Source organism: Corvus hawaiiensis, chromosome 6 (genome assembly GCF_020740725.1).
Source record: "Corvus hawaiiensis isolate bCorHaw1 chromosome 6, bCorHaw1.pri.cur, whole genome shotgun sequence".
In the NCBI taxonomy this organism is placed as follows: domain Eukaryota; kingdom Metazoa; phylum Chordata; class Aves; order Passeriformes; family Corvidae; genus Corvus; species Corvus hawaiiensis.
In genome coordinates, this window is record NC_063218.1 from 45,313,065 (window position 1) to 45,423,497 (window position 110,433).

General features: G+C 39.8%; 2 protein-coding genes across 5 annotated transcripts; both read left to right on the forward strand.

Annotated features, from left to right (window-relative positions):
* Positions 1–30,103: 30,103 nt before the first annotated feature.
* Positions 30,104–37,532, forward strand: ELF5 (E74 like ETS transcription factor 5). Its single transcript, XM_048307455.1, is given in 5 exon segments — positions 30,104–30,168; positions 35,780–35,830; positions 36,345–36,540; positions 37,116–37,142; positions 37,144–37,532. Coding segments are annotated over 5 exon segments (357 nt in total). The 5' UTR covers positions 30,104–30,143; the 3' UTR covers positions 37,202–37,532.
* On the forward strand, positions 36,453–96,705 carry CPT1A (carnitine palmitoyltransferase 1A). 4 transcript variants are annotated; one of them, XM_048307451.1, is made up of 21 exons: positions 36,453–36,540; positions 36,904–37,017; positions 70,421–70,508; positions 70,641–70,795; positions 71,828–71,967; positions 72,369–72,540; positions 75,600–75,701; positions 76,368–76,505; positions 77,423–77,500; positions 78,136–78,243; positions 79,073–79,160; positions 81,432–81,627; positions 82,178–82,366; positions 83,814–83,919; positions 85,717–85,833; positions 86,704–86,868; positions 87,594–87,728; positions 88,792–88,944; positions 89,992–90,096; positions 92,000–92,092; positions 93,601–96,705. In XM_048307451.1, the coding sequence occupies exons 4-21, from the start codon at positions 70,655–70,657 to the stop codon at positions 93,685–93,687; spliced, it is 2,313 nt and encodes a 770-aa protein (XP_048163408.1). In that variant the 5' UTR covers positions 36,453–36,540; positions 36,904–37,017; positions 70,421–70,508; positions 70,641–70,654; the 3' UTR covers positions 93,688–96,705. The 4 variants fall into 4 exon arrangements, with proteins under 4 accessions (XP_048163408.1, XP_048163407.1, XP_048163409.1 ...); XM_048307450.1 differs by having other exon boundaries at positions 70,421–70,499; XM_048307452.1 differs by lacking the exons at positions 36,453–36,540; positions 36,904–37,017 and adding an exon at positions 57,319–57,403 and having other exon boundaries at positions 70,421–70,499.
* Positions 96,706–110,433: the final 13,728 nt, after the last annotated feature.

Consider the following 110,433-nt stretch of genomic DNA (forward strand, 5'->3'; position numbering starts at 1 on the left):
GTGCCAGTGCAGATTCCCAGAATTAATTTAATTATAGCCATCAAGCATCAAGGAAATTACCTAAATCTGTCTAGATTCTTAAGTTGGCGTCTCTTACTGTAATGTCTGACACCTGATGAAAACAGAGAACAAATGTATGGTAATTTCTACTTTTTCATTAATATTAATTTCTGCTTCATTTGTTAAATTCCAGTGGAATATCAAAAGGGCATAAAGCTGATACGTAGGTTAGACATGCCAAGCAATTTAATACAGAGTATGAGATTCCTGCCTTCATTCTGCTGCAGCAAAATCAGAAGTGATTCATAAACTTTGATGGAAAATAATACACTTTCTGTAAAAACATCACTAGAGAAGCCAGAAGAAATAGGACAGATACTATTTCCAAGCTGTGTTCTATGTTGTAGGCAAATGCCACCTATTACTAAGGTTGCCCATTACTTAGGCTTGCAAGACCTTGTAATTTTTTCTTCGCTGTTTGCTAAATTTTACCCTTTAGCACTTTGGCTAAGTTGAAATTTTCCATCATGGACATTTGCTTTGCAACAAAATTTTGAGTAATTGTCATCCATACTAGTATATGGTTTTTTCTGACAAATTAAATAAAGGCTAAGGAAAGTGCTGTACTTTGTATTTATAGTTAGAAATATTACTGCCTTTTCTGTGGAAAGCTCAGGAACATTTATGTTAGAAGTGCAGACTGATTACAACAGGCTGTCAAATTAAGAGTGTACTATTTACCATTCCAAATAAAATCCAATCAAAGCTAGCCAGTTTAAAGCTTATTGACAAATCACAGAATCACAAAATCACAAGATGGGCGAAGTTGGAAGGGGTCATAGTGGGTCATCTGGTCCAGCCTTCAGGGTCAGCACATGCCACAGGATTGTATCCAGATGGATCCTGAGTATCTCCAGTGAGGGAGACTCCACAACCTCTCGGGGCAATCTGTTCCAGTGCTCGTTCAGCATTACAGTAAAGAAGTTCTTCCTCATATTAAGGTGGAACTTCTGTGCATCAGTTTCTGCCTATTGCCTCTTGTCCTGTTGCTTGGCACCACCAAGAAGAGCCTGGCACCATCCTCTGGCACCCTCCTGTCACATACTTAGAGACATTGATAAGGTCCTCTCTCGTTCATCTCTTCTTGAGGCTGAACAGGCTGAACTGTCTCAGCCTTTCCTGATAAGAGAGATGGTGCACTCTCTCAGTCATCTTTGTTGTCCTTCACTGGACCCACTCCAGGAGCTCCATGTCTCTGCTGTCCTGAGGAGCCCGGAACTGGACACAGCACTCCACCTGAGGCCTCACCAGGGCTGAGTAGAGGGGCAGGATCACCTCCCTCGACCTGCTGGCAGTGCTGTTCCTAATGCACGCCAGGACACCACTGGCCTTCTTGGCCACAAGGGCACTGCTGGTCACAGACAGCTCGTTGTCCACCAGGACCCCCCCAAGACCTCCACAGAGCTGCTGTCCTGGTGCCCAGGAGCAGGAGGCTGCGCTTGCCTTGGCTGAATTTCAGAAGGTCCCTCTCTGCCCATCTCTCCAGCCACTGAGGCCTGCCGAAGGGCTGCACAGCCCTCTGGGGTATGGGCCGCTCCTCCCAGCTTTGTGTCTGCAGGGAACTCGCTGAGGAGGCCTCTGCCCCTTCCTACAACTCATTGATGAATTAGTTAAACAAGACTGGGCCCAGCATTGAGCACCAGGGGACACCACCAGTGACAGGCCTTCAACTTGACCCTGCGCCACTGATCACGATCCTCTGGGATCTGCCACTCCGCCAGTTCTCAATCCACCTCCCTCCCATTCAGAGAGACCCCACTTCTTGAGTTTGCCTATGGGGATGTTGTAGGAGACAGTGTTGAAAGCCCTGCTGAAGTCCAGAGAGACAACGTCCACTGTTCTCCCCTCAAATAATAATCCACATAATGGATTCATGAGGCAGAGCCTCATTCCCTCAGCTTTCTTTTGCTGCAAGTCTTCTCCTCCTGGCTTCACAAGGCTTTCCTAGCAGATAACAAAGGCTATTCTTGTACATCCACCAACTTGAAAAAGCAAATTTTTCAATGAGTCCTCCATTTGGTCCAGCAGCTGCCATCAGTACAACTGGCAGAGGTCTGTAGGGGGGAGCTAAAGGCTTCATTCGTGGAATTAACCCACAGGATACTCAATGCCAAAACAGCCATCTCTGCACACCACGTATTCAAAACCTAGAAACTGTTCATAGGGAACAGAACTAAGAGAACATTATTAGTTTGTGACAGGTTGGGAGGCACACAGTACTTAGGGCACAGACTAGGGGGTATCATTCAAAGAGAAGCTACCCAATACTATGCATACAGGGAGTGGCCCTCAACTGTATTTGCTGCACATGAATCAAACTTGTGCTGAAAACTTCTGTTCATTTCCTCATGAGTTTTCTTATGCTGTTCATCCTCATGGTATTTTAGGTATTATAGTTACACATGTATTTATAATGTAAATAAACATTTAATATATGTAGATTAGTGTATTACATTGTACTAATGCATTAGCACTAACATTACAGTATTAGCACAAAAACATTTACTGATCTTTATGAATCCCTAGTGGGGTAAGAAGGTAATAATTTATTGCCCCTGTTTTAATGGAGAATCCTAAAATGATCAAGACAAAGGTGTTTATTAATTCAAGGTATCTGTTTTGAGCTGACTGAGCACCATGTATTTAAAACACTTAGTATTCTATAGTTATGTAAAGTACTGAAAGCACAGCTACCATTCATTCTTATTTCAGATCTTAGCACTTAGTTCTGTAAACCAGACTCCTTTTCTCCCAGAAAAGAAGGAAAAATTTGATTATTTTTTTAAATATGAAAAAATGTTGGCATGAGTCTAGAAAACAGCCTAAGCATTTTGTCTGCATTTTTCCAAGCGTAATCAATCTCAAGGAAAAGTCCATTATAGTTCTGCTGATCACTGTCTAGATAAATTGTAAGTAAAGAAAGTAATGATGAGGGGCTTGGCAATCGTCACAGCAGAATATGAGCTTTGCAGACAATTCTGTGAAGATTGACATTTTAAACCAATACATCTGCATATTTTAGTATTTCTACAGCTTCTTCACACACACAGCAGTCATCAAACCGACCCCAGCTTTCTGTTAGCTGAATCTGGTAAACTGAAACTAATTGAGTAACAAAGTTCCTTGGTTCTGTATGTTCTCCCCAGGAGAAGGACGTATCCTGAAAATCCAGATATGCCTCAAAAGGGATGCTAGATAACCTGATGAACAAAGGGATAAAAGCAACCCCCCTCAAATTCCTTTCCCAGAAAGCCATCTGGCAACCAGAAAATACCATTTAAGCACCACTTTTCCTGTTCCTGGAGAGGACCCGCACCACCTTGACCCTTTGGTCTCCTTGCCACACATCTCAGATCAAGAGCTGGATTTTTTTCTTTAAAACATTGCAGTGGTTTCTCTCATCATGTCAGTCTAAAGGTACAAAAAAGGCAAAATCAAGTGTATATCTGTTAATTTAAGGACTTCCAGAAAAAAAAAAGTGACAAACTTTTCAAGGGTCACTGAAAAACTGTCCATGCTCTGAGAGAGAGATTCATAAGAAAAAAAAATAGACCTCTGCACTGAGAAATAGAATGGGGATAGGGTAGAAAGAAAAAAATATATAAAAATGACATATTAAGTTTTCCATAGAAAAGATAAGGGTTATAAATGGCCAGAATGAACTGTCAGGGCAAACACAAATTGCTTATACAAACACTGAAAGAAAGAAATGCAAATCCTAGAGATAATGTAGGTTTATAATTAATTATTTAATTTTTTTAGTCTCCTCAGTGTGCAGGTCAAACCAACTCAATGTAACAACATTGTTGCACACTGTTAGCAACAAACGTGTATGAGACATTAGGAGAGAAAGATTAAGATAATAATATAATAAATGATGTCTGTGGCAAAGATACGTAGCACTGAGGAGACCATTAAATCCAGTGCAGCATCAGTTATGTTTTGCATCTGATTTGAAGGAAAAATGTTAAAAAGTTTGTAAGGAGTCAACACTATCAATTGGTAAGAAACTATTTATAAGACTGTCTTTTGCCCATATGAGCTGACACAGTTCCATGGATTTCTGTGAGGTTTTGACAATGTATATCTAATAGTATTTTGAATATAGTTCTGTATACTGCCTTTTCAGGACTCCAAAAGATTTAAAATTTATTATGAGGCAATACTGATTGTGCAATGATGTTTCATAGGAAAACTTCGTAACTATGCAATAGAGGGTGTTAAACAACAAGCAGGGCAAAATGACCTAATGAGTCTTTTCTATCTGTTGTGGTTTGAATCTCTTAGCAAACACTTTGATGCTGCCTGAACCAAAGCAAAATTATGAGAGCATAAAGAAGGCAAACACAAAGTAATGCGCAAAGAGTAAAAAAAAAAAGGAGCACAGATATTGTGAGATAAACTTTTTGTACGGCTCAAATACTTCTCCTGTTACATTCATAAACCAGGACATGATAAAACCACAAAGGACCAGGAGAGGCACAACCATTCCTGGGTGTTGCACCTGTCACTCCCAAAATTTGGTGAATATAGAAACAGGTTTGGCTAGGACCACAGAGGTAGGAACTGTGGATACCTTGTCATTGTAGTACAATTGTAAGAAAAGTGAGGGAAAGCACTGTAAGTTGGCTGGACAGGAGTTCAAGTTCACTCTTGCACGTAGGTCCTTACCAGTGACTGTATTTCACTATTGCATTTGAGATACAGAATATATCAAACATTTTAGGAAACCTGAAAGTGGGTATATGGCTTCCAGCTACAGAGTGCTGATTCTTATGATGCAGTGTGTCTTACCAGAGTAAACTTTTCCCAGTTTAAGGGTGTTGGATTCCTAAGAGCCCTATGGAGTCTTTAAAAATCTAAATGGTTTAAATATTCCCAAACTTAAAAGCTGTTCAGAGAAGAGAATTTGGGCTGAGCTAATCTCTAGAAGAGACCTACAAGGAGCACGCATAATTTCTGTTGTGTTCTGGGAAAGCAGAAAATTAAAAAATAAGGACAAGATACTAAAAGAACACATTAGGAGCCAATAAAATGGGATTGAAAAGAAATGGCAGGGCCAGTTACATGAAAAAATGGGAATTATTCACACTGTAATCAGCTGCTTGGAAGGCAGTCACCCTTGTAATCCACACAACATGGGAAAATGAAAGAGAGATGAGGAGTCAAGGGCAACCTTGGACACAAATACCCATGTCCAGATTTAGATCAAAAGCTGTTTAAGGACAGGATGGCACAACACATGTCCTAACTGAGAATACAGAGACAGACAAATTGAGGTGCAGGGCATCTGACTGAGAGATTATGTATTTGATTAGTTATGAGGGATCTATGGTAGCAGTGCTACTCCCCCGGATTGCTCAAATAGGAATATGCCAAACAAAGGCCCATGATGGCAGGAATATGTGCATGCCCAAGATCGTCAATGTGAGCTTCTCACTCTTCATGACACTGAAGAGCAGGATTCTGGATGAGTGCATTTTCATGTATATCTCTGTGTGTGTGATTGAGCATTGCATAACTGAATGACTGAGGAGGGGATAAACTGAGAAGCTGCTTCTGCACATTCCTGTCGTGGTGTATAAATGTGAGCCGAGTGAATTTAAAAGAGTACATTCATGCATTTGGGAAAGGATATTAAAGAAGACTCCAAGATTTCAGCTTTTAGAGTCAGGCAATGGATGTATCTGCCATTAAGAGAAGTTGGAATAGCTTCACAGAAATGAGTGAAGGGGGGGTCTAAGAACTATATGGGTACAAAGGACAATAAAAACCCAACCCTTCATGGTTCGAGTTAGCCTTAGGAGTCATACCAGAACAGATCTTTTGAGGGCATCTCAAAGCAAGCAGCTACCTGCAAGATAGAGATGTGAACAATTCATAGGCTAACTTCCAATCTTTGTGATTATGAGAGGATTTCCTTTGCCAACATCTGAGCAGGGGAGTGAGGGTTAACCCTTGAACATAGCTATAGCAGGCAAATCTTTCAAAACCAGTTTATCCCAGTTCCAGTAACTACACAATGTTCAGTGCCTGTGAGATGCAAATATCAAGTTTATGATTAACTGTGTTAAAATTCCATAGAACTGCAAGTACTTTTATTTGTTTGTATAATGAAATTGAGACGATGCACCCTTTCCTTACTATGCTTTCACTTTGCTAACATTTAAAAGAAAATCTCTCACTAGACACATGTGGTATATCCTTGTATGTCCCAAGAGTTTTCTTCACACCCTTTAGTTGGAAGGGGAGTTAGTTAGTACACTATCTGCCAGAGACCATGCATGTCTGATGCATGCATGACCGGGGGAAATATGGTTCTAAGGAAGACTGGGAATAGAATAAGCAAATATTTAACACTGACTGCATTGGAAGTCAGGTGATTCCCACTACAAAACTTGCGCTGTGGAGCAGAGACTTCTGCTGAGCAGGAAAGAGAGAGGACTTCAGGGGCCTGGGTTATTCCTCTGGGTTCTGTCAGAGTCTTTCAGCAATTTGCCTCTCGAGGTCTCTCTACTCATGATGCTAAGGAGGCTACCCTTCTTGAAACAATGTAACACTATAAAGATGACTACATTCCTGTTCGTGAGGCATTCCAAGTTTCAGTGGCTATGTCTAGAGATGAAGATTCTATAGAGCTTGTTAGTGATCCCATAAAGGAAAATCTTAGATATACCAGACTGTGTACCAGACTATTGTACTAGTACTTACCATGCTAATTAAACTTGAGGGGCACAGAAGTTCAGCCTCTATCCTTGGAGTTCTGCTCCATTAGTATTTGAGGTGGGCTGTCCATGTCTGATAGCCCTAATGTTTTCCAGATGCCTTTTACTCAGCAAAGATTTCATGTTTCTAATCCTTACATCTGGCACTTTTTTCCAGATTAAAACATACGTATATCACTTTTTCCAGGACAAGGGGCCAGTGTAATTCAGTTCTGTGGGTGTTTGCACTGAGGAGCTTCATCTGCCTCTTATAAACCGGACTATCAAATCTGGAAGGTGACCATGGGAACAGTATTGAAGGCACTGCAGTGAGGCACACTGACATGAAGCTGGCACCTCATCACCCCTGTATAGGGTTACTATGCAACATTGCATTAGTCAGAATTAATGACTTGATTTATTTAGAAAGAAAAACCTTCTCCCAGGTTTCTCCCATACCCTTTGTGAAACGGCTTTTAGCAGCTGGCATTCTGCATCTGTGGGAGGTAAGAATGAGAAGAATTGTAGTGACTTTAGTGGATTTATTCTGTGGCTTTCAAACTGGGCTCAGTGACCCACAGCTAAACAGCCCTGAATTTCAAAGGAGTGAGTCTCTCCTTGAACCGCTCCCTAAGACAGTGAAAGCCTTGGAGCTGGAGCTGTGATCTCCAAGAAACTCCATCACTGGTCTCATGCCCTGCAGGAGATCCTTCTACTTAAATGCAGACATATTAACAGACAGCAATGCCTCTTGCAATCACCCCAGTGGTAGGAATCTGTCCCCCACTGATTACGGAGACTGGTGGCTTTATCATGCACCTCCACACACATATACACATTGCAGTAATGCCTCTCCAGAGCATACCTGAAGGAAACACCTATTGGGGCTGCCAAATCTGGAGGAAAGAATAGACACAGGCTTTCACTCAATTTCTCTGCTAGGAGATTGCACCATTGCTACTAAAATGGATTGGATATTCTGTTCTTACTGCCAAGTACATAATTTAGTTAATGGTCTTGATGGGGACAGGCATGAGATCTGTAGGTCTGAGCATTCTTGCATATGGACAGAAAGAGCACAGAAGGCATGTTCTTGGATCACAACACAGAAAACACAGGAAAATATGTTAGTATCCCCAAAACTTACAAAAGAAGAAATGGAGTGGAGAAGAAAAGGAAAGAGGTGGAAAAAAGGGAAAAAACCCAAGGAGTTTCAACTTCATTGGTAATGGTACAGTCACTTTCTATATTTTTTTCTTCGCACATTTGATTGTATTTATTTGCTTTTTATATTTATAGGTGATCTGCAGTGGTCCTTTCTGACCTTAACCATTCTGTGATTTCATAGGACAGTTCAGGCTCTCCTGGACCTCAGAACATGTCTTAACCTCCTGTTCAAACCAAAGTCAGGTAAGTAATCAGACAAGGTTGCTACAGGCTTTAGGGCTTTTTTTGTCCCTTTAAAGCAGTTTCTTGGCAATCCAGTGTATTTCATGAATTGAAACTACTGTTATAACTATCATTGTAACCAGTCTGTCATCTAGACTGGTTAGAATGGTACTCGTACCTGTTCCTCTACAGAATCTCCAGAGATTTGTCACATTCTGCCAGGAAGTTTTATCTGGCTCAGTTTTGCCCTGCTCCTGTTGAACCATATGCTCCAGTTATAATCCACTGTCATATTCCTCTCACCATGTCACTTCATCTTCTAAACTGTACATCATATCTCTTTTCACATCTCCAGTAATACTGTAGGTAGAGGCACCAAGGCACCATGAAATCCACTGTCCATAAGGATACACATTGAAAGAAAGCAGCCACCCGTTCGTGCACAATTGTGTATAGTAAAAAAATAACAGAAGCAAATTCCCCTGAAAATATTGGTTAATTGTATGTGAGTCCAACCATTGTTAAATATTACCTTCAGCATTCTTCTCTACATAGCATAGTTGCATAAAACAGATTCCATTCCCAGCACCAGGTTCTCATCCCTGGAAAATCAATGGCAGTCAAGGCAGGTAAGCTATGATATGTCCATGCATGGATTCATTGAAAGATACAACAAAAACCAAATTATACTAGAACTTGAAGGCATATCAGCAATCTTACTATTCCAAAAATTCATCATATTAATACTGTAACATACAAATTTGATGTGACTTTCTAATGACATAATTCTTCATGGAATGTGATTTGTTTATAGTAATAAGAAATACAGGATGTGTCATAGAATCCTGGCATAAAATAGTTTGGCATGCAACTTCTAAGTCAGGAACGTAATGTTCTTATTTACTGTCACTGAACTGTCATTATTAAAGTAATGAAAAAGATGGGAGAAGAAGGGGAGAGAGACTGGCAATGATCTATTAAGCACCATTTGGTAACTATTACTATTCTTTGAGATGCAAGTTGGAAACCACAATCTGTGTGTAAAACAAAGACCACATTTTAGAATCACCAACAAGATCAAATGTCAATAATTTAGAATGCAGACTGAATTTTTATTTTATAAATATATGTCTTATATATGTAATTCTGACTGAAATTTATCTGAATAAAAGTGACTATTTGCAATATTTGAAAGGGAACAAAAACTTTAAACTATACCATGTTTGTGTGTAAAGAGCCAAGAGCTGATAGAGAAGATTATTTGCTGCTCACTTCTGCCAGAGTACACTGTTAGTAGCCTGGCTAGCAGATTCAAAAATTCACCTTCACTGGATTTTTTAAATGCCCTATTAACATGGACTCTCATCCCCAGTCATGGGTTTCACAACCTGGTCGCCTGGGAGCAGAGGAAGGAGCCTGAAGAGTTCAGCGATGCTCTGATGATACTCAGTTCAGCCCTGGGGCTGGCTCAACTCTTAGGTGCTGCATTTGCCTGTTTAAAATCAGCTTCTCTTTACTAATATCCAGTGGTGTCACTACAAATAGCTACATCACCTGGCATTTTTCAAATTGTTTCAACTGCAAATTTTATAGACAGATGAGTCCCTTGGACAGAGGTATGAAAATAACAAATCTCTTATACGAAAGGACAATAAATCATGACTCAGGTGACTCACTCCCTGTATAGAGGATGGAAAATGAAAGAGTAAGCCCTTGAATAAGAACTGACTGAGACCTGAGTGAGACCAGTTACTGAGATAATTAGCTAAGGTCTTTTCATTTATACATTAATGAACCAGAAGATCAAAGGCTTTGGCTAGGCCTGTAACCACGACTGCAACATTGTCTTGCTATGCAATAATGAACTCATTATTAGCTGCTTTCATAAATTACATGTGGGAGACTATTTTATTTTTAATACTGTATATAAAGCACAAAAACAACTACAATGTTGTTTTAGAAAATTTTAATTGCTAAGTATGCACTTTCATGTAATAAGCACATTGTTACTTTCAGCTGATTGCTGCCACCAATTTTGTCCTTTCACTGGAAATTTCCTGACAGGTGGCAAACCTTCTCTTGTTTTGTGGAAGAATGTCAGGGTCCCTTCCCCCCTGCCATGTAGCCCTGGGAGAAGGGCCCTGGGGGGAGGCACAGTGTTTCCCTGCCCCTGGTCAGCCTCGTTCCCCATTGGTTGTTTTGTGTTCCCCTCCGCGGGCAAGGACCCTCGGGTCCCGTGATTGAGCAGTTCCTCGGCAGAGCCCCGGCCATGCAGCTGGGGAAATAAATATCTCTGAAACATCTAGCAAGAATCAGTCTATATATATATATTCTTTCCACAGGATGCGTTGTCTGATACACGTGTTGCAGTATCCCCACTGTAACAGAAGAAAGGGGAAATAAGCGACTGAATGACCAAAGTGAACTTGAAGTATGTTTCATCACTTCAGAAAAATCTGTAAAATCTACCTCAGAGGGAGGAAAATCAGATTAGCATGCTAAGATTACGTAAGACTGAGAAAAGTAAATATTCGAACACTCAACTTCACCCCATCTTTTTGTGCCAGCATGTTTCTGCCATTTAACATATTGGGGACAGATATGTCTGGACCCATGACCGCAGAGTTGATGTTTAGCTTGGGAAATTATGTAAGTAAGGCTCTAGAGCTGTTCTTAAGAAATCTGGAATGTATTTCTCTTTCTACTGTAGACTTTCTGCAACACTATAGGCAGGTTGTATGATATTTATCTTTCAGGTCCAGAGCTGTAAAGCACTGTATCATTTTACACAGCTGCTGGGAGAATAAATATATAAATGTTCACAATCTATAGTTGAGAAAAGCTTACAAACACACATCTGATTGAAACTTCCAGATAAAATTGCAGCACTTCATGAAGGAAGTTGTTGACTGTTACTGTTGGCAGTAAGACGTGATATGGAGAAAAGCTTTGTCACAAATGGACAAGTTATTATTATGTGGGCATGTTAGTATATGCTCTCTTTTAAAATGGCATAAGAAAGAAAGGTATTTTATCTGTTGGCAAAGTTTCTGATGCAAAAATGATATATATATTCACATTTATTTATGACCCACTCAGAAGATCTGACACTGCTGGGGAGAAGTTTAAGCTTAGGTATTAAGCCATCAGTTGCTACAGTAACAGCAATTATTCACTGCTCTGGGACATAGGGTAAACCTGACACATTGATTGCCACCCCCTCCTCTCTCCCCTGCCTGCTAAATTTTTTTACTTAATGATTTACCTTCAAGCCGATGATCAGATGATTCACAACTCAGATGAAAATAAGGGCAAGTGAAATCCCAACATCGAACGATTTATTCAAAAACTCTTTTAGCCTGGAAATTATCCACAAGGTAACATTTTTCCATGTTCTTCATTAATTTGAATTGTTCTGCAAACGTTTGTCATCCCCCACAGTTCTCACCGAGTATTCACCAAAGCTTTTGTTTCCAGCATGACTATTCATAATGTCTTATTCATCTGTGACCTCAGTAACATGTTATGGTTGTTTTTCTCCCTGACTGGATGACTTGAAAACCGTCAAAGAAGAAGGCTGCAGGAGCACTTCCACCAAAAATGCTCGTGCGTGTCAGAGCATGTCATTGCAGAAGTGCAGCTAGGTGGATGTTTATGCCTTGTCCCTATTTCACAAACACTATAGTAAACAAAATGGCAAAGCCAAATGCAAAGCCCAGCAAGTACAGTCCTGGGTTGTTATTAAAATATACATTCCCAAAGCTCTTTGAATGACTTCAAAGTTCCCTTGAGAAAGACATGGAGAAACTCATCATTGCTTCACTAATGTGCACGACCTGTAGAGTACAGTTTTGGTGTGCTCTTCTTATGTCCTCGAGAGAAAAAGGGATGTGGCTGGAAGACCTTCAGCTAGATGTATTTCCCCAGGAAATGCTCACAGCCTCTAAAAGGATGCATCAGCCACAGGAACTACAATGTCCCAGTGGGTGCCAAGGGGCACTGTCACTGCCAGTGCTGCAGAGTGCCTTCTACACTGCCTTTGGAAGTCTTTTGAGAGGATTTTAGTGATTTTAGTGAATAAGAACTTGGTCTAGACATTGAGCTCTTTTTAGTAAGCAAACAGAATGTTTACTGTCGTGTCTAGGAAAAAAAAAGAAGAATAAAAAAGAGCAAGAAAAGAGCCTCCTAACACCCAGCACCCAAATCTGAATGCAGAGGGCGAAGTCAGAAGACGTGTGCCATCAGCTTCAAGGACACCAGCAATCGATACCAGGGCTCCATGCCAGGAGCACTGCCCATCTGAGCTGCATAGCTGGAGGCTTTCTGGAAAACACATTCTTCTTTTGTCACTTCAGCTCTGAATCACAGATGTTCCTTGGTGACCTTTTGGAGGCAGAGTCCTCTCCTTCCTCAGAGAGTCTTGCTTCACCCCACTCCAGCACTAGCTTTGGTAGCCTGGTAATTTAGGAGTTGAGATAGAACTCAGATGTCAGGTCATTGCCACTGCCACTCTCTTTGTCAGTGCAAGACTAGCTTCATTATATTATGTGAATCTATGAAACATCAAAAATAGTTTCTCCCTGTAACTTTTAGCCCATTAGTAATCACTAAGCATCAAGAGTCCAAACTGCTCCAGCCCAGCAATGGAGTTATGCTTCCACTGTCCCCATTTGGCTGGTTCAGGGAGGAAACAGGATCTCTAGACTTGTTCCAGATCTTAATATTGCCTTTTCTTCTGCGTGCCCATGCCTGAAATTGGTAATGAGAAAGCTATTCATTCCTTTGCTCTCAATACAAAGCATTGTATTAGCTTGTTGTCACTTTGAGTGCTAGCTTATCTCTCTCCACCTGCAATTAAAATGTCTAAGGAAGGGCAGCAGTCTTAAACTGCATCTTGAGATAAAACCACTTCTTGTTGGATTAACTCTTCTGCACACACACTGCACAATTTGCATTCTTGCGTCACAAACAAGTATTTCCTGCAGTCCTATTGTCCCATCCTCATCAGAATTGTGACTGTTTCTAAATCAGTTTTCACACTGACCACTCCATACTCAGTTTGTCCTCTGGCACAAATCATTCCCAGAGATGTGTGAATCAAGCCATTCTGAATGGGAAAGAAGGAGTACATTTAGCCACAAATACTCTAAATGGTTTTTTTTTTCTCTTGGGTAGTGAATCAGATGAGAGCATAAATTCTTCTAATAATTTTCCTTCTCCTATAAATGCATCATACTATTAAAGCAGCTTGAGAGTGAAGATGAGAACACTCCTATGAATTGTTTCTGAAATGAAGCAAACTTCTAGGTAGAAAAAGACCAAGCTGAAATAGACTTTCCAATCAATACTAACATGCAAGTCTTGAGCCATAACATTTACTGTCATTAATCCATGAAATATTTGGCGCAAACACATGCAATGGGTCTATCACTAATCATAACTGTGGGAGTATACCTTTGCTCCTTTTAGCTGGGTGGGAGTATACCTTTGCTCCTTTTAGCTGGCCCATGAAGGTTAGAACATCCAGGCATTTGAAAATGTGGGGCATACAAACCTCACAACAAATTACATGATCCGATGCATCACCAAGACATCAAGGAAAATTAAGCTCAGGATGAGTCTCAAGGTCTGTGCAATCAGTCACCATTCCTGAACATGGGCAGACTGTGAAGAAGCTGTTTCTAGGACTCTGCTGCTTGACAGTGAGTAAAGTATAATGCTTTTTGCTATTAAAATTAAATATCCACACTTGCACTTTGTGCGCAGGTAATGCAAAAACATGTAATCTTTAGGGAAAAAAAAAGGAAAGTAAAATTTTCACAGTTGAAAACTTATTTTGTTCCACTAAACAGTGGGGGGGGGAAAGGAAAGAAGTAAAATGGAATTTGAGTTCAGCTTTAAGCAAAAGTCCTAACTGGTTTTAAGGTGGCTCTTGATCTATGGATGTAAGGACTAACGTGAATTAACACCATCCAGCAGGAGAGAATAGGACTCAGCAGTTACAACCCTTAGACTTGTTATAGTCATTTGGTCTCACTGAGGTTTTCTTTACTCATTTTAATTCTCTTTTATATCATCTGTTGTTACAGAGTCCCTAAAATGCATTATGGAATTGCAAGCTAAAGCCAAGGCATACACATTCAGCAGTGACTCACTGTGCAGCCTGGGCAAGTGTCTGTCTCAGTTCAGGAAGAGGTGAATGGGGCAGTGATAGTTCTCAGTCTCATAAAAACTTCAAGAGCTTCCAATGAAAAGGAGTAGTTCTGTCACTACAATCTCTAACCTGCCTCCTTCCTAGCCCAGTAACATAGTAAGAGCAAAGGACAAAAGTCCTGCAGGAAAGAAACTCCACCTGCTCACAATCTATTTATGTCAGATGTTGGAACCCCCACCCATCTCTTCCTGACACATCTGGTAAGTGTATCTCCTGCACAAGAGCAATAATGCACCATCATGGGGGAGTGGGAGGTAGGGTGGGGACTGCCAGCAGGATAAATATACTGAGAGGGAGAAAGAAATTAAGGGAAAGCCTTACATGTAGCAAAATATATGTTCAGTTATTTCAGGAGTTTTCTTAACAGCAGATCCATGAAAAAGGCAGAGGGGAGGGCTGTGAGCAGGTTGAGGATACTGACAGCTGAAGGATGGGGCTGCAGCTGGCTCTGCTGTGTCCACTAAGCATCCAGTGGCTGGGGGCTTGTCAGGTCCCAGGACCATTAGTTGTTGGTCAGTGCCTTTACTATTCTGTGCAGCGTCGCTCCGTACATCTAAAATGGCAGAGAAAAAGTCATGGGACACTGTCTAAGCTTTTTATACTTTTAGTAGAGATAAAAATGCCTTTATAGCGTCCTTTTCTGGCTGTCTTACTGGTCTTAGATAAAAGTGGAAGTTAAAGAGTACTTTGGAGATCTGCTCTGAGTGATCCAAAGTGCCTTGGCTCTGGCTGGTGCAAGATCAAGCCCTCTGCAGGGAACAGTGTCAAGGTAAGTGCAGCAAGTGCTCTGGAAAACACAGGATGCAGACACTGTAAAATCAATTTTGTTTCCTGCTTGAGTCAGCCTTTGTTTTTAATTTGGTATTGTCATCCACTTGTTTACACTGATACAGACCTAGTCTGGAGAAACCAGTCTGTGATTTCCGAAGAGCTAACACATTCCATCACAGGTTGTAATCCCACGCTTGATTGATATATCATGGCCTCTAACACTCATGCTGGTGTGTGGAATTGCACCCATTTCTTGGTTTGCTTGTCTCAGACAGTGCCACAAAGGAGAATGTGTATGGTGGTAACAAAGCACTGAGCTGTACTGACGCAATGTGATTGGACTCAACAATATCACAGTTTCATAATGGAGAAGGCTTTGAAGAATCAAACAGACCCCAAACAAAGCACAGCCGCAGGTCAGAGCTGGGAAAGCAGTGCTGGCCAGAGGCAGACACCCAGAACAATGCACCCTAGTATACAGGTTGGGTAGAGACAGATGCAGAGAGTCTGATATGGATAGGTATTACTCGATAGGAAGAACAACCTCAGGACAAGGGAAGGAGCACCATCTGGTGGAAAACAGGTCAAAATTAAAAGCAGTGTTTCTCCTGGTCTTTTCTTTATCATCACCTGGTAAAGAGCAAAGGAATTACTATCACCTCTAACTCACTCTGCAGAACTCTGGGAACCCCTAATACACTCTTCACAGAAGATCAGATCTGTCTCAATGTGTGTAATCTGTGCAGCTCATCCCATGACATAAAAACATGTCTGGGAGTCTGGGGAAGCTTGAAGTTTTAGGATGTTTTTGGTCTGAATTCTTAAGCAGAATCAGATCCAGGTATTACGTGTTTGTTTTTTTAAAAAAAGTCTCTTTTTTCTCATCTGACCATTTCCATTGAACCTGTGGCATCCTTGGGACTCCTACTCATGTGTTAAGTATAGTTAAAGCTGATCAATAGCTGAAAAAGATCCAAGGAGGCAGACAGGAAAGATGCACATGAACTTAGACACACACAAGCTTTCTCAGGAAACAAGACTGCAAAGAGAAGAAGCCAAATGTGAGCCATTAGCTCATCTGGTTGTTTTGCAATGAATGGATCTCAGTCTAATGATTGCAGAGTATTTCTGCAAGAGTATCAACATAGGAGCAGAAGGATATCAAGCAGCTATTTGGTACACAATTTAGAAAAACTAAGTGCAACATTCATTAGCATTAAGGGAATGAGTTAGAATTCAGGCCAATTCTAATGATTCTGTAATTTGGAAAAAAACATCTAGTAGTAGTTTCAAAGTATAATATTGAGCAAACACCATTTAAAGTTTCTACAACAGTGAAGATCCAAGGGTCACCTGAAAAGAAACTTCAAAATCAGCAGCTTTGCAAATTACATTAAAAGCAGGCTGTACCAAGTTTCTTAAATTGTTTCCTCAGCTGGGGTCAGTTTCTTTTCCTCACTTTAACAGCATTTAGCTGTCTTGTACTCTGGTGGGAAAAGTGAGCAAACTTGCTGACTGCAATAAAGGCAGTTTAATAGCTGAAGCAAAAGCTGCACGTGCAAGCAAAATGAAACAAGGAATTCATTCACCACTTCCCATCCGCAGGCAGGTGCTCAGTCATTCCCAAGAAAGCAGTGATGTGTAACAGCTACTTGGGAAGACAAACACTATAACTCTGAACACGTCCCCCTTCCTTCATCTTCCTGTGGATTTATGTGCTGAGCATGATGTTGTATGATATGGAGCTTGACCAAAGGTGGGGTCAGCTGTCCTGGCTGCATCCTCTCCCAGCTCCTTGTGCACCCCCAGACCACTCCTGTGTGGCGTGGGGCGGGGTGAGGAGCAGAAAAGCCCTTGGCCCTGTGTAAGGATTGCTCAGCAGTAAGGAAAACATCCCTGTAGTGTCACAGCTCTTTCCAGCACAAATCCAAACATAGTCCCATGCCAGCTACTATGAAGGAAATTAACTCCATCCCAGCCAAACCCAGCACAATGCTCTTTCAGGTAGAAGAGAAAATTACACAGACAATATTTAGTCAAATACAGAATTTTGAAGTTTGTCCTTGATAAAAGGACTGATGGTGCTACACACTCTTGGATTTGCTCACAAATATTAATGATACCAAACACTGCACATGAAATATCAAATCTATTTGTAGTTGCACTCACCAAAGTGGTATTGACAAATAATACGTGTTTCTCCAAGCTATCTGTATCTCACCATCTTACCTTTGCTGTTTACCATGCTAGGAACCACTTACACAATAGTAACAATTGCTCAAGGAAAGAATTGCTTCTATGTTTTCACAGTTCTAACAACAGACATCTGCAGTCTTTTAAAATCCACCCTCTAATTCAATTTAGGGATATTTCTTTTGCACTTCTATATTCCTTCACCAAAAAATCAACACCTCTGTTTTTTGTGGGCTTTGTTGTTTTGGTTTCTTTTAACTGGCAAATCACAGTTCAATGGATGAAGTATTCTCTTACCTGGATTATAATTTTGGACATCATCTGCTCTAAGAAACTGTTTGCCCATCCTGCTATTACCACTTAGCTTCTCATATTTGAACCAGGTAGAATTCATCACTGCCTGTTTTGACCAAGAATGCCATTTCACATAATATTCTTTTGAAGTAGATCTATTTCCACAAAATATTTGAAATATTGACAAAAGGGAATTTTCTGGTGAAAAAAAAATGCTGCCCTGGCAGCTTCCTCACCAGCACTGCATTCAAGTACTTACAAAAAAATGCCACGAGTATCTAAAAAAAAATTCCTAACCTCTTGCTAAGAACTTGGATCTTGCATCTCAACAAGGAGTCACAAAGAGGGTGATTAACCCATGAGCTACATTCCTCACTGGCAGCCCTGATCTGGTTGGAAAGGCAGGATACATGGCCCCCAACACTTGCCCATGTAGCTTACACTACATCTGCCAAGCAGCAACTGCATATTCCAAGGAGAAATTTCCAGAGGTAGTAGTGAACTCAGACCTGGAGCCAATGCTAAGAGAACTAAGAATTTGACTCACCTACTGAAAGTATTTGATCAGTCCAGCCTGCTCCTTGTTTCAGCCTGGGACCCATGCCTCCCTGAGTACATTTAATGGAGTAATCTTGCTTTTTTGTGGATAACTGTGCATTCAAGACATGTATGTGTCCTCCCAGAGACATTCTCTTCTTTTATTATTTTTATTTTTAAATGGAAATAGAATTTAAACAAGGAGCTACCTTTTTCCATTCTGCCATTAAACACAAAGGTTTCATAAGTTTAAGATAAGTACATTTTAGTTTAAAACTTCACACTTCAAGATTTGTTTATAATGATGTTATGATCTCAGTGAACACAGACTGCTTGCTAAATGTGTTCTTTATTGAAAATTCTCTATCCAAATTGAGTTTGAGGTTTCTCAGTGCCACGAGATATATCATTCTTTCATTCTTTCCTTGACCACACTCTTATCCTTCTGTTTGTTGTTTGGGAGTTTGGTTTTTTCCTCTAATGAGCTAATAAGAGAGATTATTACAAAATGAATTTATAGGTTTCATGTAAAGCTGCTGCAGAGAGTCAATTGATGCCATTTGTAGCTAATTGATTAATATGCATGATGAGTTTCAGATCAGAGTTCCACTTTGTGAAGTAGTAACATGCATTGACAGCTATAGATAGATAGAGAGATAGAGAGATAGAGAGATAGATAGATAGATAGATAGATAGATGACAATTTTAATGGAAGGGTATTCAAACCCTTGGAGCTCTAGAACACTTAACAGTATCCTGAATGAGCAGAAAGGAGCCTTTGTCATTGACAATTCTCCTCTATCTTTGTTCTATAGGTGGTTCTAACAGGACTTTTGAGCAAACTGAAGTATCCAAACCTGCTTTCTGTTGAGGTTTACAAACATATTCTCCTCTGAAAATTATAGGTCATGGATGGTTACTGTATTCATTTCAAGAAAAATATTGCAATGATAGATGAACCACTTAGATGATACCTACCTTTCTATACTTAATAATACATATATCTTAAAGAAGTTGATTTATCTTAATGGCAATGGCATTCTAAAATATACCTCATCATGTGCCTGAGTGAAGGAGGACTGCAGCCAGACTAGGCACTGAAGACTTTTTCTAGGCACAATTTACAAATAAAGGGATTGTTCTTTCTTGAAAACTGAAATGCCTATTAAAAGTCCATTAAATGCTAGAGATTCCTTCTAGCTTAACAGGAAAAAAGAAGAGCCCAAAGAATAATATTGACTGGGAACTAAAAACTGAAGCAAGAAAGACAAGTGGTCCTTGTGGCTGTAAAGCTTACACTGTTGAACATTGCAGAAGCACTATCTGATAACAGCTGTATCCCGCTCTCATATGCTGTCTACTCTATGGGACAGCTGATGCTGTTGTAATGCAGACTCTTGGTTATCCCAAAGGGAAAACAGAAGGTTTGAAATCACCATTGCAGACCCCAACAGTAAAAATGTACAAACACACTTTCCTCATTTTCTAGGGGTTTGGCACACATGCAGGATGGCAGCTTCCCGTTGCTCCCTGCCTCTGCCCTCCCAGGGCACCTCGGTGGCAGCTGACAGAAATGTACAGACACATATTAGAGCAAATGTTCTCCAAGCACGACAACTTGATTACTATCTGACTTGGCCTTGGAACAGCCTGAGCATGTTAGGACCTGACAGTATTTCAGTGTTGTAAAAGGAATTCAATGTGCAGTGAGGACATGCCTCCTAAACTTCACTAAGAGTTGGTTTGAGAGAGATCTGCAGGCCAGCATAACAGAAAATTAATGCATGCTAATAGGAGGAGTATGGCATGTGTAATCCTAGCTGAGTTCATATGAAAAGAAAAACATAGCAATTGTTGCAGAAACTGACATTGTACTTGCTAGTTCCCAGTTCCACTCCCTGGCTTTCTGGCTGACCTCTGACTGTCATCTGTCTATTCAGGAAAGTGGACATGAATTAGTTAAGTGTGTGAAGTTGTTATGTATATCCTAAAGGAAGTTAAACCTCCAATTCAGTGCTCTCACGTAGCCTTAAATCACTATAGCCCAATCCTCAAGATTAAAGTGATGATATTTAGCTTTCTTTTAACAAGCATAATTCATCCTAACCTAGCTGTCATTCTATCTGCTGTCAAGTTTTTGCAGAGCTCTAGTCATATACTCTTGTATTCTGATCCTTTCAGAATGTGAGGCAAATGAGGAAGTTCAGAGTTGAATCCTGTGTGAATGCAAAACCAAAGCCAAATGCCCCATCCGCAGTGCCTCTTCCCTGCCCACCCAGACCATGCAAATGTTCTTTGGGGATGTGTGAAGGGTTAAGGATTGTTCTTCACGCATAAAAATGTGCATTTATCTGTTAATTTTTCATGCTTTATTCCTGAAATGTCAAAAGCAGTGTTTGAGCCAATAACATTGGCAGCATTAAGATTTCTGTACTGCCCAACATTCCTGAGAAACAGCAGACACAGAAATGGTCATTTCTTTCTGGAAGCTGTCTAGTTAAGGGTTAGTTTCAGCTGAGTGCTGCACCTGTAGCTTACAAGGTCATTTAATGGAGAAATTCAACAAAATGAAACAGAAAAACAGCCTTAAGTGACCTTCCCAAATAGTTGTGGACTCCCACCGTGCTTCTTTACAGAACAATTACTGCTACCCCAATTTTCAGGAAGCAAAAGGTGGAATGCGTGCATTTCTACAAAGAAATGCATGGCAAGACAAGAAGTCAGGCACAGGTGTCCTGGTTGGTGGCTGCTTTCTGTGGTCCATAGGCTGCAATTTGAGCTGTCCTTCACTGCGTTCCAAACAAAACACGCATCCCTCTGAGCTTCCTGAACATAGTTTGAAAGGGCTTTTGAAGCAACACTTTCTGCCAAGGAATTAAAATGCAGTGTTAATGGTGAACTGGTTTAGGAAGAAAAAAGTCTTCCAGTGGAAAGAGGCCTACTTATACAACGCGCCATCTAGACAGCCTAATTTGGGCAGATCCATTGCTCTTTTCCTGCTGTATCCTCCAGCTGAGTTTCAATCAGGATCAGTGAACATTTTGCCCTTTTATGTTGTACCAAGGAAGGTGACAAAAAATGTTGAGAAATCTGACTGGTTACTTGGTTAGTCCCATTCATTCACAAGTCCCTTGGTGATCATGGAGACTTGCAGGATTTAATAATTCTCATAATCAAGTTTTCCAACTAAGACTGATGAATATTTCCAGTCTGTTTCTTGTGCCTCAAGTCACGAACACTTCATGAGATTAGATTAGTATCAAGAGAAAAGCCTAAGAAAGATTTTATGCTTTTTGTGGTAAGAGAGACCTTGTGTTTCTCATGCATGGATAGAGAGGGAAGAGTTTATTTAACTGGAACAGTTCACAGGTCCGTGGTTGAAAGATGTTTCATTTTCTGGTCACTAAAACATAGGAGCTGCCTTTGCAGGCAGTTGCAAAGGCATACACAGGTTTGTGTAGCAACTAAGAGGTTACTTTTCTGTGCCTTTGAGTTTCAAGGATTTTGAAACAGGTTCAAACACTTTATGAAGTTTCATCTTTCATTGAATCCCTTAATCCCTCTAAGCTTGGCACCATTTCTCACTTATGTTTATATTTTAATCTTAAGTTTCTCTCTTGAGAGTTATATTGTTTAAACCTGAAGCTGTCAGTGATGGTGCATCTGGGAGTTTTGTTACAGATTTTCCATCAGCTTCTCACGATTTGGGGTGTGTGGGTGTGTGTGAGGGGGGTGATTGTTCAGGGAGGATGCGCATGAACTCTGCATGAGGCTGATCACATTCATGGTAGCTCATTTTAGCTTTGCATGTTTTGTCACTGGGCCTTGGTACAAGGTAGTACCAAGAAACTCTCCAGCCTGTTACAGCTCTCTGGGTATTATCCACTACTGTCTTTTCAGGTGGGCACTGATGAAGTCCCAACAAGAAGTCCGAGGTCAACCGAGAGAGACCTCACAGCCTGGTTGAAGGATGTGGAGTGCAAATGGTGTTCTCCTCTATCCTGCCAGTTGCAGAGAGTGATGGGGGTAGAAACAGGAAAATCACACAGATGCCTGCAGCCTCAGCTGGCTCTGAGCCTGCTGTTACCAGCAGAATTTTTGATCATAGGTCAGTTTACATGACACTGAGCTTTCTGGCAACAGACAGAAAAATGGGATCCTTGCTCAGGAGTTAGCAGGTAATCCAGATTTGAAGAGGAGGAGGCGATAGAACTGGGATCAGTAAGGATACGCCTGGGGACAGCACACCCCAATTTCTGCTGGTTTTCTTTTCAAGCCACCAAAATATGTCCAAGCATGCTGCCTAGCCTCACTAGGACCCAGAATCATCCTTTCTCAAGGACCATGCTCGAGGCATGCAAACCCAACAATGTCTCCAAAACTTGCCTAGCACAGAGGGCTTCAGCCAAACTTGCCACAGGGCAAACTGCTCCTCAGACCAGGTTGCTCAGGGTCCTATCCAGCCTAGCCTTGAACACTTCCAGGGATGGGAGCATGGACTTTACAACAAGGGGTACTCAAGCTTACAAAGCTACAGAATCTGCAAGGCATAAAGAAGGGTATAGCTTTGTTCAGACTTACCTAAAGTCCCATTTAATGCATTATGCCCTTCTAGACTCTGGTGAGTAAGAACAAAAAGTTTGGCCTCAACTTAAGAATGATTAAATATATTGTTCTAAGACACAGATAGATTTATTAAACCAAGACATGTGTACACGTCTCTAAATCAGCCATTCATATTGTCCCACACTTTTTAAACAGAGAAGTGAAAACATTTTCAGGGAGGATCATGTGATGAGTAGCACCAAATACATACAGATGATGGTCCCCAGGTCAGAACAAACATGAGATTCTTTACCTTTGGATCCTTGCTTTACTTGCTTTTACCCGAGATCCTTACTTTCATGTAGAGGTTGTACTGAGGTGGGTGTCAGTCTCTTCTCCCAAGAAACAAGTGACAGGATGAGAGGAAATGACCTGAAGTTGTACCAAGGGAAGTTTATATAGGATATTAGGAAAAATTTCTTCAATGAGATTTTCTTCACTGGCTGTCAAGAATTGGAATAGGCTGCCCAGGTATGTGGTTGTATTACCATCCCTGGAGGTATTTATAAGAGCTGTAGATGTGGTGTTTAGGGACATTGTTTAATGCTGGACTTGGCAGTGCTGGCTTAACAGTTGGACTTGATTTTAGAGGGCTTTTCCAGCCTAAATAATTCTATGATCTCCTGTGCAGATAGACTTCTTCATGAATATTGGCCATCTAGACTTCTGAGAGAACTAGGCACTTTTATTTTGCCTTTTTATGAGGCTTGTAAATTAAGAGTTGAAAGGTATTTTTAAATGGTGATAATTTTTACAGCACTAAGTTGATCTCTCCTACTGTTTTCTAACCCTTGAGCTGTCTCAGATTGATCAACCCTATTGTTTCCTAACTCCTCTGACCTTAGTCTGTAGGGGAATTCCCATCATATTTCAAAGGTCAAAGACACACCCTTGATTTTTCTTCCCCTTAAAAAAATAACCTACGGTTGTGCAAAGCATTTTGACCCTCATTTCTGGTGACATGAGAAAAATGGCTGTCACTCCACCTGATACTCCTTAGCAGGGACTTATCTACATACTTTTGTTTGTTGGAGCAGCTGCCCACTCACAGCATCTAAAACTGGGAGTGTAGTTAGAAGAAGAGTGGGATCTAAAAGTAGAACCATTTCACATCCCAGTGAACTGGATTTTGGATTAAGAGGCCAGTGTCTGTGGGAAGTCTATGGCCCTGCCTCCTTTTTTGTCAAGGAGAAGGCAAGAGAGAAAACAAGTTCTCCCACAATGTAGTAAATCCAATTTCTTGAGTTAAAAAGTGCACAAATTCTTTCTCAGCAAAGCATTCTTTTCTGTAGAAAAGTCAAACCCATGCTGATGGGCTGGCTGGAGAACCAAAGTTTCCTTCCCGATCCATCTACAGCTACAAATGTAAGCAGCTTTTGCCAGACAAACTCAAAAAGCTCAAGTGCTGCCTATTCTTCACCACCAAGGCTGTAGTCAGGCTTTGTTTTTTCTCAGTGTTTCTTTCTGTCACCAGTTTTAGTTCTAACACTAAAAACATTCAACACTGTCATCTCACAAAAATTTCTTAGAGCAGAAAATGTGCAGCATTTCTTTGAGAGCGAATCTTTAAGACACAGTGATCATTCCACATACAGCCAAGGAGAATGTCAGTGGTTCCATCATTCTCCAGCCCCACCCTGTCTGGTGCAGACAATCCTGTACCTTTTCAGGGGATAGAAAACTTGTAGGAGTAGCTGATACATAGAAAAAGCCTGGATAAATGCTGAGTGTGGCATGATTCCTATTAAGAGGGTTTGCATGTGTAGGGGTGAAGATGTGATGCAGTGTGTTCATGACATCCTCTGCTATGATTGACCATGAATTGTTTGGTGTTGGTGAGTTCTGGATGGAGGCAACAGGGTTAATCAAGTTTCTCTGCTTCTGTAGCTGAAAGAAAAGAAACTAGATTAGTATTTATGGTATTATCATCCCCACACTTTCCACATCATATAAGTCAAAGTCTCGGGTCACTCTTATGATGGTGAGCAATAAAAAATAATAACAGGTTATAAACTAGGAAATATCAGATGAAGCCAGTTTAATAGACTGTGAACAAAGTCCACTTTTGCCAGTCAAAATCAGAGATGTATCTGAATCAGAGACATCTCACTGTGGAATTCTTCAGTGTCCATTTGCACGCCCCAGCAGTACTTCTCCAATCGGTCTGAAAAGCTCTGTGATTGACAATTTTATTAAATACCATGAAAGATGCTGCCATGGACTAATCCATTGATAACTTCTTCCTACTAATCTCAAGAGTTTAGTCAGTTTTATTTAAACCAGCAGACCATTGTTCATGTCCTGAGCACCAAGGCTCAGGTACTTCTGTGCAAAACCAAATACACAGCATGGACTTGAGAATTCACAAGTGCAGAAGCATGTCTGTAAGACTGTATCAAAAGAGAGGTCTTTTCCCACATCCTTGAGAAATGAGAATATTGTTTAAATATCTTCATGGAGTGGGAAGGAGAGGAAGTCCCTTTTTTATGGCTCATTTCTTAGGGTTACACCTATATCTGTACATTTTTCATATAGCCTTTGAGATCCCTTCTGTACAGTGTAGTAACTCCTTATTTATACAGTTATTGATGTTTACAAGGTTATGAACAATTTCCTGTCTGGATTATCCCACAGTTTATACACTGCTTTATCAATGCAAAAGCCAAATTGCAGGAAACAGACTATTCCTTTGGACAAGGTGATAAGCTGTTGCACAACCTTACATGTTTGGTCTCATACACTGCGAACTGAGTTTCTGGAAAGATCTTTCTGCAATGGAACTGCACCAGTATATATGCATTTTCCCCACTGGTGGCAGCAAATTCCATCATTCTACCATTTCAAAAGAAATGTGAAGAGAGAAAGATAGAAGAAAGGTAAGCAGAGAAGGAAATTAAAAAAGAAGCATGGAGTAGAGAGATTAGTCAGTTGAAGGAGAGCAAGGAGAGTGCAGTGGGAGAAGGAAGGAGGGTCCTTCAGGGCTAAGGCTTTGCCAAAAGGTAGCCTGTAGGCTTTAGTCACATTTGTCAGCAATCATCTTGTGTAACAAGAGGTGCTGTTCTGAAATGCTGGCTGGGACACTGCACCCGGGTGGCCCTTGACCAGCTCCATTAGCAGCATTTCTTGGCATGCCCCCTATTGTGCTGGGGAGGTAAAATGTGGCACTCCCTCTGAGTCACCTCTCCTTGCATTCACGCCATGCAACATCACCTTGCATCAGAGCTGCTTCTGCCTACAGCCATGTCACACCACTAGCGTGAGATGCACGTGACACTAGCATGGTGAAGCTCATGAGTCACCGTCAGCACATAATGGAGCAAAGAAATCCCTCCACTTGAAGTGATATGTGCCTAAACGTTTTGCTCTTGCTGTTTATGCAGGCATCCTCAAAAGACTGCTAATTAAGATGGAGCTCTGGGACACAAAAATATTTCAATCTACTCTGATCAAAACTATTCCTAATTTAAATTTTTTGAGAGTGTTATGTTAGATGTATGCTTTTCATTCACCAATTCATTCTCACTACCTCTGTGTAGGTGTCTCTCGTCTGTTGCTTCTAATCATGCCAAGCATCCTGTCCATGGATCCTATCCAAATCTCTTAATGATCATATCAGACCTGTAAGCAGTTGTATCTGGACCAGAACCCAGCAGGTTTCTGTGGGTCTAAGAGGCATGGTGCTCAGGCAGACAGAGATGCCACCTGGCCTCAGGTGAGTGCTATTCTTTTTCTAATACCCACAGTGGTTTGCTGCATGGCTTTAATCCAGTTACTTTTCTGCATCCTGGTCTTTGCCAGATGCAAACAGTGAGAACACCACTTCCTGGGCTTTGAGAGCTCTGAACAAAATTTGACAGCCCTTCTTACATACTAAGGTCACAAAAGAAGGAGTGAGACTCTCCTTAGTTAAGTGCTTAAACTGCAGGTTTGCTTAGGTTGTCCATAAGTCACGTTTGCATAAGTCAACACTGTTAGACAAAGAGGAAAAAACCAACACAGGATAAACTTTCTGTACTTGAGAATGTTTCTCCCCATCTCTGCGCTCTGCTATGCTATATATTATCACTGTCATCAAAAGGGGTGTGTATAAGAACTTGAAAAACCAAACCAGCCTGTCTCTAGGGTGTTCCATATATCACAGTCCTGTAGGTGGCTTTATTCCTGAAGTGCTGGGCTGTGCTGCTGTTGAAGCCTCCTGCTCCCCCTTGCTCCCAAGACCTACTTCTGGACTTAAGTGCTGCATCAGGAGTAATCACCTACCTAAAAGCAAGCTCCATTTCTTTACTGAAGTCATTGTTTATAAAGAAGCTGAAGGCTGCCAAAATGGTTTTGCTGTGATGATTTAATCAGGCACTCAACTGATGTACTGCCTGCCATTCTCATTTCTGCATCACCAGTTTTCTCAACTATAAACAACTGACTTTGCTTCAATGAATTAATGGTGGAGACAAGCATGAACCTCAACACCTTTTAGTAAATTGGCAATCTCAGCCTGTATCACTAAATCAAAAGAGATTGTTTGTAATGCAAAAGCTAATTTATAGATTCTGTGAACACAGCACCAGATGAGTAAGACTGAGAGCTGTAAAGCTCTCCTGTGGTTTGAAAAAAACCTGCCTGACTCTTCCACTTTCTGTGTCTCGTAAGTGTATTTAAGCAGATATGTGCATACATAAACAGCACCAGTTAATGGTAAGGTACTATTCAATGTGACCCAAACCAATATCCTGCTTGCATAAAATGCATGAAAATATATTATCTTTGCTAATAATTCTAATAATTACCATTAATTTCTGGAACATCCAGAGCTCTATATGGGATGTTCGAGAAATTAATGGTAATTATTCATATATTTGCATATGGATAAAACAGGGGTTTTCTATCCCAAATAGCTTTTGCTGCCTGTAAGGCATGTGGTCAAACCTGCTGAGAGGATTTGCAGCTGGCAGCTTTACCCCACACCTGTGAGTTCAAATCCAGTCCTCTGTAGGGACTGAGGTTGCCATTCCACTTCACAGTTTCCCAGCTTGGAGAAATAAGTTATCCTCACAATAACTACAAAATCAAGTCCATGCCTAGTTCTAAGTTTCAATCCAGTGACTTTTTTTTTACACCCTTTCCTTGTTCACCCATCTTCCCAGATATTATTTCACCTTGAGAATATCTATTTTCTGTGGTTCATGGATTCTGGGTTTCATTCCAGACATTTATTTGTGGGAAATCTTACATACTGGGAGGCAGGTATAGAGAGTGAATGAGATACTTTGAGCAGGTTGTCTTTGCAATCATTGTTAAATTGTGTCTCTCCAATGACCTGTGGAGATACTCTATTCTCTCCAAGACAGCAATTGGCTTTCAGCTGTTTATTTCTGCCCACTGAGTTGGCAGCACCACACAATACACCACTCCAGCTGTGTGAGTACAAGTGTGGGATTTAGTTCCTAAAAAGCTCTGCAACTTGGTAATGAAAGCAGTGACCAGGTCAATACACACTAATCCGGCAAGAACAAGGATTCTGAAAGGTGCCAGAGGAAATACATCTGTAATAATGCAAGAGTTGCCCACTGCAGAATTTCCAATGTTAAGAGAGCAATACTCTGTGCATTGGAAACCCTATACTTCACCAGGCCTTGCATTTCCTGTGGGGAATCCCAACTCTGTTTGAAGGAATTCATTCCAAATGTTCTGGTGTCAGATGAGATCCCTGTTCAGAAGCTTAAGTAAGCACTGCTTGTTAGAAATATTCTCTCTTCTAAACAGTTGGTTCAAATTCCCAAATAGTCCTGAAACTCTTCTCTGCGCTCAGGCTGAATCATTCAAGAGGCTCTGAAAAGGGAGGTAGTACAACCAACTCATGCTAATGAACCAAAATTTTGGCCAGAACTGGGAAAAAATTATGGGTGCATGCAACATTTTTCTCTTCCAAAGCTACTTGTTCTTTTACATGACAACACTGCTGATCTTATGGAAAAGACCTTGCTTGCTGAGACACAGTTTGAGTAATAACAGTAATTTCCTCATGGCTTCTGGTGGTGCTAATCCAGCTACTGATCATGTAGTGTTTTGTTTCTGTATCACTAAGTTTGACATATGAGGTAGAATATAAATCTTCTTGCTTCAACTAAATGGTTGTATTTAAAGCCCTGCAGGAATTGAGGTTTTTTGAATCATATTATTTTAATATTAGTTTTCATTCCATCTTAGAATACAATTCTAAATTTAATTTGAAATTACAGAAATCACAGAAAATATTTTGTCCTAAAACATGCATTTTAAATACCTGATAGGATTTATTCAAAATTAATTTTGGATCACTTACATGAATTGCTTTGATTTCTATTAAAGATTTGCTTGTTATTTAATCTTCTTCCACTTTCTTAAACAAACATACAAAAAACCCCAACACAGAAATTGAAGGAATCCCTAGGGAACTCGTGGTATCAGCAGATCAGCGACTGCCAAAGGCAAAGCAGCCCATCTGAGGCATTTCGGCAATTTCTAACTTTACTGCAGACTGTTACTTGTTTTCACTGTGAGGTCTGTGATGCAACAGCTGCACAGCTCTGACTTCATCCAGATGAACAGCAGTGCAACAACTACACCCCAGAAAGTATGCTAAATTGAACTCCACGTGTAGCTGAGTGTAAGCTCCCTCAGCTCGTAAAAGACGCAGCTTTACACAACAATCAGGTCAGAAGCCTCTACGAAAGCTGAGGAAATAATGAACCTTTTCTGACCAAGGTAGGAGCTATGCTTCTTCCTCCACATGTTTTCTATTGCTCAATTCCTGATGCTTTTAGGCTTTCTAGGAGTCCTTCTTGGTTACTGTAATTTCTCTCCTGAATCAAATTTAAACCAACCTGGGAATTCCCTTGTCATTTCCTGCATGGTATCCTAGAAGTACATATGACATGTTGAGCACACACAGATAAAGCCACTACAGCAGTACCACCAGCATTGCACGGGCAGCCCTTGAACAGAAAAGAACTTTGCTGTGAAGCCAGAGAAGAATGTAGGTCAGCATAATAACATTCTACCTACACTTTCCTCTGGTGACAGTAATAGGCTTAAGGACTGTGATCCTGATGCCTTTTGAAAACCTGTTTTGTACTTGGTAGAAACGAAACAGAAGCTCAATTAAAAGAGATTAAACTGTGGTGGCAAAACTGCCTAGAAACAGATGAAGACCACTGATTTACAGGCTATTTCTGGGCTCAGCTTCTCTTCTAGAAAGCACACTGGTATTTTAATGTATGAGCCCAGAGCCAGTTTCTAAAATATTTTCTGCAAAAATGTAGAATAGTCCTGGCACACTTCATCAGAGACAGGACCCTAGCCATTGAAGGACTGTCATCTGGGACACTGCAGCCACCCCCATGTTCCCATGGGATGAAATACAGGGTAAGTTTGCCTTTCCATTCCCATGTTGGTAATTTTAATGCTTTTATTTTCTGGCAAACAGAATAGATCAGCATTTATATTTGAGGGTATTTTTTTCTAATACAAAATGGAGGATGTTAACATTTGTGACAATTAAAATATTGTGTAGCTTTTCATTCCTTCTCTTTGTTTTCCATCACTTCCTGAAAAGAGGAAAATCACCTTAAAAGGCTGGAACAGGGAAGATCTGAATTTTATGCTTTCTTCTCCACCCTCAGCTATTCACCATCATCCTGCCAGGTACCTTCCCCCACACACATCAAGCTGTACTTTTAGGCACAGTTCTGGAAGGTTCCTGTCACAGGGGGGTGTACTGGCCCTTATGTTCTTGTAAGGTGGTATGAAATTTTACCCACCCCTTTCTTTTTCCCTTAAAAAACCCCTGAGATCTTTCACAGACCCTTTGGCTTTGGCTGATCTTTCCCTCCTCAGTGGCATAATACCTTGATCATGTTCAGCATTTACAAGACAGCAAAGCTCCCCGAATTCTTTACTCATATTGATATGAGATATAAAAGATACGAGCATGTGTGAAGGTGAGGTCTCGGTGACAGCACCTTTAAAATGCTCATCAAACACAACAGTACTACAAGGGGCTTTGAAATATTTTAAAATCATGATCTGAGTCTTTCCAAAACCAAAGCAAAGACAGAAATGGGACCAGATGAGTGCTGTTCCATGAAGGAAACATGTCCTGTCATTTATATGACAGTACAAATATTGCCAGAGGATATATTTATCAAAATCAGATCAAAGTTTCAAGCCCAATGGACAAAGTATTTCAAGGTTATTCACTGTACCTGTGGATTGGCAAAACAAATACTTCTGGTTTTCTTTCATATTACCTTTAGATAGAAGAACAAGGAGCAATCCAACACACTTGTAGATAGAAAAGCAATGCCATGAACTTTTCATTTGGCTGCATATGGAAACACAGATACAGGGAAAGGGTCTGGACTGGCCTGTGGCAGCTCACAGAGCAGCCCCTGAAACACAAGTCTGGATTCATGCCCAGCTCCACAGGGATGCTCATCTCCTCTAAATCTGTCTAGTTGAGGATGTTATGATATTCTGTTTTTCCTGAGGGAGGCTGGAGGCTGTTGGCAGAGGATTAAAAAAAGAAGAAAAAAAATAAGTATGCCTGATTCAGAAAGGGATCGATTCAGCCTTCTGCTTTTCCTGAGCAGCCTCTGAAGTTGGGGTTCCTGTAGAGCTAATTTTTAAGCTTTTTTTTTCCCCTGGCAGAAGGCCTGTGAGCCTGGTGCTCCCAGCACTCCCATTCTCCCCCACAGAAGCCTTCAGACCCTGACACAGCCAGGTGTGTTCAGTCTGCAGGGCTTATAAAGCTCATCCAGTGTTAAGCTCATCTGATTTTCCTTTTAAATGAGGAGGTGAATGAAATCTGAGATTCAAATATCCTCAAGGTATGGGTCTCAAAAGTCAGACCCAGAGCTTCTGCCCACCTCTTGGCTTTGCTGCAATGTCATAGCAGCATCCAAGGGTTTAAAACGCAGCAGGCAGTATTACATTAATTCTGTATGTGCATACATATGAAGATATTTATAGCATGGGAATGATTCATGAAAGCAACCACAAATTCCTCTGTAAACATTTAGAAGTTGTAATTAAAGTAATTAGAAGTATTAATTACTTTACAGAAGCCATGTAGGATGCAAGATCCATATTACAGTTATTCTGTCACAATTTCAAGCCCTTTAAATTAGTTTTACTCTGGAAACTCCTCCAGCCTATTTGCATCATTTTGCACTCCGAACTTGCTGTCTAGACACTCTTCACTTGACTTGCAGTGCTATCATAACCCATTTTGAATTACAATTTTATATAAGCAATGCCTAAAATCAAATGTTCTGGATTCATTTGAAACTTACATTGTGAATAATGGATGACTGGACTAAGAAACTGTGAAATACAGGTCAAGTATAAGATGCTGTGAGATGTGAAAATGAACTGAACATTTTTATATTTCTTTCATTCACATCCTTGATGGCCTTTCTTTTGCTATTTACTGTTCTGCAACTGCCCCACTCAAGTGATATAATAAATATTACAGATAATATATTTTAAATTAATTTAGAATCCTTTAAACTCCTAAAGCAATAATTCCTCACTTGTATTCCTGTAACTGCTTAAGAATCAAAACTGAGAGAAATTACTAGTCATCCTTAAAAAGTTAAAAATACAATAACAAAAGCCTGTGCTTTGATTCTAGGGAAAAAAAAGTGCTTGAGTCACAAATCATGCTTGTTAGCTGCAGTATATATACCATACCAGGCCTAGATTTTGTACCAGTAACAGTTAAAATAAGTTTTTCTAGGCCAAAAAAAAAAAAGTTTATTGCAAATATATACATATTTCCACACATTTTCCCAGTAACTGCATTTCTGAGGAGAGAAGCCTGTTAAAAAATTTGGAATTTAATTGGCTAAGTACTTTTAGGCTATAATTTTCTGGCAGGGTTACTTGGAAGCTCTTTGTCCAGTGATGTGTGTTGAGAGTAATAGATTTTTCATGTTCTAATCTAACAAAAAAAAATATTCCCTATGATGACATTAACATTATTTTAGATGAAATGAGTGAAAGAACTTGCTGGAATTATATGAAAAAAATGTAATAAATTATTTTAAGTTATCTATCTGCCATAAAGTGTAGCTAGGTGGCTTTGACTGAGTACCTTCCCATGTAAGAGTCAAGTTATTTCAGTCTAGGAATACATGACTGTTTTTTATTACAGAGTTCTAAATTTTCACAAATTCTGTACTTTGACCTTTTAAAAAAATTTTATTGCAGTTTTAAGAGGAAGTTTTTCTTTTTATGTCCAGGTGAAAGCACTTTCTCTTGAAATATCTCACACAAAATGAAGTACTAAAGGCTATACAACAGAAAGAAAAATGCAAAACACAGGGCTTGATGTGCTCTGGAGGAATAAGGAAGGAAGACTGCAGTCAGGAGAAAGCAAAGGGATTAGTTTTGCTTGAAATATGTTTATGTCAATTTTTCATTACAGTTTTTCTTTCTTGTCAAATATGTTACAGATTCTAATTCTTTCTGAACATCCATCCACCCACCCAGAATATTGGAGTGAGCACAACATCTGTGAGTGGTTGCAGTTCTGCTGTGACCAGTACAAACTAGATGCCAAGTGCATTTCTTTTCCCACTTTCATATCAATGGCTGGTAGTTATGCCACATGACCCAGGAATAGTCTGTGGATGCTGCAGGCCTCTGTGGAGGATACTTGTATTTCATCTTACAGAATAGCAGGATGGATGCATGGTTAGTGCTCCAGAAATCAAAGTCAAAACATAAAGCATTGCATTTCTGTGTGAGTTTAACAGAAAGTGTGGGATCCACATTCCCAAGCACTGATAAAAGGTAAAATACAGAGGCCACTTAGATACTACATGAGGAGTACTCAGAAATAGGGCAGGCAGACAACAATCTCACTGCAAGCTTTGGCTTCACAATCACACGCAGTCCAGGCTCATCTTTGTGAACCAGTCAAATCTCCAGAAGGACACAAGCTCTGCTCTCTCCTTTGGTTTTTCTACTCAAAGTGGTCAACCTGAATGCTCCAAGGGAGGTTTTAATTCTGACAGGATACAGAAAGACACAACATGTTGTTATTCCTGTAACTCAAAGTAGTGAAGATTGGTCTGCTTCTTAAAGAGTAAAGAAGAAATTTTGTTTGATGGCGTTACTGTGCATACTGCACTGATAATCCACCTCATTACTAGTATGCTTAATGATGCACTTTAATGAAAACACTATTAATTTACTCTTTTCAACCTTGTCTTGGAAGATTTATTACTGCATAATGAGCTAAGATTCAAAAACTAAGCTATTGATCGTTCAGTGTAAGTGAAATAGAAGTGCAATTGCTGCTGCAGATACCGTTTCTTGCTATTCACTCCTGCCAAAAATCAGTTAGTGTGCATGCCAAGCTTTGGCAATTCTACCCAGCTCTATTGTGGTGATACGAACAAAAGAGTTTCCATTAAGCAGGGAATTTTAGAAGGTCATTTCCCTATGCCCTAGGAATGAGAATCTGAAGAGCATTTTAGCTCCTCAAAGCCCTCAACAGCTCAAGCCTCCTCTTGCTTAGGGGAGTATTTGACCAAACGGGAGTTTTATGACTCCTGGAAAAGGATTAAAGGCTTAGGCAAGCAAGTCCTGGAGGATCTCATGGGAGCTGACACTGCTAGTGGTGAGCATCTGCTTAGTCACAATGTACTGGAATTTATCCATCCCTCACTGGTCCACTACCCACCTTTGAACTGCCCAGTGGGGAGTGGAGGTTGGCAAGGCAGAATGAGCAGGAGAGGGTGACCTGGGTACACAGTGAACAGGGAGGGGCAGGCTGAAGCTGAAACAGGATCATTGACAGACTGGGAAGACCAGAGGGAAAGCAGTAAGAAAATATGTGGACAAGCTTTATCAAAATGCAGCAGGGTTGTGCAGTGACTGACACTGTTGTCAATAGGAGAGGTAAGACTGGCAGAGGTGAGCAAGACTAGAGACCATCACAAGAACAAAACAACCCTGTGTTTAGGTTGGCTGTGCTCTGCTGTGGCCATTATTACTTTCTTCCACCCAGTCAGTGTTCATGTATCATGTCAGAGAGGCCATTCTGAAGGCAATTATTAGATGTAGGAGATAAGGATGTTATTAAGGAAATTAAAGAATGCAAAGCTGTGAAGAAAATCTCATTAAGAAAATTAACTTTTTATAGTCAGTAGAAAGATTGGACACTTGGCAGTAAACAAACTACAACAGCTCATGAATATCCACCTCATGAATAAAATAAGACCTTTGAGGAAAGACAGTGGTCCAGCAATGCCAGACCTTACTGCAACATAATCAATGGACCAAGCCATGGCTGCATAAGCGGGCTTAATTCTAGCTTTTCCCAGTTTTGTATGCCACACTCACCACATGAGTTAAGTTCCTTGAATGCAGATCTGTATATGCAGGCATTTATTAATGTTTTGTGAATGTAACTGCTCCTTGAAAAGGTGATACTGTCCTAATAATGTAGACAAGTTCCAGCTGTGTGAAGATATGATTTTCAGCAGTAGGGATGATTTTACTTAGGGAAAGGAAGGAGGGAGGGAGGACTGTAGGGGTAGTTTTCAAGGGACAAGGAGCTGAATGAGAAAGAACTAATCTAACTGTGAAGACAGGGAGGGAAACCATGATATAGATGACAGCAAAAATGAAGTGCCAAGGGACCAGAGGGCAAAGAAACAAAACACATGAATCATAAGAACAGAGACATACAGACAGAATGTAAAGGGTAAGAAGAATACCTCAAAAGTTAAAAAAACCCCCCAAAACTAACTAAAACACAGACATAGTCACATTGGGAAGAATAAATAATTTTTGCAGCAAATAAGATGAAAAATTATTTTGTGGTTTTGCAGCCTGCATTTTCTACATCTATTCTGAGGTATATTCACAAGCAGTGATGCAGGAGACCAGGACTTAGATTTCAGTCCAGAAGTTATTCTTGTGAAGAAAATAACTAAACACTGGGTATATTCTTCCCTTTTAGGTATTTCCTTTTTTACTGATGCAGAAGTAACAAAGCCATCAAACAAGGACTGTAAGTAAACTTGTTTGTACATAATAAGCTCCATTTAACAGGAAATACTGTATTCAAACATCAGCAGTATGTAGCAGATGAAAAGATTTCTAAAAATTAAAAAAAGTCCCTTTTCTTCTTCTTTAATGTTCTTTAGTGCTGAGGCAGTTTTGACTTTCTAGAAGCACAGCACTAAGCCAAGAAATCATTGAGCTGCACATAAGGGAGGGCTTCATTTGATCCATGCCCACCACGCGCCAAATTTCCCATGTCTGCACGTGAAGCATTTTGAACAGAACATTGAGAAAAAAACATGTTTGCTTGTGCTGCAAGGCATAGAGCTGCATGATAATTATTCACTTAGAATCATAGAATCATAGACTGGTAAGGGTTGGATGGGACCTTAGAGATTGCCCTGTTCCACCCCCCTCCAATGGGCAGGGATGCCATTCACTAGATCAGCTTTCTCAGAGCCCCAGTACTTTGGCATGCATAAGAAAACATCAACTTAACAGCTGTCTTCTTCCTGTTTAAGACTTACAGAATTCTCACTTGTGGGAATTTGTAAGGGATCTGCTCATTTCTCCTGAAGAAAACAGTGACATTCTGAAATGGGAAGACAGGCAGCAAGGCATTTTTTGTGTTGTTAAATCAGAAGCTCTGACAAAGATGTGGGGACAAAGGAAGAAAAATGACAGAAGGACATACGAAAAATTGAGCAGAGCTCTCTGGTGAGTTAACAGGCAGCAATATCCCTCATTTCATTACACTTCCGCTCTGTTTTTCGTAGCTATCCTGAAAACTTGGGAGTTGGGGAGAATGATTGGGTAGGTGGTTATTTTCATGTTTTTTCTATAGATCATGAGATAGTACCTGGTCTCCTTCACTTATAAAATATCCATAGGCTAAGTGTAAAGCAGTACAGAGTTGTAACTACTGATGACAACAAAATTAGCATATTTTATCTCAGTTGAGAATTTTACCCTATGTTTGCAAACCAGTCCCCCCCAAACTATTCTTTTTGCTGTACCAGTAACACTGATGGTTTCTTCTGAACTGTGATAACCACTGTAATTCTTGTATCTTTCAAACAGTGAAAGGCATCCTCCAGGGCACATGGAAAAGTTTTAAGCTGTTGTTTTAAATCCTCAAGAGCAATTTAACAGGAAGAGAGGAGCTCTCTGCCTGTAAAGAACACGGTGACTCAGGTACTGTTCTGCTGTCATAAAGTCCATATAAAAAACTTCCCTAAGGTGAATTCCACTACTACTTTGTCCATTGTTTCTTTTCTGGGTTTCCCCAGCAGTTACCATTATAAAACTGGCATTTTGGAAGTGGCTGGTGTACGAGTTTGGAAAGCATGCCCATGGATGGCAGGAGAACAAGATGTGAACTGCCTCATGCTTTCTTTTCAGCATGGAACATGCTGCAGCCTGAATTACACAGCTGGAATGGATACTTGAGGGAGAGTTTTTCTGCTCCCTCTCTCCCCTCTGCCAGTCTGGTTGAACTCATTACAGTCTGCTTCAAGACACAGACTAAAGCAACAAAAACAGCACTTGAATTTCAGAGTTGTCTTCTTTGTGATTTCAGCTGAGCATTATCTCCTCATACCTCTTTACTGCTCCTCAGGAGATTAGGATTAATGTTGGTATTTAAAAACTACCTGCCTCTCTCTGTCTTAGCCAGTATTTCCACTGGAAAGCATTAAATTCTGCCCCATTTCATTGCCTTTTAAAAGAAATTATTTAGGTACATTTCCCAGTTAGGTTCTTGTACTTTGGAGTAACACAGAAAACTTTCTTTCATTTCATAAGAAAAAGCTTTTCTGATCCATTGTACCCTAAGCCATTGCATTTCTCAGATATGGTAGAATTCAGCATGTCATCCAAAATGAACAATTCAATCCTCTCTATTTGTCTGGATTTAATATGTCCAGTCAATCAAGTTAACAAATAAAAATGACTCTATTCTGAATTATTTATTAAGCAGCTACCTTCCTTGCCTATTAATCTCATCTATGCAAATTCATTAATCCATATATACGTGGTATATTTAGGTTTTTGAGAAAAAAAAGCATTCACTGCAAATTTTTATCACTCTTCCTTGTGCTGAGTTGCAATTGCTCACATGATATCAATTCTGTTACATGGCAGAATGAGTATAATTTTTATTACAAAGAATTTTCAGGGAAGATACTCCACTGAAATTCAAGTTCACTTTCTACAACTTCTCATGCATGTAAATTTCAATTTTCTTCTACTAATCCTCTTGAAGGTGAATTCAAGTAACCTTTGCATTTGGAAGAAGCAGTTCTGGAAAAGGTATAAGCATTTGCTGAAGTAGATTAATTTTGAAATGCAAATTATTATTTGTGGCAAAGTTTCTCTAGAACTTTTGCCCACATCTATGCAACCATAGTTTTAATTCTTCAAAGCAGTCTATGACATACACTTTTACATATACCAGTAACAATTAGTGTGCAGTAAGTGCTCTCAGCTGCTCCCTACCTAAACTTCACAATAAGTAAATTGGTTAGAATGAAAGATGATATATGAAAATTCAATTGTGTTTTTTGAAAGCATCATAGCTGTTTGGTAGTTTTTGTGGACACTGGTTTTTACGCACTACAAATTAAAACAACAGCTGTAATCCATCAACAATTTTAGGCTAACCACAGGTAGCTTTCAGGGCTCTGATCTTGCTTTCCAGTGGACTTCTTTGCAGCATGTTATTCCACATAACCTCAGTTCATTGTTGAGTTCCTTTGTTCTTTAGCCCTAAAAGTCTTGTTCTTGAAAATCAGAAGACTATGGCCATGCCTACAATAAGTTGGGGTTTTTTTACAGAAAGCATTTGGTTTGAGAACTGGAATTATTAAATTAACTGCTGCTGCAATAATGTTTTAGGTTGGCACCGTATTACACAGGGTTAGTGGGCAATGGCCAGGATGGCTCTTTCTGACTGTACACCTGCATCCTGTCCTGGCTTCATGTCTACCCACCAAATGTTACAAAACTCATATTAGAGAAGTAAGGGGGATGTGGGGAGCAAGAGGTAGAAAGAATGGGGGGGCAGGAGGGAATGACACCACAATGCGTTCATCTCCTACCTTTTGTGTCCCTTTCTGTGTGGATTTGGGAACCAAGTGCCATCCTGTGTACCCCATGGCCCTCTGAGTGCCCTTCTTCACAGCCCAGGGACCCCCGTGTACACTTTTGTTCACTTTTCATCCCTTAGATCACTTTCTGTGTGGACCTTGAGCCAGCAACAGCTCTCTGTCCTGGAGCCCGTTTTTGTGGGGAGCAGTTGCTGGACATTTTCCATTTTGGAGCTAGGTTTGGTTTCATTTGGTGCCAGGGTACATTTAATTTGATAGGCAAGTGCATCACCCCATCTAGTGGTGCTGTGGAACAGAGACAGCAGGAGTGTAAATGCCAGCAAGATCTGTCCCTCCTGACAAGTTCGGTGTGGTAGCAGTGCCTGGGCGTTATCAATCTTGGAGCTGGGGTCTGCCGAGAGTAAATAATGTGGTAGTACATTTAGGTGGGAAGGAAAACACAGAGCCCCAGTGTTGGTCATGCAGTTTATAGGCTGCAAGGGGAAGGTGAAGGCAAAGTAACAGCTTTTTGTCTGGGCAAATTTTGTGGAGGGGCAGTCACTGGAGGTTTTCAGGTTTGGAGCTACGCTTGTGGTGATTTAGAGAGTGTCACTGCACATTTAGTTGGCTGGGCAAGTCCACTATTTCTGAAGTTATTTTCTGAAGTGTGCCACCAACACTGGGACCAAATGCCTTCCTTCCCACCCTCATAGTCTCATTCTGGAGCCCAGCTCTAAAATTGTAAATGTTCAGTGCCTGCTCCCACAGCAAAGGTGACAGGACAGAAAGCTGCTGCTGGCCTTTGTCATACCCCCAACAGCGCTTCCCCCCACACCGGGCCACACTCTGCATGCCCCCACCCTGCCCCGAGCAAACGCCTGACCCAGATATCTGGGGCTCTGCTATGGGAAACTGGCTGTCGATCCACTAAGGAAACCTTGTCTGACTGTGAGTGTGGAGTGTGCAGGGAGTCAGGAGGGGCACCTATGGGGTCACTGGGGCCATCTACAGTGTAGGGGCTTCAGTCCCAGCAGTGAAAGTATCTGGAGGTGGGAGCGTGACTGCCTGAGTGGCTCCTGGGTGGTCAGACAGGAAAGTTTCCTAACCGTAGATTTAGGTGGGAAGGACATCACATAACAACAGTGTTTGTAGTACAATTTATGGGCTGCAGGGCATAGTGAAGTCCAGCAACAGCCTTCTGTCCTTCAGCCTTTTGTGTGGAGCAGTTGCTGGATGTTTTCTGTTTCGGAGATGGTCTCCTTCCAGACTGATCATGTGTGATGATTCAGTTGGCAAGAAAAGTGCATGGCCCCCAGTATTGGTGGTGCAGTTGGCAGTCTGCAAGAAAAAGGTGCCAACAACATCTTTCTGTCCTGGAAACTTTGTCCGGAACTTGTATGCCGGCAGTCCCTGGATGTTTTCAATTTTTGAGCTGGAGTCACTGTAGTCTGTTGAGAGTAAATGATGTGATGGTATATTTAGGTGGGAAGGAAAGCACATATCCCCACAATTGCTAGTGCAGCTTATAGACTGCAGAGAGAAAGAAGGTGAGCATCAGCTTTCTGTCCTGGCATTTTTTGTGCAGGAGCAGTTGCTGGACTTCTTCAGTTTTGAGCTGGGCTTTTCCTGGAGTGGAAGTATGAGATGGCACATTTGTTGGGAAGGAGAGTGCATAGCCTCAGAGTTGGTGGTACATTTTAGAGGGTGCGATGGAAAAGTGCAAGTGAGCAAGAGCTGGCTTCCCGCAATGCCATTCAACAACACCACTAGATGGTGGTGTGCATCTGCCTAACAGTCTAAATGAACCCGGATGCTTTTTCACTGAGCACAAGTGCAGCTCCGAAATTGAAAAAGTCAGGCAAATGTTGCCACACAAAAGGAGCCAGGACAGAAAGATGTAGGTTTCCCATTGCAGCCTATAAGCTGCATCACCAGCATTGGAGCTAAACATTTGCTTTCCCACCAGCAGTTCATCCTTCCAATTCTGGACATAAAGAGTGTCTCCTTGTTGAAAGCTATGGACGGACACATCCAAAGGAAGGGAGAATCCGCTGACTGAGATACCTATGCAAAGAGGACAAAATCCACGAGAGAGAGATATAATAGATAATTTCTCGACATATCATCATCTTTCACAGGCATTTGATCACCTTTTGTCACCACAGTATTAATTGGATACAGTCTGCCTTACAGATTTTCAAAGGGGTTTACTCCCTCTGTAGCACATGGAGTAATCTGGATTCTCAGTAAAGCAACAGGAAATACATCTACCTAAAATCTGACAATTTGTCTTGATAGTCTGATTCAAACTTTCTACTTTTTCATTAGATTGTTTTCTCCAAGGGGTGTGCAAATACCACTTAAACTGAAGGAAATTAGACAATCCCTGAACCACCTCTTTGATGAAATGTGGTCCACTGTCTGAAGATAAACCCTCTGGAATTCCAAATCTAAGAATTATTTATTTTAATAAAAATTTTAACAACCTCCCTGGCTCAGCTGATGCAGCAATGGAAAGCTCCCGGACATCCTGAGACAGTATCAACTAGAACTAGCAGATCCTTACAACATCCACATTTAGATAACTCAAAGAAATCTATTTTCCAGTATTGCCCTGGGGCTATTCCCCCTTTTACCCCTCCTACAGGGGTTTTAGTATTATTTGCACAGCAGAATGATTTTCTAGTGGTTGTGAGAATTTGTTGATTCAGTGTGTGATTCAAAGTTCACAGGCAGCCAACCATAATAACCACAAACCTACACTTAAAACACTTAAAAATAGTAAATCTGTTTCCATTGTCTTGCTTACTGGGGTATCCCCAAAGCAGCACCCAGGCAGAGGCACACGCAGGCACTGTTGAACTCATGCATGCTAGAGCATCACTGGCCTGCTGGTCACTCTGCTTTATCAGGGGTTATTCCCAGCTGCACAGTCACTTGAGCTATTGACAATATTCCTCGCCAGTTTTCCTCCTTCAACCCATTTCCTCCCAACACAGAGTTATCCACCAAACTGCAGAAAGTTTTTCTTTTTTGAATGTCTCAGTATTTCTGCCAATCAACCGTCTTTCATTCACATATTGGCATGGAATTATGTTGTTATTGTTACCTAACCATTGTTCCAGTTCTGTTGCAAATACATCACCAAACGGAGAAGAGCTGTTTTTTGATCTCTGTGGTAGTACTGTCTAACATAGCTGCATCTTTATTCCCATTGTTAGATTTCTGCTCATCCACCAGAATGCAAAAAAAAAAAGCATCTTCTAAATCCAAAACAGTCAAATAATTACTTGCCCATTATTTATTTTGTTTGTATTTCGATTATTGGATTATTGCTCTTAAATCCTGTACCAGCCTATGCTCTTCAGCAAGGGCCTTCTTTACTGGTAATACAGAAGTATTAAATTCAGGTTGACATTCTCTAAGCAGCATTCAATACCACATCCAGGATGTCACTCTCAGGTTCCTCCAAGATCTGGTTCACTTGTTAATAGGATTGAGCCGTCCATGCCTTTTCTTGTGGGATCTGCAACTATGCAGAATTTCCCAGTTATCTGAGCACTTAACTTGCATAATAAATCACGTCCTCTTTATCTATCCCTGCCCCAATGTTATATAGGGTGGAAAGGAGGGAACTAACATTTGCACATGTTCTGGTTCATCCCCTCTGCAACATACCACAACCTACCTTGCTTTTTTTTACTCCTTCTCCTCAATGCCTGGCATCAGCATAGCTCCTCCCAATTCACACCAGTGCCCTGCTTCTCCCCTGACATCTACTCCACCACCAATGCCATCATCAAAAGCTGCAGAATCCTGCTTCCTGCTCCAGCACAATCACAACAGGGCCACCAGTGACATTGCAAACGCCTGCCAAACCCAGGATTTCCATTCATACACAAGCAGCTGTTATGTTCAGCAAGCACATCACAGGCAGCTGTACAAGGCATGGAAAGCACATACAGCCCCAGTGCCCAAAGTGCAGTTTATAGGCTCTACGGAGAAAGGAAGGCTAGCAACAGCTTCCTATCCTGGCATTTGTTGGGGTTTTTTTGGTAGCCAATGCTGGATGTTTTCAGGTTTTGTGCTGGAATCTGCTGAAAGTAAATAATGTCATGGTATATTGAGGTGGAGAAGAAAGCACGTAGCACTGGGTGTGTAACTTGTAGGCTGCAATGCAAAATTGAAGGCCTGCAGCTGCTTTCTTTCCAGATACCTCCTGTGTGTGAACAGTCACCAGACATACTCAATTTTGGAGCTGCAGTTGTGATAGGTTAAATAGTGCTAGGGTACATTGAGTTTGTTAGGCAGCTGCTTATCCCCATCTAGTGGCATTGTGGGCGGGCAACAGGGGCAAGGTAGAAGCCAGCAGCAGCTTTCTGTCCTGGCACTTTTTGTATGGGAGCAGTGCTTGAAATATTTTCATTTTGGAGGTGGGCTCTGCGGAGTGTAAAATAATGTGATGGTTTATTTCCTTTGGAAGGAAAGTGCTTAGCCACAGTGGTAGTGGTGTAGTTAACAGGCTGCAATGGTAAAGATTGGTAGCACTCAGCATTTCCTAGGACAAGGTAGTTGAATAGAAAGCACCAGGAGATAGGGCTGCTTGGGAAGACACACCAGACATGCAGCAAGTAAATTACAACAGCTTGGGACTGGCTCTAGTGGTTTGTGGCACACGCCAGTCTTGCTCTTCCCTCTTTCAAAGCTTGCCAGGCTTTCTTTGTAACCTGTAGGATTTTTCTGTGTTATAGTTGACTTTGTTCAGTTAAAGCGAATTAAATGTTCCCGGCAACACTTAGGTACTTCCAGGAAGTAGATAACTAACCAGTTCCTGTAGTTCATAAACACACCTTAGTTTAATAACTCATCAGTTACAGGAAATTCTTGCACAATTTTTTGCCTTTGGAGCTGAATCTGTGTGTCTCGCAGCAACTTTTTCTGTACTTCACACTGTTTTGCTTGATATCCCTGTATACTGGTGAAAATTACTTCAGAAAATTAACTGGTGGTGGCATCTAGCAGAGAAAGGTATTTCACATACCAGACATGTACCAAAAATAGGCATTCTTTGACTTTCTGTCTTATTTGTCACTCCTGTTGGTGGGATTGGTGGTCTTGTAAGTTGAAGGCCAGGTTCCACTCTCTAATATTGCAGAGCAATCTAGACATAAAAGCCTAAAAGGAGGCTTTAGTGTAAAAATCCCTGCTGAAAGTAGTTGTTTGACCATGGATGTCACTCAGATGGAAGGCCTGAAAATCTTAAAAGTGAGAAGTTCAAATACCATGTTTTGTGTTAAGGCTGCTCTTGTTTTTGCACACCACCACATCACCAGTTAAGGACTTTTTAATCTCCAAGCACATGAACACTGACACAAAGTACACATGTAAATGATTTGAATGCTTTGCTGGATTGGAGCCAGGGACTCAACATGTCACAGTACAGACTTCTCTTGGGAAGATGGAGGATCTGCAACTGATTTTGGTTCTGTCCTTGATAAGAACCCATCACTACAAATGGAAAGGGCCTGCCCCAAGAGTCAGACAGGACCACGATGCTTACTCAAATGCAGGTGCAGTAAGTACAATTAACAGTTTTGCTGAAGTGCTGTGATTCTTTAGGCTGTTTGTGCACTATGATCTGTAGCCTAGAAGAGCACGGATGTGCTTGAATGTGCTACTTGACACAGTCAAGACAATCAGCTGTCAGAGCCAGGATCTCAGCAGGCTAATTTAGCAATCTTGCAGTGTGGGTGTAAATCTTTCTACAGTAGAGTTTCTTCACTCAGCAAGCCAGTGTCTTTCACAGAGTGTCATGTAGAAAGATTACCCTAGGCCCCCAAGCCTTGCCACACTCTAGCTAAGAGAAGTAAGTATACTGGGCTGGATTTCAAAGGAGACTCCCGCAAATTGCAGATATTTCTTGAGATGCCCTGTCATTTAAATGAAGATAAAATGAGTCACTGCAACTTTCTTGCTTCATTGTGAAAAAACATTTTGCTTTAAAGTTGATGTTATGAATCACTTCCTTTTCTAATTAAATGTTTCATTACTTCAGTTGCTAAATGGACACAACACAGATTATAGTCAGAAGACCAAATCTGTAGCGCTAACGCCCACAGCAAAACACTTCACTTACTTTGGAAGAAATGGAGTTAACTGCACTGCAGTCATCAGTGGGAGCAGGCAGACAGCATCTGGCCATTAATTAACATCACTGGACTAACTTACTTGTGAAGGAATCCATCTCGCTTCATTTTAGGTGTCTAAGAATTAATTTTGAAGTGTAAAATAAGTATTGTGGGCTCCTCTCTTCGCCCTGGAGAGTCATTGCAATGCCTGTGGGGCACGTTCCTGCTGCCTGGAAGAGGAGGTGTTGTCGCTGCTCACAGAGGGACCTGGGATCAGATTTAGTGGACTAAGTATCAGAGAGCCACCATGAGGCAAGAAAAACTCTGTCATGATGGCAAATTGGAGCAAGTGCCTGGATGGTGACAAATTTTCATTAAACCAGGTTCCTCAGCCTAAAAAATGATACCCTGGCTTTATGTACCCTCCCTTTCTAAAGTGGGAGCTTTCCCACTTTAGCCCCCTGAATAAACTGTGCTTTCTCCTTCTGAGGCAGAAATCATAAACTCCCCATGTACATGAAAACACCAGTGGCCTGATTAACCACTGCAGCCCAGGGTCTGGGACCATGAGAAAAACCTGTGCCACCCTGGACTGCCTCCGAGAGCTGTGGCACCAGCAACGATGCTTTCTCCAGTAATTTTCCCAGCAAAGCATGTTGCTTTTTTCTTATGTTGCTTATTTTCTTTTAATTTATATGAACAACTTGATAAGATGTTAAACCACTTCTACCATGACTGGTTGGTATTTGGTGAGATTTTGCTGAACAAGATGCGATTGAGCCACACTTGTCCACCTTTCCTGTCAGCAGGCTGAAATGTCAACACCAGTGTAGGTGATAGTGTCCTTGCACCAGTATTTACAGAGAGAGAAATAAATAAGTTGCTAAACCTCAAACCATGTATCTTTTCCAGTTCAAGAGTCCATTTTGGGCAAGGGTGCCAAGTGTTTTTGTGCCTGTGGCCTTCTTTTGAAACGACAAGCTGTTTGGGAAAGACTCCCTCTATTTGTACTCAGCATTTGTTTTTAAAGGGTAATTCAAAGGTCTCTACTCTCTATTGACTGCTGCAAGAATCTGTGTGAGGGAGGAGCAGGAATTGAGAACATGTCTAAATTTTCCCAGTAAAGTCAGGTATTATATCTGATATTAACCCTACAGGCATAGGGACATGTGCATAGCACACGTGCACCTGCACATGCTGTAATATCCATTACTTAACATGCCTGGCAAGGAGTATGGCCAGTGACAGCATCCTACACATGAGGCTCCAGGCAAGGACATCTTTGGTGGGTAATGGCCCTTCGTGCAATGCTGGAATCCCATGACACTGAATGGCGACATTTTCACTTGGAAGGCTGCAGGTACAATGTGGAGGGTCAGTCGTGAGCTCACAGGGCTAACAGTGTTGTCAGTGTAATCACCAGGTATTAGAGGAAGATTGGAAAGGCTTGCACCCTGTGGAAAAAAATGGAGCTTTGCAAGCTCATCTCTGTTGCATTATTATTATTGTTATTGCTGTTGTTATTATTATTGTTATTGCTGTTGTTATTATTATTGTTGCTTCTGAAAAGTAGTGATGCATACAGCCAGAAGCCCCTCCACAGAAAGCTAGTGATGAAAGGGGGTGAGGGATGTTAACTAATATCTCCAAACAGTCCAATCATATTTGCATCAATATTCATGCTGTTTGTACACTATCACGAGAAGTCCAGAAAAACTGCACACTTCTATCTCTGGAGGTCATGTCCAACCCAAATCCCATGAGAGGGGTGAGAACTGCAGATATCTGTGAGAAGCCTGCATTGTGTGCGACTTTGTACCAAGATAAAAAAGAACAAACAAGCAAACCCCTTCAGCTTTCAAAGGGGCTTTGTAGAAGTACACTCTGAAAAAGTATGAGAGCAGAATAACTCTGATCTTAGCTAATTTCTCAAATGCAGTAATCCAAAACTATTTAAACACATTTTATGCTGGGATTTAAGAAGAATATTGACCTCCATGCAGGTAATCCTATACTACTGAGAAAATGATGAAAGAACAAAAGATCAGTCACAAAAATTATAGGATGAAAAAAATGAATCCATCATTACCTTCTTGTCTCCAAAAAGATGAGCTAAAATACCTCCTTAAATATAGAAGAGTCCAGGAAAAGGTAAAGGTCAGACAATGTAAGATCAGTGGGTCATCAAGTCAAGTCCTTCTTCAAAGCAGCTGTTCTAAAGGCAAGAAGAAAAAGTTTCCCAATGAGAAAAATGTGCAGTCTGTGTTTGGTGAGTGCCACTTCTTGGCAGTTACATTGCATTAAACCCTGAAGTGTACATTTCCAAGGCCTTTATTTATTATTTCTTTTAGCAACAGCCACATGACGGCAGTATGACCCGTTTTCTACTGACCATGCTGCACAAAGTGCTGGTTCAATAACATATGCAGTTGATACTTGCACTCTAAAGACCTAATGTGACACAATGCAATACCTCACCAAGTTTTCAAAGTGAGGATCACTTTGAAATCCTGAATCAAGCTGAAGATTCACGAGGATAAGTACATTTAGGGACATAGTATTAGGGCCTTTTTAAAATGTCTTTACTCTAGAGCATGTAACTTTCCCCCATGCATCATTTCCAAAGTAATTTTCATGTCATTATTTCTGAAACCACAATCTGCCTGCATCAAATTCATTATTCAAATCTTATTTTCCTCCTAGAGCCATGTAAAATCAGTCACTGGTGGAGTCATTCTCACTTTGTTACAAGTACTAGGCCTGCATAAGATGTCCTGAGGAATAGCACTCTACTTTTTCAGGAGCTTTGGTAGAAAGCAATTTTTCCTTGCATTCTGTGATATTTCACAATATTGATTTTCTCCACTAGTGTTCATTTTAATTCATTTTTAAAAGTACAGTCTTTGAAGGAGAGATGTGACTGCAGTCCCTTCTCTGACCAGTTAATTTTCTTTTATATTGTCTTGTATATAGAAGGCAACAAACTTCTCAGCCTTTGCTTTCAATAATTCCACATACCCATGTCTTTTTTTATCTTACCCATTTTCCCCTCGATCCTAAACTGCAGATGTTATTCTACTCATCCAGCAGGTCATCTGTGTGATTCCTAAGTTCATTAGCTTTCCAGGCACAAATGCAAACTAGGCTTGTTCTCAGAGAGTGTGAAGCTCCATCAGGGAGAACACAGGGGTTTGCAATAATCACTCCCTGGCTGACAGTATTTTGACCAGTAACCTGGCAGACATGGCTTACCTAGGAAGCTGACCTGCCTGCAGGGTAGTAAAATGCCCAGAGTTGGGTATATTGTAATTGTTTAGGTCCTGAAAAACTTGTTGGTGAAACATGTTGATGATCTGTGCTTCCAGTCACTTTTACTTATCTGTTCTCAGCTCTTTATGTGGTTACAATATGTGCTTTAGATGCATGTGGGAAGAATTTGTTCTTTGTGTCCAACCACAAAACTGAGCAGAATTACACGGACTCAAACTGTTCAGTCACAAATATGAACAAAGTCCACTGGATGCTTGGGTCACTTCACAGACCAGCCAAACAGCAGTAAAGCACTTGGTTTACTTTCTGCTGCCCGTCTTGACATGACCTGAACTTAATTTTGGTACATAGATTAGTCAAATATTTTGCTTTCTGTAACAATTTTTATTACTCATTGGGATGGTTTGATAAAAACAGGGTCATTAAACATGACTAAATACTTCAATTTCTCCAGAAACTGAAAAATATTATGGTGCACTTCTTAGCTGTTTACTCACAGAGCCAACTTTTCACCTGCACATGTTTAGGTGAAGTGTACCACAAAATTCTCTACTTCTGCACCCAGTACAAAATACCTTTTCCAAGCTTGCTTTGCTTTCATATATGTAGATACATCAATGTGCTCAGGAAATACTAAATTGCAAAAATATAAAGGCAATACATTTTGACAATTAAGTGAGGAAGGAAGACCAATATGACAAATTGTTTGCTCTGGGAATTGCTCAAGTGGGGATAATAAATACAAACAGCACAACAGACAACTATAAAGCAAGAAACCCAACACCCAAAGTAACTCTGGAACCAGTTCTTTGCCTTTAAACAATTTTGCTCTCTAATGAGGCCTTGGAGGTAAAACTAGCCATTGACTTTGTTAGTGTTAGTGTCAATTTCTGATGAAGGGAAAAAAAGGCAAAAAGCCTATCTTACTTGATGTCAGATATTCCATGGCAGATGTAAGGAACACTTGGGCTTCTAATTTAAACATTTATGACCAGTAACCAAGATCCTGGTTTGTCAGCCACATGTTTCCTCTCCTCCTGGTAAGGAAGCAAGAGGCTTTAACATGTCATCGGGGACATCAAAGGCAACAGAACACAACAGAGGGGGAGGAATGCTTTCTAATGTCCTGTCCCAGTTTCTGAAGGATTTTTCCCTCTTCTTACCCACTCAGCACTCTGCTTCGCTGGAGCTGGTGGTACCATAGAAGTTAAAGGAAACACATCACAAAGAAATCATGCTTTATTATGGCTGCAAATATAAAAAGATAAGGAAATTCAACAGAAAAGGCACAAAGGTGGATTTGAATCATATGTGTACACTCAGCTTTGACTGAAGATGAGACTTGCATACACTGCCAATCTACAGGGCCTTAAGATCTGTTGGTTATGCATTATACATCTGAAACAAAGTCTAAGAAATTGAGCTCATATTGCAGTTTATTTATGGAAATTTCTGGTGTGATTTGAGAGAAACTACAGCACAGACAGTTTTTACTTTAGGATGAACATTATAATGAAAATGAGCCCTCTTTCAGGATTAAAGTTAGAATACCTTTACCTTTCCTGAAACAGTGGCTGGGGAACAGTTTTTATAAAGAGTAGCACTGTGGATCTTAGTTTGATTGCTGTGACTGTGGTGTTCAGTACTGGATATTTTATCTGGCTTAGTTTGGAAATAGCTCAGGCACAGATACTAGATGCCAAGAGAAGATTGATGAGGGCAGAGTTGGTGTGATTCAAATTTCCTGTCTTTTCTAAGAGGTATTCTGAAATGTAGAGCCAAATAATCACAAAGCTCTAGGCAGGATGGAAGAGTATGTCCTCACACAGCTGTACTCCACACTAAAGAAGGCATATCTGAGTGAGAAGGAAATGTAGTAAGGAAAATGCCATAATGATGTGTGGATGTGCTTCAGTCAGGTAGGGATGAATGCCGATGTTTGAAGGGAAACACTGGGTTACACAGTGACACAGCAACACTCTATAACCAACGGCTGTCCTAGTGAGTGTTGCAAGGCTTTGAGGTTTTGTTTCTTCAAAAACCATGAGGAAAGCGGAAGAATCCTTCAGTCCACTCCAGACCTTTTAATCCACTCAGCATGTACTCTTATCCTGTGCATTTCTCATTCTGTCTAAAATGGCAAAAACAGGTGAAACAACAGGACTTTTCTCCTCCTTACTACCCCACCTGCACAGATCAGGTTTTGCACAGCTTTCCCATGTCCTCTGCTTAACTTGAACTACAGGAGGAAGTCAGCTGATACTCTTTGACTGTAAATTAGAGTAGCAAGGAATTGAACTCACTTCCTTCATTTAAAGTTTTGTCTCTAAACAGCAGTTCAATCTACTTCAACCTCTGAAACCAGTCTGAGAACTACTGTAAGGCACACAGTTGGTACACCAGAAATCAAGCAAATAGTCGCAAATAATTAATAATATTGTCCTTGCAGACCTAGGTGGGTAACAGTTCTGCTTCCATCCAGGAGACTGCAGCAAAAATAGTACATACAGTACTACAGTACTACAATGAGCAAAAAATTCTGCAATACAAACCCCTTCAGTTTTGGCTGGCATTTGAAACTGTTAAGGAAAACTATGCTATCAGTTTCGGAGTGACTGTTAGTCTGAGTTACAGATTTTCTATTGACAGTAGATTATTTTAAATATTTTATGAGTGGATATAACAGTGTCTTTCCAAAAGTATCTGCCAGATCTGCCAATCTAAAAACCAAGCCTCTAAATAACTTTCGAAATAATCTTAAATACATCTCTAGTCTTTGCTAGATGTGTCTTTTCAGGCCAGAGAGTTTTGTTTCTCAAAGTTCTGCAGAGTTTAGGGAGTGTCACAGACACAACCACTATTAGGTTGTAGCACTCACTGCAGCTTTTTCTAATACACAGTAACCTTTAGTATTGTGGTTTTGACTTGTTCCCTTGCCTTAGAAAACTTCCAGCTACATACTTTCTTTTCAAAGCTTGGCCAGGCTCCATTTTGCTACTATTAAGGTAACCTTAGGCACATGCTGTGAGGCTTGTATGTAACACCCTTTATACCTGGGATGTCATCCATTTTCCCACATCCAGGATGGTGTCAGGAGATCCATATTCCTCACTTAATGTGACTCCAAAGGACAAAGTCAGGAGCCATAAATATACAAAGCAACAGATAAGAAGTGAAACGTCAGAAGGAGAGAAATGAAAACCATGAGATTTAAAAATCTGCATGTGATGCAGAGTGTCACTTGCTGCAGATGGTCCCACCAAATGGCCCCTTGACCCATTTTTCTCAGTGAAGGGCCCCTATGAACTCGCCCAGAAGGGCTCTCCCTTCTGTGTGCTACAGCAGTGCTTTCATTCTGGTCTTAGTGGTCAACATGTAATAAAAATAATGTGGAGAGGCAGTGAATTGCTTGGAACGTAGAGTATGTAGATATCACTTAATTTCTTTTGCACTCTTCTGCCAAAGATGCTCAGGCATTTTTAGGAAATCTCAATGGGGTCTACTCACAGTTGCTTAATTAAAAATTTAAGCTTTCCTAAAAAACTTAGGTACCTGCTAAGCCTACGGGCATTTTGGTCAATAGTATATTAGACCAGTACTTGCCCTCTCAATGGAGATTGATTAGTGCTTGTGTTAACTTGGTTCCCTGGTCATCTTTTTGGAGGTATTGCTCCAATAAGTGAGACTATCTCAGCTGTTCAACATAGTAATACCAGAGACTGGGGACATAACCATGGCCATGGAGAATTATTGGAGAGGATCTCATTTCTAAAGCAATAATGTGTTACTTACTGGTTAAATGGCACCTGCAAGTGTTCACTTTCCAGACAGACTGCAAAGTCTAGTTAGTTTGACAGAGCACTGCACACTTGTTTTATTTGGATTTAAACTCCAATCAAAAGTCATGACATATTTTGAGTGATCATTTTGCCACTCCTTAAAAACAAAACGCCTGTCTCACTCAAGAAAATGAATAAACTAAAAGTGTTCTAAAAAGGATCCTGGTTAGGAGAAGAGGGGCATGTTTATTTTCCCAAAACATCTTTCTGTTGTTGCAATCACAGATGCACACCATATGTTCTGTGCTAGATCTGGCTGTCACTCTGATAACCCTGTTGACGACTCAGTCAAGTGAGGTTAGTTCTGGTTAAAAAAAGCAGTGCAAGACATGGCAAAACACTCTGATCTGCTTAAATATCTGCTGAATTGTTACTGCTTCTTCAAGAGAAAGTATTTAAGAATGGAAAAAGAGTAAGCCAGCTCAAAGTCTGAGATATTACTGTGCTGGCAAAGCGTGGTGTTACTCACTATAACAACAGAGGATGAGATGGTCAGTTCATACCAGTGAGGGCTTGGGAGACAGGATTGGTCTGGAACATGTTAGAAAATGAGGATGAGGCAAGGCATGGGCAGTATTTGTGGTATATACAATCACTCAATGATTTTCACTGGTCAGTAATGTGCACTACACAGTTTTGCAACATTTTGATCCTGACAAAACATCTTGTCCCTTTTGGATATTGGATTTTGTAAGGACTTTCATAGAAGCATCATATATATGAGTTGGAAGGGACTCAACAGGATCATTGAGTCCAACTCTTGGTCCTGTGCAGGCTACCCCAAGAGTCACACCATGTACCTGACAACATTGTCCAAATATATCTTGAATTCTGTCACGCTCAGTGCTGTGACCACATCTCTAGGGAGTCTGTTCCAGTGCCCAACCACCTCTGGGTAAAAAACCTTTTCCAAATATCTAACCTAAACTTCCCCCAACTCAGCTTCGTGCTGTTTCCTCCAGTTCTGCCACTGGTAACGAGTGAAGAGATCAGTGCTTGTCCCTCCTCTTCCCCTCACAAGGAAGTTGTAACTGCAATGAGGTCTCCCCTCGGTCTCCTCTTCTCCAGGCTGAACAGACCAAGTGCCCTCAGCCCCTCCTCACGTGGCTTCCCCTCAAGGCCCTTCACCATCCTCATGGCCTTCCTTTGGACACTCTCTAATAGCTTTATATCATTTTTATACTGTGGCACCCAAAACTGCCCCAGCACTCGAGGTGAGGCTGCCCCAGTGCAGAGCAGAGCAGGACAGTCCCCTCCCTTGCCCGGCTGGCCATGCTGTGTCTGATGTACCCCGGGGCACGGGTGGCCCTCCTGGCTGCCAGGGCACTGATGGCTCAGATTCAACTTGCCAGTGACCAGGACCCCCAGGTCCCTTTCCACAGCACTGCTCTACAGCCTCTCACTTCCTAATCTACACACACAACCAGGATTGCCCCATCCTGGGGGCAGAATCTGGCACTTGCCCTTGTTAAACTTCATACAGCTGGAGACTGACCATCTCCAATTTGTCAAGGTCTCTGCAGGGTCTCTCTGCCCTCCAGGAAGTTAACAGTTCTTCCAATTTGCACAATTATTTGGAGAACAAATAAATTAACACTATCCCTGCATCATCCCACAAAAGGTAAATGTGGCTGTTTAGCGAGACTGCACTCATGTATGTGTGTACATTGTCAGGGTCCTGAGGATATTCTCCCTTCACCTCTCCCAGGCTTTTGACTGCCAGACCTCTGGGCCTCCTTAGACAAAGGCTGCAGGTGTCTGGTTTTTAAATGAGCTGTTGGGAGAATCTGCTCTGCAGGGTCCCAGTGGGGCTCCCTGCTTAGCTTGGGAGTAGCTTTTAAGTGCATGGTCTCATTCTCAGTGCCCTCCTGCAGCTGACTTGCATCTGGCTGTTTTCCACCTTGACAGCCTCGGACTTGCCCCATTGCTGAGGACTCATCTGATGGCCAACCCTGTTTGCTGTCACAGGACCTGTCCTGCTCATCCTGCTGAGATGCCATGGGAAGATGCTGTTGTCAGGGAGGGTCCTGTCTGGCCTGCTTTGCCCTCACCCTTGGCTCCTGGCATACAAATAGGCATACACTTATCTTTCTACACAAAGTTACAAAGTGACACTTTTGTGCTGTTCTTAATTTCATTTTCTACCACCTTGTGTTGCCACTCAGGCTATCAGTGACTGTGGATCATTGACTTACCTGTGCTTACATACTAACTATGGAAACCTTCATTTTTAGATGCCGTGGGAGATAACAGGAAGGGAAAAAAAAATCCAAGTGGTCCTGGCCCTGTTTAAAATGAAACTGCAGTGGTGTTTTCACTAGCAAGCAAATTGGAAAAATATCTGCTCAAGAAATTGACACTGCACCCAATCAATTTGTGCTTTGAAGGTCTTGAATAATTCAGTTCCAATGAGCAGACTAATTCTGTTATCTATATTAAACTGCTTGTGAAAAACTTGAGAAACTGAAGTAATTTTTTTTAAAAATACACCAAAACAGAGAAACACAAAATTGTACTGGAGATAGCCACACTTCCAGACCAGATCCAGGCTTAGGGCATAGTACTTTGCAACATCTTAAAAACAGACAAAAGTAGGAATAATGAAAGATAGATACACTGAGTAAGAAAAGGTGCTACAAAGAAGTCATGCTGCATGTACAGAAACCAGGAAGTCTTCAAGGGCTGGGGTAAGATAATCAAATATATTTAGGTCAAGAACTACATAACCAGCATGGTAAACTGATATTATTTCAGTCTGACAAGACACAGATAAAGATGACCTGTCATTGATTATTTTGATTTCTTTTGATTACAAGGATCAGAATTAATTACAAGAAGTCTTACAGCACCATGCACATGTGGTCTGTGCTGATGACACTCATAATTTTTTTAGAAAATAAAAATAGGCCAATTATAGGGGCAAAATTGAGTTAACTTTGCTGAGCAGTGCAAGGCTGCTACAGAAGCACAGGCCATGCTGCAGGCATGCAGACAATTGCAGCTGCAGCCATGGAAGGCAGAATCACCTTATATCTTATCACCTTCTTAGCTGAAGAAACACAGTTAGCAGAGGAATTAGAGCATTTCAGCAGTGCGTACTGCCACAATAAAAGGCACAAAATGTTCTGATTAGGTTGTTCTTACAGAAGTACCAAACTGGCTTCTGTGGGTTAATGGGTGAATAGAGCCTGACCTAGATATCAGTGTCAGGACTAGTGGGAATTATTCACAGGATTATCTGTGAAGTTTGCACTTGCCAGCTAAACAGAGCCAAGTCAGGTTTAGCTAAGTTGCAGTCATCACAGCTTTACGTAATGCAATGCTTTTCATGTCTTTACTAAGGTTATCTGCAGGGGGCTTAATCATCTTAAAGTATGAACTCTGTCTTGATGCTCCCAAATTCATGACAGCTTGCACAATTATTTGGAGAACAAAATAATTAACATCAACATATACTCTCAGCTGACTGATAATCTTTAATGTGATTTAATGTGTAGCTGAAAATGTGGACTGCAGACTAAAATATGTATGCAGGTACTGGTAGAATGAACAAAAGCAGATTTGTTGTTTTTTATTCTTTTCTTTTTGTAGAAATATCTTGATAGTAAAAGGCACCTGCAAGATAGAATAAATAAATGAATGCCCAACAAGACATTTTAGGTTGCCTTTGTGCATAATGAAAACCACACAGATTATTTTTCCCACTTCTTGTAACTGTCCACATTACATTCCTACCCACTATTCCTATCATATCCTAGCCAAAAGTATGTAGATGTGAGTGGTGCTGATGGGGGTAGCTGATGATTTTTTTTTGTTTCTTCCTCCCCCTGCTAATATTAATAAATCTAAATGCCTCTGCTTTTTCTTCTCCTCACCTTGCTTTTTTCTAGGCTTTGTGTTTCCTTCTGAAAGAATAACATCTTAAAATTGCGTCATTAAGCACACAACTCTAGAAGGGAAAATTCTGACCAGAAGTGGGGTTTTCTTTTGACTGATGCTGCATGATCTTCAGTGTAAGGGAAAGATTTAGTGTGTAGTGTCCATGCTTCTGGATTTGGTCACATTTGTGTATTTAGAAGCTTTTAGCCACATCCTGGAAATTGCAGCAGAAAGGACTGCCTGGCGGGGTGGGTGTGGCCACAAGGAAAAAATGTAGGAATCCCAGCTCTTAGCAGTTCGAAGGAGAGACTCCATACTGACACCACTGTAGTCAGGCCATGACCTCTTTTTGGTACAGAGCAGTCTTGCAGCTGGTATCATGCTAAAATCAAACAAAGCATCTGATATCCAAGCTCTTGAAAGTGGCAAGTCCATTACAAATTCCAAAAGTAGTCATTTTCAAACTGAATGCCACTATGCCCTGAGACTGACACCTTTGCATTTTAATTACTTTCATGATTTTGCATTTTTTAAAGAATGTAGTCACTTTTTCTGAGATGGATTGAGTGTACTTATTTCCCTCAAATCTCAGTATTTTCTGCAGCAGAGTGGGCTGGCTGGTCCTTCCCAGGGGAGGCTACCTTGGCTCCGTGCTGGGGCTCTCACACAGAAGGGGCAGGACTGAAAGCTCTTGCTGACCCTCACAGGGACTCTGCCCTTGTGCTGCCTTGTAAGGATATCGCTCACCTAATGCCTTGCTCCAGTCAGAACCCAGGCTCAAAAGAGAAAACTCAAATTAAAGACCCTCCAGCCAGGGCTCCCGAGCAGAAGGAACCAGGAGGGAGGGCTGTCGCTGGCCTGCGCCTTCCCTTGGAAGCCCCTCACACCCTCGTCTGCACTTGCTCTAACTCCATTCTTGCCAGAGCCCACGAGAGCCATTGCCTTGGGCTCACAGAAGGGACTGGGGGGTTCGAAACCTCCGTTCTCCTTGGGAGTCCCTTCACCACCAAACAGGTGCCCCAGGCGCAATCCTCCTCCAGGGAGCACGGTTCTGCCCCCTCGTTTTCAGCCCCGGATCCTCTCCTCGCAGTCCCCGGAGCTTCTTTCCCGCGGACGGTGGCGAGACCACAGGGACCGTGTTTCCCTGTTCCTGTCGCAACCCCTGGACCGCCACCCCCACAGCCAGATGTCCCCGCGGGTCCGCCGGTGCCTTCCCATGTCCCGGCTCCCCGTCGACCGCCCAGCCCAGGCCATCCCCGCCCATCTCTGCTCCGCCTCCGCGGGGCGTGCAGAGGAGCGGCCGCCGTCCCATCGCTGCTTCCCGAGCGGCCGCCGCGGCAGCCCGCCCGCCCAGCCCGGTCACCGCCGGTCTCTGCAGGTGAGCGGCACGGAACCCGGGCTCCGGGGGTCGGACAGGGGGCGGCGGCGGCCGTGTGCCCGCCGTGTCCGGCTGATTCACCGCGGGCTGCCGCTCCCCTCCCCCTTCAGCCGGGACGCGCCCGCAGCGCGCCGTCGTCCGCCTTCCTTGGGGCTGAGGAAGGGCAGCATCGGCGACAGCCGGACGGGCTCGCTTGGTCCGGTTTTAGCCTAATTATTGTTTCCATTAGGTCGAGCACGAAGTTCCGTGGTGCATGTGCGAGTGCGCTGGGCGCTGCTCCCTAAGCAGGGCTTCTCTTTGCTGGAGAAAAGGGTGGAAATGCAGGGAAGGGTGGTGGGCGCGGTGCTGGCGGGCGCTGGAGAGTCCTGGAAAGGCGCGGTGTCCTTGGCATCGTGCTCGCGGTTTGCCCCCGTTTGAGGGGTAGTGCCTTAGTGCTGCAGATAAGGGCGGGGATGGGGGCAGGGGAGCGGTGTGGCACAGGTACACCGGGAGATTCGCCGGGTCTGTGCCGCCGCCGAAACAAAGGTCACACTAGTGACCCGCAGCTTCGTGGGTTTGACTCGTAACCGGGAGGAGTTTCACGGCTGTGGAAGTGTGCCCGCGGCGTGGCAGCAGTGGTGGGTTTTCAAGTGCGGAAGCGAATTTATTGTGTGTGTGTCTAGAGAGAGAGAGCGCGCGACTAGTCTATATGTCTGTGTGCTTCCAGCCTGTGAAACCTATAAAAACCGCAGTCACTACAAACTGCTGGAACTACAAACACAGGAAGTGTAATATCTTGTTCAAGGCGTGACAGGTTTACTGCATGAGAATGCTAATTAGACTTCTTTTAAAAGCTAGATCAAGATTCTTGCAGCATCACGGAATTCCATTTTCTCACCCCATATTCCCGCAAGTTTGGTCTTTTGCGCTATGGTTTAAAATAGAAAACTCAACCTAAAACATTGCTTGGGCTGTGATCCAATTGTAATAGATCTGTACTAGTGTTGGTGAAACTGTAACAGGAAGCACCTTTTTTGGAAAAAGTGCAAAGTAGGACCAAGACAAACGTCTCATTCTTCCTCTTAACCTGGCAGTTTGTCAGCACTTAGAGGACAATCTGCAGTCTAAAGGAAATTACAGTACAGAAAACTGCTCGTTTCCTTTCCACGTGTGTGTAGGGGAGTAGCACTGAAAATAGAGACCTGGTGCCTTCGTTCTTCTTTCCTTATGTTTTCCCGAGTATCTGGTGCGTTCAGTTTCCAGCTCTGGTAACTCCTTTACACTTTTTCTGACCATCAGGACTGGATGGTACTTAAAATAAGTACTGTGGGCTAAGTACTCGGGAAAGCAGGTTATTTTCCTGTTGTAAGCATATCGATATAAACTAACGATTGCCAGTTTACAATAGCACAGGTGGTGTTGTGTGGATCCCTGTTAGCCTACGAAATGTAACTTCACATGGTTACACAGGTATCGGGCTCTGTCACAGCTGTTGACTTAGTTTGAAAGGTAGGTTGATCTGAAAGCTCTTTGAAATTTTGGGATGTTTCAGCCCTGACTGAAGAGCTTCATCCAGGAAGAAATCACTATGCCTTGTTCAAGAAAAGTGTAACCTTGAACAGCTGAGGCTTTTTAGCGCTGAGAACCAGACTAGAAACCTCTCAGCTGCACGAGCTGAGCACACCCTTTTCCCCCTGCTCGCAGTGAGGTGCGCTTGGCTTCTCTCCCTGCTTGCGGTCCTTTTCTCTGGGAACTTTTGTTTGGCAGCGCCTTCCCGGCGCGCGCGGAAAGGCCTGGAGCGGCCGGGGACGCGCGGGCGGCGCGGGGCGGGGCCGCGGCGGCGCGACCTTTCACCCACTTCTCGGGCGCGGTCACGTGAGCGCGCTGGGGCCGGCGGCGGCTGGGGCGGCCCCGCGGCCGGGCCGGGCCGGTGTGGGATCCACGTCTTCCCCCCGATATCCCGGGTGAAAGGCGGCTGAAGCAAGGGCTTGAATTAAAAAGACGAACAAATAACATCCCCACTCCCCGAAAAAATCCACAAATAAAACCCCCGCCAGTCAACAAAACTTCAAAGCTATGTATTTTTTTTTAGCATTCCAAACCCATTGTGTTTGTCCTGCAGCATGCTGTATCGTAGTCCTGAACTCCGCATGTTTGGAAAAACAGGATTCAAATGACTGAACCCTATTTCTTCAAGTCTGGGTTGACTTTAATGCGAATGTCAATTTCAATATTTTTGCAGATCTTTAGAACCGGTTCTTCAGTCTTTCAGCCTCGTACAGGCTGAAAGACCTTATTGAGGTCTTTCAACCTTGTGCAGTAAATGGTCATTGGACTACTGTGAGAGCAATTAACTCAGTTTGCTTTTGATCACCACACATTGTTGTCCATCTTCCAGGATCTCCTAAATCCTAAAATGTGACATCTTTTATGTCTCGTATAAGTCCTGCCGTTCCAGAGACATTTGTTGTCATAGGGAAGATAATAATTCTTGCTTACTGCAAGAGCACAGAAGCTCATTAAGTTCAAAGGGCGAGGGAAGGGATAAACTTGTATAATCTAAATGCCCGGGTATGTCTTTTATAGCAGTTAAAAAGAAATACCCAGGTCTAAAGCCTAGTTTTTATGGAGTGGGGGAGGTTTCTACGTGGTACGGTAACTGTGCAGTGTTTTAGCAGAGTATGCTTCTCTCTTACTCAGTAAGATTATTCTGGATTTCTAGAAGGTCAAAGGATGTAGCTTGCTGGGATGTGGACAATATAACATGTATTGCAATAGAGGCTAGAATGATCTAAGAGGCCTAGGAACAATATAGTATGTCCTGTATAAGGAAAGAATCCCTAGGAATAAATCCAGTTGTAAGAGTTTCTGTTTTGATTTGGAGAATGTTGGTGGTTTGTGTTTGTTGGGGGCTTTAGGAGGTTGTTTGTTTATTTGTTGAAGTGTACATTTTGGAACCATCTTCTACAGGAGCATGCTGTTGGGAAGAGAAGAGAGATGATATGATCCAGTAACTGTAGGGATTAATATTCCTAAGGGTTAGCCTAGTAATTAATTAACAGATTGTTTGCAAATCTCCTGTACTTTGCCTGTTTCCAGATCAGGTGAGAAGACAACTTGCTAACCGTGGGTTTTCTCCTTGAAATGCTGGTGAAAACAGTCTGTTCTCTGAACCCCTCTCCAAGAAATCTTGATAGCATCTGTGCTGAGTCTAATGGGAGTTTAAAGCCTGCAGACAAACACTTGGTTAGATGTCTTAAACTGAAAGCTGAGCCTAGCATTGGAGTCTGGCCCCTGAAATTAACTTGCTTGTCCCAGTAGCTGGCAATCACTGCTTGAGCCCTCAGCAATGACCGAGTGGGGAGCACGTGATCTTTCTGTCACTCCACAGTTCCTCACCGCCTTGGACGTGTGCAGTGTAAACAGTGTCATTCAGTGTAATGGAAAATAGTGTTTCAGAACCTGTCGGTGGCTATTTTCTCCATTGCCATCAGTTTTTCTGAAATGGTTCCAATCTGATCCAGCCCCTCTGAGCAGTTGAAAGCTGTGTGTGAATCAAAGCTCAAGCTGCTTTTCTTGACTTTCTGTTTGAGAGCTACAGCTGTGTGTTTGCCATTGCTACAGTGTAGTGTCTGTTAGGAGCTAGGAGCATTGGAATGAGTCTGCCTCTTGGTGTGTCCTGCATTATTCAGGATCCCAGGGGCAGTAAGCTTCTGGGACAGAAGGTCTGTGCGTGACAAATAGATCTCAAGCCTGCTTTTAGGGAAGACAGCTGTTGGGGTATGTTTATGTTGCATTCATTGGCCTGTTTGTCATTATCTCTTTCCATCCATATAGACCCGTTGCTCCAGTTTACCGCCTAGAAAGGGAATAAGAAAATTGGCCCAAGACTCCAAAGGAGATATCTGCAGAGGGTAATGAATAAATTCACCCACAGGTGATCTTGGGAAACTGCTGAGGTCAGGACACAAGCTGTCGGTGGGACAGCAAGTTACTGAAGACTTCTAAGCTGTTCTAATTTCAGAGTCTCTCCTGGGGGTGAGATTTGCTGTGGGTCCCAGTATTGCTGTACTTGGGCAAATAGAAGTATTCAGTTCTCCACTTTGGCTTGAACTACAGCATTTGTTCTTCTTTTAGTTGTGAAAAATCCTTAAAGACATTTGCAATTCCAGGAGACCACACCTGTCAGGTGTAGGTGAGGGTGGGAAGGATTGGAGCCAATGATTAGCAATAATCAAATATGAGAACTTGTCCTAACAAAAGCATCATGAGAACACCTGTCAGGTTAACTTTGTTTTCATCAGGGCTATGTTAATTCATCTTTTAAAGGAGAGTGACTCTTTGATTTTTATTTCTATGCCATAGTCATTAGGTTCACCTGAGAAGCCTTGAGTGAATTTAATCCTTGTGGCTAATTTTTGCACAGATATGATTTGGCTTCACTCCTCTCATATTTCCCATAAAGATTTTGTGTCTGTAAAATATGATTAGTCATTGTAAGATAGCTGAGTTATTGGTAAGACTTGGAAGCAGCAAGTATCAGTGTCGTCCGATATCCTGAAGCATGATCAGACATTATTGAAGGTTAGTAGGCAAGGAAGCAATTTAGAAATAGAAAATCAAAAGGGAATAACTGCGTCTGGTTAATCTTTATAGTAAGTTCAGAAGTCAGCACCTTGTGGAATGTCACATGAGCTAAGTATAAGCTCAATAAACTGTTCTTTTTGAGGCTTTGGTATCTTGATACCTTTTTGCGTAAGTGCAGTATACAGGAAGGTGTCATTACCTAAGAGAATTTCCAAGAAACAGATATAAGAGACCAGACAGTCTTTTTGTTCATATGTTTAAATGTTCCAGCTGCATATTCTATACTGTTCACTGAAGATTCTATATAACAAGACCTGAATTTCCTTTGAAAGGCATAGAACTCTAGACAAATTTGCTGTTTGTTTAGATTTCTCATAAACTGAATGCTTTTTCCATAGCTTTAGTTTTAATTTTGTTCAACTATGCATAAAAGGAGCACCACATGCACACAAGTAAAAGCATTTTTGGCATCCTTTTGTCATTCTCTGGTTAGCTGCCTTACCTTATTGATCCTCTTGCAGTAGGGCAGAATTTTGGCATTTATGTGAGTGACTGACTCCCCACCACTGTCTGACCCAGGAGTGGATGGGACCTTGAGTTACCGAGTCAGTGCTGGATGCTGCTGTACAGTGTACTTCAGTGCCTGAAATTATTTTATTTATAGCAAACTCCATGAAAAACCTTCATATACTTTACTGAAGTCACATCAGTTTTATTATTGATAATACAGTAGTTTTTAATTTGATAGGAGCAGTCAGTGTTTTCTCTAGGTAGGTGTATATACCTGTAACATTGAATTTCAAGCTTATTTTTTTATTAGGAGCTTTCACAGTTTCCCACCATATCGCTGCAAAATACGTGGCACTCAAAGTCAGCTCCAGAAATCTACCTGCAGCCTTAAGACTGGCAGGCTTTCACTGGACAAGGTAGTGGTGTTTAAAATACCAACATGCATTTGAAAACCTTGTATAATGGCACATTGGTGCGTTTCAGCGAAGGCAGAGTTACTGGAATAACATTGAAAATCTGAGATGAATCATTTTCTAAACAGTTTTTCCTGCAAAGTCCAGCTTCTTTTATCCTCCAAACTACTCATACGTTTTTGTCAATTGCAGAAAACTTGGCTCTTTTCGAATATTTGGCTGCTGCTACCAATTTGAATTTCAAGGTACGTTATTTATTTAAAGCAATTGAAGCACAAAATTTCTTGTTCAGGCCTTAGTGCTCTATAAGTTTATTTTTTACAGCAGGTGTCTTATGAAAACTCCTACATTAAATTTCTTAAAACATCTCTGCATGTTTGATGGTTCAAGCCCTTAATCCTCTTACTGGCTCTTCACTGGACTCTCTCCAGTAATTTCATTTCTCTCATTGGGGAGCCCAGAACTGGGCAGAGTTTTTGAGATGGGGCCTCACCAGCACTGAGTAGAAGGGCAGAGTCACTTCCCTCAACCTGGTGGCAACAGTCCTCCTAGTGTCCCCAGGATTCTGTTAGAACCCTCTGCAGCCTTTGCTGCAAGGGCACCTTCTTAGCTCACATGCAGCTTGCTGAGCTTTGCTTTCCAGCCAGTCAGTCTGGTGTGTGCTGCTGTGTGGGGTTACTCCTCCCCACACGCGGGACTTTGCACTTCTCCTTGTTGAACTTCACAAGGTTTCAGCCTGCCTGTTGCTCCAGCCTGTCAAGGTCCATCTGGATGGCAGTGAAAACCTTTAGTTTCTCAGCCACTGCTCCCAGTTTCATTCCCTGTACTTGTACATCCATGGGCAGTTTCAGTTTGGTGGTTTTTTCTCTGGTGGGTGGGGTTTTGGTTTTTTTTGCACCCACTTCTGGGATGACTGTATATGTCAATTAAACCGTAGTAAGTGGCAAAGTGTGGAAATAAACGTGCTAAAAAGTTATTTGAGGATGTTGACACTGGCTTTGTAGTGCTTCACTATATATCATTTCATTGCAAGCACAGTCTAGGCCAAGTCAGCTGCCATAGTCTAGCCTGAATACTTTGTGTAGGTGGTACTGAGGGATTGGACTGACAGGACCATCAATAACAGAAATCCAAGTGAAATGTGTAATAATGCCTGAAGAGATTGGATAGACATCTCAGCGTTTGGAATTCTCTTTCTTTTGATTTAGTGCCTGATATGAAATCAACACATTTGAGCATGAGAAGTTACTTAGTGATTTGTATAAAAAAAATGCATTAATAGTTTTGGCTTTCTGGGAGATAGAAAATGCAAATTTCTATAGTGATGGCTTACACCCCTGAGAGAAAATACTTGGTCACTGTCTCAGCACAAACACAGTGCTGATGTTCAAGTGTTTAAATACTGGCTTTGATTTCATTAAGTCTGTCCTCAGACTCTTAAAATTCAGTGATCTACCCTAAAGTGTCAAAATACGTTATCACTAAACATACAAAATAAACCTTTTGGGTGTCTGTTTTCTTTTAAAAGCTATAGCAAGCTCACCTCCTGAAGGGAGATCTGATGTGTGGACAGCTAAATACTAAATAAAACTTCTTCAATATTTTCAATATTTAAAGAGGTTTCAGAGTTAAAGCCTTTTACGAGAACTTCTGGGAACTCCAGAATTATTTTCCAGTTCTCTGTGGCTTCTTTTAACATTCAAACAGTAACTCTTACTGATTTGCATGTTAATAGAAATAGATTCCCTCCCCCTCGCTTTTCTCTTTTAAATAGACTGGTTTGGGGTCAGACCAAGACTTCGGGGTACTTGCTTAGTTTTCCAAAACCATTCTCCATTCAAGATGTCCACCTTTAAATGGAAATTTTAATATAGTTTTAAGTATGTTTACTAATTAAAATTGGGTTTCATGTACTTTCCTCTGATATTTTTCTCCACTTCCCATCTTGAAAGCTTCCTTAAGCAATGTCATTTTAAATAGTTTAGTATCACACTTTTTTCCTCACTAGTCTGTATTTTAAACCAGAGTGCCAAGCTAAAATTTGAAGTTGTAAGTTTATTTTCAGAAAGGAATGAAGAGTTCTTTAGGGTCAAGTTTCAGTTGTGGTTTGTTGGTCTTTTGTTTCGGGTTGGGTTTTTTTTTGCTTCTATGCTTGCCTAGTTGGAACTTGGCAGGAGTCAGAAGACAAAGCCTTTGTGGTAAGATGCTTCTCATTGCTTTATTGGTGGTACCTTGTATGTGCCTGAAGTTATGAGGGCTTCCAGGTAATTCTGAATTCAGAAATGCCATGATACAGGTAATTCTGAACTCAGAACTGCCATCATACCTATAATGCTGCAAATCTACCCACAATCTGTGAACACTCTTGGCCTGGGTGCCAAGGATGTCTGTTTGAGAGCTCTGACAGCATCAAACCTGTGTGTGGTGGTACATGGCCATGTTCTCAGAGACACTGTATGCAGCAGCCATTGCTTTTTGTAGAAAGCTGTCGATTTTTGGTTGTCCAAGTAGAATAGTTGGAGAGAATTGTTTTGTGAGCTTGGTTTGGTTACTGACAGTCATATGTCCTATCATATATATATATGCATATAAAAGCTAACCTATGAATAGGTGTCAGAAACCTGTGAGGAGAGACTGAAACTAAATTATCCGCCTATCTAGAAAGGGGAGTCATAGAATTAAGTCTTTCATTGAGGTTTTAGGTGTTTGGGATCATGTGAATGAGACCTCTTCAGTTTTCCTCTGCAGTTGTTAATTTCCTTTGCAGGAGCTCTAGATGTGAAAATTGTGTTTAAGTAATATGTCTCTCTTCATTAGGTGTTTAGAATCCTGACAAGGAGAAATGGCAGGGGGTTTTCTATTCAAGAGGAAGAGTAAATGGGGGGAAAAAGTGAATTGCATAAGCCAAGCAATGTATGGGAAGCAGAAGACATCCTCTTAAAGCCGAGGATTTGCTTCTTTTTGAGGTGTAGGTGGTGACTTTACTCTTTTTAGCACTATCCATGTAAAGCATATGAAATCTACAAAAACATAAAAAGATTCATACTCAATAGCATTTCCAAGAGTAACTGCTTCAAGAATTAATACCTTGTTTTGTGCAGTGTACTGTAATGCAGTTAGCTTTTGTGTCATGGCTTGATGCTTTTTAAAATGCACATGGCAGTTCCTTCACTGTGCTTCAGAGAGACACTGCCAACCACAGGTAACTTCTTGCATGCCTGACTTAAATGGAAGCATCCTGCACATGGGACCTCACTTAGCTTCAGATTTTCCAGAGCTGAAGCCCTTACCTGCTTCTGTGATTGTAGCAACATGTAAGCCCTAACACCGACTGTTGAGTGTCTGCAACCTGAAGTCATAAGGTGTCTGAGTTAAACCTCAGTCTTTGCAGTGTAAATGTCCTGAAACTGCAGAAATAACATAACAGTCTGAGGATGCTTTATGCATAGTAGATGTAGCAGCATAGTTTTTCAGACCATCAGCACACAGGATTTTTAGTGTGCAATGTATTTTCTTGACTTAAAAGTGACATCCAGCCTAGCAGTGTTTGTTTATAACAATGAGTAAAAAATTGGACTTCGTTTAGTTTGGCTCAAGCAGAGGTATGAAAAAGGAAGCGGAGAAACATCTGCAGCTGTTACAGCATGTTTGAATTTAAGCAAAATCAGATAAGAGCAAGGAACAGGCATGTTTCTTCTTTAAATAAAAGGAAAAAACTCGCAAACAATCAATAAACCAAACTTTAAGGGGTGTGTGTGTTTTTTTAAAGATACATTATTATCACGAGAGAACACTGAAAAGAATGAAAATAGCCATTTCCGATCAGTTGTAGAAATTACTGTGCCGGGGTTTTTTTTTCCCCTTTGAGTAAGACTGCCAAGCTGCTAGGGAAGTCAAAAGCTGTTGTTCATGGCTCTCTGTTGGGAACGAGGTTAATTAGTGTATGCTGTGCACAAATATGCTGCAGACTCAAATGCCCGCAGTTAGAAGACGCTATTGTTTCGGTGCTGGCTGAGTGATTGATGTGGGTGCTGCCTTAGGAACAGTGGCAAGTCAAGTTTAAAAGTCCAAGGCTCCGCCTGTGCCCTTTTACCTACTTTGCTGGCGAGCACGTGGCACCGCAGGAATGCAGCGAGGGGAAGCGTACCGCGGCTTATGATTAAATTGGCCTTTAAGGAGGGAAACAAGTGTTCAAAGAAGCGGGCTTCGGGAAGCCTTTGGTATTCCGCCATCATAATTCAGGGCAGTCTTAAAGGCTTATGGTTTTCTTAAGTAAAGAAAAGGACTATGAAAAGAAACAAGCTGTTTTATTGTTTCACATCTTAATGTCAAGCAGTACAGTCCTAGAACTGGACTGTATTTGTTTTCAGGGCTCGTTTGGTTGATTCAGGATTAATTCTTGCTGGATTAATATTTTTTTTCATTTGGGAGTGAGGAATATTTTCCTTAATGAAGCTTATTTATTTCTATGAGAATGCTAAATTTTAATTCATTAAAATGTCGGGGTTGACTATTAATGCTTAATGCTATTTATAATATTTTTCTGCCTTGGACTGTAAAAAGCATGTGCTTAAAAACGAAAGGGTTCCTGAAATTCTTTCCATTCAGAAACAAAGAGGAGGTCAAATACAAATTTCCAGGCTGAGAAGTCACAGGGTAGTTGAAGGGTAACAGAAACTAGTTGATCTTGTACTTAAGACACTGGCATTCCAGAATACAAAATTCCGTGAGCGAACTGAGCAGAACCTGCTGGCCCTTCTTGAGACAAATCCAGGTGCCTGATTCTCTGTGTGCAGATCCAGTTAGGTTCGTTGTTTGTTCGGGTTTTATCATCCCAGTCTTAATAGGGCCACTAAACATATGATAAATTCTTAACTTTGAATGCTTTTTCAAACCCTGCTGAGTTCCGGTTAGACCCTGTATTACTGCTGCCTCTGCCTGTTTTATTGCTCACTTGTCAGCTAGTGATGAACAATTTAAATGAATGAATGGACAGCTGACTTGGACTTCCTCATACTTGCCTACAGCAGGGCCCATATAAGTAGTTATTAGTGACAGAGTCATTAAGTACTACAAATTGCAGTTGTTACTAGGGCACGAAGGGCTTGTGTTAAAGCTTTTGAAACTGGTGTTCAAAGCTGCGTTTCCTTCTTCCTATTTTTTCTTCCTTGTTATTTTAATCAGACACTGCACACACATAAATCAGTTGCGTACTATCTGTAGGATACTGTGAGCTTTAGCTGCCTTGATTCACCCAGCACACAGCTTCTAAAACTTGAGCAGTGGCTGATAGATTTGCGAGATCTGTGAATTACTATTAGGCACTGTAGCAGTAGTTGTATTGCAGAGGTGGATCACTGTAGGCTGGTCCAGGGACAGGCACGTTAAATATTGCAAAGAATCCATGCCTGTTGGTCAGCAACCTTAATAGAAGATGTGCAGCAGCACTTACCTCATTCATCTCTGCCAAATATTCCTCCTCTTTCTTTATTGTGTATTTATTTCCTAGGCCTACTGTTATTGCGGCATTCCCAGTGCTTATATTCCCTGGTTGTCTACTCGTGCACCTTTGCACCCATGCTTTGTGTTTCAGATGACTTTGATATAGTAGAGTATTTACAGACTAGAGGAGCAGCACTACAGTCACAAAAAAGTGCTTTTGAAATGCCCACCTAAATTGCACTGGTTGGTCCTCATGTGCTGTTCAACAGGGGATGACAATCTACCAGAATTTCATTACTAGCTTTAGGTTTGCAAACAAAATGTGAATTTTAGCATTTAGGATTTTAAAAGGGTAAAAGTTGTACTTTTTTTTATTTTAATTACATAGAAATGCCAGTGCAACCTTAGAACACTTGGTATTGATAATGTGTTTTGTACCAGTGAAAATCTTAATCTAAAACTTACCCTTGAATCCTGACCTACAGACGGGGTAATAAATTCCACTACCATTTAGTCACACTTCTAGGAGGATATTGTTTTTATGGCTATGCATGAAAGTTTTAGTAAGCTAATAAATCAAGTTGGACGAGAGACCGACTTTGGAATCATGATGGGCTCTTCAGGAATACATAGTTTGGACCATTTCAACATTATACATAGAGTCTGTCTGCAAAAATTTACATTCTAATTGTATATGCTCCAACAACATTAGTCTGAATTAATGATTAGTAGGAGTAACTACCAGGGTGTTCACGTACAAATGCTGGTTACAGAAACTAAGAAAAGCTATGGAATTTCCAACAAGTTTAACAAGGGGAAGTGCCAGATTCTGCATTTGGTTTGGGGTGCACCTTGGATGTGTGCACAGATGGGGAATGAGGTGCTGGAAAGCAGCACTGTAGAAAGGGACCTGGGGGTCCTGCTCACTGGCAAGTTGAATCTGAGTCAGCAGTGCCCTGGCAGCCAGGAGGGCCACCCGTGCCCCGGGGTACATCAGGCACAGCATGGCCAGCCGGGCAAGGGAGGGGACTGTCCTGCTCTGCTCTGCACTGGGGCGGCCTCACCTCGAGTGCTGGGGCAGTTTTGGGTGCCACAGTATAAAAATGATATAAAGCTATTAGAGAGTGTCCAGAGGGTCTCTGGATGGTGAAGGGTCTAGAGGGGTAATGATACAAGGAGTGGCTGAGGTCACTTGGGCTGCTTGGCTTGGAGAAGAAGAGACTGAGGGGAGACCTCATTGCAGCCTGCAACTTCTTGTGAGGGAAGGAGGAGGAGCAGGCACTGATCTCTTCTCTGGTGGCCAGTGACAGGATCCGAGGGAACAGCCTGAAGCTCTTTTGGGGAAGTTTAGGTTAGATATTTGGAAAAGGTTCTTCACTTAGAGGATGGTTGAGCACTGGCACAGGCTCCCCAGGGATATGGTTGCAGCCCCAAGCCTGACAGAGTTCAAGAGGCATTTGCACAACACTCTCAGGCACATGGTGGGATTCTTGGGGCTCCATTGGGTTTCCATTCCTGTTTTAACTTCCAGTTGTTTTTGTTTGAGTCTTTTATGGCTGCCCAGTATAATTGTCTTCTGTCTATATTGGCATGGTTGTTGATACTTGTTTGGGCAGTTAAACTGAGCTGCAATTCCATGAAATTTCATCATAATTTCAAATTTCTATGGGAAGGTAATTTTTCTGACAGTTGTAATTTGGTTTCCTCAACTCTGCATAGTTTTGATTTTCTTAGTTATTTGCCAGTCACAGCACGGAGCCACAGGGTCTATAGTCTCTTATTGCTTTGAGTAATCAGTTTGAAATTAGGATATGAAAAAAATTTTGGGAGAAGACATGGCCAGCAGCAGCTTTGTTCTTCCAGCTGAGGTGAAAACTTTAGATACATTTTGTTTCAAATAAAACATCTGAATTTTCTTCGAGAAGTAAGATGCTGTATACCTGTGATATGCTTTTCTAAATGCCATGGCTTTCACTTTCTGTTCTGCTCTGATTTTTTTATGTATTGCATGTATTAGGTGATATGCAGCTATCTGTGATGCTGCCAAAACACCCAAGTTACTCGAGTGTTTTGTTTCTGTTTGCAGCTGTTGTGGTTAGAAGAGGTGCCTTAATTAACCTTCAGGACACTCAGACTGAAGCACAAGCATAGCCTGTAAGGAAAAGGCAAGTACTGTACGTAAATTTTTCATATTTGGAGATCTTTGCCAAAATTATGGTGTAGAAAATATCTTGCTAGAAATGGGCTAGGTCCTGGTTCCTTTGGACAAGAAGGAAATACTTGTTTTTAACTTTGTTTTTTGGCAGAACTCTCTCTGAAAATGGCGGAAGCTCATCAGGCAGTAGCTTTTCAATTTACAGTAACTCCAGATGGGATTGACCTGCGTATGAGCCATGAGGCACTCAAACAGATTTACCTGTCTGGTGTCTATTCATGGAAGAAGAAGTTCATCAGATTCAAGGTATGCTAAACTAGTGAAGTCCACCAAACTTCAGGGTTATTTAATGTTTTATGAATTTACTGAACTTTGTTAGGGAAAATAGATTTTTTTTTTTTTTCTTTATGGTAAGTGAAGTTCCTCATTGTGAAAGACTTATGTGGGGTTTAGTGAGGACAAGGGGTACTGAGGAAGATAGCACTGGGTGATACTATGTAGACTGAAAGGGTGCATATTTTTGATTTTTTCTATGGAAGCAAGATGAAGCAGATGCAGAAATTAACAACAGCTTTAACTGACTCCATTCTCTTCAAAGTGTGCCGTGTAATTATGTAATATTTTAGCAGAAGTCAAAAATACAACTAGTTGTGACCTTTAGTGTCATACCTCTTAGAGGTACAAGGCTCCACTCTTTATTTAGGCTAAGTAGTATTGTTTCTGATGAGGTATTTGATGATGATTTGTTTGCTGTGAATTTATTGTTTTGTTCATGAGATTATAATTGTAAGTATCTGTTTCATTAGTAGCAAACTACATAAGCTACAGGCTGTATTCCACATTTCTTTCAAAAACATAAACATGTTAACAGCAATCTTACTAAAATTTTCTTATAAAGCTATGACAAGGACCGTTTAAATTATATAAAACAAAATTAATTCTGGTTCTCAATGTCTTGTTCAGTAGAATATTTTTGCCATGTATTCATGCAGAAAGGTCTAACTCAGTGTAAGTTGAAATTATTGAAGTGTCATTTGTTTTAGAGTTGTTAGCTTCAGTATTTTTAGTAAGACTTGCAGCAGGATCAGTGATTTCTACAAGAGAATGTAAAAGTTCCTTTCATTGTTGATAACATTGTTACAATTTTCTGTAGTAATCAAACTTAAGCAAATCCATTCCCTACCTCCTGAGATAATCATATGTAAGAAAATGTTGGATAATCTTAAGTACTTGTTTATAACTAAATGACTTAAATGTGTTGATTTTTGTTTCTTTCCGTGGTAATATGAAGTCAATCACTTTGGTATGAAAAAATTATGTGAAGGCTTTTCTTTCCAGAATGGAATTATCACCGGCGTTTATCCTGCGAGCCCATCTAGCTGGCTTATTGTAGTTGTGGGTGTGATGTCAACAATGTATGCCAAAATTGATCCTTCCTTAGGAATAATAGCTAAGATCAACCGAACACTTGATACAACGTAAGTAGGCTGAAAGGTTGCTGTTCCTCTAAAGGGAGATCCGTTTTATTTGCAGCTACTCTTAAAGTTCCTGTTAAAATGTATCCATTTTGGAACAGTATGTTTTTGACATGGTAAGCCAAATAAACAGATGTATGAGGATATGAAATAGGAAGGTGGTTGTGCCAGTATTGCTGCATTGTTTTCTGGGTATTTGGGAAGCACATTTAGGAACTTTTATGGCCTTTGATGTTGCTGCATGAAAAGGTGTTTGGAAAGGAATTTATGAAAGCAGGGTAAGCCGGCATAAAGCTTGTGTAAGGCCTGCCTGTAGTACTGTTAGACTTCTGCTTGCAATACCAGCTTCTCTTTGGAACTTAAATGGACACTAACTGACGTATGCTGGCTTTTGTTTTCAACAGTGGCTATATGTCAAACCAAACACAGAACATTGTGAGTGGAGTACTTTTTGGCACAGGGCTTTGGGTTGCCCTTATTGTCACAATGCGCTACTCCCTGAAAATGCTGCTCTCCTACCATGGTTGGATGTTCTCTGAGCATGGCAAGCTTACTGCTGGCACCAGGTTGTGGATGGTAAGGATATGTTGGCTTCGTTTCATCTTAACTTCTAACTGATCAGTATTCAAAGCCCTAAGAGAAAATTTTGTAGTTTTATTCCTTTCTTGTGTTTTTTGTGTCATGGGACAGGAGGCTGTTAGGTAGCTATTTCTACTGTCAGCTTCTAATGCTGTAAATAAACTATTCATTATGGTCTTCTAGAAAGAAGAGTAAACACTTCAAGAATAACTTCTAAATTTGCCAACACCTTGGGCCTGTGTGACTCAATACCTACTTTTTCTCTATGTGCAAGTACATCTTAAAGATCTTGGGCTGCAAGCACCAAAGAATCTTATCCTCTCAGAAAGTGCTCCCCTAATTCTTTGTTGTAGTGTTAGGGTTTCTAGTCATCCATTATAAAATTATTCTCATGCTTCAAGAAAATATTATTGAATGTCCTTTCAATTGATTTATTTGTATGCCTCCAAAATGGGTTAGGGAAGAAGCATAAGATGTAGGTAACATGTTACGCAGTTTTCAGATAAGGATAAGGTGAGAGTGGCATTTCTCCTGTGGGTTGTTGTGGTGCTTTGGAAAAGGATTCTTAGAGGATGTGATAGGTATAAAGTGAGAAAATGTAGGAGATGTAGGTGCTGCAAGAGATGAAGTGGGGTTTTACTACTTGGACTCAGTTGTTCCATCTCACTTTTGCCCATATTGTTGTAGAAATAGCTTCATTTCTATACTGTGCTAAAATTAGTCTCTGCAGCCTCAAAAACGAGCGGATGTACACTAAACTAAGCACAGGTCATGATTTACTATGGGAGATGTTCAAGGGCAGGTGTCCAGAATGGTGTACACTAAAATAGAGTTTAATGTTTATCTGTTACAAATGGAATTTCTAATTGGTGGTTTCTCCTGGAAGCGGTATCAGCCTCGTGACTCAAATTCATACAGTCCAGAGGCTCTGAATGGTAAGGCTCTTTCTGTCAATTGCTTGGAGCTGTAGCTGCCTTGGTTTTCGGCATGTCCTACCAGATAGATACTTTAAAGCTCTTAATATTGCCTTCCCAACCTTAAAACAGTACGAACTGTAATGCTACTTACCATGCTTTGTTGCATATTGTATTTATAAATTTTGTCTATCATATATGTTGCATATGTATTTTACTGTGTATTATATATGTTTTAAAAATACAGAACATTAGAGGTGTTTGCCCAACAGTGTCTCATCTATACTTACTATGGAGGTCTATTTAACCAGACCCAACAAAAGAGAAGACTGGCTTCACTAGTGAAACAGCTCCGACTAGCTTAGCTTTCTAGTACTGTTTTCTCTTCAAATGGTCATGCAGATCAAAAACTTGAACTCTGATTTTAGTCACAGTACAAAGTATTTTTTCAGGCTGGTTGGAAGTCTGGTGGCACTTTTAATCAGCATATTTCACCTTGTAAAGTCACATTTCCTGTATCCGTATTAAGGGGAAGATCCAAATATTAGTTGCTGTTTTAAAAAATTAATTTAAAAGTGGTAATAATGCGTGAACAAATGCAACGTACGTTAGAATGACATTATTTGTCATGTCTGTGTATGAAATCAGAGATGTAACAAAATGTGTGTGTCTGTCAGATCACTTTATTGGTCTCAAGCTATTGTAAGTTCTCTATTACGAGTTTTCTTAAGAGATACTGTGAAATGTGTTTGCTGGTTTTTTTGCAGTTGAGCAAGTACTCTCTGAAAAGGCTAATTTTAGCCTTTTATGGCTTAAGAGTTCTGGAATAAAATTGTCTCTAAGTACGAAATTAGATTTCCTGATGAAAAGCTGAGCTTTTTCTTTCCCGCCCGTTTTCAAAATTATCTTGTCCTGAAGCACAACTAGATTTCATTGGGCAGATCACTGTGGCTTCTGATGGCTCTGATACAGATTCATTTGCAGGGCGGTCTTTGTTGCTGGTAATACTGTGCAATTCTTAGTTGTTTTTGTGCTGCCTAAAATTATCTTCTCTAGCTGTGCTGACCCAGGAAACTGAGAGGGAGGAAAAACTCTGCCTTCTAACAGTTTTGGTAGAAGTTTTCAGAATTTAGTAGTGAAATGACATCCCCTGTTTTATTTTGTCTTGTCTGTTGGCTTGTGTATACTATCCTGTGTATTGGACCAAGATTACACTTTGACAATAAAAGTTCCACTGGATTGTTTGTGTAACACTTGACCTTACTTTCATGCTGAAATAAGGTGGCAGTATCAAAATCCTTTTGTGAGTAGCCTGGAAGTTGCATGGTCTAGAATTCCAGCTTAGTGTGTGCTGCAGCTGAAAAGTGGTGGTAGACAGAAATGCTGCTTCTGTTTTCACTCTCCTATGGAACAGGATAATATCTGAAGCTAAGTTGTCTCTGGCTTTTTTGTTTTGTTGCTGGGGGTTTTGTAACACAAGCACTGAGTATAACACTGGCATGCTTGCACAATTTGGTATGTTCAAATCATGCAGTAGACTACCTGACATTGATTCATGCTTGAATTAACCACAGCCCTATTATTGATGTTGAGCTGTAACTTTGGAAAACAATAGACCATGATACCAAAGCATAAGTATTACTTTTAAAGAGTACTGTAGTTATCTAGAGACTTCAGGTGAGTCACAGGCTTGATAATGATTGTGTTTTGAAGCACAATTCAGATATGTTTGTAGTATCTACTGTGTAGTATAGTAAAAGATCAACTGGTAGACTTGGTCTTTTTAATCTTTCCAGAGGGAATGTATGAAGAAGTGCTAAGTAACTGTCTTTATATTGAGATCAAGGTGTGCAATACATGAACAGCAATCTTGTCTGTGACAGGAAAATGACTGGGAAGTCAGGAATGACCATGCCTATCTTGCTCTTTCACTGACATGTTGTTTAACTTTTAGGAAGTTAGTTTCTGTCAAGGCCTTTTTTAACTTGTGAAACAGTGATAAATATGGTAGCTTCCTAAACCTAGTACAGTATAATTTACCAGTGCAAAGGACTGTGAGTTACATTACACATTTAATCTGTCATTTTTCTTTTGTTGAACCTAATAATTTGATGTGTGTATTTTGGTTTTGCTTTTCTTCAGGCCCTTGTAAAACTCTTCTCAGGGCGTAAGCCCATGTTGTACAGTTTCCAGACATCTTTACCACGATTGCCAGTTCCAGCTGTTAAAGACACAGTTAACAGGGTATGTACATTCATCAATTTATTTTCTTCAGTAACACAGAATCCATACTTAGATGCCTTTTGGGGTGTTTTTGCCATGTCTCATGAAATACTGCATCGTGGTACTAATATAGTGTAACAGGTTCAAACTTCTGCATGGAGATTAAAATGAAGGCTGTGACAAACCAGTGAAACTGGTGACAGTTTGAAGCCAGTGTGATTCCCACTGGATGACATGATGCCTGTTGTTGTAAGGCTGTGCCACAAAGTGTAATATCCAGGGTTTTTGAAGCACAGCACTTTTGTGATCCTCCACAGGCTGTACAGTGTGTGTTATTAAATGGTGTGTTATGACACAAAACCTTGTAGTAAAGTGTGCAAATGTGACGGTATGTCACAGAAACTGAAGGTTTGATTTTTAGAGAATAAGAAAATCTCTGCTACTGGAGAAGCAGCAGGTCTTATCCTTTGAAAAGGAAAATATCTAGAAAAGTTACCTCTTCCACTTGTGTTTTGCTGACAAATGTCTGAAAAAATACCTTATTTTTTGAAGTTTGAATATAGTATTTGCAGCCTTATGAATTTAGACTGGATAATCTTTGTTTACTGTTAGAGTGCTTTATGTAGGAATGGTGAGAAGCTATGTATTAATTCCTCTACTGATGCTGATTCTTTTCCTGTGTTCCAGTATCTGGAGTCAGTTCGACCACTTATGGATGATGAGGAGTTCAAAAGAATGGAGGGTCTTGCCAAAGATTTTGCATTTAATTTGGGACCAAGGCTTCAATGGTATTTGAAGCTAAAATCCTGGTGGGCCACCAATTATGTGAGTAGATAAATAGAAGGCTTAGTTGTTCAAATTACATCATTTGTTCCCTGGGGCTCTTTTTGGCTTAAGTTCTATTATTTCTGAAATGTAAAAGCAGGAAATTGAAACTGCTTAATATTTTTTTAAGTACTTGTGACTTTACACATAAATAATTTGTGTGATTTGGTAAACAGTGTGGTGAGCAAAGGTGAATGAAACTTGAAAAAATGAATCCTTATTTTGCATTTTGTTGTTCTGGAGCATTTTGCTGTTAGGATTGCTTTTGGGGTTTGTTTATTTGCCTTTTGAGCTTGATACCTCAATAATGGGCCTGACTACCTAGGTAGTTTAGAAGAATGATTTAGAACAATTTTTTAATATAAAGCAGCTGAGGCATATGTAAGAAAAGTAAAGAATTGTAGCAATACAGTGTTGGGCCTATCTTTTCTTTTTTTTCTTTTTTTTTCCTACCAAAAAGAAAATCCAACCCCCAACATCATAGTGAGACCTGTAATGCAATTCCTTCTTGATATATTATCTGCCATAATAGTGCCCAGGTAGCCTAATCTGTCCTGGCAAAGGCTGTAAAGCATTCAGGAGACATTTTAAATATTAAATATATTATAAATATAATATATTTAAACATTCAGGACATTTTAAATATTATGTGGAGATCATGACTTCTTTGGAACCTTATCAGCAAGATATAGCTGAATTTAATTTAGTTCTCTCACCCCTTTTTTTCCTTGTTTTCCCTGAAGCTTGATAGAAAATAGCGGGGCGGGGGGTGGTTGTCTGTTTTAAGTAGGGAGGCAGAGTAGCAGTTTCCTTCCTGCTTCTGTGTGGAATGTTGTCTTGTGGAGCCATCAACATGGAAGACATAAACTGTGGAGATCATGGGATTTGACTGCTTTTGTTTTTCCTTCCTGCTGCAGGTTAGTGACTGGTGGGAAGAATATATCTACCTTAGAGGACGTGGACCGATTATGGTTAATAGTAACTATTTTGCAATGGTAGGTGAATCCTATAAACATTTCTGGCAGCTCTTGCTTCTTGGCATTGTTCTGCTTAGAAATCTGTTGCCACTGAGTATGCAACCTTCATTTTTCTTCTAGTATAACCTGCAGCCAGTATCTTCAGGTACCTTCAAGTATGTCATGTGCTTGAAGTACTTCAAGTACACCTATCTTAACAACCCTAGCACAGCTGCCACTTTGGCAAACTCATGCAGTAATGACTTAAACAGTTTTGTCTTTACTGTAAAAAGCAATCTTTCAAAAGCTCCATGTAAAACTTCATGGGTAACACAGTTGAAGGAGGTGTGTGCTCATACTAGTAAATGCCTGTACAGGAAGTAAAATTGTAAAAGACTCTAAAATAAAAAGGAAAAAATAAATATGATGGTCTCGGATCAAGTTTTATGTAGCATTGTCTTTTCTACTCAAATGATTAGTAATGTTTAAGGAGATTGTGACTGCTGAAGAAAAGTTTCATCAGCTCACTGTATTTGTGCACTTTATATATTTTAAAGCCTTCTCTGTATTGTCCAGAATAAACTTTTAAGAATGTGGATGAGAAGTACAATCAGGGTTTGTTCTTTAAATGTAGTCTGGTAATCATTAGCTTATGATTCTTCTCTACTTTATAGGACTTCCTTTCTTTGTATCCCACAACTCTGCAGGCAGCTAGAGCTGGTAATGTTATCCATGCCATCCTGCTCTATCGGAAAAAACTGGACAGACAAGAAATCAAGCCAGTATGTATATCAGTTTAAATGGCTGTTTGATCTTTTTCCAGCACAGTCTATGAGAAGTTGATCAGTTTTCAGAATGGGAGAGGAGTGGAATTGTCTTACTGTTACTAATTTTTGTGGTCCCAATCACCTCGGCTGTCACTTGAATTGCACATGGGCAGAAACTACCAGCTATGAAAAATACAGAATTGGCTGGATACAATACAGGAAGGTTGGGTTAAAGGACTGGAGGCCACTTGACACCAAGAGGGGGCCAGTGGGAGCTTAAGATGATGATAAAATCCTGTGTTGCACTAATTTCTGGGTAGCAAAGATAGGCAAGCTAAATCCCGTTTGAGCTTCTGTTCTGTCCAGTGGCTGTGTATTGTAGCAAACAATTAAGTAGTTTTAATCGAGGTTGTGGAAGGGATGTGATTAGTTGTACAGAACTCCGAATCTGAGAAATGTGAACTTTTGTTCCTACACAACCATAAACAGCTTAAAAGGATTAATTGAGGGGTAATGCATGTTGCATGTGTAAGTTTTGCATCCAGACCAGCCATGGAGAGCACTTTGGATTTCAGATGCTAGCTAGCTTCAGTCTTCCCTCAGGAAGGGTGAGCTTTTGGTAGGAGGGGAAAAAATCATGCTACTGGAATGTCCATGGAATCCTTCAAATGTACTTCAAGGAAAGATGGTGAGCAAGGAGGAAAAAGCTCTACACTGCATTAATACATTATAAATCTCATTATTCTGAAGCCTGTGTTTAACCAGATCTAGGGGTTTTTTCTTTACTTCTTAATTTTCCAAGCGTATATGCAAAATGACATTTGAATGTATGTTTGCATCACAGATTCTTCTGATGGGATCTACTGTTCCACTCTGCTCAGCTCAGTGGGAAAGGATGTTTAATACTTCCCGTATCCCGGGAGAGGAATCAGGTAAGCAAGGCCAGCCAAGGAGAATGAGCACCTTGATTGAGTTAAGGGCTTAGTGTCTTTTCTACTAAAAATCTGGTTTCCAGATAAAGATCTGAGTGGCACAAGTGTACATCAATACTGTGTTCCAAGACTCAAGATGTAATGGATTGCTGTAGAGTGCCTGGATGTTTTTCATTTTAAGAAGATTTGGAAGCTTTTTCAGTGGTCTTTCTCCTTTACTTAAAAAACGAACTTCAAGATACTGTTGTCTGCCCTGTTTTTTAATTTATAAATAACGTTTACTTTTCTCCATTTTCCCAAGCTTAAGATGCTTTTTGAGGTCTTAATATTAAAAGTGGCATTTTTTGTTGCCTTTTTTTTGTTTTTCCTAAGTTTCGTCACTGTAAAAAGAGTCAGATTGCATCTAGAAGGACTTACCATTTGTGATCAGCAGGTGGAAGAAAACATTGCTATTCATTTTCTTACTCTTTGAGAACTTCACAGCAGATTTTAGTGGAGACTTGTGCTCTTGTGTTTTTCTACAAAAGCTTAAGCTGTATCTAGGCTTCTCTGATCATGTCATATGCTGAAGAGCCTCTTAGAGCAGATGTCACATGTTTATCCAACAGTGCATCATTGTGGCAGGATCACAGTGAAATACAAGCAGGAGTTACTGTTCAGTCACCTCCATTGGGAGTGCATGGACAGGCTGTCACTTGAAGACAGGATATGTTTGGTTTACTTTCTGTGAGACCTGTAACTCACTCTAAGCTTTCAAACTGCCTTTGAGCATGTTACTCCCACTCAACTACAGAATTCAAAACAAAGAGTTTCTGAACACTGGGATGTGCCCACTCTTCCCTGCTGAAGGGCTGATGTTTGCTGTGCTGTATGAAGTTGGATAAGGGGGAGAAGTGGCATTGAGTAGTGGATAAAGCAGGAGGTGCACGTGTCAGATAAGGACTTTGCTAGATTGTTGAGGAATTTTATTTCAGCTGTGCCTCAGCCAGCTTTATCTGCAAAGTGAAGAAAAGAACATTCTTGGTGTGATTACTCCCTGTCATAACCAGTAGCTTAAATGGATGAGCAGTTTTATAAATCTCTGTTGGAAAACTGTAGTCTATGAGCTACTATTATTTAGAATACTTCAATACTTGATGTACTGAGAGTGCAACCCTTGCCCCTTCCCTGTCCTCAATAAAATAAAAGGTATAAACAATTTACATTTGGCGTTGTATTTGGTGTTCTTTCAGTCTAAAATGAGTTTTGCACAAAAATGTAGAAGTGGCTCATTCTAACTAACACCTGATTAAAATACATCCTCTGTATCTTAGTTCTCCTCAGTTCTCCTGTTTAAAGTCTTTCAAATTAACTGTCAGTATGATAATAATCTTATTTTCCTCCTAAGCATGTCACATTTCTTATTACACTTTTTCAATTTTTCTTTGTTTCTGTTTTTCTGAAGGAAAAACAATTGTGTCATTCTGTATATGTCTAAGTGAGTTGCAAAACCATTTTTCACACATTGTCATGAGCAGCTTCATTCCTTGTACCCCGTTTTCAATTATTTTATATATATTATATTCCTAAAGAAAAAAAAGGGAAAAAAATTTTTGACATGTGTTCATATTAACTGGTGGTAAAATCTTCATGAACATTTTATCCTATCACTTGAGCAGTGGTTAAATATTCATTATTTTTAACACAACACACTGTGGAGTGAACCACTTCACCTGTGGTTTGATACAATGCCTTCATGATTAAATTCAGGCTTATCCCAGTTAAGCCATATAGATAGGAAAATGAGGAAAAAAATGTGGCCTAGTCTTCTACTTCACATAGCATTACACATTTTGGCTATGTATGGAGTATTCACTCTGCATCTGCCAGGACAAATGTAAACAAAAGCTGATGGTATAAATTTGGGATTTCTTAAGACTCTTCACGAGTTGTCTAGCACCTGAATGCAAAAGATTTAAAAATACCTTTCCTCATACTCATCTAGGATGTTCTTTTGCTGACTGCTTCACCAGACTACACAACTAGTGCTTGTTTTTCAGATACAGAAATCCAGCTTTAGTTGCTTAATACTGGCCTCCAGTGTGCAAACTGGTGGTGCTATATACGCAAATGATTGTCAGATCTGGGTATTTGACTGATTCATGCTTTGTAATGAAATAACATGGGATGCTGAAATAAGTTGTAGTGCATGCAATGGGCATTTGATGTCATTGAGTGCATTAGTGTTTTGAGACTTCAGCTTTGTGTTCATGTGAGTGATTGCAATTCTAGATACCCTCCAGCATGTGAAAGACAGCAAACACATTGTTGTGTATCACAAGGGCCGGTACTTCAAAGTGTGGCTGTACCATGATGGCAGATTGTTGAGACCCCGAGAAATTGAACAGCAAATACAGAGAATTCTTGATGATGATTCAGAACCTCAGCCTGGTGAAGAGAAACTTGCAGCTCTTACTGCAGGAGATAGGTATGGTGGCTATTATTTTTTAAATAAGTTTAGCATTTAGAAGTTGTTGCATAACACAGTCATTGAACTTTGGATTTGGAGTTTTAAAATAGTCTGCAGTCAGTTGTGTATACCTTGGTCACTGATTTTGTATATTGGTGATGTGTAACAGTGTTTCAGTCATTTGTAACCATGTGGAGTTAAAGAAATTTTGCAGTGGCAACCCTATATGTGGATTATTGTTTTTACTGTTGTCTTCTTCCTTGTAATAGATACTTTCTTTTGTTTAGTTTTAAGTGTAGATGATCCATGCTTTAGGTATTGCATGTGCAGAGATGTTCAGTTTCTGAGGATGAGGTTTTGCACGTGTGATGATGAGTTGAATTGGTTCCTAGGTTTACATTGTACAAGTACTGTCAGAGCTGTTCACAGCTCCCATAGTTTGAATGCAATGAAAGTAATTGTGTCAAATACCACAGAAGTAGGAGGAATGTCTCATAGTGATTTTAAGTGTAATAAAACATAGCCAAATTTATGTAATCTGGCTATAAACCAAATTTTTTTTTTACAGAGTACCATGGGCTAAGGCTCGTCAGGCTTATTTTAGCTGTGGAAAGAACAAACAGTCCCTAGATGCTGTTGAAAAAGCAGCATTTTTTGTGACATTGGATGACATCGAGCAGGGGTACAGGAAAGAAGATCCAGTGAGGTCACTGGATGCATATGCCAAATCACTGATACATGGCAGATGTTATGACAGGTGCAGTATCGACTCCGTGGAAAATACCTTTCTCTTTTTTTTTTTTAGAATTTGGCTAATACATATGAATTAGTGATGAGTTATAAGTTTATAAATTCCATAGAATCACAGAGGGGTTTGGGTTGGAAAGGACCTTCAAAGATCATCTAGTTCCAACCCCCTTTGCAACAGAAAGGGGACAACTTCCATGACATCAGGCTGCTCAAAGCCCAGTCCAACCTGACCTTGAACATTTGCAATGACAAGGCATCCACAAATTCTCTGGACAATCTGTTCCAGTGTCTCACAAGCCCATTGTAAAAAATATTTCTCCGTTATAACACATCTAAATTTACCCTCTTTCAGTTTGTGTCTGTAGCCCTGTGTCCTGTCACTATGAGCCATGCTAAAAAGCCTTTCTCAGATTTTCTTATAAACACTCTTTATATGTTGAAAGGCTGCAAGAACGTGTTCTCAGAGACTTCTCCAGACTGAGCAGTAAGTCTGACTCTCAGCCTTTCTTCATGGGAGAAGTATTCCAGCACTCTTGCCATTTTCATGACTCCCTTCTGACCCAGTCTAACAGCTCCATGTCTTTCTTGTGCTGAGAACCCCAGAGCTGGACACAGCTCTCCAGGTGGGATCTCACCAGAGTGGAGTAGAGGGGCAGAATCCCCTCTCTCGCCTGCTGGCCACACTGCTTCTTAAACAGCCCAGGGCATGATTGACTTTCTGGACTGCAAGTGCACATTGCCAGCTCATGATGAATTTTTCATTCCCAGGTCCTCTGTGTCACTGTTGGGGTGGTCATGACACACACAGACAGTGCCTCTTTCAAGGGCCAAAAAGCCATTTATTAAACAAAGCAGCCTCTTTTATACACGTTGTACACCTTGTACGTTACCATTCGTGTTACATATTCACTACAATAGACTCACTGGCTATTACTAACTTCAGCATACTACCATTGGCTACCTATAGTATCAGCATTCAGGCTTTCAGAAAAGTAACAGGTGCAGATCTGTTGCTGTTTTCTCCTTCTACTGTTTAACTTTCATGCTTCTGTTGATACTACATTCTCATGGGTAAAAACTAATTGTTTTTCATCTCACGGACTTTTCTCACAGTCCTTCTCTAGCCAAAGTAACAGGCCTGAGCTATGATTTTACAAAGGCAACAAGGCCTTCATTTTATAAGTTTTTGCTTAAACTGTTAAAGAGCTGCTAAATCCATTCATCCATCAGTCTGTTGATGCTGGGCATTGTCTTGACCCAGGTGCAAGGCCTTGTAGTTGGCCTTGTTGAACTTCATGAGGTTTAGGTTTCTGACTATTTAGTTAAATGTTCTTAAATAAAAAAGGATAAGAACTACTGCGTTTGAATGTGAATTTTAGAGAGAGAGGAAATTACAATATAGAAGTGCTTTTGAAATGTACAAAACCATTAAAAAACCTTGATTTCTTTTGTAGGTGGTTTGATAAGACATTCACTCTTATAGTATTCAAAAATGGCAGAATTGGTCTGAATGCAGAGCACTCCTGGGCAGATGCTCCTATTGTTGGACACCTGTGGGAGGTGAGTGTTTGGTACCAAGAGCTAATGCAGATGATAATGTGATGTGGTCTTGAAGCAGCCCTGAAGGTCAGCAGCTCCTTTCAATCCCTTGCATGCACGTTGCTGATGAGTGACTAGGGGCCTATGTCTACAGCAACTGTAGAATTTGAAGAAGAACCCAAATCTTTGCTTAAAGAGGCTGCCTTTTTTGAGGGACAGCATTTTAGTGAGCTTAGCTGTTTCCACAGGAAAGTGATACAGCTCCCCATCTAACTTTTCTATGTTTTAAATCCATGGATTGCTGCCTCTTTGATATGGCATTGTATTTTTGTATACACATGCTCCTAAAGCTCTTAAGCTTTCTTGTGCTTACTTTCAAAATTTAAAAAATTGTACAGAGTTTAACTTTTTCTCTGAGCATTGTTTGATAAGCTGCAGATTGATATGCTGTTGACATTATCTCTTGTATTTATTTGCAATGAATAAATGCACTTTGCCAGGTCTGTTCATATGCTTAGTTTAATACTTGAAATCCTATTTGATTTTTTTCCTTTTTCTTTTTGAAGCTTAAACCTATAAACAATTATGTGACTCAAATCAATTAAAACTGTTTCAAAAGCATTAGTTAATTTTAGTTTCATATGTATTTGTGCAAATGGGTCTTAGGTCTAAACTGGTCCCCCAAGTAATTTCCTAGTTCTATTATAGAAGTGTTTCCATGTGTGTAAGAACAAAAAAAAGCCTCATTGCATTCTCCACCCAGGGAAAGAAAAAGACCAAACTGATTTGAGAGTGACTTGACAATGCAGTGTAGACTATCTCAGTGAAAGAGGGTTACTTTTTTTGCTTTTAATGAATGATAGTGTATTTTTTAGTTCATATATCTGTACTTAATATTAGTTGGTACATTTTCTGCTAAGAATAAGGATGACTGAAACAAAATAAGATTTTATTTTCTATAAAGTTATCTGTTGTTAGCTTTTTACAGATTGTCTATTTTTAAAATAGAATGGACTAAGCTTTATTTCATAGTTTTCATGTTCTGACCACTAAGTCAAATGAGAAAATGAAATTAAAATAAGAGATTAGAAATAAATCATCAAGCTTTTTCTTTCCATATTGAGCAGATTCAAATCTTTTGGTAATTCTTTTTGTTTGTTTGTGGGTTTGTTGTTTCTGGATTTTTTTTTTTTTTTTAACATCGAGGATGCTTGATATCTTGTAAGACAGAGCCTTTTATGTCTGTTCAAGTTGTGTTGTTCATCTTGGAAACATTCTTCTTTCCCACCCAAGAGCTCTAGAGCACATGTAAAATAAACTGCAATTTTGAAAGGGATACTAATCTGAAAAATAATTGAATTCTTGCAGGGATTTGCACTTACTCTAAAATAAATTACTTCTTGATGAGTAAGTTTTGACAGATAACAAACTTGAAGAAATTCTCTAGAATCTAAATTGAACAAAGATTGTGAAATCTAAGTCTGTTTATCTGTTTAGTTTTCTACTTAGTTTGAGGTGGGTTTTGAATCGAAAAATTTTTGATTAAATCAGTAGCATCTAACAGAATGCACCAGTGTAATTGAAAAAGTGTTTGGTGCACATCTGATGTTCTTCCCACTCAGAACACAAGTAAAAATACCTTAAAATGAAAGGTAAAACTGAGGGCTTCACATGCAGTTGTTTTCAGTATTTGGAAATAGGTTGTATGTTGTATTTCACTGTGTAGTGAAAATAGGTTATATTGATTTCACTATGAAATCCTAATTCCACAGCAATAAGTAATGTGTTGCAGTTCTGAAGAAGTATCATTCTTTGCAGAATGTGATGGCAACTGAGTATCTTGAACTGGGCTATTCAGCAGATGGCCATTGCAAAGGAGATACCAATCCGAATATTCCTATTCCTACTAAACTGCAGTGGGAAATTCCAGAAGAAGTAAGTACAGAAGATTTAGTGGTTTGAGGAAGAAACTTCTCTTTTCCCCAGTGGTCAAATCATTTATGTAATTATTGATAACCCTATAAATCAGCTTTAAATTCCTCTGAGTCCTGTAGGTTGTGTACTTCATCAGTAGCCATTAGTCAGTTTGCTTCAAAAGTCAGGGGATTTTAATATCAGTCTTTAAAAATTCTGACTGGGAAGTGACAACATTTTACTAGAAGCCTTCTTGGTTGCCTGTATGTCAAAAATAAGTGGCCACCTAAATAGTGACTGTATTAAAAGAAACTTTTATTTGCTGGGGTTTCATTACTGTTGTCACAACAAATACTCTTGTTTAACAGTTCCTTTAGAATAGCTGTCTTTTTTTTGCGTGTTCATAGTTCTGTATACATGCCTAATAAGATTTGATTTTTTAAGTTGGTTTTTTTTGCCTGAGTTCAAGAAAAACTGCCACCTCCTATTTGGATTTTAATTTTGAATAAAAAGGTAATGGTTGGTGATATATTTAATTAAGCACTGGCAGCTTGGAAGCCACGCTACTCTTGCCATTCTATAACTGTAGGTCATTCTTTTATATTCTCCTGATCCGAACAGTTTTAATGCTGGTGGTTTTTTTTAAGTGTTATTTTTGGATGTGTACTGGCTTAAAACATTTTTATTGGCTTTTTGAATTTTATCTTTCTAGCAAAGATAGCTTCTCTTCTTTCTCTAAAGGGAGATTATTTAGGTAATGATGTTCCTGGCATGCATAAATGCAGCATTTCCTGTTTATCAGTTAAAAATACTTGAACTTTTTCAACAGTTCTCTCAAATGCCGTGAATGCATGTGTGTATACATACAGGTGTTTGTTTGTTTGTTTTAAGTGCCAAGAAGTGATTGAGAAGTCTCTGAGCACTGCCGTAGCTCTAGCAGATGATGTGGACTTCTGTTCATTTTACTTTGATGCTTTTGGGAAAGGACTAATAAAGAAAATGAAAACCAGCCCTGATGCCTTTGTGCAGCTTGCCCTGCAGCTTGCTCACTATCGGGTAAGAAAAGACTGTTTCTGGCTTACAGAACCTCATTAAGCTGGGCATAACATGTTTGTGACTAAAACATGTGACTGTGCACAGTAATCTTGCACTGCTTGTACATGGTTATTAAAGACATTTGGTGGAAATTGATACAAACTCTAAACAGATTACTAGCTGGAAAACAATTCTCCAAAGTTTCATATATTGATACTAAATTTTTTCTCTTCTGCTTAGTTGGTCTATCCCTAGGCATTTTGGACTTGAAATAAGATATGAAACTTCGAGTTAGCTGTGTTCATAATGTAAACAATGTTAAATTTCTCTTTTAGTTTAGAGTCACACATAATGCAGTTGTCATGGGCACTCCCTAAGAAGATTAACAAGAAATGCCTACCTGTGTTTTCTTCTGTTAGTTCACCTTCTCTGTTGTGTGTTGTAAAAAAGACCAGTGTGGTAACATTCAGCTTCTCTTATAAACTGAAGAAGGTTGAATATGAAATGCAGAGAGTAGTCCTTGCTAGTCTGGTTGTTCTGTTAGTGTTTATCAAACCCTGCTTCTGTTCTTACTTTTGCCTTTATTATCTTCAGGTAAGTGGGCTAATGGTGGACTACTGAAAACTTAATGTTGAGTTTAATTTGTGGAATGATTCATAGCCTGTGTGCTTAGCTTGGACTGTTGATTAAGAAAGAGGGGCCAAGTCTGGCTTAACCTTAATGTTCTTGTTTATCCCTTTTACAAGGATATGGGAAAATTTTCTTTAACATATGAAGCGTCTATGACACGCTTGTTCCGAGAAGGCAGGACCGAGACGGTTCGTTCGTGCACTGTTGAGTCCTCTCGTTTTGTTCAAGCCATGGAAGATGCAACTGAAAGTGTAAGGTCATGGTGTTGGTGCCTTATACAATTGGGAGAGTAGGTTTGGATTGGATATTAGGAAAAAATTCTTTGCTGTGAGGGTGGTGGGGCACTGGGACAGTTGCCCTAAAGAAGCTGTGGCTGTCCCATTCCTGTCAGTGTTCAAGGCCAGGCTGGATGGGGCTCTGAGCAACCTGGTCTAGTGTAAGGTATCCCTGCCCATGGCAAGGGGGGTTGGAACAAGATGATCTTTAAGGTCCCTTCCAACCCAGCCAACCTGTGATTCTGTGATAATTTATAAGTCACATGAGTTACCACTAGACAACCGTATAAGTCCGCAAATAGTTTTTAAGCGTTTAGAATGATGCCTTTTTTTAGGAAAAAAGAGCAGCATAAGGTAATTGTCCACATTTTCTGTCAATACATCAGAAATTCTAGGTCATACCAAAAGAGAATGGCAGAAAATAACCAAATATACCATTATTTACCATTCCTGAATTCCAGGAAACAGTGGTCACTTGTGAAATTTTTGTGAGTTGTTAAACTCAAACGTAGATTTGTAGAACAACTAATCTCATACCAATTTAGCTTTCCTTTCTGACGGGGAAGCAAGAATAATTCACATGAAGGAAGTAGTTGTTCTTGTGTGTTGATTTTGATCACCAGCATTTTTGGACCTCTGTAGCTTCAGTGTTGGCAGTTTGCCTTCTAAAATAGCTCTGGCAGCTTGAGTTTTTCTTAAATCACATTGAGATTTGCTCTCTGTAACTCTTTAAGACCAGTGTCTTTAGAAACCATAAATAATGCAGCAAACTTGAGTTGTAATCATGTTAGATTGTGGGGTTAGATCACACTTAAAATACAAATTAGTTTTCTTTATGCAGTTTGCTGGCACTTGCTGATACCTGAAATTGAGTACATGAGGTTGAAAAGCCAGAGGATGCTATGTGGGGTCAGTTGTCTTGTACTTGACCTTTAAGTGCTCAATGCTTGAGAATAATTGCTGTAACTTAGTTTCTGCACCTCCATCATTAATGCAGTTCACTTAACTGAGTTTTCTTAATCTGTTTTTTATTTGTTAGACTGAAAATAAGCTGAAGTTGTTTCAGCTGGCAGCTGCCAAACATCAGCACTTGTATCGTCTTGCCATGACTGGGGCTGGCATCGACCGCCACCTCTTCTGCCTTTATATTGTGTCCAAGTACCTCGCTGTAGATTCTCCTTTCCTCAAGGAAGTAGGTGACTTTTATTGGTAACTCTTTGTTACAGTAAATAGTCCTTGGGTTAGGTAGTGTTCTTAGCAGTGATATCTGCTCAAGATACAACTCTGGTTTTCCTAAGAAAAAAGGTAAAATTTCAGGTAGTGTTGTTCAACATCTGCTGATAAATTAAGTTAGTTTCATTTTCCTTTATGTATACCTTTGTTGATAGTCCTAGAAGAATGCTTTCAGTGAGCTTTTTAACATAATACATGTTACTTGGAATTGCAAGAAAGATATAGTCAGTATTAAAAAACGATTTTTGGTTGTGGGTTTTGCATATTTTCAAGGGAGTGGAACAGAGGCTGTGTGTTTTCTCTGAGAATTTTCTTGTAAAACCGACAAATTCAGTTTCTTTTAAGTTACTATGAGTTAAAGAAGCTGTATGTGGCATTAATGTCACTATTACTGTGACAAACTCTTTATTACTTAAACTAGATTTTAAGGTTGGATTTTATAAAAATAATTACACTGCACTTGTTCATTTTTTCTGATTAATAAAAAATGTGTTCCACCTTGCTGCAAAATTAAGCTGCTCACATTTGTCTGCTTGCTCTCCTAAATGTGGCTAAGTCAAGAATAAAACAACTTTCTACAGTTTCCAAATTTCCAAGATATATGTGTGTTGTTAGAGATTTTACAAGCTTCTGACTTGATATAGGATCTTACTGGGGTTTAAATATGACTAATAATGATCCTGTTAAAACAAGACCTGTTGTGTGGAAGTTGCTAGGCTATAGACCAGATAATCTTGTTTGAAGTAGCATTTCTATCCAAATTCTATTTTATTCTCTTTGAGGAATTGACATCACCTCCTCATATGTTAATGGTTTCCGTACCAGGACAAGTTTAACTATTTCATTTAAGCTTTTTAATTGTTCTTTCCAATGAAATGGGAGTTATTCATAAAGCAATATTACACTTGTCATTATAACACTTGTTATCTTGACTAGTTTTGGAGAAAGTTGCATGTTCTTAAACAGTGTTTCATATTTGTTTGCATCTCTTTCATATCTAATAAAGGTTTTGTCAGAACCTTGGAGGCTGTCAACGAGTCAGACACCACAGCAACACATTGACCTGAAGAAGAACCCAGAGATGTTAGCCTCTGGTGGAGGGTTTGGACCGGTATGTTTCCTAAATAGAAGTCCCCACTAAAAAAGAGTTTTATTTTCAAGAAGCCAGTCTAAAAAATTCAGATCTGTGATGCCTCATTGCTGCATATCAGAGGTGCAGCTCATGCTTTTAAATGCATGTATGTAATGCTTTCCCATGATGTGGATGTGCTCAGGAAAATCTGCATCGCCTTTTTCTGGTATCCCACTACAAGAATGGATCATTCTTAAGGAAGTACACAGTTCTGAAATGTGCTACAGTTCTCCATAGCAGAGAGATCTGATGAAGTTGGAGTTTTTATCACATTGCCTGTGCCCAGATCTTCTGTACATCAGGCTGTTACTACAGTGACAAATGCCATATTACTTGAACTAGATTTTAAGGTTGGGGTTTGTAGAAGTTGACTTATACTTGACTTGTTCTTTATATTTCCTGCTTGATTAATAGATGTGTTCATACATTCCTCCAGACTGAGCTGCTCACATTGTTCTGCTTGCCCTCCTAAGTGGCCAAATCAAGAATACAGCTGTGTTCTTGGCTTCTGTAGACTTTCAAGAAACCAGTGTATTGTTAGAGATTTGACAAGCTGCTTACTTGCTGTAATATTCTACTGGTATTTGAACTTGGTCATTGATGAGAATATTGGTGTCAACAAGATCTCTTAAGCAGCCTTTATGGGGCTATTATACCAGACTAATATGTTTTCCAAAATAATTTCTGTTGAAAGAACAGTGAGAGGGGTCACAGGACTGCTCTTCGCCACACAGAAATTAGGGTGATGAGTCCAGTGTATTTTGGCTGGTTTGTCAAGCTGGAAGATTTGTCAAGCTGGAGGAGGGGTGGGGGGGTGTGTTAAGTTGTTATTATTTATTTATTCATGTTTCTGATACAGCTGTCAGTGGTTTTTGAAGTTGGAATGAGTTTGACTTGCAGTATCAAGGAAGCCTAGCTACAGCCATACTGCTCATTCCTGAGAAACTGGCTTCCCATAGCAGATTATGAAGTCAGTATTCCAAATGCCCAAAAGGCAATAGGAGAGGGGTTTGGCTGCAGGAATTTCTAACACTGTTTTCCTTTTGTTTCTGTTTACAAAAACTGTGCTTTGGTTTGCAGAAGTAGCCCAGAGATGCAGTACATCACCTTTCCATGCATGTGTTTTTTGTTGGTTTTGAAGGGGTTTTTTAAGCATTCTGTAGAATTTACCTGTGTAGCACTAACAGTGAGAATACTGTCAGGCTGCTTAGCAGCAGTGGTAGCCAAGACATGGAAGGCTGTGATCCTTTGAGTTAGGAGAGACATGAAGAGGGGTGACATCAGGATAATCTGCGTTTACCAGGCATAGTTTGAATATCAGACTGAAACTTGGGACAGTTAATGCTGCTAATGTTGAAATTGGACCAGACCTCTGCTCATGATACAGGTGTTCAGAATCACATGTTTGCTGTAGAGTCAGATGAAAACTTGCCTTTGGCAAGTTTTCATAATACAAGGCTTTTATATTGTGTTTGTTTATATCAGCAGAATGATCCCAGGAAAATGATTGTTTAGGTATACAGCTGAACTATTTTATTCCTTGCTGCTTAAGCACTGAAGTTGTATAGCTGCTTAGGACCAGGCCTTGATAAGAGAAGCTCTTTGAATAAGTATTTTATTCCAAAATACTAAAGGTGGGAAATATTACAGACAAATATTCAGAAAATGGTAATTCCATGCCTTTCAGATGAGACTAGAACTATTCCTTAAGTGGAACCAATCTTCAGAAATTGTGCATTAAATGTAGAAGTTGAAGTTTGACTTGAGGAAATTGCAACTGATTTTAAGAACTGCAACAACTTCTTAGTTGTGCATAAGTCGATTGAGAATGAAGGAGAAAGAAAAAGTTTAAAATGTGTTTTTCTCTTCTTTCTTCCCCTAGGTGGCTGATGATGGGTATGGTGTTTCTTACATTATCTTGGGTGAAAATTCCATTCATTTCCACATCTCCAGCAAAGTATCTTGTTCTGAAACGGTAAGAGTCAGTCCTTTCCTATGGTTTAATAAATCTGTTCTGATCTGTGCTTATAGAACTGTTCTACTCATTGTCTAAAAAATACAGTAGAACTTGCAACACACTATTACAATGTGTTTTTTCTTTCTCAATATATGCTGTTTTGCTGGAGTTTTTGTCTCCACTTGTATAAGTTTAATAGCTCATGACCCAAGGATACCGTATTCTATTTCACTTATGCTTTCAAGCATAAAGAAAACATGTGTCCCAGGATTATCTTTACACATGTAGTTCCCTGCAACTCATGTAAAATGATCATATGTGTCCCCTAAACAGAAAGATGGGCATCTCTTGGTTTTTCTCATTACAGTTCTGATTGGTGTCTCAGGCTGCAGCTGTAAAGACAGAGTAAAATGTATGCTCCCTATTTAAGCCTTCCTGCTTTAAATAAACCTGAAAGAAACTGACCCATAAGTTATAATCTGTACTTAAGGAACATAACGAATCAAAAATTTATTAAAATAACACCCATTATTAGAGTGTAGTAGATGTCATATGTTGAATATCCTGCTGTTGTGGAAGCCTGCTTTGAGTTCAATTTATCCTTTATACTTTTATACTTTAAAACATATACTTTACTAAGCATGCTGAGTTTGTTCAGGGTTACATAGCTGACCTAGTTTTCCTCTTTTGACCTTAACTTGTCCTGGAGATCATGGCGCCTGGTTAATCATTAAAGATCAGGAAATGCAACTTTGTTTTGTTCATAGTTGAAATTGTTCTTCAGATGCCTGTTAGCTTGTACTTTAAATTTCTCTCTGTTCTTTTTACTTATTAGTGAAGTCAAAGGTCCATACAGAAAAGGCAGCATTTCATGAGTGAGGTCTTGATATTAGTAGGGTCATTGTAGTAGATCCTGTAATGTAGCTAATAATTTATATTGGTAATCTTAATTTCTTTTTTGTACCATTCATCTAGCACTTGGAATAAACAGAACAAGTGCCCATCTTATTTACACTTAGGAAACTGTTCCTTTCATTTTCAATATTTTTTTCAGTGGCAAATGATTCAGCATTTCTGATAGGAACTCAAATAAAAAACATTCTTCTGTTCTTTCAGTACTTCTTGGTCATCAGTCATACCCTCACTTTGTTTTCTGAAGATGAGCTTTTGCAAAATCTTGTAGGAAAAGCAATATCAAAACCCAGTGATTTTAAAGTAGCAGAAAGCTATTCATCCATCTGATTTCAAAAGGATATGATCTCATTTCCGGCTGAAGGAAAGTAAATGCATAATGAAGAACTCATTGGTCAGTAATAGCATAAATCTGGATTAATCTGTATAGCGTTAAAATTTCTGGTATTCTAATTTCCCATTGTGTGGTAAAATACATGCCTGAATTCCATAAGCTCCAAAATTACAAAATACTAAGTTTTTTAACTTTTTTAAAAAGTTTCTTCTTTTGCCTGAAAAATAGCTGTTGGTGGACAGTACGAGTATTTGGTTTTGGTTTCTGTTTCTTTTTAAAGGATTCTCATCGCTTTGGAAAGAACATCCAGAAAGCAATGGTTGACATGGTGGGTTTATTTAACCTTGGTAAAAACTGTACAAAGTGAGCTGCTTTCTTGGTGCCAAGCAACCTCCTGTTGGTGGGATGAGAAGTCTTCTGCACATTGAACAAGAGCAAGGTTTGTCAAAGAGTAGCTGGAGAAGAAACTGAGTCAACACCTTCTTGATCACCTATTAAAACCTTAGCAGTATATTAAATGTGTCTCTTTTGTTGTGGTTTGTTGGTTAGGTGTTTTTTGTCAGTAGTATGGAAGAACTTATTTCCACAAAGGATTACTTTTAAAATCTCCTGTGTTTCTAGGGATGAAGCATGAAGTCATGTATATTCTAACTTCTGCAGTTTTCTCTTAATTTGTATACACTTTCTCTTTTTTTTTTACTTTAGTTTACTTTTTTCCAGAATCAAAGGGATAAAACACACTGACTTAAATACTAGAAAAAGTTAGATTTTCTATGTGTTAATAGCAGAATGTTCTTCAATGTATCTGCTGTTTTATGTAAATGAGTGACAAAATTTGTGGCCATTTGCCTTGTTTGGTTTCATTTTAGAGCTAAATACTGTAAAACATGCCAAAAAATCCCTGCTGTAACCCACCTTAACACACTAAATTGTAGAAATATTATGGTTTTTGAAAAGAAAAAAAAAAAAGAAATCCAACCATTGGACAGCAAATTGTGTCCCCTCATTATCAGGTATCACATTTTTCTTACTGCTTACAAGCATGTTTGTGACGTTGATTTTATTTCTGTGTAAATAAATGGACCTGTGTGCTTGTTGATGCAAGTGCCTTAGAAAAATGAAGATCCTTAACCCAGGAGAAAGGCATATGCTGGGAGTTGTTTCAGTGGTGAAAGAGGTGAAGTTGTAGTAATGCAGATCTGGTTTTCAAATTACAAATTAGAATGAAGTGGCATAAGCAGACGTGAATACGTTGCCAAATGGTGCAGTCAGGTTTAAAGCTGTAATGAAATTCTCCTGTCTTAAATAGCAAAGGTCAGTCCTTAGGCAGTGCAGGACTAACTTTGTTTTGGGTTAACAGATATTCATGTGTTTGCTTTGGTGAAGGGAATTGGTGGTCACTCGAGTTTCTGGGTCCCAGGAAATGTGAATTGGGTTGAATGCAATGTGTTGGATAGCCTGCAAAGCAAGGCTGCCTGTGTAGGCTGATCGATTGCAGTTTGCCGGCTTCCAGCCTGGAGGGGCCACTACTGCATTGCCAACCATCTGCATGAGAAGGGCAAACTGCTAAAGCCATGGGAAATAGCTCCAGAGTGGGAAAATCATGGCCTTCTCAAGCCCCTCCTGGGAGATGCTCTTGGTCAGGCAGTTTCTAAAGGATACCGGGAGGGATGGGAAAGCTGTTTCACTCAGAAAGGAGCACGATGTTTCCAAGTGCAGAAACAAAATGGCTGCTACCAAATGGAGTAATTTTTGCATGATGCTTCTCTTCCCCAGGCTTTATAGGTGGGGTAGCTTTGTTTTACATCCTGCAGTGCAGTAAAGTGTACTTGTTAGCACAACCACTTTCTATTTTCTACTATTTTATATAAGGTACATGATGGCTACTAATACAGTGAATGATGCTCCTGAGCTATGCTGAGTTTAAAAGACCCTTGGAGTGGGTATAAAACTTCCCATTAGACTTTGAATGTTTTCTGGCCAGTATTTCTAACTTTCTATGCTTCTTCATGTTTATTTTTACTCTCATCTAGCTATTAAAATGCCTGGGTATGTATGCTTGAGGTGGGAACCTTCAAAAATCCAAGATGCGTACTTAAGCGACTGCATGCTTACATAAATGTAGGAACCCTCACAGGTATTGATCAAAGACACTCATTATTTGATTAGGGTCCAGTATGTGGGAAAGATCACTTTGAAATAAGCCTTACTGCATCTGGCAGGCCTGGCACTTATCAAGCTACTGCAACCATTTTATAGTGATCTATTTTTGGAGCTGCAAAAATAATGCACTGAGTGTTTTGGGGGTTGTTTTTGGTGTTGGTTTTTTTTTTTTTTTTTTTTTAATTGACCACTGACCAGTCTGTGTTTAAATTAACATAAGTGCATATTAGCTTGTAGGATTTTCTTTAAAAGAAAAATGGTTTAGATTTGACTCTCAGGTCTTAAGTGTTTCTAGTCTAATTGTAGTTAGTGCAGTTATCAATGCAATTTTACATTCTTGGAGAGTAAGTATAATTGGCACAGAAAGCTGGTTTTTATTGTAAATGTTTAAAACATTTTGTGGTGTTAAATGTATCTTTTTAAATTTTGGAATAGATGTAATTCCTAAAGAGATAATATTTTGTTTCTTTTTCTTTAAAATGTCAGCAGCATGTGAATAAAGTATGCTTTTTGGATGTAAATCTTAGAAATCCACAGTGAATGTAGGTTATTAATAATTTAAATCTTGATGTTCAATATTGTGTACATACAGTAAAACTGCTTGGGGTCTCTTTTGCTCAAAGCCATAGAAATGTAACTGAAATTACCTAGCTTTGAATGAACCTTCTAGTACAGTGTATTGTATTGTAAAGTAAAATGTTCATATTCCAGTAAAACTACTAATTTGATATTAAAACCTTGAATCATTAATTCTCAATTAGTAATTTAGGAAATCAAACTTAGGGTTGAGGAGGTGGTTAAAAGTCAGGTTGGATGATAATAAATGTTTCTGTTTATTAAATAGCAGTGTGGAATTGGTGGAATATGCCTCAAATAGGCATTTTCTGAATTTATTATTTCATGGCAGAAATTAGGAAAGCATTAAGTCCATTTACAGGGTACCATTGTTCAGGATTAATACCATTCCCAGCTGAATATTCTTTTAAGGTTTGAGTGTTTTGAGGGACTAGGGAAGTGTGTGCCTGACCTTGAAAATCATCCTTCTAATTCAGCTTTTGTACCAATTGTCTTCTCATGTAAAATATATTAATTTAAGCTAGCAGATTTTTTTTTATCCTGTTTAGTTACTTGACATCTATTGTTGGTTATTTACACTTTGTCTCTATTTTGTACTTCCTTCTGTGACTTCAAAAAATGAAATAAAAATTCACAATTACCACTACTTAGTACAATGTTTAATATCTTTTCTATTTTCTTTCCAGCTCCGTGTAGTTTCTTGAAATTCAGGACTTGTGAAACCATTGCTGTTAAATCCAGTTAGGAACAGTAGCAGTGAACTATTCCGTTAGTTTTAGCAGTGATTTAAACGTCTTCTAGTTAATAGGGAATGTGTTAATGAATGATTACAACTAAGAGGAATTAAAGCTCCCAAAAGAAGCTGAACATATGGATTCACCCTTGTCTGCCATCAAATTGTGTTCACTTTCTTTTTTCTGTAGTGATGCCACATAAAAATGTCAGTGTTCTGACTTGAGGCATTTTTTCTCCAGAAGGAACAGTCATACAGATAATAAAGATGTGATCAGGTGGAACAGGTGCTTTCTTCAAAGTTGAAGATAATGAAAGTTTGTTAGTCTCTGTACCAGGAGCTAAAAAAATGAGATTTAGAAAATTCTTTCTGACCAGCTTGCTTCCTCATATCCTTATAGGTTATGACACTAAATATGAATGTTTCCTTCATTTGCCGTTCTTCTTGAAGGTATTAGAATGAAGTTCTGGTCAGGTTAAAAATACTTTTTTTGAAATAAAACTGATTGCTTGTTTCTGTGTTGCTTGCTTACCTTCCTAAACTGCTCGGAAGCACATATATAAAGAGCAAGCACAGCACACACAGGTGGAAAGCAAATTTTCAAGTTCAAACAACTTAAATTCTAACTTGAAACTAGAAAAGCAAGCTACAGTTGGTTTCTGTCTTTGTTCCATTTTCTGTTTGGTTGGTTTATTTTTGAAAACACAAATGTAGGTATTAAGTGTGATGCTATTATAGTTGTAAATACACCTAAACCAGAGCTGTGCACTGAAAAGAAAAAAACAGAAATAATATTCTAAGTATGTAACAGTAGCTGGTAATGCTGAATGGGCCACAGCATTTAATTGCCTTATTATGCCATGAAAATGTGTATAGCTTCCCATTTTCAAGGTCACTAAGTCATGTTTTTTGTTTAGTCATTTGGCTTTTCAAAATGAATAATTTAATACATAGTTATAAGTAAAAATTTCTTTTCTTCAGGTGTTCATATCATTCCTATCTCCAGTTGCAAGTAAGAATAAATATTCTTGTTTTGAAGACGTCAAACACCCAAACTGGAGTCTGTTTCTCCCAGCAAGTCCATTGCAAAAGAATATTAATATTTCTTTCACAAGAATGTAATGCTGTAGTGACATCAAAATCTTTTATTGATACTGCAAGGGAATTCTTGGTTAAAACACTGATCTCTGTAAACAAGACATGCTTCATTTTAAGTACTAGAATCTTTTCAGTGATACCTGTGGTTTACCTCAGACTGGTGCTTCTGTGGATGATTAAATAGTAAGTGTGCAGGTAAGGTTTGATGATAATTGGAAGAATCTGTTCAACCCCTGAATGTCTAAAATGGGCTTTTTTTCTAAGTGCCAGAGCGTAAAAGGTGCTTTCAAACAGTGTCCTGTCTGATCTGCTCACAAAAGAGAGGCAAAGAAAAATGTTGCTCCATAGATTTCCTACATTGTGGTGCAAGGCAAAATAGCATCTGGAATTTTTGCCTGTTTCTGGTCCTCAAGGCTCAAGTCTGGTTGGCTCCTGTCTTTCCTTTGCATATTCTGATTCCAGTTCAGGACAGTTAGGAAGGGGTCTTCTCCTAAGGCCACCTGAACCCAAACTGCCAAGTGGGACTGCACCAAATAATACCTGGGAAGCTGATTAATTAGTATTTGAGCCTTCTTCCCATGTGCAGTGTACATAAAGGAACAGGTCTGTGGATTCAAATCTGCCTCTAACATCAGCATTCCCTGCCTATGGAGAGATGTTCTTTGCAACTTAATCTCTTAAAATTCTTGACATTCAGATATGAATTCCATAGGTATGTGCAAGATGAGTTACAGAAATTCAGGTTTTTCATGAAAGATGTTTCTGAAAGGCACTGGAATTTTTTAAACAGGATTTTTAAGGTTGCCTATTCAGTAGCCAAAGTGTGTATTGAGAGCAGCAAGGCTTACTCTGGAAGTGTGACTTGGGAACATGACACTGTAATCATAGAATCATAGAATATGCTGAGTTGGAAGGGGCCCCTCAGGATCATCAAGTCCAACTCCTGGCCCTGCACAGGCCACCCCAAGAGTCACACCATGTGCCTGACAACGTTGTCCAAACACTTCTTGAACTCTGTCAGGCTTGGTGCTGTGACCACTTCCCTGGGGAGCCTGTTCCAATGCCCAGCTACCTCTGGGGAAGGAGCTTTTTCCCAATATCCAACCTAAACCTCCCCTGACAGAGTTTCATGATGTTCCCTCAAGTTCTATCACTGGTCACCACAGAGAAGAGATCAGTGTCTGTCCCTCCTCTTCCCCTCATGAGGAAGTTGTAACTGCAATGAGGTCTCCCCTCAGTCTCCTCCAGGCTGAGCAGACCAAGTGGTCTCAGCTGCTCCTTGTATGGCTTCCCCTCAAGGCCCTTCACCATCCTCATGATCCTTCTTTGGACACTCTCTAACAGCTTTGTATCATTTTTATATTGTGGCACCCAAAACTGCCCCAGCACTCGAGGTGAGGCCGCCCCAGTGCAGAGCAGAGCAGGACAATCCCCTCCCTTGCCCGGCTGGCCATGCTGTGTCTGATGTACCCCGGGGCACGGGTGGTCCTCCTGGCTGCCAGGGCACTGATGGCTCAGATTTAATTTCCATTAATGAGTTGATGGATTGGCAAGGTAGGTGAAAGATTGGTTTTCAGTAAGTACAAGTGGCTCCACATCTGTGGTAGAATGCCACAGCACACAGTTGTTCATTTTGGAACAATCTGATTTATGGTACAGCTGAATTTGCAGTCCAGTTTCAGATGACTTCTTCTTACTTAGAGTAATTCCCAATTATCCTCAGTCAATTTATATAATTCAAGATTAGGTCTTTTTTGACATACGTCCTTGTGACTATTGCCTAACTTCTTCAGGGCCATTTAGAAATAAGAGGGTGCCTCCTGGTGTTGAAAATACTGAATGCCATTGTTACTGTGAAGTATGTTACTGTTTATTGTCATTCTTTAGGAATATTTTTACTTGAAATACAAGCAAAAATCATTCTGCCATTGACAAATTAACTTCACAGTGTTAAATCTGAATAAAATCCTTGCTTTATAAAGCATTATTTATGTAGAAAAATTAGAAAATGTATTGTGTCTCTTTGGGATTTAAAGTAGATTTTAAAGCACGCCTGTTAAAACTTTCTATTCCAGGCTGAGGTAAGAGAGGCAGTTACTATTGTTACTGAGAATCACTAAGACACAGCAATTCTTCAGAGTACAGATGTTTATGAGTCTGACTGCAAGTTATTAGCATTGCACAGTGTAGCAGAGGAATCCAGATGTTCACACAGAAATCATTCCAACCCTCTGGTAATTACATGCTGTAACTGATAGCAAAATTATATGCTAGAGAAAATGAACTAATTTGTACCACGCTAGCATGGAAAGTCACACTTAGTAAGTGTCATATCAAGAATAATAAGGTAGTTCCTTGCACTCACAATCTGAATTTTATCTAGCTATACTGCTACATATCTATATCTATATAGTGCTGTTTTATATATAAAATATAATTTTATAAAATTATAAAATATATAAAATATATATTCTATTTAACAGCTGGAAACAAAACAAACAAACCTATGTGAAGATTGCTTTATCCGAAGCAAAACTCTAGATTTATCAATCACAATTAAATAAATGAAATGAGCAGTTACAATGGCATGTTAGGGAGCTACAGTTCGAGATCTCAACAGGTGCTTCCAAAAATTAAGGGTGACAAAGCAAACATCTTAATGCACAATGATGCTTTTTTTTTTTTTTGAGACATTCCAGTCTGTGATTATGAAGCTTTATAGGATAGGTGGTACTCTTATGAAAATCTTTATATGCTTGGAATTACAGTTTATTAGATTAAAACTAATCATTAGTTACTCATTCCAAGTTATCTGCCAGCTGGAAGTAGGTACTCAAATACTGTGTATAAACAGTTGTGGCACACAGAACATAAAATCAGTTCATTTAATTCCTGAGTATCGTGACCAAAGTAATTATCTTCAGTCAGGTACAAGAAAAACGAAAATTTTCTCTAGATAATTTGAAATGCTATAGATACAATTTTTTTTTTCTTTTTCTAGATAATGTACTGCCAGATATTATATCATAGATTGTTGATTTGCAGCTGCATGTGTTTGTGTTCTTAAGCAGCAACAGGGCAGATGAGCCAAAGGTAATGGAGACACCACCACTTATTATTTCAGTTTATTTTTTAACTGAAAAATTTCTAGACACCCCGGGGACATAAGAGTGATGGAGATGTTAAAATTATTGCAAGTTTTAATACAGATTTCTTTCCATATAAAGCACATTTGGCACAAGCCACTGAATACTTTTGCATTTACCCTCGTTTGCCACCAAGGGACACTGTTTGTCTATAAATGAAGAGCAGCCTTGACGGCTATGGGATTTTCGTGAATCCTGGGATTCTGGATGCCTCAGTAGTACTTAGAAAATTATGTGAACTTGAAATGCCATCAAGTTGTTTAAAAAAAACCTGGTTTTTGAGGTCCTAAAGTTACTGCTATTTAGATGGAGTAGCAAGTTTTCATCTAAGCAGCAACAAAATGTTTGCGTTTTAATGTACATAAGTGTTTCTTTACCTAAATATAGCTTCCTCAAAATATTTTTTACATGCTTTATTTCATTATTTAATATTACATTTTTATATGGTCTTTCATTTTGATGGAAGTTGAAACACAAAGCCTTTTCATATTAAGCACCATACAAGCACAGATTGCTCTTAACAGCAACAGGTGCTGAGTGTGGACATCTCAGCAAATGCTCCAAGTATGGAGCCTGTTTGCTTTTGTTTGTCAGAAGCCATCAGAAGGATAAAATAGATATATTCTAGTTAAAGGTCATGTTCCTCTTTAAAATTCAAATTGTCATTTATTTGCTGTAATGGAAGGGAATAAAAACCTGAGGAGCAGCGTGCTGAAATATGTTCTTTAGTTTTTATTTGCTTGAGCTTTTTTATGTTCTACTCATCTTCACAGCAAGTACAAGAATTAAGACAAATTAAAAGTTTCTAGGGACTATTCTCTTCAGCTTTTGATTTGTCCTTTGGTTTCCTTTTTTCTTCTTCTTCTTTCCTTAGATGAGATGGAATTAAATACAAGTTCAAGACTCATCTTGTAATCTTACAACGTTAAGTACAACATACCTTCCTTTTCCTCTTTTTAAGATGGGTTGTTAAGGCTGTGTTACTGGAAAGTAACAATTGTACATATTTTCTAAGTGGTTTAGCTAGCATTCAGTATACTTTCTGCATATAAGGGTTTCTGGTTTCAACAATTGCTAGAAGTAACACCAGAATTAAAAATACCGTTTTCTATAAGAAAAATACATTTATTTCACTTGTGAACCTTTAAATTTGGTATTATATAGATTATGCTATTTCTGAGAACCCTTGTAAGACTCTTTTGGGGTGAAGAAAAGCACATTGACGTTTACCAAAAAGAGGAGAATCTTTTCTTCCATTAGGATTTTTTTACACATTTTTCTTCTAATTCAGGTTTCTTAGTATCAATGCAATTGTGCAGTTCATTTGCCCCAAAAACATTTCATTATCTTACTGAATTGATGTGTTTCTAAATCTAATTAGCATGTGTTTATTTTTAACACTAATGATTTCCTTTAATAATACTTAATTGCAGATCATTTTTAAATAAGAGGCAGACTTGTTAGGTAGCAGCAATTTAAAAAAAAAAAGATAAACCCAGTATTTATTGTTTCAAAACTATAGAATAATTTCCTTGTATTTTTAAATGTTTTTTCTCTTTTTTTTTTTTTTCCAACCTGTGTAGCTTACCTTTTGTTTTAGTGGCTACAAATTCCAAGAAACCACGTTAATTGGACAAAATCTCAGTACCTTAAATTGTAAGTAAGACTTTAACAACGTTTAATGGGTACTAATAGCAGTGTGTAGTTGAAAGGACAAACATACAGGACACGTACTTTAAGAAAAACATTATGTTTGTTATGTTAAAAATTATTCATCTGATATTGAGCTAGAAAGATCCACAGTTGATGCAGATTTGTGTCACACAAGCTCAGAATTTCCTGCAGGGGTGTAGATGACTGCATATAATCCATATAATGACAGCATGAAAACTAAGAAGTGGATCTGGAAGCATATCTGGAGGCTCCTATGTAGAATGCAAATGCTGTATACTAAGATAAAATTTCACTGTCTTGCTGCTGCTTTTGTGCATGAATAATACACACAGAGATGTATACATTAAATTAAATTTGATTCTTTAATGGACTAGGTGTATTTTACCAAATGTAAAATTGATAGAGAGAAGCTCTGGGTCTAGATTTGAATGTGATTAAATTACACAGTAACAAACCTTTTTCTGCAGTAGAAACTGAGCATTCTGCCTAAAAGTAGAACTTAAATTTCAAAACTTACATTTAAACAAGTTTAAAAAATTTTAATGTTATTTTACATGGTTAGTCATATATACTGTGATTGCTTTCCCAATGGTGATTTTTGCACCAACTGCAGTAATTGTTACAGCAATTGAGTTCATGACATCGAGTGATTAAAAGCCAGTAAAGTAGAAAAAAGAAAAATATACAGTATGCACTGGTATCAGCTTCATGTATAAAAAACACAGTAATTTTTTTTCCGTTAGTTACAGTATTTGAAATATGTTATTTTTAGCCTAAACAAAGCTGAGTGTTGCTTCTGCATTATTCTTACATAAAGAAATTTAAGGATGTCATTCATTCCCTTTATAGAATTTTGGATTAAAACTAGTCATGTGATGACTGAAGGATAATTTTTATTCTTTGAAGGAAGTATTCTACCCCAAATTTAATTTCAGAAAGTTTTTTACTTGAACGAAAAGACAGTATCCCAAAGTCAGACAATAATTAAAGGACATGAGGCAGGATCTGACTGTTGCATTCACATGGAGTAAGAGTCTTGTTGTTTAACCTTTCCCTGTCTGCACCCATTGAGCAGAACTGATATAGTTTAATTATGGAGTGAGAATACAGTCTTCCACGTGATAAATTAGGAAAAACTCAGAAACAATCTGTTAGAAGCAGAAGCTACTCGGTGTAGAAGAGAAATCCACTCCCTAAAATTCCCAGTATGATTGAGTTTCAGTAGGATTATTACCAGTAAACAAGAAATTAGGGTTAGGACTAGTGACATAAACATGGATTAAATGTAGAAATTAGGAATATAAATTAAAAATAAAATGTAAAATTACTGGGAGGAGTAGAAAAAGAGAAATACATTTTAAGATGAACTTAGAATTCTTGAAAAACTGAATTTCATGTAATACACTCTCATCATCAGATGCATCTTTATTTGAGAACACACAGCAGGGGACAATGCCATAATATAAAGTGTCAAGTTATTAAGTTCAAAAGAGAGATGAGTTCAAATGATGATGGGAAAAAAAATAGGAATTTTGACTAGTCAAGAGGTAGGAAAAGAGTAAATAGGAAATAATAAATAATAAAGAGGGAAAAAATTAATAAAGAGGAAATAATAATAAAGGGGATAAATAATAATAATAAAGAGAAAAAAATCACAGGGAAAATTTAAAAGAAATAATACAGAGAATTAGAATGCAATCCACTCCATGAGATATTTACACAAAAATTGAAAGCTGCTATGAGCTGCCCTCCCTATTAGTTAGGTTTGGAGTTAATCCCTGCTTGATTAGACCAGGTGTCATCAAATTTAGTCAACTATGCTTAAGGTTCTTTGGGATTAATATTTCCCTTTCAATGTAGAGATTGTAAAAAATTGTAGCTCATTCTGACAGGAAACCCCTTCTCTTTTTGCACTACATGGTCCATTTGAAAAGCTGACATACCTGGACAGAAAAAGAAAAGGGTAAATGTCAAAAGGGCCCAAGTTTTACTAAAAAGCAGAATGCAGAGGAACATGAAAGGAAATGGAGATATGAGAGACACACCTCAGGAAGAGTGTCAGCTGGAATAGAGTAGCAAGATTTGAGAAGCAGCTTCTAATTCTGCATTAGTTCTGCACTGGTTTGAGGCAAGGGGAGGTGAAAAGAAAGATGTGAATTAAATTGTGAACCATTGGCTACCACTATTTGTTCGTATCATACAGCTATGAAAAAGCTTTATACTATTCTAGGGAACATTAGAAAGTATATTTTTAGTAGAGAAAGGAAGATGTTTGTAGTATTTTATAAAATGCTGGTAAATCTCCATTTGGAGTACTGTGTACAGTTCTGGTCATCTGTGCTCACGAAAAAGAAACTTGATTTGGAACAGATGCAGTCCTCAGAATCTCCTGGGACAAATGAGAGAATGGAATATGTGTCTTTAATGGAGAGAACAGAGGAGTTTGATTTAGTCTAGGCAAATTAAGTCTGAGAAGATATATGCTTCCTCTTTATAACTGAATTCAGGAGATCGATATTGAAGAGGACTAGAAGCTGTTAAAAGGTTACATATCACTTAAATTTAGAATGGAAAGTATGTTTTCTTAACTGTTCAAGGAGTAAGGTTCTGAAATGTTCTTCCAGAGAGGATAGTGTGAGCCAGGAACCTAAACTATTTAAAAATTGAGCTTCAAAAATTGTGTAATTAAAACAGATTTCCTAGAGACAATAAATCTCTGGTATAAAGTTTGGGTATCTATACATATTGGTATATTCAGGGGATTCTGAAAGGAAAGACAGTAGATTATACCATTTTTCCTTGCATGAATCTCATACTTCAGGACTTTTACTAGTCACCCATGGCATCCAAAAAAATACTTCTCCTCATTGATATGTCATTCTTAGAACCACTAAGTACTGAACACTAACAGATGCTGAGGCAAAATGCAGGTAGTGTGTGTTCACCTTCCTGGTGAATAGTCCTGTTGAATAGTTGAATAGTCCTGTTTAAATGCTTAAGCTTGAATTGGCCAAACACTCTTCTGGATCATGAAAGAATTTTCAACTGCAAAATAGGAGTGGTTTTTTTGTTTGTTTCTTTCTGTTTTGTTTTGTTTTCTTTGATGATTCTCTGTGAGGATTATCTTTTTTTAATGTTCTGCCAATTTAAAGTCTTAATTGATGCTGATGCTCTCACTTTCCGATTCTTTCTGTGGCATGGTACTGGTTTTAATCTCTTGATTCATGTGTGAAATAGACAAAAAAGTGCTGGCAAGTGTTTGGGGAATATGAAGCCAGAGTTCTGTGCTTTGTTCCAAATGGAGACAGATGTTGCTTATTGTCAATAAGGGACTGGGTTTGAAGATGAAACCCTGTGTGCCTGAATTCCACAGCAGTGAACTGCAGAGTACCTGGGCAAGCAGAGCAGAAGAGCTCTGGTTATTGTAATAAGATCTATTGTAATCTACACTCTGCTTGTTGCCAGATGAGTCCATAGCAATGAGGGAAATGTGATGCCAAAGCAGGAATTCCAACCAGTGAGCGAGGAGCAGCAGGGGATGTAACCAGGCACGGATCTATCTGTGAAGCAGCTTGGGAAGGAGCAGGGTCTGAGCTTAATGCAGCTCTGGAGTGAAGGGAGGAGGCCACCAGCAAGGCTTCCTCAGGCTCTTTCTCACACAAGTCTGACCCAAGGCTGCAGGGATGCCTTTTCAGAGTGGGCTTCTGGCACAGGCAGCCAGGCCCCAGGAGGAGGGAAGGAAGTTTCAGGGTCTGTTGATGCCTTGGAGTCCTGAGAGTATGGTCAGAACCACAGGTTTGTTGTGCTGCTCCAGCTTCTGCTGATGAGGCTGAAACATGTAAAGCAGTTGCACTTTTTTCTCCTTCTCTAATAAACAGCTCATCCCTATTTTATACTTCTAACTACCTGTTTTATTAGGCTTTGTATTTAGTTCAGAGTTTGTTTTCTTTTTTGTTGTTGTTTGAAGGGTTGGGGGGCAGGGTGTTGCATCCTGGCTTGATAGTTTTACCCTTTTGTCAGTGACCCTAGTCAGTTTTTTCATTCTTCACTCAAAGGGAGCTCAGGATAGTCCCTTTCAGTATTTTTAATCTAGAAAGTTTCTCCTTTAACTGTTGTTTTAATATAGCCCCACATTGGCCAGCTTCTGTTACCTGCAGTATCTGATTCTTTCTCACAACCTGTTGTGTTAACCCTGGCCAGGTCTGGCCTTCTGTATACATACCTTTGTAATTAATATTGCTGAAAGTGATGAATTTTGTACTTGATATAAAATTATTATATTCATCTCATTCTATTATACTGCACGATTAGGGGGAGCAGTCATTTCTTACTGAATGACAAAACTCTACTCTCATTTAATCCCCATGTTTAGGTGATTTTGGTTTATGTTTTTCAGTTGCAGGAATAAGCAAAAAAAGGGAAAGAAAGGATTACCATGGCTGCTGTAGTGACAGTTCTGTGTGTGTTTGGTACTCTGGGTGTGTCTGTGTTTGTGTTCCTGCAGTAAAGCCGTGGTAAGTCAGCTCATCCTTTAGAGCTCCTTGTGATCAGTTGATCTTTACCCAAATGCTCTTCATTCCATCTGTTGCAGTGTGGCAACCTGCTGTGGCGTATTTTATGCTGTTCATTCATTATGGTGCTTTTTTACAATCACAGTCAATGACTAATTAAGCTCTGTCAGGCCTTCTGAGAGGTGCTAATAAGTTTAAAAATTTATTTGTTATTTGCACACAACAGACAGGGGTTTGTGGCTAAGGAGCCAAGGAGGCACTTTAAAGAACTGAGTTCCCTTTTGCACTGTGTCACTGCTTCTGGGCTGGTCTTGAGATACTCACTGAATTTCCATGGCTTTGACTCAGGAAAATATTTGAGTGAATGCTGAATAATAAAGTCAGTCATGTTGTTAAGGGCCTTCTTGCGTTAGGACTCTCTGAAGTGGGCAAACAGGCCCCTACCTCCACCTAGTTTTCCATTTATGAATCTGTAACTCATCCAAAGTCTCTCCATTTACTTCAGCAAGCTCTGAGTTGGGCCTTTAAAAGAATAAGGAATACCAGATCCTGACCAGGTACCTTGCAGAAAGGCACCTGAGCCCAGCTGGGGTCTCAACTAGAATATAAATTATATGTTTGGAAAAAGGTGTGTAGTTAATTTGCAAAACCCAGTAGCTATCCTGTAACTACGTGCCAAAATAATGCTTTCATAAATCTTCATTACAGAGTGGATATTTGCCATTCAGTATTACCCACTTCAGAGACCAAATGTGACTCATTATTAAATTACTTCAATCTGTGCTGATGTAGAAGCACCCCTGACACATCTCTTTGTGAGCCATTTCTTCAGAGTAATTGCATTAGTAATAGCCGATTACACAGCAATCTTATGTTCCTACAAAATTAAGGTAATTACTGTAGCTAAAAACACATCCCTCTGTATTCTGTCCTAGCAAGGAAGCTGGTAAAAGGCAGTGTAATGCTTCAATTCTTTGTAACAAGAGAAACATTAGGGTATAATTACATTATTGATGCGGCGTAGGAGAAGTTTTCATATTTGAAAGGAGCATGGAAACAAAATAAGAGTTTGAAGCTATAAAATCTTAGTCTATAAAGGGAAAAAAAAAAAGATCGTTTGCATTTAGATGCCTTAACAAGTATGGAGGAAATGTATTTGAAATACTTGAATGAGTTTGTGTTCTGTACTTTGAAAATATTACGTCTGTCTTTGAAGTAGATTTTATTCTGCAAAAGTGCATTTTTCTTTGAACCAGGTTCCAGAGAAACTGATACGGTTATACTTTTATACAAACTAAATAGGTATTAATTCTTTAATTTAATTGCAAACCTCCTGAATGGTGGGGTCAGATTCTAATTAGACTGCATGCTATAGAATTTGATTTGTATTTAATTTTCACCTCTCTTTATGTCTTTGAGGGAAACTTGACATTTCACGTTTTCTTTAATACAATATTAGAAGTTTAATATAACAGCTGAGGGAGAACAGACAGGACATTCCCTGTAAATGTAGCTAAGTAATTAAAACTTGAATATTCTAGAAGAGATATTGAAAAATTAATCTCTTCAGAGACATTATGCAGTGGCAAAATTCATAGACAGAGGATACCACTAGGTCATGAGAGTGGCAGCTTGTGTTTGGGTGGGGGCTGATGAGAGTCTGTTGCATGATAGAAGTTCTCCTTGCAGATTTTCTTTCTGTTGGATCAAAGTGCTGTGGTTGAATTGCTGATGGCCCTCAAGTAGAGAAGAAATGTTCAGTTCTTGCAATGTATGATATGCAAAACTCATGAAATTAACACGGTGCTCAAAACTGTTTTGATTACAAAGACAAATCCCAGAAGCTAAATATGGATTGTTCAACTGACACAGCAGAATATGAGAATGTGTCAGGTTAAATTAAATTCCTTTTATGTAAGTATCTTAGCAACTCTGCTATATATTTTGCATTTATTAGGAATATTCATGGTGAATGAAGGGGCTCTTTTAAAACTTTTACAAATTAGAAATCTTACGGGATCAGAGTAACAACTTCAGAAACGTTTTTTGGAGGAAGAGAAATTCTGGAAGAAAATACTGTGTTTTTCTGTTACACACCAACAGCACTGGGGACAATGGACAGCATCTACAGCAGGAAGCTATCCAAAGCCACATTTTTAAAGATAATGTGATAACTTGCACAGGCTGTGTTGTAAAAGATGTTTGTCATCTGTTGTGTTGTGGGATACAATGTTTACATGGAGACACCTCACTCACTTGAGCAGCCAAGCATGTGGGAGTGATAGGCCCAGGAACAGAGAGAAGCTTCATACAATCATGGTGTTGAATGAATATTGTTGCATCATAGGACAGGTTTTGGAAGGAAGTGCTTTGAGGACAGCAAAGACATGTTTATCTGATATTTTGAATACTGGTACTTCCCACAGACAATTTTGGAAATGATAAGGGGAACTGTAAGCTTTTCATTTACTTATACTGTCTCATGCATAATGTAAGGAGAAGAAAAGATGAGTCATATTAGTAAGCCTTTAGCTTTCATAACTCTCAGATGTAACTTTGATGAGGTAAAATGAAGTTTCATCCTGGAACAAATTGATTTAACACTTTCAGGTCTTCAAAGAAACTTACACTGTGATTTCACAGTAGTTACATTCAGTTGACTTTTTAAATTATTAATTTTCAGCATTAGGAGAGGTCTGCAGCAAACAGCAGGGAAACTTTGTTTAATTAAAAGCAGCTTATGTATGTATATTGTTCTATTAATCTTTTGATGTTCAGAATGTTCATTGGTATTGAACTCAGGTTGTTTTAGTCTAAAGCCCAAATCAGAAAAAAACCAAAAATGCATGTATTTCCTGGGCATTCTGCAGAGAGCAATGCTTGGTATCTGTGATTAATTTTCCTAACCTATTATTGCTGCACTGAGAATAAGAACTTTCCTCTGACATAAGCAGGTGTTGGGTTTGGGTCCTACATCTGTACAGCAGCTGCTGCAGATGTACAGCTGTTTATTTTACAAGCCTGGATTATTGTTCCTGCTAAGCCTTGAAAGCATCTACTTATCTAGTCCCATAGCAGGAGATGAAACACAAAACATTCTGTGATTCTATGATACTTACACTACTTCACCTTATCTAGTCAGGGCTGTTTCTGTTCTCTGCTGTTGCAGTTCTTTTGGGTGTGGGAAATGCATTAAACTGTTTTCAGCCTTT

Excerpts from the sequence above, each read along its gene's own strand:
- CPT1A (XM_048307451.1), top strand. The coding sequence starts at position 70,655 with ATGGCGGAAGCTCATCAGGCAGTAGCTTTTCAATTTACAGTAACTCCA. Across the intron at positions 87,729-88,791 it reads TGGAAGATGCAACTGAAAGT|ACTGAAAATAAGCTGAAGTT; the intron begins GTAAGGTCATGG and ends TTTATTTGTTAG. Across the intron at positions 88,945-89,991 it reads ATTCTCCTTTCCTCAAGGAA|GTTTTGTCAGAACCTTGGAG; the intron begins GTAGGTGACTTT and ends TATCTAATAAAG.